The sequence below is a fragment of the Plectropomus leopardus genome, chromosome 2 (assembly GCF_026936395.1).
Source record: "Plectropomus leopardus strain MGB_pleo_1.0 chromosome 2, ASM2693639v1, whole genome shotgun sequence".
Taxonomy (NCBI): Eukaryota; Metazoa; Chordata; class Actinopteri; order Perciformes; family Serranidae; genus Plectropomus; species Plectropomus leopardus.
The window spans coordinates 5,974,012-6,081,885 of NC_142177.1; the positions used below are offsets into that span (position 1 = coordinate 5,974,012).

The following is a 107,874-nucleotide window of genomic DNA, read 5'->3' on the forward strand; positions in this document are numbered from 1 at the left end:
CTGACTAAATGTCTGTATTTGATGAGTCAGGAATGAGACCAGGTTGGACAGTCATGGGCAACAGGACATCCAGTAAAGGGAAGTCTTTAGTGTAGCACTCTAGCTTTACTGTTACACTGTTAGGTTATACTTTATTTACCTGTTTTTTTTTTTTTTTGACTGGGTATACTTTTGTTTTATATCGTACCAGGCTGTAAACATGTTTATTTCTTCTGTCAATTTGTTTGTTTTGTTTTTTTAACATGCGGATCTATGGGGATTTCTGGGCCAGCCTCAAGTGGCCATTCGAGGAACTGCAGTTTTCTTTTTCTTTCTTTCTGATAAAGTATAAAGTTTCTGATATAGATCAAATCAAACCATTCATTACAGGGAGAATTCTGGTGGATTTCTCTTTTCAGCTTAGTGAAAGCTGCTTTACAGAAATGTAATAAAATGTAATAACGCAGTGACAGAAATATGCCAAGAATGGCTCATGTTTCTCACCTAACTTGAGTTATAATGACATGCTGTAGCTAACGGCACATCTGTTTTTCAATGGGACAAAAAAACACAGCAGTTATTCTGACTGTTCAGTCTGTCACCTGAGGATCTCATCATGTCCCTATTCTCCTAATAGAGGATAAGGACACTTTCAGGTGGCATACTGCAGAAAAATAAGATAAAAATTAGACAAAACAGAAGTCTGTGTGTCTGAGCCCTTTCAAGAATGCAAATAAGGATTTCGACTTAAAATCCAAAGGGACATTTATCTCAGCAAGACAGTGCTGCAGAGAAGAAAGAAAACAGACGTGAAAAGTCAGTTTATTTGGCACCATCTCAGAAATCATCACTCCGTAGGGGTTGAGAGAAAAAAGGTCTGGAAAAATGTAAACATGTTGTAACATTGATCACTGAGCATCTTGCTGCATATTTGAAGTCATTTCACAAACACAGAGCCATCTGTTGTGTGATAACTACAGTCGTCCTCAAAATTATTCAGACCCTTGCTAATTCTTGTGATTTTTTCATTTAGTGATGAAATGAATGCATGTTTTCAAATTTGTGTATCAGTTATATGTGACCAACAATTGAAAGAATGACAACAATACAAAATTCAAAAAAATATTTATTTCTAGGGTATTTTATTAATGGAGTCCCAAAAAATGCCATGTTCAAAATTATTCATACCCTAGTCCATTGTCTTTATTTAATAGTCAATGGCATAGCCTTTATTCTTTATGACTGCTTCTAGACGATTCTTGTACGTGTCCACAAGCTTCCTGCATGTCTCCTGTGGGATGTTGGCACTCTTCCTTGGCGAATGCCTCAAACTGGGTCAGGTTGGTTGGTTTCCTCGCCATCACTCTGGTCTTCAAGTGATGCCACAAGTTCTCAATGGGATTCAGGTCAGGACTTTGACTTGGCCATTCCAGGACACTGACATCATTGTCCTTGAACCATTTCTTCACTACCTTGGTAGTGTGTTTAGGATCATTGTCTCGCTGGTACGTCCAGTTGTGGCCAAGCTGGAGTTTCACACCAGATTCCTTCACATTTTCATCAAGTATCCTGATGTAATCCTCCTTTTTCATGATACCTTGGACCTTGACGAGATTCCCTGTGCCAGTGGAGGAGAAACATCCCCATAGCATTATGCTTCCACCACCATACTTGACAGTGGGCACAGTGTTCTTTGGCCTATAGGCTTCTCCTTTCTTCCTCCAGACATATTGAGCATCCATATGGCCAAATAACTCCAACTTTGTCTCATCAGACCACAGGATGGTTGACCAAAAGCTGGGATCTTGCTTCAGATGACCTCTACCAAAGGCCAGGCGAGCTACCAGATGTTTCTTACTGAGCAGCGGCGTCTTCCGAGGTTTACGTGCATGGAGACCTCCTGTGTGCAAGACTCGCTCAATGGTGGGCTGTGACACCTTTGTCCCTGCCTGGTCAAGCGTTTCAATTAGGGCCTTGGTTGTGGTCTGTGGGTTGGTGTTGACCTCTCGGCAGATTTTCCTAGCAAGTTTGGGGGGCACCTTACGCTTCCGGCCACGCCCACTGAGGTTTTTAACAGTGGTGAACCTCTTGTGCTTGTTGATGATGCTCTGGACGGTTGAAACAGGGACATCATACTGCTTGGAAATGGCCTTGTAACCCTTTCCTTCACTGTGGGTACGAACAAGACGCTGACGTAGGTCCTCGCTGAGCTCCATGACCAGAAATTGAGAATGACCTCAACACTTTTCCCCTATTTATACTCTTCTGGAAAGATGTCTTTTTTCGCTTTAACATTTGGCCAACAATGTTAAATAAAGGCTTTTATTCCATTGTGACATCTTGAAGTAACTACTGGACAAAAATTACCACATCTGGCACATTTTTGTTGAAATATTGTCAGGGGTATGAATAATGTTGAACATGGCATTTTTTGGGACTCCATTAATAAAATACCCCAGAAATAAATATTTTTTTGAATTTTGTATTGTTGTCATTCTTTCAATTGTTGGTCACATATAACTGATACACAGATTTGAAAACATGCATTCATTTCATCACTAAATGAAAAAATCACAAGAATTAGCAAGGGTCTGAATAATTTTGAGGATGACTGTATTTCAACCAACAAATAACAGACATCAACACATAGTCATAAATAGATGTAAAGTAGACTCAATAATTACATTTAAAGGACAAACAATACATATGAAATATTTCATATATACAAGATAAACCACATTTATATTTGAAAACTTTGTGAAACACTGCCAGATCACAGCAGATAGATGAATTTCTGAAAATCTGAGAATCATTTCACAAGTTCAACTGTTACATAGACCTCTTTGACAAGAAACACCACATGCAATGAAATATAGCCTCAAAACTTTAATGCAAATATTTTAGGATTCCTGTTAAAAGTAATGTCTTTCAATAACCTGATCGATATTGTGCTGTGGCTGCCATACCATACCATAATCACCATCTTAGTTCAGTGTGTTAGCATGCTAATTAGGACTAAACACAGAAAATGCCTGTGTTTTGCAGGTATTTAATCAATAACCACAGAAATTAACAATTTAATTCAAATTCAAATTATCAACATCATGGTGGCACTAAAGAAATGTCTAGGGATCAAAATTCATCCTCCAGGAACCATGGATGTACGTACATACATTTTGTGCCAAATCATCTAGTAGATGTAATATCTCACTGTATAAGTGAAAGCTTTGACCTGCTGGTAGTACTATAGGAAAAGTCAAGTTTTCATATCTGTCTAAAATATTAATCCACTTGAGAAAACGCATGTCTGTAAAAAATGTCATGGCAATTCATCCAGTCATTGTTGAATTTTTTTTGGCTGGACCAAAGTGGTGGATCGACCAATTAACAGACCGCCATCTCTACAACCAAATAACTAATTATGAATCTGGTAACACGTTATGTTAACGTACACATATTCAACATTAACTAGAAGTTTGCTAGCATGTGTAGCTCTATCAGTAGCATATTGGCTCTTTATTAGCCACTGCAAAACATTTAGTCATTCCTAAGAGTTTTCTCCCAATCTCTATGATGTCGGCACAGATGTTACACCTTTCTGTCTGCAAATGTAAGTGGTGCTTTTTGTGGTTGGCTTTGGACGGTAGTGATGTATCATTTAGAGTCACTCATCGGGATGTGAAAACCAACTCACCAGTCTGTAAACTTCTCCTGTTGACTTACACTAGCTAGCCAGGACGAGGTTTAAAATGTAAACATCAGTTAACATCGAGGTGAAGATGGACACCAGATGAACCAGCATCTTGCTAGCCATCGCACAGGGGTTGGACAATGCTTTTGGAGTGCTTTTGGCGTAAGATTCCGACACCAAATGCCATCTTTCATGTCTGCATGATACGCCGCTGGACATTGTCAGCTGAGAACGTGGCCTTACAAAACCATTCGCAATATTGTTATACTCCACCAGATAGGTGTACGGCACCTGCCACTGCAGCATGATACAGCCAGATGGAAACTGTCGTGTCTGCATGATACAGCATCAGGTGGAAACGCTGCCGGTAATGACGTAATATAAGAAGCATGACGGTCCGTAGAGGGCGGGTGGAAGGGGCGGTGGATGGATCAAACAAACTCATGACTTTCATGCTTTTGCTTCCTATTTATATGTGATGTGAAGAATGTGATGAAACCTTACCACCCGTGCTAGCATGTACGTTTGTTTACATCCCAGCATTGGTTGCAATGCGTATTTGTTGTCGAAACATAACCACGTGTAGCGTAATCCCACCATGAGCATTTGTTGACATTACGGTAGCGGCATCCTGGAATGTAATCAGTAGATGCAGAAGGGAACCTAGAGCAAAATATGTTGACGTGGAAGTCCACTGCAAAGTGGCAATAAGGGATGACTTGGGATGAGAACGTGTTGGCTGACTGGAGCCAACTGCAGAGCAGCGCTGCCATGTCATGTGTGGACAGTTTGATCATTCCTCAACCAGCAACAATGGATCATCAGAACCATCCAGAAACATGAAAAATTATAAAGCAACAGCCAACAGTCCGTTGTAAGTGTCCAAATGAGGAGGGAAACATATTAAGATCATAGGTCGTGTGCAACAACGTCCCTACTTACTCTCAACAAGCAGAAATTCTAAGGTGACTGAGGTAAAACAATGTCCTAATTGTTGTAGAATATGGTCATGCAGAATAAGGCATTAATAAGGTCTTTATAATGACTAATAAAGATCCAATATGCTACTAACATGCATGCTAAAAAGCAAGTAAATGTTGAACATGTGTGCCTTGATCAAAAGTGTCACCATGTTATGCAATAGTGAATTTATAGCAACTGCTTTTGTCATTGTAATATCCCCGTAAAGACTCAGATGAGGTTCAGCATGAAAGTATTTCATATATTGTTCATTTCTGCAGTGTGATCTCACTGCAATATACTGATACAACAGGGACTTTTAGTTCTGCTGTGGTGTTTGTCCTCACACTTTATCTGCAGTCTGATAAACTCTTGAGGCTGATGTACAGGGAACTGACCATGGTAGCCTCCTCCTGGATGGACTCCTTCATATCGGGCTGAGCCTCACACATCAGAGCCACCAGCGTCTTGGGCAGCTTCCCGCTGAACAGCAGGTAGATGCAGGGGTTCGCACAGCTGTTCAGACTGGCCAGCAGCATCAAGATGGTGAAGGTTGCAGCTGGAAACAAAGAGGAGAAAAAAACGGCAAATAATCAACTGTGCATTTTATTCTGATATTTGGACCTGTTTACAAGGAAGGAACAATTTTAAAGTTATTTTCTCATTTTAGAGGATCATCAAATAAACTCAATCTATCCTTATTTCCATTTCTAGCAAGAATGATCAAAAACTAATATAAATTGTGTTAAATTGAATAATTCAGAAATTAACATATAAAAGAAAAACTAAATTCTGAAAGAAAGAAACATACAAACACACATAAACATACATATTATTTATGTTATTTCTGTATTGGTTCTGTTTAATAATCAACTTTTTTACTTATGCATTTATCTATTTATTTATTTATTACAACATTTATTTATTATTAATTTATTCTTTTATTTATGTGTTGATGTATAGGGCATATATCTGTTCTCATATTACTTTCAAATTTAAAATTTAATAATTAACATTTATTTATTTATCCTTTAATGCATTAATTTATTTATTCCCATATTTATTTCAACATTTATTAAAGCATTTATGAATTTATTAGGCATTTATTTATTTCCATATTAATTTTGACATTTTATTTATTGCAGCATTAAGTTATGTATATCCATATTTATTTTACATTTAGTTCGTAATTTCTTATTTTATTTATTTAAGCATTTTTTTTTCATTTCAATATCTATTTCACATTCATGTATTTTATTATTCATGCATTTCCATATTTCTTTATCGATATCCATATACATTTTATCTATTTATTGTCAGCAATTATTTTTCTATTCCCACATCTATTTTTTCATTCACTTATTTCCGTATGTATTTATACATTTATTTCTACTTAAGTCATTTTTCGTCCTACATAGCAATAATTCAAGATTTCTTTTTTTTGTGTGTGTGTGTGTTTGTGTTATGGGGTTAATAACCAATCGTTCTTTCCATTTATACTTTGCATTCTTAAGCGAGAGTGTGTTTTCTTGTAATCTTACTCTGAGTGGGTGCCTCAATGTCCCAGACAGACCAGAGCTGCACGGTGAAGAAAGGCGTCCAGCAGATGATGTAGGCGAGCACGATCACCACGGTCATCTTCACCGTCTTCACTCTCGCCTTGGACACCCCAGCTACGCTACTGGCCCTGGATGACAGTGGCTTGCTGACCGGCTCTGCGACGTGCTGTGTCTTCATGTGAAAGTTGATGTGCACGGTGCGGCAGATGCGCACCTGGCACACGATAACCACGAGAATGGGTAGGACGAATATGACCAGAGTGGTCCAGGTCACGTACGCTCTCGGTCCCCACGGCTTGATGAACTGCGCCCAGCAGTCGTACACACCGGGAGCGACCTCGACCCGGGAGAAGATGAAGATCTGCGGGAGGCTGCCGATGAGAGAGACGCACCAGGCTGCGCACACCGGGCCGTTCCAGCGCGCCCTGCGCTTCTGGAAAGTCACCATGGGGTTGCAGATGGCTTGGTATCGATCTATCGTCATCACTACAATCATATACGTTGAGGCAAACATCCCGACCACCTGCAGGTACTTCACAGCGCGACACAATATATCTGGCCCCACGAATCTGTCCGTGATGTCCCACATGAGCTGCGGACAAACTTGGAAGAAAGTGACCACCAGATCGGCGACGCACAGGTGGAAAACGAAGACGCGCATCCTGGAAAGCTGCTTCCTCCGCTTCCAAAGCACCAGCAAGAGCCCGAAGTTTAGGATTGCTGCAGTGATGAAGATGATGGACAGAAGAGCTATTTCCACTTGAGCCAAGCGCTCATCTCGCGGCTCATCCCCGGGTAGCGCGCTCTCCAAAGTGATGTTACTGACGTTTACAGTGAACAAAGCCATGCTGTCACCGCAAGCACACTCATAAAACCATGCCAGGTGATTCCATTTACAAAACTAAGGAAAACGTAAACATGCAGTCCAGTTTTATATTTTATCAAAATGTAGTTCCTATGGGGAAAAATGTGGGACTTAAGTGGTTAAATCTCCAGTAATCAACAGGTGCTGGGAGTCTGCAGGCTGAAACTAGTGTTAGTAAAGCAGAGCAGAGGGCTTTATATCTCCTCATCTCTGCAGGAGGAGGAGCAAGCTCTCCTCCGCTCAGAAAACATGTCTCACAGCACCAAACACACATGGAGCACATTTAAACATATAGCTTTGCATTCTGCAGGGCATGCAGTTAAACTAAATAATAACCACGTCATCCTTTCCAATAAAAAGTAGAACCTTTTTATAGGGCATTTTTTTCTTTACAGAAAACGACATTTTGCACAAGTGCAATTAAACTGAGGAGAAGACAATCAAAACCAAATGTTTGCTTTTACATGTGGATTTAACCCTTTGAAACGTGAGCAAGTTGACCTGGTTGGCCAATGAAAGGGGATAAACAAATAGCAAGAAATTGGCAGAAAATGACTTGAATTTTTTTTTAAATTCCCCCAAAAGAAAAAAGTAAATGACCTGGAAAAAAACGTTTTGAAAACATAATTACTAAGTGCTTTATAATTACCAATAAATAGCCAATATACTACTAACAGGCAGATACACGATAATAAGCATATAGTTATGGTTGAATAATAACGCTCTGAAACCTGAGCAATTTGGCTTGATTTCTTTCAAAACCGTGAGCAGAAGGCCAACAAAGAAAGGAATTAGTAAAAGGTACAAGAAAATTACATCAAAAGTAGTTAAAAAAAATAATGATAAAAGAAAAAACAAGGAAATGACCTGGAAGTGCTTGAAAAACAACATTTTTTACACACTTTTAAATATATAATTAATTATTATACATATAGTTTTTCCCTAGCTTTTTTTCTTTTTCCCAGGATATTTTTTCCATAGCTTTTTAAAAATAAATTTCCAAACCACTAATTTCTTGCAATATGTGGAACATCTATTACCAAGTTGCTCATTAGCTTTTTTTCCTCATGTTTATGACAGAAATCACACCAATTTGCTCAGAGTTCCAAGGTTTAAATACTGTCTGACAGCTGCACAAGTAAAGTGATGTCACTCCAAATTTCAAAGAGTTAAACTTGAAAATAGCCATTTTCTAAAGTAACTGAGCATCGGTATAACAGCTGTTTATCCAACGACTTTGCATAGAGCTGTGTAAATAGCTCACAGTGAAATCAGCCATCATCGTCGAGTAGACACTGCAGCATCTGTTGGCAGCTGTGATGTTCAGAGTACACTGTGTGCGATCTCTTTACGTAGTGATCCACAAGAACTAAAGTGGCCCTTTTAGAATAAATTAACAGTCACCAGTTCCTGTCTTTTCTCAACAATATGCAGCAGTCTGCTTAATCAATACCTGCGAGAAGCACAACCACAGTACTGAGTGTCCACACCATCACAGTCTGATGCAAAACACCCCACGTTATTTAAGACTTGACGAAACTGAGGAGTTTGTCTTTGTCCATCTTATAACCGCTTTTCTTCCAGATGTTGCGGAGCTTCTGTAAGGTGGCGCCGATTTCCTTGCCTGATGTGATGCCCATTCTCCTCAGGTCGTGACCACTGACAGGGCAGCGAGGGATGGACCACCTGCTGAGCTCTGCCAGCAGCTTGTCCTCGCCCTGATACTTGAGAAGCTCACACACTTTACTCTGAGTATCCAGGTCCCGATTCTGAAAAGACACAGTGTGTCTGTGAATAACAGTGCCTAAAAACGATCATGAGTAAATGAATAACAATAACAAGGGTACAGTTATATGATATTTATCCAGAGTTTAGCATTTAAACACTGATCTGCATCATCAGGACTGTGATCGACAGCTGCTGACAACACCAGAGGGCAATCACAATACTGTCATCACACTTTGATTAAAATATTCCTAAAGCCTGATTGGATCACAGAAATTTCTGGCATCACATTTTTTTCCCACTGAGCCGGGACCACTTCAAACCAGTAAGAAGAGCACAGAGAATAACAAGATATGGGCATGAGAACTTGAGAACTCTATTTAAATGGAAATATTCGTTGAACATATAAAGTAATCACTTTTTTTTCTTTTTTTTTGCTTTTTAGCATCTAATAAATATAAACATAGATTGACTGTGATATAAATTAAGAGTTATTTTTGGGATAGGAAGCAGTGATGTTATTGCTATCTATGAAGAAGTGCAAAAATCTATACAACAAAAATGAAAGTTTTGCACAGCTGCAAACAGACCACGTTTCCAGTCAGACATCATTTGACAATGCAGACAGACTGGCGACCAGGCATAAGAGTGATGTTTCACAGTATTTTGACAAAATTAATTAAATGAGCGAAAAGGTGAGCTAAGCTTAGCTGCATTTAATTAATATTTGATGTTTATGAATAGAACTGATGTTGGTTTAAAAAAGTACACTCGATGAAAGTAGAAAATCATATTAATGCATAATTTTTTTTATAACCTGATTTTGAAAAGCGATTTTGTGCACAGAGCAATACGAGTGTGTGTAATATTAAAGCAGGCCTTAAGGGTTAAGATCACAGATGAGATGACCTCTGCACTTATTACAAAGTACCAGAGATCTCCAGGTAATATGAGTTCTGTGCAAATAGGTCTTCAGAATACCTTTCAGCAGGCTGTATTAGTATGGAAGGGAACATGTTGCATTTAGATGTGGGTGATGGATGGAGGCAGACCACCGTCCAACAAGATCTAAGCAGGGAGTAAAAGGGATGATTCCTGCATGTAAAGTAGGGCTGAGGCTACAATTATTTTTATGGTTGGTTTATTTGCTGATTATCTGACTTAATAATGTTTGCCCTTTGAGGAAATGCTGATTACATCGTCCCACAGCCCCGAGTGATGGCTTCAAATTGCTTGTTTTAACTGATCAACAGTCAAAAACTCGAACATATATAGTCAGTTAGCAGACTATAAAAATGCAATTTCACATTTGAACCAGTGAAGTTTTGGCATTTAAATAAACACAACATGACAACATGCTGATAAATAAGCCTGCCTGTCGTTAACCTTCACAATGTGTCCCAACTATAAATCTCTCCAGTCCTTTTTGTTATTTAAAAATAGATGAAAATTTGCCACTTTTGGTAGTCTCTACAGACTAACTGGGAGAAGCTGAAACTTACATCGATGATAAATTCCGTGAAGGGTTTGAGGCCATCTGGCTCATCTTTGTTCCTGTGCAGCTTCTGTCTGTGTTTGATCAGGAACAGAGCCAGGGTCTTCTCCTCCCTGGACACCTTCAGCCGGAGCTCCATCCTCTCCACCTCCTCCGGGCGGCTGAACAGAGCCACCAGGATGGTCATGGGTTTGGGAGAGAGGTCTTTGGCATTGTGCCACACTCGCTTCATCTCCTCAACGTTGCCATCTGGAGGTAAACCTGAGGAGGAGCAGGGACGGGAGCAGAGTGGATTTTGAACAACCGCAGAATATAAACAGCATACTACATTTTAGTGTAAATATTATGCCTAAAGTATCAAGGTGGACGGTATCTATTAATTAATAACTCGATGACAATTCAATAATCAGAAGTCACTGAATCATTGGCCCTCGTGTGTTGACACTAAAAGGGCGCCAGCGTGCCAGTAAACATATTGATTTATTTATTTATTGTCTCTGACATACTCCTTACTCCTGTCTGCTGTTCACTGTAAATGTTTGTATGGTCTGTAGACTCTTGAAAATAAATGGCCTTTCGGGATAAATAAAGTTGTTTGAATTGAATTGCTAGAGAATTGCTGAGCTTCGACACCACTAATCCCTGTGAGCGTCTGATGCCTATACTTGATGCAAACAATGACTGAATAGCAGGGGACCTGTTCTCTCAGACCACTACAACAAAATGATTTTTCCCAAACTGTTTTCATGGGCAAAATGCAACATATACATAACTCCAATTTTAGGCAGGTGAGAGTCCCATTAACATGCATCCATTACCACACGTGATATTATATAGTTTTTATAGTCTAGTAAACACATTATGCATATTCCCATTTCCCCCTGCTCTTAGTCTTATTGCTTATGTAAGCCCATGGTCTACAGGCTCCTGTTTTGTATTCCAAAATTAAAAAGGTTCTCTACTTAATGGGGAGTAATGTCAAAACTGTATTCACCTCATTAAAAATGTATTTCAGTGCAACTTTTCCTGGTGTGAGTGTTTTTCTCAATAGAGTCTGGTTGCTTTGATGAGATCATAGATGGGGAACTATTAGGGAAGTATTTAGTGATTTGGGTTCCCAGGGGCTTTAAATTGCATTTTGCTGCCCCCATCCACAGCACTACGTTGCTTATCTTCTGAGTCAGCTCACTTGCCTGCTTCTCCAAACTGGAGGTGTGCTAACTGATATCTACTGTATGTAAAACAACTATGGATGATTACCTCATACAGCCCCACTTCATGAAATCTGAGCTATCCCTTTAAGAGGCTAACTACATAATTACAATGTCCCTGGCTGACCCCTCGGTACCAGAAATAAGCACTTTAGATGTATTTCATTTCCTACCCGTCTCCCCTCTCACCTATGTACTGGGCCAGTTCCAGACTTTGCATGAGCTCCAGCAGATGACCAGCATGGTTACCAACCACCATCTTCTTAAGTTCCTGCCAAATCCGCTCTCCTGATATTCCTGCAAGTCCACGTCCATTCTCCCTAATAGCTGCCAGCGTCTCGGGCTCGTGATCATCAGGCTCGAAGGCCACTCGGCCGTAGAACCTTGGAGGGAAATGAGACAGTTGAGGTCAAAGCGATTTCACGTCAAACAAATATAAACTTTTGTCTTCCAGTTTCTATTCATCCTAGGTTTAAAGTGAAATAAAGCAGCGCACCTGAAATAACGCAGTATTCTCAAGTAGTCCTCTTGGATTCTTTGTTCAGGGCTGCCAACAAACCGAACTTTGCGGTTCTGCAGGTCTTCATATCCTTTGAAGTAGTCATATAGTGTGCCATCAAGCCCTGCGAGAGGGGACGTCAAACAAAACATATGACAGAATTGTGACACAGGTGTAAGAAACATAACAGAATAAGTAACAAACGTAACAGAATGAGTCAGAAGGGCCCATGAATGCACCTGAACTGATAACACATGCTATTTCACTCAGCAGTACCTAAAAACATGGAATTGATGGTGAGGTCTCTCCGCTCAGCGTCTTTCTGCCAGTCGGTGGTGAACTCCACCTCTGCGTGACGGCCATCCGTCTGAACATCCACTCGCAAAGTGGTCACCTCGAAGTTCTGATCGTGTAGCTGTGAAAGATGAACAATAAAAGACAATGAACAGACACGCAACTAAGACTGCACTGAGAGAGACTGCTGTGAGAAAACTCCACTGACATGCCCACATATATGCTGACTCAGACAATGTCCCTCTCTACCGAAACTCACTCCGAGATAGTTGTGTCACAATATGTACATGACAAAGCTACCTTATGCCATTTAACATTGTAGGATTTGTATATTGACACAACCTTGTGGAAACTATGGCTCATTAGACCCGTTATTTATATAATTCCAGGATTAACCCTTTAAAACCTGAGAAAATTGGCTTGATTTCTTTCAAAAACACAGGAAGAAGTCAATGACAATTAAATTACCCAAATATTAGCAAGAAATATGTAAAAAGTACAATTAAATTACCAGTAGTAGTTTAACAACACAAAAAAATTAAAATTTTAAAAAATATATTTTAATTTTTTTTAATATTTTAAATATATTAAAATAAAAAAAGTATCATAATTACATATGTAAAATTATGTTTCAGAATTATGCAATCATCATTTCTTTAACTATAGAACATTTCTCTAATAATTTCATTAAACAACAAAAATTCAAATCATGGCATTTTCAAAACTTTCCATAATTTTTTACTAATCCCATGACTTTTACAGGCCTGGAAAATGTGATTGTGAAATAACATGAGTTTTCCTGGTTTTCTATGACTGTGAGAACCCTGTAAAAAAATCTTTTTTTTGTATCTACTAAGTTCTTGAAATTTGTGGAACATTTCTTACCAAGTTGCTCATTGCCTTTTTTCCCCCATATTTTTGAAAGAAATCGCACCAATTTGCGCCAGGTTCAAAGGTTTAAATACTTGTGAAAGGCACCTGAAAGCAGCACAAGGAAGGTGATGTCGCTACAGGTTTCAAAGGGCTAAACAATCGATCAGGAGTAGAGCTTCTTAACTGTGCTGCTCTTATGAGAGTGTTCCCCCACAGTTCATCAGGATGGCTGACCCATTAACATCTTTAAATCAGTAAGTAAGGTCCACTTATATGGTCGATGAGATGATCACATGTGGAAGGAAGAACAGCATGGAGTCGTACTGAAAGCCTCCTATGATGGAATTCGTCTTTGCTGCATTGTTTTTAAATTTGTGGTCACGTTAGCGTTACCAACTGTCCCATAAAACAATAATCCTGTAATCGGAAACTACAATACATGTTCTGTATTGAACTGATATAGGACACTTTTTGTTCCGTATTTAAACAAAAAACAAAAAAATGAACATTCAGTGCAAAGCAATGGGAGGGAAATATCACAGGTTAGACTCTAAAGACTGATTTGCAGGAGACAGAAGGAAACCCTCCTGATCCGTCATTCTGCAGCCTGTCTGTGGTTATGTTATGTTCTGCTCTTCAAATGATTGATTATGCATGATTCATGATGACTCAGTGTCTCTGAAAGCAGAACTGTAATTAGCTGTCATCATGGGAATATGAAGCTTTTTTGGTTGCCACATGCAAACATTTACATAAGTACAGTTACATAAACAAACTTATGTAACTGATATGTAGATAACTTGATCGCATGTGCAATCACATACAAAGTAATATTCATTAATTGATGATCAATATCCGAGACCATTTTATTCTGTCCAATAACGTCATATATATTTATTTTTTTGCTAAGGCTGTCAAGATTAATGCATTAATCACGATGTGATTAAGGTCAGTACACAAAATGATTTTTTAAATCGCGTTAATCAAAGATTTCTGTCTACTGGGCCGGGTTTTAAAGCTACAGTGATGATAGCAGTATCATCTGAAACTGGAAGATCTTCAGAATCCAGTGATTTTACAGACATGTCGACTTTATGCGAGTCTCAGGCAGTTTTTTGTTGTCATTTGATTCCTAATCAAGACAATCTCGTAAGAAATGCTTTACCCAGTCAATCTAGACTTCAAAACTGTTCTGAAATGCAAAATAATTCAATTAAAAACATGAGATTAAAAAAAGCTATTCATCCCATTAATTACTGAAAATTTGCGATTGATCGTGATAAAAAAAAAAACACCTGTTTGACAGCTCTAATTTTTCCATTGCCTTTCATTTTAAGCTTTGAAAATTAAAATTGAATGGGCATTTTTCAAAAAAGAATATGAACCACTCCTTTCCCAATTAGCTTAGCTTTTCTTCTGCATTAGTCAAGTCGATTTAACTTTATTTATAAAGCCCATTATAACAAATCACAGTTTTCCTCAGAGGCCTTTACAGTAATCGACATACCTCTGCTCTAAGACCCTCACATCGACTAAGGAAAACTCCCCAAAAAAAACATGTAACGGGGGAAAAAAATGGTAAAAACCTCAGGAAGAGCAACTGAGGAGGGATCCCTCTTTAAGGACAGACAGTCGTGCAATAGATGTCGTAAACTGAACTAGCTGCAGATAGTTTAAGTAGTCTTTAAATCTTCCAAACAGAGATTTAAAACAGTGAAAGCAGGATGCAGCTACATCTTTACGCTTCAGACAGGCTCTTACTCTTGCTGTAATGGTCCCGTGCTTCTCTCCTTTGTTGTTTATCATCCTGATGCCGGCTTTTTGGAACATGTCCTTCATCTCCTCTGGAGTGGCTGTGGTGGCAAAGTCCACATCCTCAGGCCGCTTCCCTGACAGCAGGTCCCGTACGGCGCCGCCGGCTATCCTCAGCTCATGCTGATGCTTCTCAAACACCACTGGAAAGAACAAAAGCAAACTTACAGCAGGTGGCTAACTTGTTAGAGTAAGTTTTTGTGAGGCACAAACAACCTTGCTGTATGAGTGAGTCATGCCTTGAGGGACAGAGCCACAGAAGAAACTTAACAAGATAATGAAATTCATTGTCACGAACCAATACAACAACACCTCTTTTTTACCCTTTTTCTATTCTTTCTGCAGTTTTCACTTTGCCAGGTAGCCAACAAGTGTTTGTTTTTTTACTCCGCCAGTTGATATTTCACTTAAAAAATAAGGACAACTGATTAATTACAGAACATTCATCTTTTTAGGGCTGGCCCCCAGAGGGCATTATTCTAAAATTTAAAGCTTTTACAAATTTCTAAATACTTTCACCTAACTAAAAAAAATCTTCAGATTTTCAGTCTTCTCCACTTTGAAGTTTTACTCTTTACATACTTTTATCTGTAAACTTCATTTAAGCTTTAAATAGTTCACAAAGTAATTATACTGATGTACATTTTTCGATCACCTACTAGTTCTTCATACTTTCTGCTACAGTATTCAAATGTCAGAACTTTATGGCCTTTAACGACATTTATGCTTGTACTCAACTTCTTTCAATGTTTTATGCTTTTAAAAGTGCAAAGCATTTTGCAAAGCAACATTTTTGTGCTGTAACTGTTAAAAGCAGCATTTACACTGGTACAGTACCTGCACTGAGGCAATATCTGCCTAGAAAATGAGTCGGTCTTGCCCAAATTGTGTAGTGTTAAACTCATCAAATAGGGGTCGACAGATTATCGGCCTGGCCGATTATTGGGGTCAATATTTGGCATTTTGCCAACTCTGTACCTGCGATTTACTTTATTGGTTGTTGATAAAATTAAGTAAAATGTGTGAAGAAAGTGTCACCATGGGAGGAACATTTGATCTGTAAATCTCAATAAGCTATTTTTATTTCTTCTTTTTTTAATGTAAATTTTTACGTGACTTAATTTTTAAAAAAATTGCTGGGAACTTGCTGTATTTGATGTTGAACGTTTGAGTTTTGATTAAGTATTTGCTTAAGACATTTAAGCAGAGTCTTGTGCGGGCGTTTGTTTTATTTCAGATTCTAAATATTGACAAAGATTTTATTGTAAATGCATATCGCTTCCAAATATCAGTTAGCGGTCTCATTACTTAGTAATAATCAGTATAGGTATTGGCCCTGAATAATCAATATCATATGTTTATCTATCATAGAAGTAAGTTGTCATAGACCAGATCATGTTTTTCAACAGATTTGACTCCACCACCTCACCCTCCCCCACCCACCAAAGCCCTGACCTGTCTGGGCATTCACACCTCCGCCACCCCCCTCCCCCCGTGTCACCTCAGACACCAACAGCCCCCACACCATGTCACCCCCTTCACCCCCTACCAGACAGATCCACACACTCCACCCCCGTCCACACTCAGCAGGAGCCACACCACAGCTCCACCCCCCGCCTCTCCATTACTGCTGACCAGGTGAGGAGGGAGCTCAGGAGGACAAAGTCAAGGAAAGCCACTGGCCCTGATGGCATCAACTCCAGACTGCTTAAAGACTGTGCAGATCAGCTCTGTGGAATTATTCTGCATATCTTTAACCTGAGCCTCAGTCTGGAGAAGGTGCCACTCCTCTGGAAAACCTCCTGTGTGGTCCCTGTTCCAAAGACCTCGCACCCCAGGGAGCCCAACCACTTCAGGCCAGTGGCTTTAACCTCTCACCTGATGAAGACCATGGAGAGGATTGTTCTCACCCACCTCCGGCACCTGGTGAGCAGCGCGAGGGACCCCCTGCAGTTCGCGTACAGGCCGGGCATCGGTGTGGACGACGGCGTCATCTACCTGCTGCACCGGTCACTTTTGCACCTGGAGGGCCCCAGGAGCACTGTGAGAGTCATGTTCTTTGACTTCTCCAGTGCTTTCAACACCATCCAGCCTGCCCTGCTCAGGGGAAAGCTGGAGGGAGCCGGGGTCGACCGTCACCTGGCTGCATGGACCATCGACTACCTCACCAACAGACCGCAGTATGTGAGGCTCAGCGACTGTGTGTCGAATGTGGTAGTCTGCAGCACGGGGGCTCAACAGGGTACAGTGCTCTCCCCGTTCCTGTTTACTCTGTACACATCAGACTTCACCCACAACACTGACAGCTGCCACATCCAGAAGTTCTCCGATGACACAGCCATCGTTGGATGTGTGTCAGAGGGGGACGAGCTGGAGTACAGGGAGGTCATCACCTCCTTTGTCTGCTGGTGCGAACGGAACCACCTGAGCATCAACGCCAGCAAGACAAAGGAGGTGGTGATTGACTTCAGGAGGAAACCACCTCAGCCTGCACCGGTGAACATCCAGGGCCTGGACATTGAGATCGTGGAGAAGTACAGGTACCTGGGTGTTCACCTCAACAACAAACTGGACTGGGCACACAATACAGATGTCCTGTACAGGAAGGGCCAGAGTCGTCTCCACCTGTTGAGGAGACTGAGGTCCTTCGGTGTGAGCAGGACTCTGTTAAGGACATTTTATGACTCGGTGGTGGCATCAGCCATCTCCTATGCTGTGGTCTGCTGGGGCAGTGGAAGCACAGAGCGGGACAGGAAGAGGCTGAACAAGCTGGTCAGGAGGGCCGGCTCAGTCTTGGACTGTCCCCTGGACTCCATCGAGGAGGTGGGTGAGAGGAGGATGTTGGCCAAGCTGACATCCATCATGGACAACCCCTCTCACCCCCTTCATGAGACTGTGGGAGACCTGAGCAGCTCCTTCAGCAGCAGACTGCGGTGCCCACGCTGCAGGAAGGAACGCTACCGCAGGTCCTTCCTTCCATCGGCCATCAGGCTATACAACACCAGCCTGAGCCAACAATAACCTGGACTCACTACAATCAAAAGCTGCATCTCTGCACATGTCTTCTCTGACTTTTGTATTTACAACCTGTACATTTTTTTCTTCTTCTTGATACATGCCTATTTTTGCACTCTTGTATATTTTATATTTTATATTTTGTATATATTGATATTTTTATTTTATTTTTTTCTGTACACACGGCTGCTGTGACAAGTTAATTTCCCACAAGTGGGATAAATAAACGTGTCTAAGTCTAAGTCTATCTATGACCTTTCCTGCTTTCTCTCAAATGTCCATAGTTCTTCTCTCGAAGCTCCGTCATTTGTAAAACAATTACTACATTTACTGCCATGTTTCCAGGCAATAAATCTAACAGAGCAGCGATGTAATGTCAAGCTAAGTGCCGACTACTGTCAGCTGTGTCTGCATCTCACCTGCTAGTCCACTCAGCCCATCAGTGAACAGAGACTGGAACTCACTGGTTTTCAGCTGCATAGTGAAGAGACCCCTCCAATAGAAACCTGTTCTCCCAATAATACGAGGACTCAATATTCTGCTCCACATCTGTACAAACAACAAAAACGTCGTCAGGTGGCTGTTCCTTTTATCATTGCTAGCTACATGTCATTGAATCCATGCTTACGAGCTTCAGCTGCTCGCGTGCGCCTTGGCACACTGTCCACACATTGTAAGCACGCGAACACCATCGACATTTCAATATAAACTCACCCAATATAAAACAGAACTGACCTGCGACTCAAATAGAACACTTTATGTCCAAACAACGCAGTTACAAATTCCTGACACTCTCGTTAGCTGTGAAGCTTAGCAGGAAGCCTTTGGATAAACGTGCGGTTGCTGTCCAATAGCGTGAGGTTTCATCAGGCTCGCGAGGCGGGATTTAAGCAGAGCACGCGCTGCCAATGGCTTCTCGCGAGATTGTAGTTTACAGCTTGTTGACTTTCCGGCTGCTGAGGTGGTGCTGTCAGATTAGTAAACGGAGCAGGAGGCAAATGGCTAAAGTGGAGCTGACGCCGCTCAGACCATGGGACGACTTTTACCCCGGCTCGGAGAGATTCGCTAAACCAGACTTTAAAGATTTGGCCAAATGGAACAACAGAGTTGTCAGCAACTTGCTTTACTATCAAACCAATTATTTAGCTTTGGCCATCGCCGTTTTCCTGGTTGTCGGGTAAGTTAGATGCTAACATATGATATCAATACAGCAGTGTTTGTGTGGTAGATCCGAGCTTTATTTTCTTCACTTTTCAGGTTGTTCGTCGCCTTTTCTGCTGTAGTATTTTCGTTTCCAATGCCCTGTGAGTTGGATAAAGCCTGCTGTAGCGGATTAAAAATAGGGGCACAAACAGGATGTAGACTTTGCATTTGTGAAGAGGATGAATGGAGAGATACTGTGCCAGCTGTCATGTGATGCACTTAGGTACAGTTAGTGTGAACTGTCTTCTTACTCATCATCGAAACCAAAGTCAACAACTTTTATCCACGTTGTACCCCTCCTGCAAGAATATAACTCGCCTTTTTTCATTAATTATTAATATACAAGTGATAAAACGCAAATATGATGATATGAGAGGCCCCTAAGATGTACATGTGTGCAAGCATGTTTCTAAAATTCATGGAAAAGGCGACTCATAAAATAAGAAATATGGAAGATATGCTTCATAAATGTGGATATACTGCCGTCATTATAATAACAGTAATCTAGTAGTCGTTATTTCTGTAAATTTGCCTGCATCTATTTAACTTTTCTCTTCTTCCCCCTCTCTTTGGTTATTTATGTCTTTTAATATACTGTATATTTTGACTTTGATTGAAAACCGTCTTCATAATAAATTGCAAACTGAAAAGCTGAAAATGGTTTAAAAAATAACGTAAAAAATAAGATGTACATGTGGGAGAGTAGACTGAAATGAAGAAAGACAAAAAGAGGTCTGCAATCAGTGCTGAGCCCTGACTCATACAGTACGCGTACCAAAATCAACATTTTTTTTTAATTGACAAACTAAACATATACAAAATATCAGGTAAAACTTACAGCAAAGTTAAGCAAAACAAACCAACAAACAAAAAACAATATATCTGAATTGAAGGAAAAATGCATATTCAAATGATAAAAATGATACCAACAAATAAACAGATGTTAAAAAAATAGGTAAATAGATAAATAAAAAGCAAGAAACCAAAGAAAACATGTAAGGAGAAAAATAAACAAATAAACAGATGTACAAACATACACTTACACATCACATTTAGTCAGACGTTTTGGGGAAGAAAGAGGCATAATTTTCCAAAAGCTTGACACTTTTATTGTTTTTGATTAAGCTGAGTGACCCCAGAAGAGCTTTCAGTTCCAGCAGGAAAATACACACTTAGGAGTCGACTTAGAGAAATTCTGTTTGGGAATGAAAAATCTAAGCATTTAAAATAACAAAATTAATTAATTTTCTGGATTATCGTAATACCAAAATCAAGATTTCCACAGGTCTGAAATACAGCACTGATATAGATTACTGCAGAAGAACCAGTCTGTTATCTGATGAGGTCGATACGAGTTAAGTTAAAGTTTGATTCAATCAGATCAGGGAACAAGGGGTTAAATCTCTCATCTAGGGAGTATCTTGGCTTCAGTTGGCACTTTGTTCCATCTAAAGCCCAGCTTGCTAAAAATAGTAGTGCCCAGTCATGGTCTGTCTACTGACCGGTGTGATGACATATTGTTGCTATGGTTATGAATGTCTCATAAGCCCTTTGCTTAGTCAGCTGTTGAACAGCAGCTCGATCAGCTGACCCTGTACCTCTGAGGAGGTAGATCACCCACTATTGAGTCAGTCCTGACTCGTCAATCATAAAACTACACCAGCAAGGCTGGACTTTGGCATATTCAGTTTACTTGTTTCGTAAATGCTTATGTCATTGTTTGCCAGTTTGTAAACAGCTCGGCCACATGCTTTTGCATTGACCTCATCTGGACTATCAAACATGTTGAGGGTCTCCTTATATAGCGCTTCATCACTGAATTAGAACACAAAGGCATCAGAGCATTTTACACAACTGCAGTGCAATCTCACCTGAAGATTGTCCATAGCAGTTTTAGAGTGTTTCTTCATGAAGAAGCTCTTTTTGCTGTGTCGGCACATTCACTGTGTTTGTGCGTGTGTTCGTGCAGATGACAACTTTTGACACAGTAATCAATATGAAGTCACATGTGGGGACATATCAGGTTTGTCACCTGTTGTAAGTCATAAAAATAGAGGCAGAGAAAGCAGGTGTAGGACAGTGATACTCAGTTAGCGGGATGCCGGGTTACCCGATTATCATTTTTTTATTCATGATGAAGAGAAATTGATTCACACACTGTGAGTTTTTTTGTTGTTTGTTTTTAGATTGAATTTAAATAATTTGCCTGAGTGCATTTAAAAGCATCAACATATATCTTGTAAACCCTGATGTCCTCAAATCCAGTGGGAATGTATCAAAGATGATAATAATAACATGATACTGAAAGACGGCACCTATTCATTCAAATGGAGCTGCTCGCCTGGTGCATACTCCAAAAACGTTTTCTAGCTTCTGAGATTACTTTTGCAATATGCCCCCGCGCCTCTCCCCCAGCTCACATTACAATAACGTATCCAAAGCAGAAGTATGTTTTGCAACAGAAATAACCATCAGTTAAATACGTACGCTTTATGATCCCCCTAGATTAAACCAAGGTTGATTATTTTTAATAATCGGATCATTCGATTTACTCGAGTAATCGTTTCAGCTCTAGTCACAGTGCTCTGAACATTTCAAAATTAGGTGCGTGAATGGGACCGTTCAATGTCGGTGGAAAAGGAGTGTTAATTAATGAGACAGGCCACACTAGCTGAGGTCATGAACTTGGTGATGACATCACCAGAGTCATGCCTGTCAATCCAGTTCAGTCTAATTATGTGTCACATGAAATCATCTGAATACAGTTCCAGTAAAATGTAGCACATATATATATATATATATATATATATATATATATATATATATATATATATATATATATATATATATATATATATAACTTACTGTGATGTAAATGACTGCAGTGTTTCCCACATTACATTTTTACGGGTCCTTGAACGTAGCACAGGCGGAAATCATCTTGAGTTCTTTATTTTTCCCTCAGCAGTAGTGTAAATCGGGTCGCTAATTGATCTGTCAATCTGGTCAGAGCGAATCTGATCAGATCAATAGATGAGAGGAGCAGTTGATGCTGAGGCCAAAATGCATACTTTTTGTCTAAGCATGGTATGTTTTTAAGTTTGACTTTCACTGCACCTGACAATTATTTTCTTCATGAATCAGTTAAACTTGCCAATGAAAGTGTTAGAAAGTGAAAAAAAAAAAAAAATCAAATTATAATTTTACATACCAACAGAGCACCTTTTAATTATTCCATTACCCTGAGATCAGCTCAAAACCCAAAGATTTTAACTTTACTATCACATGATAAAGCAAAGCAGCAAATCCTAGTATTTTTGCTAAGAAAATACTCATACATTCATCTGTGGTCCTGTCCCACTTGTACTTTATGATATGCGTAAGTGTCTTGTTGTTGTTGTATTAACAACATGTAACCACTTGGTGGAGCCAGTGACCACACGACCACACACACACACACACACACACACACACACACACACACACACACACACACACACACACACACACACACACACACACACACACACACTGCTCCAGTTGTGTGAGAGCAGTTTTGCACTGACCCGTCTGCTGTCATGTGTGTTGTGTTGCTGCCCTGCAGGTTCCTGAACCCTCTGGGGATGTTCACCGCCATGGCCGTAGTGTCGGCCGTCTTCCTGGGTTCAGTGTGGGCCGGAGAGAACAGAGCTGTGATCAACAACTTTAAGAGGCAGAATCCCACGGCGTTTGTGATGGCGGTCATGGTGGCCAGCTACTTGTTAATTTCGATGCTGGGGAGCGTCATGGTGTTTATGTCTGCAATCACTTTACCTCTGGCTTGTAAGTTCAAGATGATAATGTTCTTCACAATAAAGAGAATTTTTATCATATTTTAATAGGCTTTATTTTTGGCAAAAGTAAATGGACTAATATAAATCTATTAGCTGATTAAATAAAGTTTATGACATAGTAGATATCTAGTAAGTATTGTGATCAGTGCATTTGAAGTATGAAATGAACCTCAGGCAACGCACTTTGTTCAAAATCAATAAAACATGTTTTGGATTGAACTCTGAGATACTCAGAGACTGATGTTCTTATAGTCTGACATGAACAGCAGTTTATAGTTTTGTTTTTGCCAAACATTGAAAACACTAACAGTCGCTTTCCCATCTGCTTCTCAGTGATATTTGCACATGCCTCCTTTCGCCTGCGCAACATGAAGAACAAACTGGAGAACAAGATAGAAGGAGCCGGACTCAAGAGGTCACCCATGGGCATTTTACTGGAGGCTCTGGGTCAGCAGGAGGAGAACTTTCAAAAGATCCAGACATTTCTGGAGGGAAAACTGAAAGAGTGATTGGACTTCATGCACACGTGTTCTTCTGACTTCTTTTATTCTTGGGTTATTTGTGCACGTCTAAACCTCTTAAAGTTTGTCTCGTACACAATGCATTCGACCGTGTGTGTGTTTTGGAAAGGCAGCTTGTCATCTGAAGGGCTTTTATTAATACCTCAGGGTATCTGTCACTCCACCCAGAACTTGTCAGGGCACTTTTCTTAAAGAGCGATGAGAGCTCCTCACATCTCTGCTATGCAATGTGTCAGTGTTGCTGTGCAGCACAGCTGCAGACAGTATGAAATCTGTGTTTAATGAATCTCAGAAACAGCCGTCGCTCCTGCAAGTTTACGTTCAGATCAAATTGTGAAAACAAATGCAAGTGTTGATTTATAACAAAGAAGAAAAAATACTCACCAAAGACTGGACTGTGTCGGGTTTTTCTTAATCCAAAAGTTTACTCTAAAATCAGTGTGTGGGATTTGATGGAATATATTGTCAGAGATGGAACATGAACAACATGAACATTTTTAATTTTTTTTTTACCAGTGTAAGTCCCTACGTCCCTTTATTTTGGAGAGGAAGAGACCACTGCAAATTAATTAGCTCCCAGTAAAAACCTCCTGAACGGCTTGATCAGAACAAACGTGAGCACACATTAGCAGGTGCTCAGCCAGCCAACGTCGGAGAAACACTGGCATGTGAAACTGCTTCATTTATTTATTTTTTTAATACAGTTTCAATCCCCGCATCCCTATATTTTGGAGAGGAAAAGACCTTCAAAAATAAATTTGCTCCATGTAAAAACCCCCAGAACATCTGAATCTTAAGTTGAAAAAGTTGAACATACTTCAGCCTGTGCTTGGCTCAGGACCTGTCTCCAATATGCCAAAAAGCCTCAAAGAAACACTTGATTTATACTGTGAAACTTTTTTTCAGTGTTTTTACTGATTTAAAACACTTGGTCTATTTCTTTTGGAGAGGAGGAGACCTCTGCAGATATTTGTCTCCCTGTACAAAAAAACCTGAACAATGAAGGAATTTGAACCGGGAGAACTTTCATCAACCTGCAGCCTGTGCCACTAGATGCCACTAATCCCTCTAAATCCAGAGACCTTAAATTTGCGTTTGAAGCTAACCCACCATATGCTCATGCAGATCAAAGCACTATTTTGTCTTGAACTTTGAGATACATGTGAGTCCAAACACTGATCACTGTGTCAATTTTTAAAAGGGAGACATCAAAGGAGTGTTAGGTCCCAACCCACGGCCATCAGTATTCCTCCTGCACCTCGGACTGTTTAATCCTGACGGTGCCCCCTGGGTGATGGATTGGCTAACTTCACTCTCCTCTCCACTTACCCCAAAGCTAATCAATGGGCTGCAGTAGATTATAGCGTGGAGCGCTGACGGAGTGGATTCATCTGCGGTCACTCTCCAAACTCAGTCGCTGTGTCAGCTACTTCAGCTGTTTTTTTTCTTGATTGGGTTCCATTTGAAATTGACTGCAGATAAGGAGAATCCAACACAATGCTCTGTTATTTAGTTTTAAGTGGCAGCGTGTGAGGATTGAGGGAAGCAAAGATAAGAATGATCAGCAGAGGAATCACTTTATAGTGCTGCTTTGAAAACAAAGTGTTAGCCCTCCACTCCAGGCGGCATCACTTATCCAGGAGGCATGCGTGGCATTTTTTTAAACGAACACTTCCAATGACCTCTGTGCACTCAGGTGTAACAGTATTCTAGTGGCTTTCTGCTTTAACTTTGACTTGAACTACAACGCTTTCCCCCACACCGCCCTGCTACAGTACTGATTTATGTCCTCTCCCGCGGCGTCTCATCTCTATCCACATTGTGCAACTTGGAGGAGTGAACACAAGCACTGGTGGCAATAAACTCAAGTAAAGTCATGTCTCCGAGGGCACAGAGGAGGGCCTTGTTCAGACGCAGCTGCTGGTAAGGATCCTACCACCATGCGTGTGCTGCTGCTGCACACCCAACAGATGTGTGTCTTTGGTGCTGATGTGTAATCCAGGAGAGGAAAACAACAATTATCTTCTCTTGTTTTTTTGTTTTTTTTAAACACTTAACCCTTTGAGACCAGAGCGAATCAACTTGATTTAAAGAATAAATGACCCAAAAATTAGCAAAAAGTAAGTAAAAAGTAAAAGATTACCTGAAATTTGAATGAATAAATAAATACATTTTTTTTAAGTTAAAAAAAGAATAGGAAAAGTTCTTAAAATTCAAAGAATTCGTAACAAAATATTGAAAATGTAATTATGATAATTATAAATATAGGTTTTCCCTAGTTTTTCTTTTTTCATTTTTCCACAGATATTTTTTTTTTTCTTGCTTTTACTTTTTTTCCTTGGACATTTTTTCCTTGCTTTTATTTTCTTCCCAAGATATTTTTACCCTTGCATTTTTCTTTTTTCCCCAAGACATTTTTCCCTAGCTTTTTTCTTTTTTCCCCATAGACTTTTTTCCTCAGCTTTTTTCTTTCCTTTCTTAAACATTTTTTGCCTGCTTTTTTCTTTTTTCCCTAGATATTTTCCTTGGCTTTTTTCTTTTTCCCCAGCTTTTTTCTTTTCTTCCCTAAACTATTTTCCCAAGTGCTCATTGCCTTATTCCCCCCATGTTTTTGAATGATATCGCACCCATTTGCTCGGGGTTTAAAGGTTTAAATACTTGTGGAAGGTGTCTGAGGGAAGAAAAAAATTATGTAGCTCCAGGTTTCAAAGGGTTAACTAACTTTTCATTTTGAAATAACGGCCTCTGGAGGTAATCTTCAGTGAGGCAACAGGAGTGACAAAAACGAACCGTGTACTGTTTTTGCTTGAGCTGCTAAGTAACAGCACAGTCCTCCCTGTTTAGGCGTTGGACTTGCAACATGTGCCTGCTGTTTAGACTCCACAACACAAAGGCGTGGTGGGTCATGAAGTGCACTCTATGTTGTTTGGTCGTGCACGCTTTGACGGCACGCCGGCTTTGCGTTGACCCCTCTATCCCCTCGGTTTGCCTGAGAGGCTTTGAGGTTTGGCTGGCCAAGCTGGTTAGCCAGCCTCATAACTCAAAGAGCCTGTCAGTCAGTCAGCAGATCTGGCTGTTTGGGACCAGCTGATCATGTGACACGTTAACAATGACTCGTCAAGACCATTTCAGTCTGCTGTAAACTTATGTGAAGCGCCTCAACCTTCCTGTGCACCCCTGCAGCTTTCACTGCCTTTTCCATAGAAGGTCATCTGTGTTAGCCCATGTGACCGGCCCGCTAATCCAACTATTCCCCCCTCATAACCTGTCAGAGCCATTACTCCCTGGATCAAGGTAAGTGTGCTGATCCTGCAGAGGCCACGGCACAACAGTCACTTTAATCTGAGTCTGGCTATGACGGGGCTGACATGTGTGACACTGCTCTGCTTTATGGGTATTGTTTTGAAATATGCATTACTAGTGCTGATATGATGTTTCATTGCTGATACCAAAATTATTTTTTTAATATCTTACTTTGAAAATCTACAAAAACCTTTTTGCAATTAACCAAAAATTCTCAGTGCTAATACTGAAACATACAGCTGCATAATAACTTAATGCAGGTGGCAGAACTGATTTAAATTAAATTAATTCAAAACAGCATTAAGGTTTTTTACTCATTTTTTATCCATTTTTTTTTAACACGAAAGCTAATGTCACCCTGGTTCCCTTGTGAAAAAGCCTATGGGATTTTTCCATTGGATTTTGGATTATTGCAGAAAATAACTTCTGTGGTAAACACATTTTTATAACATTTACGCATTTTGTTCAGCGAGATAATCTTCACAAATGAACGCCACTTTTAGGATTTTTTAAGCCTAATAGCAATTGGCAGAAGTAAAAAGATAATGTTAGGCTTTAAACCAGCTACACTATTGTTGCACGACTTAACATCGCCACCATAACAATGCTATAAAACCATATTCCGTGTGTTGATGTTCTGTAGCCTCACTTAGCCACTTGTTAGCAACTGCATTTTTTAAGCACAAAAGCATCAGAGTTCGCATGTGGGGTATTTACTGACATATTTGATGTCATAGAAAAAAATGCTTGTGTTAACCACAGAACTTATTTTTAGGGATCCTACCAAAAAAACATTGGCTTTGAGACAAGGTAAATGGGAACCTTGAAATGCTAACTAATTTCTAGGTTTAAGGACTCATTACTGGGGCACTGTCTTATATGACCTTATAAATCTGTGGCTAAATTAGATTATTTAGTTAGATTATTATCATTGTCCACTTTATGAATTTATGTGCAATAGTCAGTCACCTGAGGGAAATATCTTACTCTTTAGCTGCTAAAAGCGACACTATGCGGCACCTCCAGGATGTAAGTTCTGAACATGAAGGAACCTGGCCTGGTGACTCTACTTTGTATGCCATATGTTATATTCCTTGTTTATGTATTTATGTATTTTTGTATTACAGTATATTGTGCAGTCTGCAGTTTCTGTTTACTATGATGTACAGCAGTTACTTTACGTGAATAAAAATACAGAAACAATTCCCATGGCAGTGTGTGTGTGTGTGTGTGTGTGTGTGTTAAGTGTTATGTGAAATCTTGTACTGTTGAAATTTCATTTTGATAGACAAAAGCATTCAAATAGCTGGACAAAAACATTTTAGTAGGCTATAGTACTATAACCATTCAGTGTCAATGAAGAAACACACCCAGAGTGAAATCTGGATGTGAGGGATATTTTCATCTAAACATTTGAACTTGACCAGCATTGTTTATACAATGCTAAAGAATTTTTCTTTTTTGGAGCAATGACTTTTCCTGCGAGAAAATGATTTCGTTTTCAAGCAGGAATTAACTGTTTTGGGTGTGATATGACCTTTTTCCAGGTGGGCTGATGTGTTATGCTGAACCATATCAAGGCTATTTTGGCACCTGGAGCTTTGAGAATGTTATTTCTGTTTCAAGAAAGAAATTAAAAGTAAATTCTAATAAAACCTTGGCACAGCATTAAAGGCAGGAATCCATTTCTATGAAAGTTGTCCCAGAAAACAACACCTGAAGGACATGGGTTGCAGTTTGGGGGAACTAACAAAACACTGCATATGTCCAAAAGGCTGAAAGCTAAATCTGGCTGTTTGGTTTCTAAAAGGTGGTGTGGGAATGACACTCCCCGCAGATATCCACCAGTTCTATCAAAATGAGAGACAAATTAAAAAAACAGGTCCCACAACCAGAGTAAAATGGGAGTCAGTGAACAAGGGGGAAACAAAACTGACACACAAATAAAGAATCACACTTCCAACACACACTCAACTCAGATTTCCACACAAAACAAAAAACACAGAAAGCCAACTGCAGGTGTTGACTCTCTGAAGACACACAACCAACTGAGCAGAGAAAAGCCAACCTCCCTGTATAACCTCCCAGCAGCGGACTGCAGCAGCTGAGGAGAACATCACAGCTGCACACAATAGCTCCTGATTAGCAAAGAAACCTGGGACCTGGATTTTGGATCTCTGTGGATCTATGACCATAACAGAAGCACATAAAGCCACTTGGGTGGAATACACACAAAAGTCATCAGTTCTGGCAAACACTTTTCTACTGCAAAACACACCTTGAGAATGGCTTAAAAATAAATCGCTGATAAATCACAAATTACATCCCCGTGACTACTATAATGTGTTGCATCCATATCTGTTGCACATATTGAAAACATCTATGCACGTTAGATTAAATGTGCGTGGTAACTGGTAACATTAGCATAGTATAAATCACAAACATAGAACTGTGTGGTTTCATACTCACTGGAAAAAAGTTGCCTTAAATTTGTGATTTCCAACTGGTGGGTCACTGATGAATTCAGTTGATTCTTGCAGTGAGTTTTATGTCTTGGTGTTCTAAGCTAACACGTTTACATTTTGTGAACAGCCTTCAGTGTTTAATGAATTATTCTAAAAAAGAAGTACAGATTTTTTCTTGGTTTGTTTCTTTAGATTTCCACTTGTTCTTGCAATTTCATTGCAAAAACAAAAAACAAACAGCTAAAAACATTGCAACATGCATTGCAATTTTTTTTTTTAGAAAAAGCTGCCTTCTAATTGTGACTATTTATATTAGCTGGTTGCAAGCTCTGTCCTCTCAACAATTCCAAAAAAAAAAAAGTTGCCTGCTGCGGATAAAAATGAGTGGTGAAACTGAACCAAAAAGTTGTGGACCGCAAATCCAAAATACACGGAAGCCCTAAGTGACCATACATACATCTTTTTTTTTTCTTTAATTTTCCCAAGATAGTGGGATCATTTTCTCAAGATAGTGAAACTGTGTTTTTCTGGGATAGCGACATAATGAATTTAAGGTCTCCAGATTACAAAACAATACCGTCATAGTAAGCTATTGATTTAAATAATTTAATTGAAACATCATAAAGTGAAGCAATGTCAGGAGTGGTAGGATATTGACCACCGCAGTCATCTACAATATTGATTAGAGCAACTTTGACTTGGGAATCAAAAAATGAAACAAGACCAGATGTTTTATGACAGCTTTTGGAAATCTTTTTTTAATTCACTGTTATGGATCAAAACATGCCAAAAACATATTCAGATTTGAGCCCTGAGCTGCTGTTCATATCAGAGTTTTGTGTGTGGTGTGTTTAACGAGGGCAAAGTACACAGGAGCCTTTTTGTTTATGTAGTGGAGTGTCAGCTGGAGCAGCTCGGCCTGATGTCTGGCTGCAGCTGGTGTGAAGCAGCAGAGACGGAGGGAGACAGCTGGATCCAAAGCGCTCCCCCTCTCACACCGCCTCGGGTAAAAAGCAGAGGAGCTGGAAGTGTCTGAGACCTCCTCTGAGTGGAGCAGAGCCGCTCAACTGTGGCCTTCATAAAGAGGCAAGCAGAGGCAGGATCCTTGTGCTGTGGTGGGAAACGTGTCCCGGCTCAGAAAGGAAGGAAAGGAAAGGAGGTGAAGGGTTAAAGCACAATCTGCGGGGGAGGCATACATGTGTACAGCAGACTTCTCTGACAGGGAGGGCTGGGTGCCATAAACACTGGCTTGTCATTCACAGGGGAGGGCAGAAGAACAGGTTATAGCCCATAATGGGTGTGACAGCTTTAAAATACTGGTTTGGTCGGTTTACGGCATAAGGACACAGAAAAACCAGCTCGGCGACACAGCGGGCGGTGGGAACACGCAGCAGAGCGACACAGCTCTGCAGCAGGAGAGCGTGTCTAAAAGCAAAATTCAGAATTCCCTCTCATCGTGACTGATTGCAGCTCTGCAGGCATTCTTACAAGCTCAAAAAACAACAAAAAACAGCACTGTAGCCGGTACTCTGCGGTTATCTTTCCAACTATAATCTGCCTCCTTGAATGCACCGCAGACCAGTTACATGTTGGGAATGTATTTTATGTGCTTCAGTTGACCAAGACAGCCGTCCTCAGCCACTGTGACAAAGCCTGCTCATGCAGCAATAAAATGTAAATGAGAGACTTGAGGTTGTTTTCCTCTGTGAGTGGTGACACTGTACTTTCTTTAAAACTCCATTGCATTAATTGAAAAGACAGAACAGACATTCCATTAGCCGATTTAATGGATTTAGGTTTAAATCCCGTTTTCTTGCACTCAGATGGATGAGATTGAAGTTTCCCTGAGAGGTTTTTAAGTCTGTATAGCAGGGATGCTCCAAATGTGACATTCTGGGCCGATACTTAAAATAACAAATTGGCTGATTGCCAGCACTTAAGTTTTTTTTTTTGTTTTGTTGTTTTTGTTGTTTATTTTACCTTTTGTGCCAGGAAAACAAAGATACCTGCATAATTTTAAAAAAAATAAGGGATCTGTTTTAATTCTTTGAAGCCTGAGTAAATTGGTTTGATTTATTTCAAGAGCATGGGGAGGAAACAATCAGCAACTTAATAAGACATTGCCCAAAAGATTTGAAAAAAAAGTTTAAAAAAAAGAAAAAAAAATGACCTGAAAATAAGCAAAAGAAAATCGCATAAAAGGATGCCTAATATAAAGTTATTTTATATATTTAATTTAATTTTTTCCCTGTGATATATTTTTAAATTATTGTAAATATAGTTTTCTGTTCGATTTTTTCCTTTTGGGGGGTAATTTTCTAATAAAACTATTTTTTGGGACATCTCTTACCAGTTTGTCATTGCCTTTTTGTGTTTGTGTTCAAAAGAAATCAAACCAATTTTACAGGTTTTAAAAGGGTTAAAAACTTCATTACATTATCTTTAAATAAGCATAAATGTATTTAACAACTCTCTTTAAATAAAGCTACTGCTTCAAAAGCCTTTCTATATTATAATTTCCTGTCTAATAGCTTTTTTATGTTGCTGTAAAAAACATCATATTCCTCCTTCGAACAACCAAGTTTCTCCCCCAAATTTAAATTTCACAAGATTACACGTGAACACATCATGATAACATTATAATTTACTTTCACTCAATATTCATTTTTACTTAACAGAACTTAAAAGCATCATAATGTAACTCTATGAAGCCTGCTCCCAGCTTTCTCATGGGAAACAGGGTGCGTTCCCTGACTCACTGATAGCAACTTTACTGAGTCCCTTTGTCCCAAAGGCATCCTGAATAGGGCTGCAAATTGTAAGAACTTTCCTTAATTAATTGGTAAAATGAATTTGAAAAAAAACATAAAAGCTTTACTTGTTTCAAAAAACACCATATACGTTTTACACTCATTTAAAGCTCATAGCAGCATATTGCATGTTTTTGAGCATTTCATAACCTGCACGTGGTACAACAGGAAAACACTGACCACTGCATAGGTAAATCTGACCTTATTTTACCTTATTATCAGGTGATGGCAGTCAACAAGGGGAATATCAACTGATAGCGATTTTCGACCAATAAATCGGCGCATCCCTTCTACTATTCTTATCAATACATATGATCTGCAAACTGAACTAATTCAAATGCTGATTTTTTTTTATTCAAACAGATGCAATTATACAAATTACTAAGAACCAGCTTAACAACAATTGCTTACTATATATTACATGCTTTTCAAATACATAAAAATGCTCTAAAAAAAAAAAAAAAAAAAGACGGAACCAGTGTATTTACAATACCAACATTTACATACAGCTTCATTCTCTTGAGAGAAATTGGGAGCACCAGTCCATGATTTCCAGCATGGATAAAATAACCATGTTCAAATATAACAAAACAAAAGTGGATCTTCTGTCTTCCTGCAGATGTGGCAGTGATATCAAAGTTGGTGACTTCCAGTAATACTCAAATGGTGACAGAAGTACTTGGCTCAGTTGTATTGTAAGTACTGACAGTGAGACATATTGAATACTTTGTAGATGACAAACCGGAGCACAGTGTGGTAGTTCCGAGCTACGCTGTGATAAAACTGGTGACTGCAGAATGTTCTAGGAAGTAGCCATCTCTGAGACTCATTTTTAATGAGTTCAATCCTTCATTTCGATAATGTCCTTATCAATCTTTGTCCAATCCTTCATGGTTACAGTGTTTGTACGTGTGTGTGGCAGAGTGTTGTTCATCACGGCTCAGTATCTGCTCGCAGAGACGTCCTCGTCCTTGCGTCTCTACAGAGAAACACGGTTTAGTTCCCTTTGGCTATACCGCACAGTCCACAGCAGGTCCTGGTATAGTTTCAGTGCATAAGTGCCATCACCACAAACACTCGCAATCCAGACATGAAGACGCTCCGTGGGTTTTTTTTGTTAAGGTTTAAATCGAGGTTGTGGGTCATTTTGGCGAATGTGAGAGAATTTCCCTTACGCGCTGAATCCCACAGAGGCAAAGTTCCTTCATTCTTTGGATCCTCTTGAAAAACAGGTAAGTGCAGTCTAAGGCACAGTGACACCTTGTCAAGGTGACAAATTCATACAGCACCATGACACACAGGCAACTACACTATTGTTCCAGGTTTTGAGTCCTCGTGCCAGTAAATCTGGTCCTCCGGCTCCAGGTTAGTGTGCATTTGGTTACTGGTGTGAGAGTCCATTTGGCTGACGTCTATGTAGGATCTGTGTCAAACACACAACATTGAAACACATTAGACAGGATGGCATATTGGACGTAGCTTCAGACGGGTTAACCATGAGTTCAGAATGATTTGACCGTGGGCTGTCAAAAGCATCCCGTCATATTTCAGCTTTGTTGTGCTGAGATCTAGAAACTAAACTGGAAGAAATACAAGAGACATTGAGCCTGTTTACACCTGGTATTAACATGCGTTTAGGTGATCTGAACACACGTGGACAACAGAGACATATTGCTGTTCAGACCTCTGCCTATCATACAGTAAATCTCTGGCTGACCACATTTGTTTAAATTCTGTCACTGTCTGCATTACTTATGTTAGAAAGTCACAGTTATTAGGTCTACACTCTCCCAAGATGCTTGCAAGCATGTTAGCAGCTGTGATGGCACAGCTGGAGATATCACTGTAAGCAGAATTCAACACATCCTTTTGTCCAACTCATCCTAAAATGGGCAAGTTATCAAGTGTTGCGCTGTGTCGCGCTGTCACCAGAACTACCACCGCCTCCTGCACTGATGACGTTATCCTTGTCGGGGACGCATCAGCGTTTACTCGGACTGGGCGATATGGCTTCAAAATAACATTGTGATAGTTTATGCTACACTGCGATTCATGATATGTATATCAATATTTCAAAACCTCCTCTAAACTAGAAGACTACGAAAGTGACTACAGTGACAATTAAGTTAAATTAAGTATTTTAACAATAAAATTAAACAATGAACTGTGATAATTATATGGAGTATTGATATAATCAAGTTAAATGAAGTACTGTTGTAATAAATATAAAAGAAGTACATTTCTAACAGTTAAATAAAGTACTGCTCTAAAATAATGTTATAATAAAAGAAGTATTGTTATAATAAAATTAAACAAAATACTGTTATAATTAGATAAATCAAAGAGGAGCCACTGACGCTTTTATTTTGAAGCAAACGGCTAATTGAAATTGGTGATGTGTTTGCTGTGAGCTTGAAGCTACTTGTCAACAGTTGGTTAATACAAAGAATATATTTAATGTATCGCAAACCCCTAGCGTTTACATTTCAAAAGATATGTGGTAACACTTAATCCAATCACCCAAGACGCATGTTAATAGCAGTTATATACAGGCTCATTCATATATTGAGTTACCTCGTGTGTTTCAGGCTCACTAATGTCAGTAAACCCAGGGTCAAACATTCTCACCCAACAAAACAGCAGATGCACACAAACATTATACACACACGCGAATAGCTTTCAAATGCGACAATATTCAGCGGTCACATTTTCTTCCTCTGCCACACGAGTGCTCCCCCACCACCACAACACACCCAGAATAAACAGCCAAAATCACGCAGAGTGACATGAAATGATTTGGAGCTTTCACCATCACCATGATAACCATGTGGGCAAGTTTTTACGTTCTCGTCTCTCACCCTTTCTTCTGTGCTGTGACTGATTACTGGGGGGGGAGGGGGTTAATTTTTCCTGGTCAGTAGCAAAGGCAACAGCACCGCGCCTCTCTAAAGGCCCCACAGGGCACGCCATCCTATCACAGCTCCGCCACTGAAACTCTGGGGGACATCTGCGCATGAGAGGGGGGGGGCAAAGGTCAGGGGTGAGTGGCAGCACATGGGCAGGGAACCTCTGTGTGGGCCGAGAGGAAGGCAAACAGCAGAGGAAAAACAAACAATGGCGAGGCACACTGCGGAGAAATGTGACCACTGGATGACAATATGCCAGCTGGAGGAGGAAGTAGAGCAGCCATGTTTGTTTTTTTTTTTGAAGAAGCCATGCAGTTACCTTCTCATACATGACAATGACATATCAAACATCTCAAAAATGCACTTCAAAACATCGACAAGCAGACTAAGGAGTCATGGTGCACACAAACTGAAAGAAGCAGAAGCACAGGCTCCGGCCGGCGCTGTTACTTACTATGAGCTACCTTTAGTAAAGGACACCTTACTGTGCCTGTGCCCTCTGGAGGATTGTGGCTGCGCAGGGCTGGAGGCCACCTGCCTGACCCGAACACCCGGGGAAAAGGAGGAGGAGGGGAAGGAAGAGGAGGGCAGGGAGGAAGTGGAGGAGGAAGAACTAGCGGGGAAAAAGGCACAGCGCCTCTGGCCATCAGGGCTGTGCCAGGAGCCCTTTAAAAGCTGGGAGGCGCCATATCTATAAGAGAGCAGGGGCCAGTGGACAGTTAAGGAGGAGAGCAGTCTTAAGCTCTGAGGAAGAACCAACTGCTGGCTGCACAGATCCTATAATCCTACTGCTACACCACACTGTCATCTAAGCTGATGGCAGTTCTCTTATTTCTTAACTTAAGGGTGAAGTTGAAGAAAAGGTAACATTAGCTACACGTCAGTCCACAGTATTGTTGCGTGTCAGGGATAACTAAACAAAACAGCAGCTTATATGTTCTGCAGCATCCATTCTAGGTAATTAAACAGTAGCGCTTAGCCCTGGGGATAAGGAGGATCAGTGAGTGACTTATTGGATAAGGAGCTGAGTTGAGGCCAAGTTTTTTTTCTCACCTGTTGTGGGCGGAGTGGCTGTAGGGGGTGGTAGTGTAGGAGTAGGACTGCGGCGCGTGCATGGGCATGTTGTATTCCGACATAGCACCACCACTCATGTGGCTGTGCCAGTTTGCACTGGAGGACACCGAGGACACTGGAGAAAAAAACAATGAAAAACAGTACAAGTCAGCAGCTGACCCACCTACATGTGAGACCACGGTCAACAACATAATGCACTAGAAGCTGTAGCACCTGAGCCATACTGCCTGCATGTGCATCCCGGAACTGGATGTGTTTTTTTTTTTTTTTTAAATTTCGGCATCCTTGTAAACAGTTAAATGCAACCACACTGTCAGCATGAGCAGCCATGTTCAGGCGCTACTTGGCTGCTGCTCAGCAGCAACACACTTGTTTTTTTCTGTGTGACACACACAGTTTTCAGCAAAAATAGATGGTGAAAATGGTCTTTTTATAATTATTTTGACTCTATATCACCTGAAAGACATCCTGAGACATGAAGAAATACAAATATATCTGTTTTACTCAATCATCCCTTTTCCCTTTTTTAGTATAAAAGCAACATCTCTGTCAACAGAATCCCTTAAGATGTTGACAAAAGGCATTTTACTGTGAAACATTTACAAGACCGTCTTGTTGACATTCAGGAGCGTACACAACTTCCTAAATGAGTGAAGTATGTGCTTTTAATTTTGGAAATGCAGTACTTTTAACAGTCTGAAGCTCTGCAGCAGCGCTGCAGCAACAATGCTGCCAGTGCGGACATCACTAGTGTGCAGGCTGCAGATGTTCCGTAAGGTTGCTATCATGCTCTGCTCACGTAAGCAGTGTGGCCCGGGCGTAATACACGGTGCAGCAGTCTAACCTGAGGAGTAGGCAATGTTCCTGTTGTTGTGGCTGTAGGGTGAGGGCATGGTCTGGTAGCCCAGGCTCTGCTGGGAGCCTCTGTCGTAGTCGTAGTTGTATGCCGCCTGTTTGTGTGCGGCGTTGCGATGGTACCATCCTCTCAGGTGTTCAGCCACCAAAGCCTTCTGGATGTTCTTGCCGACCTGCTCGTTGCTGCGGGGCACCTGGCGGTTCCTGGGTGGCCGCAGCGTGGCGTACGGGTTCTGCGACATGCCGTCTATTTCATCGTTACTGTAGTGACTGTGCATGTCGTGACTGTGATAAGCAGCCGTGGCGTGGTGATATGAAGGATTGACGTTGTAGTGTCCCTCCATTTCGTTTTCGTACATGTAGACTCCGTTGGAGTAAGGCTCAGGTTCTGCGTAGCTGGGATAACCTGTCACATAGTAGGCTGTCGTGGTGGGTCTGGCCCGTGGCTGGTAGGCGTAGCAGCGGGTGTCTGGCTGAGCCAGGTTAGGCATGCTGCCTGTGTTGGCGTACATGTCTTTTCTGTGGCGGCCGCGAGCTCTGCGCCTGTGGGTGTGGTTACCGGGGGCGCTGTACTCAACGCTGGACTGGCTTGTGTAGGAGGAGCCGTCATCGAGGACCTCAGTGCTGTTGCTGCGTCGGGCTGGGGAGAAGGTGAATGTTGGCACGGTAAGTTCGTTCTCTGTCAGGAGCTGAGACTGGGACTCCAGACTGCCGCTGCGCTGGCGCAGATGTTGTGGAGCATCCTCTGATCTACAAGTGAAAAAAACACAAATTTTAAAACCTGTTCTCCTTTAAACAAATATGGAAAGAATCCAATTTTCTTCAGATCTGTCCATGTGTTCCTACATGCTGTTTTTTTAGGGCTGCAACTATTATTTTCATTATTGAACAGGGTCTCTCACACATTCATTTATTTATGGCGGCCGGCCAAGATTAAAACATTTGCCGCCATTTGTTGATTTTATATATCTGGAGCTGGACCTTTCAATAGGAGCACTACTGGATATATAACACTACTGGAGTACATATAAATATAAATATGAATATATATATATATATATATATATATATATATATATAGATAGATAGAGAGAGAGAGAGAGAGAGAGAGAGAGAGCGCACTCTGAGGACAGAAGAAGCAGCAGAACGACAGGGTCAGTTAAAGTAAAACATGATTGTTCACTGCACTGGTTCTAAAAGTGACTGACTGGATGGACAGATCAATTATGCACCCCTCGACTCAAACTCCTTAAACTGCTGCTGTGGAAGAAAATAACTCATGACGAGTTCTGCCTGTGCTGCGAGGGAATATATTATGGTGAAAAGGGGAGAAAATCCTCCCCCTTCTTGCCAGCTAGTGTCACACATAGATTCTAATTCTGTGGAAAACACAGCTTAACACACAACCTAATCTTTTGATTATTATCTTGATTAATCGATTCGTTGTTGGGTCTTTAAAATGAATGAATGAAAAAAAGTCAGTCACTGTTTCCCAAAGCCCAATATGATGTCCTACAATGTCTTATTTCGTTCACAACCCAAAGATATTCAGTTAATTGTCATAGAAGAGTAAAGAAACCAATATCATCCACATTTAAGAATTATGAATCAGAGAACTTTGACCTTTTAGTCTAAAAACAATTACTTAAATCCATTAATAAAATCATTCAAATTTTTCGATGATTAATGTAATACTTGACATTTCATTGATTAATTGTTGCAGCTCTGTTTTCTTCTTAATTTATATATCAGCAAAGTGTTTTTGCAGAGATTTGTTGACCACAGCACAAGTGCACATCCAGGTTGCTTGCACAGCATGATCAGTATCAGTGTAACTGGCTCTAACAGCTCTTGTTGAGGAAGATGTGTGAGAGTAAAATGTGAAAACATGGGAAATACACAGATGAAGTTGGGTCCTACCTGAGCTGGGTGCTGCTGTAGGCATTGCGGGTGAGCACAGGGGTGGGGGGCATGCTGCGGGCGTCACGTGGCTGTCTGGAAGCCGGTTTAAATGGGCTGCTGTGGCTTGATAAGGCATCGCGGTGACTGTAGTGGAGTGATTCCTGGACTTGGCTGTAATTTAATCTGGAACACAAACAAGAACAGTGTTTGCAGGGCATTCCCCTCTTTTGGGCTGAGCTTCTGATTGAGACTAACACCTCTACCCTCTATTCATTTTCTCCAGACACTAAAGGAGGAAAAAAAAATCTTGCTTGAATGCAGCACTCTGGTCATCACTTACACCGGAATGACTGCCATTACATAGTCCAATGATCATTCTTTTCATGCAACAGCAACCATTATGACTCTTTAAAACAAGATTAAATCTCTGAAGCTGAGGGCTTCACACATAACCAGAATAATTTTGTAAACAGACGTGAAGTAGCTGCCATTAAAACAAAGTTTCCAGGCCCACTTTCCTGTCCCTTTTCCCCTCAGCTTTGAATTGTTGCCTGCTCCTTCACAGGCAGCAACATGTTCATTTCCATCTATTTTTAAAGCCATTGCATTTGGCTGATAAGGGGGAGATTGTTGGAGAGGCAGGAAAAGGAGGGAGGAGGTGACTGCAGGAATGTAGCTCTGGGTCGACTCTGCAGGTCTGTACTAGCTGCATGTGCAAGGCATCGAAAAAAACAACTGTCAGAAACACACTGGATATTCAAATATTAATGTCAGCTGTATACCTGCTGTCTGCATGCTGGTCATTGGCAGAGGCCCGTCTGTCATTGTTGTAGTGGATGTCCAGTGTTTCTGCATGGTGCGGTCTTGGGGAATACTGGACTGATCTGGAGCGCTGCCTCTGGGAAGTGAGCTCATCATCTGGGAGATGAAAGTGATTGTTTAGTTAAAAATGATCTAAAATGCATGGAGCAAGGAGTGAACAAAAGCACAGTGAGCACAGCTTTTGTCTGGGCACTTACCATCATCCAGAGTGAGACTGTCAGATAGAGAGCTGAGGTCTGAAGGGTTGACATCATCTGGTGACAGAAGAGAGAAAATGGTCCTCAGAGACGCCTCTGATATTCCACTTTTCAAAGAAAGTGACAGACTTTTCAATTATTTACATCTTGTCAAAAATAATCCCATGAATTTCAAGCTTTGATTTTCCAGCCTATCAAGAGTTTGAACTGCGGTTGTTGTTGACATCTACCTGCTAAGATCAGTGACGCTCTCTGGGTAGGTTTCTTCCCTTTCTTGATCCTGTAGGCGTTGATCTCCCTCTCAATCTCCTCCAGCTTCCTCATCGCGTCCAGACAGTTGTTTCTCCTCTTTTTCTTCACCGTCTTGCAGAGGTCGCCCTCGTTGGACAACTTGATGGCTGCTTCCACTATCTTTTGCTGCAAGGCGAATCTGCTCTCCAGATTCCTTAGATGTGGGTCCTGCAGGGAAAATCACGACACGCACAGTTAACGGGGAATTTCCCAAAAGTAAAGATAGTTCCTGTCAGCAGCAGAGCTCTAAATAAAGTCACGGACTTCAAACATCTCCAAGACACAATATGGAATTGATCTAAAAACAGTCACTTTTAGTTCACATTCACATTTCACAAGTTCACATTTATATTCATACCCTAAGTCATATTTATTTTCCCAATTCACTTGCTTTGCTTGGGAGCCAATTTTGCAAAATGACATGAGGCCAGGGGCCAGTCGCAGCAGCCTCATATCTGTTTCTAGAATTTTAGGACGTTTCTAAGATTGTAGAACATTTCTGAGATTTTAGGACACTTCTAGGGTTTTGGAACGCTTCTCGGATTGTAGGACGTTTCTAGTATTTTAGGACATTAGGGGCTTAGCTAGGTCCTCTATCAGGGGGTGCAGGGGATCCTCCACTGGAACTTTTTTTTGATAAAAAAAACTTTACTTTGTTTTTTGCATTCTGGCACCTTATGTATACTATAAGTGCAAAAGCAATTCCCAGTGTGAATCACTTTATTTTTAATGTGAGTTAAATAATGATTTGGGGGCCACCTGGCACCCTATCAGGGGTCAGATGTCACCTGCAGGCCATAAGTTGAGTATCACTGAGCTAAAACACTCAAAGCATTACATAGTGAGTCTCAAAACACATACTAAACTATGAATCCTCATTCCAACAAGTCAAATGATCTAAATGAGCTCCAGATAAACACAGTGGCGTAACAACTGTGTTTCAACAACATGCTAAATTACACAACAAAAACATCACACTACACCTGCTACACTAACCTCATCATAGGGGAACATGTCATCCAGCTTGAAGGCCGTCCCAACGCGGCGGCGTACGTGAGGAGCCTTCTCACCTGTGGCTAAGGGATATTCTTTAGGCAATCTGCCAGTAAGCTCCTGCAAATGAGAACAACAATCAACAGTCAGCTGAAAATGTTTTAAAATATCACTGGAAAGTCACAGAAAGAGAGAGACACTCACAGCTTCTCTCATGCAGATTTTCTTCAGTTCCTCGAGTTTCCGCGTCAGTGTGTCTTGAAGGTCCTTTTCTTTCTTTTTCAACTCCGCCACTTTTTCTTTCTTCTGTTCCTCGCTGACTTCAGAGTCAGCAGAACCTGGAGTAAGCGCACGTCAGATTAAATACAAATTATAGCAATAAATCATCACTCATCACTCTAATGTGGAAGCCATTAGCTGATTAACTCTCTGTTTACCGGCTGAAATGAGGCTTCCGTTGCTGGCCATGATAAGCTGGTCTCTGCTCTCGATGCTGGAGAGTTTAGTGATCCGTGGAGCGCAGATCTCTGTCAGGTCCATGGCAATGTCTCCTGTACTCCTGGTCGTGGTCATCTTTGACTGCAGAGGAAAGAAGAGACAGTTAGGAGGAGGAAACAGGGACGAGGAGGAGGGAAAAGAGTGGTTAGGAAGGGATTGTGAGTACTTCATTTTAATGATAGCGCACTGTGATAGTGGCAGCTCCATTTGCATGCTCGGTACTCCAAGCGCACTGCTCTCTCATCAATCAGCGTGTGCTCTATTCCTGGATGAGCACTGACACACCATCTGCCTTTGAGGGAGACAGTGGCTGAATAACCTCATTTGACTGCAGACACACACACACACACACGCACACGCACACGCACACACACACACACACACACACACACACACACACACACACACACTCATCCATCTCCAACACTAACTGCACATCACACACTGCTCATACTGTATAATAGCCCCCATGCTCAGCAAATATGCATCATAAACACAACACATGGATCAAGAGTGTGTCTTAAAGGTATCGCTCGCACAAGGACCTCCGCTGTGAACACACTGTGCCTTTTCCTATTTATTCTTAACAATGCAGTCATAAAGAATATGTATCCCTTCCAAACTAAACACTTCACATCTTATATGGCAAATTGTAGTTTACTTTGAATGTGATATGTTTCCTTTTAAGCCACAGCCAAGGCAAAAATAGACTTAATAATAGGCACACCTACTACCACTATATCATTCTGCCTACCAAATCCACTAATAAAAATATTTCACTCACTCAGCAGTGACAAACTCCTGTGATTTTTTTAATCTAAAAGAATTATTCAACTCCCAAATGATCATTTGTATGTCAATATAAAATGTCACCCTGTGTCACCTTGAATTTGTGCAAATGTTTTTCTATAGTTTTGCTGTTCTTACATGCAGACTCACTTTACTCTAATTTGTCAAGGATTTACTACTTTTTTGGATTCTTTGGAGGAATGCAAGTCAAACAATGTTTTTTTTTCACAAATTCAACATAACACATGGTAAGTAATTAATATAGAAATAATCATTTTGGGGGGTGAAGTATTCCTTTGGGCTTCTGAACCGCCTGTTTTTCTGGTTAAAAATAATTATTGTTAACTAACGATGCAACAATTTCCTTAAATCAGCACCAGGCCTATTTAAAGCCTGCCATATCTCTTTCTCAAGCTTTTACATGATTCACAGGCATGGGGCACACATCAGGCAGTGCATCACATGATGACCACTCATTACTACGACATGCTGTCACACTTGCACAATAACCTTTTAAAAGAGAAAGACAGCTTCAGTGTTTTTTAAGCTGCCTAAAGTCTTATTTTGGTAAAAACATTAAACTGATAATATATATCATCAACCTGAATTAACTTCATAATCGGGTCGTTACTTGACAAACTGATCACTGAAGAACACAAGCACATTGTGCACATCAGCCAATTATGTACTCCTCCAGCAGCAATGTGACCTCTCCAGAACACACACACACACAAGCATGCACACATGTACACACACACTCCCACCCAGCCCTGATCTGCAGGTGTCTCACCTATGCAGGTCACTCGATATGAGGCAGGGTCTCTCTATACAGGTCAAGATTTAGATTACTGGACTGTTTCTACATTTGTATTGGCAGGGAATGTGACCAAAGTTGAGAGAAGTGACGAGAAAACAGACATACACTCACTTTGCTTTGCTTCCTGTCCAGATAGAACTGGTGTTGACTGATGGCCATCACCCAGATGGTTTTAATCAGAGAGTGGCTGGCATACCATGTGTGGATAACCAGCCCAGTCTGCCCGAAAGTTCGCTTGGTCACTGTTCTTCTGTAGAAGAGAACAAGACAAACATTCAGTCCTTGTGCTGATCCAACAAGCAAATCTGTTCGACAGCAATACAAACAGCTGATGGGAAATAAACTAGGCTTTAATTAAGATTAAAAAAAGATGTGTTAGGCAAAGATAAGAAATGAGTTCTTAGAAATCTTTTTCCAATTAAATTTGTGGGTGTTTGTGTAATAATAAGCTAAAGCAGACGAGCAGCGACATCAAACTCATTTTGAAAACAGACAGTGGGATTTAATAACAGCTTAGAGAGCCACATTAAAGCCAGTGAGAGAGGCAGAAGCCTTAGAACAACCTTACAATAATAAAAAGGCCATTAAACAGCAGGAAAACACTCATTTCACAGACAAGCTCTAACTATTAACATGGTGCCCTAAATGGGCCGGTGGCTGCAGATGCCCTTCACAGTGTGTAAGGTGTGGGATAAGGACATCAGAGGCAATCAGCAGCTAAAATGGGAACACTTCAAAAAACAGGGAAAGCACCTATTAAGATTAGTTCAGATAGATTAAGCACTTTGTCCGTTTCTCTGACCTGTGTGGGTCGTTCACTTCTACTGCAAATTTCTTCTCGCGGAAATACAAATTCTCTAACTGCTTCCACTGATAGAGCTGCAGAGAGAGAGACAGTTTGGCAGAAAGAGGGGGAGGGGAGGGGGAGGGAGACATTACACATCACTGAGTACACAAGCCAACACAGGACTATTGATTAAAAAGTAGATTTGCACTACATAAACAGAAACGTCATTTGACACGCAAAGGCAGTAAAACGCACATCGGTTTACTCGGAAAAGGTAGAAGCTTCCCAACCCGCTTTGTTTCAGCCACAGCAGCAGGCCTTTTAGCACCATTTTGTTCTGGTTAACTTGCAACATTAGCAGAAACAACATACCAGCTGAAGCTGTGAATGGGGCTCAGCGGGGCCAGCCAGTCAGGTGTAGGAATTGGAGCTAACACAGGAGCAATTACAATGCTGCTGCAACTGCAGGGAGCAGAATGGTGCTAGGCGGCAGGCCAGTTTCTCATTTCAGAGGCAGGACTTCTCTGTGTCAGAATGAAACATCTGCTCCACTGATACTGGGATCACTAAACAGATTTAGAGCCACTTGCCTGAGAACAACTCTCCCCCGCTCTTGTTTTGGAGGAAAGAACAGACACTGCATAACAGTGGGGCTGAGATTAATGTAGGAGAACATTTATAAACGCTGTTTTACCTGATACCATCCTAAAAAGTAACCACAAACACATATAAAAAAACTTGCACCCGGAGAGAAACTGCGGGAAGAAATCACAATAAGCTGACACATCTCCCTTCCCGCTAGGACAAACATATTTGCTGAGCGCATATTACACCCCACAAACCAACTACAGCACATTACACATCTTCCTTTACAACACCATGGCTCGCAAAATGACATAGTACCTCACTAAAGGCTACATTTAGAGGCGCACAAAGAGAAAACATAACCCATTGACTATTTGAAGCAGCTGAACAGGTAATAGTTGGACACAATGAAAGGCTTACCGTGAAGGGTATTTTTGCTCTTATCAAATCTCCTGGGTCTGTACTGAATCCTTTGACTTTGAGTTTCCCACAGGGCTAGAGCTTCCTTGAACAATACTCGCTCTTGTCTGTTCTCAGGGAGCCAGATAGGTGTTGCAAGAGTTTCAGCTGAGCTGTACACGCCCCTTTAACCACCCCCCCTCCTCTGACATCACAGATACATCATCACAGACACCTCCAGCTGCCTTCAAGGCTCTGCACTGCTCTGCTCTCTCTCCCTCTCCTACACAGCTCACTTCCTTTTTAGTCAGACCAGATGAGCAGGTTGTTTGCAACTATTTGCAAGGCTAGGTTTTTCCTTGTTTGAAGACATTTTATCTCTGCTCCACTTCCTGGCACTCGCAGACATGTGATCAATCCTGCACGGACTTTGAATATGACGCTTCCATCTGGGAAGTTGCTCTGCTTTTCATATTGTGAATACCACACAGAGCACTGCTGTGAGGCTGAATCTACTATAACCATCTCCCCTACCAGGGCAAACATGTCAGGAATCTGTTACTATGGTCTAATCATTAATAGCAAGGGCTCCCTTTGCTTTTATGTAGCAAGGGAGCACTCTGTCAGCCCACTCAACCAGGCAAAAAGAAACTTTTTTTTTTTTTTTTACTAACAATGGCCAACAAGCACCACACCTCAGATTTTAAAGCTTCATGTTCAATCTATTCAAACACTTTCACAAGTAGCTTCCATTTTGTTTGATTTTTTATTTTTTTTAACTTTAAGCTATACTGCTATTACAGGTTTTCCAACACAGTCATTTATTTGTGGCAGCCTGCCACGATTAAAACATCTGCTGCCACGTATTTACTTTATAATTTTGGAGCTGGAAAATATATACCGTTTGGTCATTCATTGTACCACACTCTCGGAGCGCAGACAGACAGAGCAGCAGAACTCCAGATGCAGTAAAGGTCAAACTTTACTATTTTTGCTAGGTCACTCTACCGCCAAACATACAATGTAATTCTGCAGGAAACACTTCAATATCCATGAAAACACTGAATGCCAAAGCTTTATTTTCTTATCCAAGTACGACAATATTGTCTTTATAATTGTTGGCATGAGCTACTTTTACACTGCCTGTTCAAGGTGGGGATGTCACGCCATTATGCTGCCTCACCATTCTGTATATAGCAATGATTGCGGAAAGGGGGGGACAGAGTTGTTTTGCCTCTGAGCCAGGACAGGAGATAGTAACAGACACTAAACAAGGTCTGTGTAAAACATGACGGCAGTAGGACGGGACCAAAGGCAGGACGGGAGTGGTGATTTTATGGCATGTTATATGCACGACCCACGGCGGGGGAGACTTAAAAAGCAGCTGTTAGCTGTTAGCGGCTAGCTCAAAAAAAAAAAAAGAAGAAAAAAACGGCGGCTGTTAATATTTGTGAATTGAGAAAACAATAAGATTTGGGAGCTCCTTGCCCTCAGAGCAGAAAACAAGATTAGCCACCACATAATAGAGATGATAAAATTATTGTTATTGACATGTTAATATTATTGTTTAGAAATCCCTACCAAAACATATGTTACATGTCACACAAGAGGCTGATGCTGTTGCATTAAAAGTTACATCCATATGCGTCTTTTGGTTGGGCAATGCTGATTGAAACTCAAACGCTGAAGCAACATGATGACAGCAATGTTTGGTTCTGTGTAAACATGTAAAGGAGGCATGAAGAACAGACTAAGCAGCAGCCCTGAAGCACGATCTCTGTGTAATAAGGGCTCTAGTCAGTGTACCAGTGAAATGAAGAGCATGGTACTTAAATAACAATGGGAACCACCCAGCAGTACACTTCAAAAAAGCTCATACAACTGTAAAGGGGACCCCAATTCACACCTTCTAGACACTATCATTAGCATCAATTTACACTGTAACAACAGATAACGAAGGTTTAGCAATAAGCCCACACTTCACTGGATTGTTCCTGCTGTTACAGAAACTCCACACCTGTGTGGCAGCACATTGATGAAACTAACAGAGGACTCTCCTGTGACTGCTGATGGACCGCTGCCAAAATATTTCAAGGATGCTGACACACCTCAATCTCTACAATCACAAGACCGCAAGCAGTACTTTTAAAGAGCACCATGCAGGCTGAATTTTTTATTTAGTTCCTTGTCTTGTGAATGCTGAGCAGGCTCATAATTATAAGGCTGTGCTCCATTATCTGTGTATAAATGTGATTTACAACCTCTTCAGTGTCAAAATTAGCTTTGGGATCCACTTCTATCACTGTTTAACTTGACCTTGCTTGGGTCATGTTACTAAAAACAACTCCAGATATGACTGTAGTGTATATAGATATTTTTTTTCTAGTTTCTGCATCATTTTCCTTGAAAATGATTCACTAGTGTTGTCTGCTAGCAGCCCAAGATATCATTCTGCACACTGGAATTCCTGTCATACAGTGACTCATCAACACACCTCCTCCGTAAAGAAGTAACCCATTTTCAGAAACCAGGAAACACCCCAGTCTAACAGTACACTCACGATTTGACTGCACAGAATTTCTGTATCTTCTATCTTTAGTATTTAAATCTCGCTTGTTTTTGCCAAACACTTCATTACAGGCAGGTGGAAGTCAGCCAGAAATGCCTGTGGTTTCAGATGGGATCAGACTGTTCAGATCCAGCTTACACCCACAACCCGAGGACCCCCAGGGCCACGAGTCCGCAAAATCATACATGGATGAAAAATGTGTAAAAGGCTCTGACTCACACGCCCAGACAGAAAAAGATCTGCCCCACCCTTTGCATAACACGTCAACTAGATCTGGCTGGCAACACTGTACCTTTCCACAGCGTGACGCACTACTTATACATTGTTAAATTTTAACAAGAAGAAGACACCGGAAGAATCTTTAATTTATCTTTTATGGCTGAGAGAGTTTAATCAAAATGAAAGTGAATGGGAACAGGAACGATTCAGTTTTCATTAACTCTTCTCTCTCTTTTAGCTTAGACACAGCAGTTCCTGCAGGTCTCTCATATCGTGCCATTATCACCCACTGACACTGCTACCCATAATAAACTGGGGATTTATTTTGGTTCTGCTGGCTCATCATACATGTGGACCAGCATGTGGTCTTCAAGAGTGTCCCATTACCCACTGGGAGCACATCTGACTGACACAGAGAGAGGAAGAGAGGCAGAGAAGGTTTAATTCAGGAAGAATTAAGTATTGACTTGCCATCTGTTCCAGTCTTGAGAGTTTGTCCTGGAGACACATTTTTCTAGCCTTTGTATAATATTAATCTTTATTCATGTTTACATATAATGTTTAAGTTTATTAATAATTAAGCTGTATTTACTTAACTTTGTGAAGTTCTTGTAACTTAAAAATGAAATTGAAATTACCTTGTTCTCTCTAAGTGTTATCAACTTTAGTAAACTGAGTTAGTCTGGCTTAACTTGATCACCACACAAAGGATTTTGCCAATGATGAAGTTATGAGATCTGCAGGTTCTGTTTTGTTAACATTTTTAAGAAAATAAAAATATGATTGAGTAGTTGCAACCAGGAGAATACAGATAAATAGCACAGTAAACTTACTGAAGTTGCTAAAAGTTGGAGCGATTGATTTAATTAAACTTGTCATTTTTAAGTAGCAACAACTTCACAAAATCAATAAATATGACTAAACTTCCATAGAACTTAACACTTAGATATAAAGTACATATAAACTAAGACTAATAGTTATATTTACTTACATTTTTCAAGGCAAAGGGCATTTTTTTTATATTAAAGTCAACTTGTTTTCTTATTTACAGTGCAGTGCATACTTCCATACACTGCTTCTTCAGGTAATGGAGTATTCACATAAACAAAAAGTGCCAGTTTTCCTAAATACAGCAGGGAAAGTTGGGCTTTTGAGTTCCAGGCTATTAAATATGGAGTGATGTAACTGGCATGTATGCAGAGAAGATAATGTGAGGTTAAGCTACTGCAGCGTCTTTCAATGATTTTTACAGAACTTCAAAATAAAAATATATTTTTAAACAAAACTACACATCTGCTGACCTGCCATTACCTCTAAATCCAACCCCCAGCCCCCTGCACAGATAGCTGTTTTGTATTGTCAGATCAATTGTGTTCCCTCCAAGACTCACACACATAGATTACCATAATGAATGCAGCCTGCTGAGAGGGGCTAGTTAAAGGGCAGCGAGGGATGGGCTGGGTTGAATACAGGGGCTGTGAGCTGAGGCAGGAAACACTATCTATATTCACTAGATATAGAGGACTCCCTCCAAGGCAAAGGGAAAGCAGCCATACAATTCCAATTATCAGCAAGAGAAACAAAAAGGTCATTTAAAAAGGCAACACTTTCCCCCACAGCAGCAAACTCTTGTGAGGTTTTTTATGTGACTGAGTTGGAGTTTTGAACCCTCTCTGCACCCCAACACCCTTGCTGCTGTCCCCACTTCCAAATGCCCATCCACCCGCCCGCCTGGCAGAGCGCCAACCCAAGTCCCAGAGGCCTGCTGCTTCCCACAGGGAACCATAATTACAACATCCTCCACGAGGGTCGGGGAGAGACGTACTGAGGCTGTGCCCATTAATGCCTCGGTGTAACAGCACACCCTGCTATGTCAACAGGTTCGTGCCGTGTAACAACAGCTATGACGAGTCTAATGCAATAAGCCAGCAGGGAAAAACTAGGCTGGGACACTATCACATAACACTTCTCAAACAAAGAGGAGGGTTATCACAGACAAAAGCACAAACTCAAACACTGCTGTAGTACAGAAGCAGTACGTTTTTGTACAGAGAGTACTTATTCGGACATCATTTCAGCTAAATTGTTGGTGACATTCTTATGTAAACCAACATGCATGTAAACACAGCTGACAATATCGACAGCAAAATGATCATGGTCATGTCCATGCATCATATTATAATTTAATAACGTGAAAGGCCTGGTTGCGTCAGATTTTGTTTTATTGATTCTGCCTGAAGTAAGTTCAAAGTAAAATGAAAGTTTATTGCGCACTTTTGACACTTGGTTTACATAATTTAATTTTTATTACTATTTTATGCTTACTGCGTAAGTATTTAAGCATTTTGCAATTTGAACTTTACAAGTTGAACTGTTGCTAACCTGTGACTTTTATTCACTGCTCTGTTGCTTTAGTGTACTGTATTTGCTTTACACCTACAGCCTTGACTGCACACAGCGCATACTGATACTCCAAAATATTTTCCCCATCTGTCTTCCTCTTTCTCCTGACTGACATGGGAAACCGGGTCTCATTACGCCTGTTTACAGTGTGGATAGATCATTAACCAGTTAACAAGAGGCACAGTGATGAAAGCTGTGTTTTCCACTTGCAAAATAAGTATGTTTGCAATAGTACATTCTTCAAAAAGGTAAAAGCAAATAACTTTTTTCTTTTTTAAAGCGTGTTTCACTGGTTTGAGTTTTAAATGTCACTGTTAGAAAACCTGGCGAAGTTTATTTATAAAGCCCAAACCCCAAGTGGGTCCCAGGAGGCTTCAAAATTTGTACAATGCAATACCATATACTTTGGGACCCTGACATACCAATCCGACAGTTGGCTGTTGGTCAATGTCCGTCTGTTGGTGAGCGTCTGTCACCCTTGTTTTTGCCCCATGTCCTGCAATGTTGGCACTAGTTAAACCTTGTCTGTTGTGTTTTGGTCAAATCAGCATGTTATATCAGCGCCAGACACACTAGAGACAGTTAATAAAAGAAATTACTCTGATTGGCAGTTCAGCTTGGTGCACATGAAGAGAAACAGAAGTGGGAAAATCGAACAAATGACTCAAGTCATAATGAAAGATCAAAACAAACTTGCTATATTTGGTAAGATTCTTTTTTTTAGCCTTTAGCAGAAAAAGTTCGAAAAAGTTGTCTGTTTTATCATCCGGTAGAGCACAGTAAACATCCTTCATCCACCTTTCAACATCAGGTTGTGTTTTTATTGCGCTAACTGGCTAACTAGTGTCTTGAGTCTATCCTCTCTGTCTTTTGGTTTCCCTTTTTTAATGACCCGAAGCAGCTCCCAGTTTTGCCCACCAGAGTAGCTGTAAAAAGAGGTCAACCTACCTTTCTGGGCTTCAGTTTATCCTGCAGATCATACTGGCCGATGCCTTTGTAGCTGACTCCCAGCCACCACGGTATTCCTTGTTTGTCCTGCATGAAAGCATGCACACGCACACGCACACACACACACACAGAGCAACACCACTCATTAGAAGTAGCTTTATTGGTGGGCGTTTGAAAAAAAAAGGCCTGTTACCAAAGCAATTACCCCATTAGGCTCAAAGCAATAGCAACACAAGACGAGATCAAATACACTGTAGGCCTTAAAATTCCTGCAAGGCTGACTGAGTCATTTTAATGCCACTGTTTGATCTCCTGAGACACCTTGATTTAATAAGATTTGGTTGGAGAAAGTTAAGATGCAAGTAAAAGTGGGGAAAGTTGGAGGAATCACTTTAAAAAGGCTAAAGTTCATATGTGATGACTGACTGGATTCTGACTTAATTATTTTGAATTATATAAGGTGAAAGTTTGGACTAAACCAGTTCTTGTCTTCCCCCACTTAAGCAGGCAAAGTTTACTCCTGTGTCTTCATACAGTAACATACATGAGTTGCTGTTTTAGCCGCAGCACAGATATTAGAAGGAAAAGCATCCAAGATTTAAGCATCAAACAAAAATGTTAAAGAGTTAAGTGAATAGAGTTTAGATCGATGTGTTAGATTAGATGGAGAAAATGAAGACAGCATGTTGACAGAAGCTTGTTCAAAGGTTAAGCTGCTTTATGACTCAGGGCACCACTGTTACCTTCACTGGGTAATAATGGACTCCGTATGTCGGCAGGGACTCCACCAGGGCCAGATACCTTCAGAGAAAGAGGGACAGGTTAACAGGAATACTGCCATTTCCACTTCATCACTGTCAAACGGTGGCTGTTGTTCAACAGACAGAGCGGGATTTAAGCTACAGTCATTGAGAAGCCGCAGTCATTGGCGGTGACAAGCTGATCGATTGGTTTCAGGGCTGTGACAGAGGGAGGGAGAGTTCATTGATTGGTTCAAGGGCACAAATCATCTGAGCGTAAATGACCCAGTGTTGCTCTGAGTTACAGTCCCGGGAAAAACACAGTGGAGGACCGACATCCTCTCAAGGCTGGCCTGCTGCCTACTCGAAGTGCACCTCCTGTAATTAATGACACATTCTGGCATAGTGACAGCCTCCCCTTACAAAAACAGCCACCATCACAGTGCACACATGGGGAGCATCAGAATGGGGGAGTGCATAAGGAGCACAAAAGTTAAAGGAATATTTTGCCAATTTTCAACTTACTTTGTATCACAATAATGTGGGTAGTATGTGTAAATTGACTGTACTCAGCTTCCCTCCATCTCACCAGTGCCAAGATCTCCCTGCTCATCTTCCAGCTCAAATCCGTTACATATTTTTTACTGTCTCTATAGCTGTTGCACGTTCTACAGATTGTACTTCCATATTTTTGTACAACTGCCACCACTGACACAAAAAGTACAAAAGCGAATCAAAAGAGAGTCCTGACCCTCTCTCTCTATCTCTCTTCCTTAAACTCAGATCAAACTGTACAACTACGCAGTGATGATCAAATATGAACCACGATTATATTGCTTCGTCGCATATTTCTCACTTTAAGTGTCCTTTTGTAGTGCACTGTTTGGTTGTAATATGAGAATCTGTGAACATGAAAAAGGCACCATGCTGTTTCCCAAACTATAAAAATGAGAAAAAAAAATGGTGGCCATATTGTTTCCTGTTTCAAATTTGCCAAACTCGCATTACAGCACTCACCAGCGGGAGCCTTTATTGGTCTGGTGTGGCATAGAGCATTCTGAGAATTGTAGGTTTTCTACCTCTTGAGCAAATGAGAATGCAACAGGCTTTTTTCCTTGATTTTTATGGTCATACAGCAGCGGTTTCAAAAGTTTTTGCATCTACTGAATAGATAGCCCAGTTGTATGACAAGACCATCTTTACAGCAGCAAAACACTTTTTTTAACTTGCAAAACTCATAAAAATTTTATAGTTGGTTTTAACTTACTGCACAATGGATTGTCCTCTGGTCAGTCCCTTCAGCTTCTTGTAATGTTCAATCACTTTGTCCTCACTGCAAATGGATAGATAAAACATTTAATGAATAATCCATCAAGTGTTGCACATTCCAGCCACAGAGGGACTGTCTAAGAGCGCTCTTTCTTTGACACACATTCTGTCTGCTCATGCAGAAAATGCAGTCTGCCCTACTGGCCTGCTGATGGCTCTCATCTACCTCTCCTGCAAATGCATCCCATTTACTTCCCACTGTAATCATCTCTTTTAATGGCATAGCGGGACCACAAACTCACTGCGGCTTAACAGACGGAGAGAGACGGAGAGAGACAGAGAGCGACAGACGTGTTTGTGTGTTCACCCATGCACCATAAAACTGTAATTTTAATTTGGATATTAAAGTGAATGTAGCAGTTTCAGAGGTAGCAGCAGTCTCAGATGACTGTTTGTCCAGAAGAGGAGGGGTTGGCAGAGGAGCTAAAACAGTGGTGTGGACTGAAAAAAACAGACAGCAATCCTTTAGATAGCCAGTGGCTGTCAGCACCTCCCTGTGCTCTCACCGGGCTAATGAGCAAACGTAATTAACACAACCCCGACATTAATTAGTTACCCCATCAGAGGCAAAACCATCTGCCAAGTATGAGGTAGGTCTGACACCACACCACCCAAACTGCCTTTCTGGAGAAATTATGGCTTTGTGCAATCCAGTGGTTCTGACCATGGAGTTGATCTGACAGCTGAATTGTAAGAGTATATTGTAAAAGGATGGGCTGTGGTGTTGGTTGAACCATAAGTATATATAGAATGTGGGTGTGTGGTCCCCAAACACTGACCCCCATTACTAACCAGTAGTTGAGAGATGGGTGCTCCCTTAATACTCTGGTGGGCAGAACTGGGAGCTGTTTCAGGTCTGATCTGGCAGTCTCAGCACTGAAAAAAATCATATACAAACTTTAAGAGCAGCAAATTGATTCATTCACATTCAAGAGAGTCCTTTCTAGTTACTCATCTCTGCTTCAGAGCAAGGGGAAACACAACAAAGCACCAAAATTACACTGCTAATGAATGAGAGATATGGCATCACGGCCCAGTTACTGATTACCCTATTTGGGCTGCACGAATATATATATTTTTGCAACATTTAAAGCTTCGATTGAGGTTTTAAAATGAAGCCTCCCGTGTCTGTCATCATATTTTATGTCATCACACTAAAAAAATCCATCAATTCATTAGAGATTCATCGGATTAAGTAGGTCATTTAAAAAAATAAAAGTCAACCCTCTTTAACCCTTTGACACCTGGATTGACATCAGTTTCTTGTGTTATGCTTTGTTGCCTTTTACAAGCATTTAAACCTTTGAAACCTAAGCAAACTGATTTAATTTCTTAAAAAACAACATGGCTTTGAAGGCAATGAGCAACTTGGCAAGAGATGTCCCACAAATTGCAAATAACTAGGAAAAGGTGACAAGAAGATGACCTGAACATTAGTTTAAAAAAAGAGAGAGACAAGAGAAGAGAAAAATATTAGAAAATAATTATTTGAAAATAATAATTGAATACAAATACATTTCTAAAGTTTATTACACACATTTCAGCACTTTATTTCCCTTTTCCTTTTCAATTTTAGTTTTGATTTTGGTTTGCTAATTTTCAGGTAATTTTTTGACAGGCTAAACACCAATAACACCAATAATGACATCTATCTTTTTCCAATAAATGTTGACTTTTGGGCTTTATAATGCTCTGGAGTGTGTGGCTATAGCTTTTCATATAAGCCAGAAACAATGCTCTAATTCTACAAAAAACAATAGCATCTGCAGAATTCAAGTTGATTTAGAAAATTAATGTCAACGTTATAAATGGAGCTTCAAAAACTACTCGGAACAGTCTTATGAGACTACATTTAGGCTATAGTACCCTGTTATGACCTGAACTGAGAGCCCCGGACCAGCATGTGGACCACAAGAATAATAAAGGTAGATGTTTACACAGGGATCTCGACTCAAAGTCTAAAAATGTGTTGAGAACATTTCTCCACGTTTTTGTGCTTTCACAGTGTGGTTTGAATTTCTATCTTAAGGCATGACAGCAATAATTCATGTTTGCAAACCTTTAAAAAAGGCGCAGTGTCAGGATATTGTTTTCATCTTTCTTATCTATAAAGAAAAGTTGTGCTTGCCAAGACTAAACTTGAGCTTCCCTCATGTCTTGCCAGACTTAATTTATAAAAGCACATGCAGGGCCTTTAAGTCATAGGGAGCCTTTTAAGGGGCTTGGCAAGAAATCTTTTCAAAAATATCAAAGCCATTTCATGCAGGTTCTCAGCAGCACTGCACTCAACAGTTATTCAATATACTGTAGGTGCTTTCTTTGATTCAACTTCACAGATAAGCTTGTGATCACACCATGACACATGCAACAAGTAGAGTTGGCGTAACACGCAAACTCCCAAAAATGTTAAACATAGGCTTCTAGTAATAGGCACAGGAACTGACCATGTTATCTGTATAGACAAAGTGTGGTGTTTGTCACTGTCAAGGTCGGCGACAGTGAACTATGAGTCACTCCAACATCATGTAGGAGGGAGTACTGGGTCTACAGTTTCTGCTGGACAGAAGGGGTTCAGGCTTGGCGGACCAGTGCACTGGAGATCTGAACAAAAGCCATTCACAAGCACTTGGCAGCCTCTCCGTGTGTTGAAAAGTACTGTATGAGCCCGAGCGCTGTTACAAAACAGGCTTTGGCCTCTCCGATGAAACTCAAATGAGTAGGTCAGACCATACACATGATAAAAACTATTAGAACATCCCATTGAAACTATTTCTGTTGTACCAGATTTAACAATAACCTCAACATAATAACTAAGCAGTGGATGATTTCAGGCCATTTGACCTTGAACATCAGTTTAAGTCTTCTTCTTTAAAGATTAATGGAATTTAACAGCCGCTGACATGGTGCGACAGACCCATAATGATCCAGTTATGGGAACCAGCTTACTAAACAAAAATAAGGTTGAGCTGCTGCAAGGGCACAGGCACTTGAATCACTCTTCCCTGTAGCTACCTCTCCTAGGTTGACTGAGTTTTGCTGCCACGGCACTTTGCCGCGTGTTTGATGGCACACATTTTATGGGGAGCTGGGCCTGGCGTTGTCGGGGTGATCTACTCCACAGCCACGCTGCCCTGTCAGCAATCTGGAATTCATTACTACGTCTGTTATCTCCCCGCAGCCTGCAGCAGCGTGGGGGCAATTCCTACACCCGGTGCAGCCAGGCCCAGCCCAGCCCAGCCCAGCGCAGCCTACCCAGCGTGGGGAGAGATAATACTCATGTGTCAGCTATTCCACAGGGCTGAGACGTGGTGACTGGAGGAGGGAGTACAATGAGAGAGCCTGTTGCTATGAATGAACCACTAACTATGGGCTACACCTGCAAATAGAACTGACGACTAAAACTGTCTGGGTGTAACACTGGTTCATGTGGGTCAAATTTGAATACAATTGACATTGTCTAATCTAAACATATTCAAAACTACAGCAGTTAAAATGTATTGGCATAGACAATGATTATCTGTAGTTCACTTTTGAAGTTGATTACAATTTTATATGAAAAAAAGCTTGGTTAACCATTTAAAACCTGAGAAAATTGGTTTGGTTTCTTTTGAAAACATGGAAAAAGGCAATGAGGGACTTAACAAGAAATGACCCAAAAATTAGCAAGAAATTAGTGAAAAAAAAAAAAAAAAGAAAAAAGAAAGGAAAAGGAAATGGCATGAGAAAAGTCCTTAACAATGTATAATAATTTAATAATTTTTAAAATTTAAATATATAATTACAATAATAACTTTCTGGACATTTTTCCCTAGTCTCTTTTTTGAAATTCTAGGTCTCCTAATGTCCTGCAATATGCTGAATATTTCATGCATAGCTGCTCATTGCCCTTTTTCCCATTTTTTTTAAAGAAATCAAACTGATTTACTCAACATCTGAAAGGTGTTTGAATGCAGCACAAAAAAGTGATGTCAATCCACGTTTCAAAGAGGTTAAACTGTTAGGCATAATTAAAAACATCGATCAGTGCAGTGATGTCCTATGTTTCTCACAGTCCCTTTAATCATCCTTCAGAGAGGAGTTCTAACTTGCTCTCAGGTCTACATTATACCTCCAGGTGGTGTGAATTAGTTTGGTAAAAACAAGATGCAAAGCAATACCGACACAGCGAAGGGAATTCTGAAACAAGTACAATGCGAAACCTGATGGTGCATTAATTCACACACAGCAGGGGGTTGGCCCACACAACCACAATAACACGACTACAGTGAGTCCTCCTGACGCCAACTTGTCTACCATTGGACAGTGGGCCTGGCTCATCCCTCTTAAGGCAGCTGGCTGTAGGAGGAGGAGGTCTCCCTAACTCCTTCACAGCTAATCTCACTGCTCCAGGGCCCTTTGCTGATACAGTGTAGAGGAGACACATTTATATTATATGCCTTATGGCGGGATTTAGAGGGGCCTGTTCTCTCAAAGAAGTAGAAATGAAGGACGCTGCAGGCAGGAACAATGCCACAGGACACCGGGGGACACACCAGTGCAATAATAGCGGTAGTTATTGGTGCCAGAGCTCCTTCAAGTACAAGAGGCTTGAGGAAAATAACTTGATTTCGCTTTATTAACCCATTGAAAACTGGATTGACATCGCTTTTCTTGTGCTGTGTTCAGACGCCTTTCACAAGTATTAAAACCTTTAAACCCTAAGCAAATTTGTTTGGTTTATTTGACAAACATGAGGAAAAGACAATAAGCCACTTGATAAGAAATGTCTGGCAAATTGCAAGAAATTAGTAGATTTAGAATTTTTTTTAAAAAAGCAAGGGAAAACATGTCCAGGGAACTATATTTATAAATATTATAATTAGAAATATTTGAAGTTATTTTATGGAATTATTTTAATTGCTAAGCAGTTTTTCCCCCTGTTGTTGTTTGTTTTGTTCGGGTGGGTTTTTTGTGCAAATTTTCAGGTAACTGAATTAACTTCTTCTCATGTTTTTGAAAGAAATCAAGCCAAATTTCCGAGGTTTCAAAGGGTTAAGTATCTTAAAGGTCCCATTTTTAAAAAAAGTCAAATTTCCACGTATTTTAATATGAAGCAGATATTAGTGCTATGTAAATACCGTGAAAGTATCAAAACACTTAATCCACAGAGAATGCACAAAGTATATTCAGGAACTGCAACTTTAAACAAGCTGTCAGGATTTCTGTGAAGTTGTGATGTCACAAATATAGACTTTTTCAAACTTGAGATATAAGCATTTTAAATTAGTCCCTTTATATTTCCTATTAAAATGTTTTGCATGTGCATGACATCAGCTGAAGGGCAGTAAGCTGCCATATACATGTATATTAAAGCAGATAGAATGGGAAATATTCGACATTTTTTTAAATTAAAGCATGTAAACACACTCCAGTAGAATCTCAAAATACAAGTATGTGCCTGAAAATGAGCATCATATTGGACCTTTACTGGACCTTAACTTATAATGGGAGCATAATCAGAATGAGCAGGGGTAAAGTAGTGCAAATAATGTAAAAAGACAGTTCAGCTCAGTTTAGACACACTCCCATCCTCACTGTTTCTACCAGATTTGTTGGCAGATTGTCTTGCATTGTGCTTTCAGAGTCAGGACAAAGTACAGCCCAACCCCACACCCACATGAGCTGAAAGTTCAGACCGCACACTACACTTCTGGGAGAAGAAGCTCTAAATCAACACGCCAGACACATAAATCTGTTCTGAAGCTGCAATGAATAATAATTAACATTTATCAGGTCAATCATGCCTGTAAATAATGGGGGCGCTTAATGAGCATGTGAAGACGCAGCCAAGTTTTTCCTTTCTTTTTGCTGCAAGAGAACAAAGGCGACAGTTTGACAAGGGGTCAAACTGCATTTTCAGCATTGCATGTATTGCCATTCAAAACACACGCAAGCACAAATCTTTGTGTCCGCATAATGGACCGAGAGGCCTTTAGAGGCAAAGCACAGGTTGTGCCGCTTCAACCTGCTCAGTCACTCACTCCGCTCAGACAGAGCTGTGTTTACTAATCACAGCCAATGCCCTTCAGTCCTACGGCTGGCAGAAAAACAACATACCTTATCAGCAGGTCAAGCTTCTGAGAGCACGGCCCACTATGAAAACATTATCTCCACTAGTGAACAGATTATAGGGGTTTTGTACAGACTATTCCAGCAGTGTCATCGACCAAATACCATACAAAATGTCCGTGTATTCGTGCAAGTGGCACACAGGTGTTTGAAAGTGACATTTATTAAGAGGAGATGCAACCACTCATTTAGGGCTTTGCTGAAATTGCAAACAGCATGCATCTGCCTCAACAGTTTGACAAAAAGAACAAAAGTGTTCTCATATTATGGCAATGTTTGCACCATGCGGATGGCAGCAAGCCAGTAAGGGTGCAGTTCAATGCTTCATGAGCAAATTCAAGTGAATTATTAACTGAAGGAAGTCCAGCATAAAATAAAATCTGACCTAGTCAAGTTGAACATTAACTGGCTATGCACAGCCATTATTTGTACACTGAGCACCAGCTTGAAAAAAACAGACCCTGCTTCCTTGTCAGAGCACAGAAACAAACACTTGATAACTTGTGCAGGGGTTGCCTTCAACTGCAGTTCAAGAAAAGGTTTATGCATGTCTGAGTACACCAATACAGCAAAAACATCAAAATGTTAACATTGGCGCATGAAAGACAAAAACATTGTACTTGTGACTACTTGTTATCTCTACTTCTCCTCAGCTGAGGGAATGTTCATTATTTATGAGATGGGTGGGGGTGGTGCAAACCAGCAGAGGCACTTCATATATTTTTTTAACACTAGATAGTTGTGATTTTTGATTTGGCTTTAAATAGGTATTATTGTGCATCTCTAGTTCAGGTAAGCGTTTACAAATGTCTAATAATACAATTAAAATATCATAATGTTAAAGTTAGTACATGAAGGGCAAAAACATTGTATCTGTACATCTGACTATTTGTTGAATTTACGTTTCCTCCACAGCTGAGGGACTGTTTGTCATTTATGAGAGGGAAGGGGGTGGTGCAAACCCAGAGAGGTGCTTCAAATATTGTTTTTAAGCACTGACGAGGGAGTTAGAATTTTTGACTTGGCTTTCATTTGTCATGTTATATTTATTTGAAACATCCTCAGAACCCCAAAGCCTGACAGCTGGTTTGAAAGGCACGCTTTCTTTAAAAATCTCCAAAATTACACCATTTGTCGTGTTCAGAAACTGTAAATGTTGGTTATATATGGTGGAGGGAGGGTCATGCATTTTCCAACAGTCATTCACGGAGGCTCACGGTAAAATATTGCTTTAAAAGAAACATCACAGTCACATCCCAGCTACTCCCCTACTGTGGTAAATAAAGTACAGTCCCTAATGTATCCTGAATTGTTTGCTCAAAACATGTTTTAAATGACAAATCAACTTGATGTGGGTTCACCTTTCTACATTTATCTCATTAAAGACTTTTACGTTTTAATTTTAATAACTTCTTACCTTGTGTAATCTCCTTTGGCCTCCTTAAAAAGGAAAATAATGCAGTCAGTAAGAGCATTATAAGAAAATGCCAGACTTTTTAAATTGCCCAGTCAGGTAACGGTTATGCTAATATTAGCTACCTGCACAGTCCGCAACAAAGATAACGTTACACGATAAAACACATTTCATTTTACTATAGTTAAATTTCCCAAATGACTCAAGTTAATACTGCCTCCAAGCACAAGCACAAATTAAAAGGCAGAGACAGTTTCTTTAACAATAGCCCCCCCGAACAGAGAAACCTCAAGAGACAACTGTTTTCAAATGTTGCCCCGACCGTCTTCATTCATGTTTGGGGTGAGTGACAAAATTTCAGCCCGGAAAGCTGCGACAAAGTCTTACCTGCAATGCGAATCCGGCTAACTTGAAAACATTTTCACTCTCCACTTCGATGGTCTCCTGTTGTAAAAAATTTTTTAAAAAAATATTAACGGGGTCTTCTTCAAAAATTGCACACACTAAGCGTAGCCTGTCCGAAACACTTGACTTGAGAGAAAATCTTCCCGTCCCGTACCTCGGTCCCACCGTTACCGACTGAACCACTGCCACAGCGACAGTACGCTGTTTAAAACTGTCCCTGAAGTATCTTTACTACTATTTTTCAGCACCTGAGTTGGCAGGACATTTTGTACAGGCGACAAAACACACACTGGGACACAGAACGGCTCGCTGAATGTCCTGCCTGAAGCTACGGTCCCCCTCGGGAAAGTGGTACGGTCCGAAAGCAGGTTCAACAGTCTCAGTCTCCCATGGAGACCAGTCTGCTCTCCCCGCGAAAAAAACTGCACTGCAACGTTTGATCACATGCTGCATTCACGTGCTCCTCGGACATTTTCAAAACTCCCAAATCCGACGAGTACTTGTATTTTTCATAGACTGTGTATAAAGTACAAAATACTAAAGTAGTTAATCTTTAGATATAGTCTATGTTATTTTTATAATCAAACAAACTTTACATACCCAATTGTAATATGTTAATTTGATCACATTCAGATTTAGCAATATAGTATAGTATAGTATAGTATTAGACATACATGAACAGTAGGGGAGACTGGGGACATTCCTCTCAGCAACTCAAGAATATTTGGACTACACATGCCACATTTATATATATATTAATCCTACATTTTTCTGCTAATTGCCCATACAGTTTAAACATGATTACATGAAACAGATTGTTCACAATATTTATTTGAATGATGGATGTCAGATGTTGCAAGTGACCCCAACACTATGAGGACACCTGCAACATGACACAGGGAGTTGCAACATGTTAAAAATACTTTAAATTTCATCAATTAGTTTTTGCTTTTTGTATCAATAAGAATGCATGCTGATAAATATGCAAATTTACAATAAAATTATTTATTTTGGCAATAACCTTATATTATTTATTTAGTTTTATTCATTAAAGAGGCCTAAGTTGTTTTTGTTTTTGTTTTATTTTTGCATTACAAACAGTGATGGCTTACTATTTACAAATGGCCCAAATGATCACGTTATTACTTTTACTGATGATTATGTAACTCGCAATGACTTGTGTATAAATCCAGGCTATAGGCTACATTTTCATGTAATCTTATCCCATTACATGTCTGATTAGAGAAATACTGTAGGAGCTGTTGCAACCGTCCCCTGTCTCCTTTATTCTTACAATTTGACATCTGTTATCACATTGTTTACCTGTAACTATTCACTATGTTGTGACTGTTTTGTAAGGTGTCTGGGTGATATTATTGCATCAACAATAACATACTGCTTGCATGACAGTGAATTATAAACTTTACATAACTATGTTAAATTTCCAACAGCACTTGAAAGCAGCATTCTGAATAATGTTTGAGATTTCAGGAACATGCAGCAATGTGATATTTTCAAGAGTTTCAAAAATGTAAATGTGAGAAATGTGAGAAAGGTGAGAAACATGAGAATAATAAATGCTTGAAAACACTTACATTAAACACTAAAGATTTTGCGTTCATGAAGAACAGCTCCACTGTGTTGTTGTCTTTCAAGAAGGTGATCTTCTCGATATAAAACCTGTGAAGAGTTTTTGGGGGGTCAGCAAGGTTCACAAATAGAATGTCAATGCATTTTGGCCGTGCCTCAGCATTATTCAAAGACTTTATCTTCTTGTTCAATCTACAGTAGTTCAACAGTTGCATGGCAAGACTTAAACCGTGTTATATCACTGCCACCTGCTGGTACTGACAAGCCCTGGAAACTATGAAGCTCTCAAAACTTGCTTCACATGGGCCTCTGCTACTCCCAACTCAGTCTAATATATAAAACATTGACATTTTAAGTCATCCGTATAGAATCATGTCTGAGAACAGCAGTATTCCACATTTGGCAAGCGAGAGCACGCACCTCACCAGGAACTTGAGTTCCAAAGGCCCTGAGGACTTGGAGAAGTCATGATCAAGTACTTTACGATCCAGCTGGAGCCAGTTATTCTGGCCACTGATCAGGGATACAAGAACAAATCATGTGTTAGAATACTGCTTTTGTATTTTTTTTTCTTTTCTTTGTTGTCCGCCCTTAAGGCTTCTGTAAACAGGGATTAGTTGTAAATCAACTAATCCCTTTGATCAAAAGAAAATGTAATGAATACAATACGAACACACAAGGACATTGTACTGTTTTCATTAAATGCCTGTTACATCAGGAAATGTACTTACGTGTCATCTATGAAGCACAACCCAAAGTATTCTTTCTCCTTCAGGATAAAGTGTGAGGCCACCAGATCTAACAGCTCACGGGACAGCAGCTTGGGCTGGGAAGTTTGGATTAAGACAGAGCAGTTCACTTTAGATCATTTGTATGCTAATTCCAAAGTTATGTGTTAGACACTGAGAAACAAAATTAAAAAAATAAAAATAAAAACAAAACAAAAAAAAAAACGACAGAAGTTGGGAAACAATAGGGGAGAGCGGGGTCAGTTGGGACACTTCCTTATTGACACAATATAACTTCCCATCACTCACTGACTCCTTGAAAAGTAACCAGAATGTTTACATCCCAAAACAAATACAGTCATATGCGAAGAGTTTAATAAGTTTTTTAGAGGCCAACCCAAAAGTGAAAGCAACAATTTTGTTGAATTTACAATGAGTGCATTTTATTAAAATTCCACCTTGCACAGTTTGGACAGTGGGTACAGTCAACTGGGTCACACTGCTATGGACCATAAAGTATAAATTAAAAAAAAAAAAACAAAAAACTATTCACAATGCCCAGTATTTACAAATTTCTTTGAGAAAGAGAAAACGTTTGTAGAATTATTATAGCTTTATACATTACTGGGACATGGTATTTGGTTATCTTTTGAATCTTAATTTTAGTAGCACCTAACTATAGGTTATGTAGGTTTATGTAATCTATTGATTTTGTTTAATTTTGCAAAAAATAAATAAATAAAATAAAGTAAAATAAAATATATAATAACAACTTAAGGTAAACTAGAAATTATTTCTGCATGTTTAAAATACGCTCAAGGGTTGAAACGTTGACGATGACAAGTTCATGCATTTGCTTTACATGGCTCATTAATTCATTTTAGTAGTCTTAATCTCAAACTAACAAGACTCAAAGCACGTTGACCACGGGCTACAGATTAAACCAAATTATTTCAATTATTCAGTTAGGAAAAGCCTTTGTCCTGCTTTTGTTGACTTTTCATTGATTTGTAACAACAAATTGCTAGATACCAACAAAATTGGGGCAAGTAACATTAGTATCAGCTGGTAGGCCAGAATATTAGCTCTTTTAACAATATTTGTTTTGTAAGTGGCATAATTAAAATCTGTATAGAAAATAACAAAAGAGCCACCAACCTAACTGTCTCTGTGTCCTAACCAACCCCCTTCTCCCCTACTTTTGACATTGACAAATTAAACAGACAAGATCAACTGAAAGAAATACAACTTAGGAACCATGAACAATAGGATTAAGAACACTTTACAATAATTAACAACCAACATCATGAAATCCAACACAATTTCAGTACATAGGTATATTCTCACAATGTCTGTGGCATAATTTGTGCCTGTGGAGGCAAGCAGACAGTGTCCTGTACCTGAACCAGCAGCTCCAGCTTCCTGCCATCCAGGAGGTGAACCTGACACTGACGGCCCTCCGTCATCTGGAAGAGGATAGATAACACGAAACATGACAAATCCTGCAAGACGACACAGTCACTGTGAAAGCACACTGTCTCCACCTCCAACTCTACTCCTCCTCTCAAAGCCGTGCTCCCAGTATTTTAGTTCAGGGGGGTAAAGTGGCAGCTTCTCTTTCTGGAGTTGAACAATGACTCATCTCAGTGTCATGTTTGTCTTTGTGCTGAAAGAAAAAGGTAAGAGGAGCCACTCGGAAAATGTCCATATGGGACCCATGCTCCAGAACATCAAAGTCAATGCAACATCATCCTCCTTATTTTTATAAAGTGTAAAAAAAAAGTAAAACGTGACATTTCAGCTATAAATCAGCTCTTTATAGGTGCACCATGAATCATAAACAAAGAGTCTGTGGTTCTTTTACCATCACAGCTTCACACATTGTCTTTCTCACCCACTCATCCTTCCCCTGGAGCAACACTGGTCTAATGAAAATCCCTGAAATGTCAACATCCCACGTTTTCCTCTGCCGTTAAGAAAAGAAAAAGTAAGACAATGAAGTACTGGTGCAGAGTTTAATTGAATTCCTGCTGTATTGTTTAAGATGAATGCTTTTAGGGACTCATTTTGTTGCCGTCAGCAGAGCTGCCTTTCGGTGTGGGACAAGGTAGAAATATTATCGTGCAGAGATTAACATTAGTCGAGTCATATTTCATTGTGTTAAGCTGTTGCCAACTATCATATACTGATTTATTAAAATAATTTTAACTCCTTTGTACAAATTCTGATGACATGGTGTTTGTATTATACTGGAGTCCTCTTGGTGAAATGTAATCTAAATACTAATTATTAAATAAGTAGAAATATAGAAAACATGTAATGTATTGTGGACTGTGACACTAATTCATTCATTTCACTGTGTTCACATAGTTTGTGCCTTATGCAAGTGTAATCACAAGAGTTGGCAGTGCAGGCTGAACCCACTAAAACCAACTGCTATATTTTGAGGAGTTGTTATTATTTGCTTTATTATCATGAGGAGGATGAGAGGAGTGACATCATATTTTTGCATTTTTTAATTTTTTTTTTTAATTGCTAGGACAGCTAGATGAACTAGAAAGGCAGCAAATACAAGTACGTCCACCAAGACATATTGTGATCCGATCAATCAAACCTGAAACAATTGCTGGCCTCCCCACTTTTTAAGAAAAACGGACAATCAGCCTATTAAATAACAAAGAATCACCTAACATGTAAAAATGCTTAAAATATTAAAACATGATTTTTTTGGAATGAAATTTTAAATTGTACTTGTACTAGTGCATGCAAAAAATAATAAATATAACTACCTAATAACTAACTAATAAATAATAACTTACAATTACAATTACAATTTACTCATAATTTTATTCCATCAGGTAATTACTGTATAAAGATGCTATCATATTGCGATTTTACACATAGTGTCCATACTACATTAAAATATGCCTTTTAATGGTTGGGAGTTTCGTCAGAAAAATGTTTTTTCATGCTATATATTAGATGCAGTCCTATTCCATCACTCTTTGAGCTATCTGTCTCTTTACAACACAGCATCAGCCATGTTTCGCTACTGTTTGAACCTAAAAGTGTTCATGTTGACTGGATGCAGTTTGTTGCCCAGGAATGTGTCCTTTTATCCCTGTGACTTCAGTGAAAAACATGTGGCATCCAACTGCTTGGCTCCTCTGTTGGAAAGTGAGGGTCATACTAACGTCCGGCGCGACCACAGGGCGGGAGGACGTCTTCTGGCGTGGTGTTAAACTCCACTCTACCAGGACACATTGTTCTCTGCACCACAACAAAGCTGTCGTTTCACTTTTATACTGTGAGCTACTTTTCCACTTTGTTGTTTCTCAACGCCCTAAACCTCAATGAGATTTACAGTTCTGTGGGCAAAGCTGTACTTCTCAACAAAGGGTTTCATTTGCCGTCAACTTGCTATTATGCTAACTTTTGCTCTGAAGCTCCAGATTTCACCCTCTGTATCTGCTGTCTGCTGTGGGCTGCACAGCGGGACTGTGTTAAGCTTCATATCTCTGTGGTCCAGAAGAGGAAAGAATCTTTGTCACTAAATAAAGAACTACTGAAGCTAACCTCAGTGAAAACCACACCTCCATTTGATTTGTCTTGATAGGGAAAACAGTTGCAGCTGTTGATGTGATTTGATGATTTAATCTGTGTATTAATCACTTAAATAACCCTTTCATGCATTGTTGTGGTTGTCCAGGGCACAATCCATCCCCATCTATCAATGCTGCATTGTTGCAGAGCAGTGACATCAAGAAACAGACAAAGGCCTTTAGTCAGCAGTCTGATTTCAAGCTCACAGCCAGCCCCTGAATTTTAGATTCACCTTCAAAATCCAAGTCTTCTCTCCTTAATGCTGAACCCAGTTCCAAAAATTCATAAAACATTAAATTAATTCTGAAAGGGACAGCTCATCCCTAAATAAAAACTACATCATTTTCCTCTTACCTGTAGTGCTAATTATCATTCTAGATTGTTTTGGTGTGAGTTGTTGAGTGTTGGAGACATCGGCTGTAGAGTAGGACTCTCCCGAATACCATTTCTGGGCTCCGGAGCTTCAACATTAATCAGCAGCGAACAATCGGAGTAATAGTCGGGTTGATAGACATCATGCCAACACATAGCACCCAAAACACTAAAAATTTTATTTGAAAAACTTTGAAAAACTCAACAGCAACAATCTCTTTCCAGACATCACAACCCAGTTACTCAAGATAATCCACAGACTTTGTTGTAAGCAATTTCATGTAGGAACTTTTTTTTTTTTTCCACCAAACTACACCCACTAAGTGTATCATCACAAAGAAAGTTACCTAGCACTAATAAGGTAGCTAACATTACAACTCTGAAAGCTACAAAGCTGAAAGGGATGCCACTGATAATCACATCTTGCGCTGTAACAAGCCTGAGCCTCATTCATGAGTCATTCATGAGTAGATTCATACTTCCTTCTGCACAGTGATGCGGTTGGTTGGTGTTGTTTGATTGGCAGAAAAAAATAGTTCCTACATTAAACTGCTCACAACAAGATCAAGTGGATTGTCTTGAGTGACTTGGTCACGATTTCTTGTGAAAGACATTGCTGTTGAATTTTTCAAATGCCATTTTTTGGTGCTTTGAGCACTACAAGCCCATTGCCATGTAGTTTCATTACATTCAAGAGAAAGAAGACATCTCTACAGTCGATATCTTCAACACTCTGCAGCTTACACAAAACACTCTAGATCAATAAAAAGCACTAAAGGAAAGAGGGAAAATATGTATTTTTGATATAGGGGGAACTGTGCCTTTAAAAAAACTCAATATTATGTACCGTTTAATGTGAATCTACTGAAAATATCCACAAAGCAGCACAGGCAAAGCTACTACTTTTCAAAGACAATGTTATCTGTGTTTTCCAGAGGCTGACAGAGGGCTGGCCTCAGTCCAGCTGAAGAGAGGACCTGAGCTTTAGAGCGAGGTCCCCGATGATAAAAAGAAGGGTCACAACTGTGTCAGGGAGGTCAACTCCCTGAAGCCCTGTCATTACGTGCCCTAATGGTGCTCCCTTCACATGACCTCCAGCCATACTGACCTGGACAGGCCGAGCTGGACCTAAATTGCATTTGTACTTTTACTCTGCTGCATTTCAAAAGGAGAATTTGTACTTTTCACTCCACTACATTTATTTACCAGATATACTTTTTACATTAGGGATTTTCCAAAAAAAGACATATTTGTTTCAAAAGGCTATAAAGCACTCACAGTAATGTGGTTGCATAACACAGATTGCAGCAACTAGACTGCGTGATAAAAACTTTTACTTTTGATACTTTTTTGCATATTTTGTTTTGCTAATACCTCTGTGCCTTAACCTGGGCGAAATTAGGGACTACTACTTGTTACTGAGTCTTTCTTAGAGTGGTATTGATACTTTTACTGAAGAAAATGGTCTTAATACTTCTTCTATCATTGTGTGTGTTGTTATGAAAAGAAAAAAGGGACATGGGGTTAAAAGAATCCGATACTTATGGCATTTTTTTAGAGCTTTTTCAAAGGTAAAGCAGGAAACTCTGAGGGCTATTCAAAGCTGTTTGCTTAAACTGTCACTGAATCCACAGAGTAGTACATGAGACAGATAGTCTGTAAAAAAAAATCATGCTCTTCTTCCTCATAGTGCTTCAAATGCCATTAATGTTAACTTCCACTGGCTCCTCTGCGTTGCGTCAACTCCGTCTCAGCTCTGGCAGTCCGGAGGCTTGCGGATCAGATACGCAAGGTTCCTATTCACTTTGCATAAAATTCAGCCGAATTTAAAGATTATTTTTTTGGCATTTCTGCCTTTATTAGACACAACAAAAGATCAATAGCATGAAAGGGGGAGAGAGAGGGGACGACATGCAGCAAAGGACCACGAGCTGGAGTCGAACCGGCAGCCACTGCGGCAAGGACATTGCCTTCATTTATGGGGGGCCTGCTTTATCCACTGAGCCACCCAAAGCCCCAAATTCAGCCGAATTTAACAGAGCAGACGGGAAATCAGACAGCGACATAACATTAAAAAGTCCAGTTAATTTTCAGAATAAAACACTCCGTGTTTATGTCTGATCGTATTTCACTTAGCTACATCAACAAAACGTCACAATAAGTGGATCCAAGCCTGAATTCATCAGGTCAGATGTTGTCACTACTGACAACATGGACGAAGAGAAGCTAATTATAGTAAACCACAAAATTATTTGACATCACACATCCTTTTTATAGGGACAACCATAGAAAGGAAATGGCTTGGAACAACTTATTGGGAGTTATGGGAGTGCAGTTATTACTTCTTCTGTACTGATATAATGTGCATGATTCTTTAATTACTGCAGGAATTCCTTGGTGTTGCCACTCCAGCTGATCTGGCAGTGCTGTGCTGTGCCGGACTCAAACCGCAAGCGGTAGGAATTGACGGATGAGGGAGAAAATGAGGGCAGAACCACAGCGAAGCTGTAACGTAATGCACATGCAAGTGGTGGAAATCCTGGGTTAGAATCAAATGTGCCTGAAGGAAAACAACAGAGCTGAGAAATCTGTCATGTCAGTCACTGCCACTGTCATGTGCTGCTATCAAACTGTCAAACGACACAGTGCAGCTTAAATCTGAATCAAGATTATGTAACTGCATTGCCTTATTCTCGCCTTAAAAGTTTTCAGGAACATAGTTTAGTGTACTGTTTAGCTGTAAAATGGTAGAGTTTTGCTCTGGCTGGTGGGCGGTGGCTAATTTTGGCTGGACTGTTTTCAACATAGCAACCAGGCCACAATTTTCACATTTTACAGCTAAACAGTACACTAAAACATTTGCGGTATGATGATCTATGTCCCTTTAACCTTTTAAAAGCTGAATTGATGTCACTCTCATTGAGCTGCTTTTAGACGCCTTTCACAAGGGTTTAAAACTTAAAACCATGATAAAACTGGTGCAATTTCTTTCAACAACATGGAGGAAAAAAGGCAATGACCAACGTGCCAAGAAATGTTTCACAAATTGCAAAAAATCTGTAGATTTAGAACATAGTTTTAGGGAAAAAAGCTAAGGAAAAACTATATTTATAATGATTATAATTACATAGTGTAAATTATGTTTTTTTTTATGTTTTTAGCACTGTTCTTGGTCATTTTCTGTTTTTTGTTGTTGTTTTTTTACTTTTCCTTTTTTAAACTAGTTTTAAGTGGTTTTATTGGGGTGGGGGGGGCTTGTAGTAATTTCTTGGTAATAATTAGGTCATTTTTTTCTTTTGTTGCTCATTGCCTTCCTACCATGTTTTTGAAAGAAATCAAGCCAATTTGCACATATTTCAAGGGATTAAAGGGTGTTGCATACTTGAGAGAGATTATCCGAACATTCCAATGCTTCTTTTGTGTCACCTTTATGACTTTGCAACTGTATTAATAAAAGTCCCAAATCTCATACTAAACACATTCTCACATGTCAGCATGCTGGGAAAAAGCAAAGCAAAGGAAGCGGAACACTTTCAAGTTTCCACAGAGAGCGTTTAACGTGTTAACCACACAGACAGTGTTCAGGTGCTCCAACAACAATGCATTTCAAAGACAGCTTTGAAAGTTCTCCTCTTCAGCCAGACAGTGAGATCAAACGGCCGGTCATGCTGCTTTCTAATGACTGCCATATGTGCTGAGGGAGAGACCCTTGTTAAAAAACAGGCTCTGTGACTCACTAAGAGGCAGCCTGCCTCCTCACACTCGCACAAATAAACACATGCATACACTAATGAGCCGGATGAGAAAAAAAGCACTGACTCACTCCACTTGGAGGGAAAGTTAAAGGGAGACGGGAGGTAATCGAAGCCATAAAAGTTCAATTGGGTAATCATAGAAATCCATCTGGCGCTCGGTAATTAATCCCATATGCTGTCAATAAAGCAATCACCAAAAGCTGCTATATTTGCTTTTTTGCAGAAATTATTGATGCTGCCATAGCTCAGGGAGCTGTCATACCTGGTAGCATTCTCCAATCCTGAGCCAGGCTTCTAGGAGGCGTCTGCATGGCATCAACCCGCGGTTGTACCACCTCCTCAGGGTCTGATGTGCCAGGCTCCAGACGAGCTGGCTGCCCGATGCCACCAGGTCTTCCATCCCACGTATGATGCGCACAGCCATACTTAGCTGCCTTTTTCTTTCTGCCTCGGCTGATGACACCTCACCGTTTCAGATCCGGGAGGAAAAGACAATCACTTTGTTTTGCTTCAGAGCAACAAGCTGCATGGAGCATCTACACACACAGTCTACTATGTCTCCCCCCCAGCTGATGTAATGTCAGTGAGAGTCGGCGCTCTGGAGAGGCTGGAGCGGGAGCAGCGTGCCTCAGGCTTGGTCCTGGGCCCCAGTCCAAAACACTGCCTCATAGAGTGCAGGGGAGGGCAGGACAGAACCACGAGGCCCCTGCTGCAAAGGCTGTCTCCCCTCCACATAAACACACTTGTATACAACAAACTGGCTTGGCCGCTCAGTGCTCTAAACTTTCCTCTGTGACTCAATGTTTTGTTTTGATTTTTCTCTCCTTTCGCTCCTTGGTTTTGCTTAGATAAGAGGAATGACTTCATCTCTTATTTTGTTTTCATTTCAGCTTGCGTGTCAAATTCATTGTCTGAATATGGGTGTGGGAATGGTCTGTCACGTTGTCTGGGACGTGGGAGCAATTTCCTGAGGAGACCAGACATCTCCACCCATTATATTCTGCAGAAACGCTAAAAACAAAAAACGGTCCTGTTTGGATCAGCAGGAATGGGAGAACTGACGGGGCAAAACTTAAAGTGAAACTGCAGGGGAAAACATTTTTAAAAAAGGCTTTGATGCAAGAATGTAGAGACTCGAGACTCACAACCAGACGTCTTCCTCTGTACAGCTGCAATTAATAAGCATACAGGTCGTACACCTGACTTAGATAAACAAGTCAGGGAAGGAGCACTGCAAGAGGAAAAGAGACGGGACAGCTCTGTGCAAAACAACATTCTACTGTGTGTTTGTGTGACCCCAATTTCCAAGAACACTTGAGTGTCCACAGTCAGAATGTTACGGTTTCATTAGACAAGAAGACTGTAATTGTCTCAGAGGATGTAAACCAGAGATACTCAACTTGCTTTGCTTGGGGGCCACTTTTGCAAAATGACAGGAGGCTAGGGGCCAGTTGCAGCGGCCCCATACATGTGTCTAGGAATTCAGGTCATTTCTAGGATTTCAGAGCATTCCTCAGATTTTAAAACATTTCTCAGATTTAAGGATGTTTCTAGGATTTAAGGCAGATTCTAGAATTTTAGGACATTTCTGGGATTTTAGGTAATTTCTACGATTTCAGGACATTTCCAGGATTTAGGACATTGCTAGGGTTGTAGGACATTTCTTATATTTTAGGATGTTTCTAGGATTTTAACACATCTCTATATTTTTGTTCATACCTGAGATTTAGGACATTTCTAGAACATTTCCAAGTTTAGATTGAACATAAGGGGCTTAGTTAGAACTTGTGTCAGGGGTTGTGGGGGATCCTCCACTGGCATCTTTTTTTCTGATAAACAAGCTCTGTTTTGATGCTGTGAATCACTTTCCTTTTTTGGTGAATTAGAAAATGGTTTTGGGGCCACCCAGCACCTTATCAGAGGCCAGATTTTGCCCACATGCTGTAAGTTGAGTATCACTGATGTAGAATAAAGGTTAGAAAAGCAGACCTTTAATTTTTCAGTAATCATTACCGAAAACATTGCGGGAAAGTACATAAGTGATTTGTTCTGGCTCATTAACTATTACTATGGAGGCAGTAAAGCAACTGAAACAGTTACAGTCAGTTCCCATATACAGAACTTCCTGTAGGTGCAGTCACCATGCATGTCACAAACAAATAAACAAATGCTTACAGCCGATCATGATCTGTCATGCATCTAAATGCTTTAGCATATTCAGTAATGCATGTGAGCGTAAATCCGTTCTGAAGCACACATGTTGGAAATATCAATGTCAAGGTCTCTGGAGGCAGTGAGTTGGCTATATACTGAGCAGTGGTGGCCAGCTGTGACTCTGGGCTTTTAGAAACAATGGGAGCAATTCCCAAATTCAGCCATGCAGGCACAAATAATGCATGCACTAAAATAGTGGTTGGCTGTAGCTTTATAACAGATTTTGTCCCAGCAGCCATCAGTGAGATTAACAAGTCATAGCAATACAGCTCTGATGATGCAGAAGCAAAATTCACTGTTATTTATTGACTATCTATTGATATTTGCATGTTTAAATCTTGTTTTTACTGATGGCACATTTTTACATCTTGTTCTTCACCTACCATGTTTTTACTGATTGGTGGTATATTGTTACTATGCTTTTATGGACTACTGGTATACTCTTATTTTTATCTGGCTTTTTATTTGTCATGTTTATTGCCTTATAGTATTGAGCACTGTTGTCACATTATCATGTTAATCCTGTGCTGTTGATTGTGTGTGTAAAAAGAAGGCCAATTCACTCACTGTAAACTAAATCTACAGGTACAAATACCTTACCTTACTACCACCCATGCATGAGAGTGGTTTCAAACTTCTCATCAGTAAGAAAGTGAATCAGTGTATTTTGCTAAATGTAAAACGATTCCTTTAAATCTGTGAAAAATAAATCCCACGACGTCTGGTATTCTCTAGATATACCCTTTATCATTGTATATTATGCATTGTATATTCTTCTTACCCTGGTGACTTTTTAGAAGAAATTAAAATAAAAATAAGAATAATAATCTACAAAGTTAAACCACAAGTAATGCTGATACAGCTAAAGTGCTATTACTCTCCCATCCTTGGATACCCAGTTCATTCCTTTGGAGTGAAAAAATGTCCTAACAGGATTAAATACTATTGATGTTGTAATCCACCACTGAAAGAACTGGGTGGTTCTATTTCTGGAAAGCTGGATTCATCAGCAGAGACCCATTGTGGAGGTATGGATGCACCATAAGCAGCTGAGCATGATAAACACAGACAGATGTGCGAGGCCGCGGCTGCCTGGAGCGACAGTGGGCAGGACAGCCAAACATATGGCGGACACAAGCTGCTGCCGATCATGCACATGATCGCCACGTGTTCTGGTCCACGTAATGTTAATAAATACAGAGTTTCTGATGCATCTGGCAGCACCAGTTTTTCTGAGCTCACATGCAGTCACGAAAAAAAAAACCAAAAAAAAAAGTATTTGCCAAAATTCCACTTGTATGATCACTCTGATGGAATGAAGAAAGTTTTATTTGGAAATATACAATCGACAGTCAATTAAAAGTAAGACTTTAAGACTACACATTATAGTTAATGGCTTAAATATAGTCCATGCAGTGCAGTGAAACAAAGAATGGTTATATTTCAATCTTGGCACGCAGGCTTTGTCTCTAGAGCCACTTTTTGTGAACACACACACACACACACACACACACACACACACACACACACACACACACACACACACACACACACACACACTTATGCCAAATGCCTGCAGGCGGCCGATAATCCCATTGATTTCCACGCTCTATACTGGGGTTTCGGTGGGGTGAGGATGTAGGAAGAGGCAACGACCTCAGCTAGAATCAATCAGTGGGAGTCTATGCTCCGAGAGGGCATCCCAGGGGAAAGTGGGAATTAACTGTCTGTACTAACTCTGAAAGACGTACAATAAGCAGTCTATCTGTCCTCAAGTGTCCACATCTCAGTGCTCTTAGCATATTTTACTGATTATATTCTGTAAGTATTGATCATTATCGTGCATACCTTCTGATTAAACCCCTATTAATTGATTTTTGGCCTCTTCAGGGCTGTGGAACATCTGATATATTATTATCCTACAGATAATAATTAATGGGTTAGCAAACAGTTGTCTAATTAAAACATACTGCAGACACACAGCAGCATTAGCAGTCATTTGGAGTGGTGCCTCTGTCCACTATGCAAGTATAAATCCAATATTTAGCCCATTTTTAGCTCTGGTTTTGTCTCTACCAACTTCAGAGGAGATTATCTGGGTCTTTAGCAGCCACATTCTCAACTAGTCACTAACTAACTTGATAGAGTGACTCAGTGATGACATTTTTCGGGAGGTTGATGGAGAGATTAGTGTCGTCCCGACTACCTCGTCAAAAAGCCAATGGGATTTTTCCATTGCCACTGAGATTATTGCAGAAAATAATGATTTGATGATGACAATGATTTTTGAAGCCTAAATGCAATGACCAGAAGTAAAAAGCTGACATTGGGCTTTAAGTTCCCATAACTTAATGTTGTCACCAAAACAAGGCTAGTCGCTAACATTGTCCATTGCATGATAATAGACAGGCAGCATACAGTGGGCTTATGCGAAGCTTTTTTTAATGCATTGAATGGGTAAAGGCTAATATTCGGGCTGGGTATTGTTTTAAAAAAATGTGATACTAGTCCCTTTAAAGTGATACCAGTATCAATACTGACCTTCCCTACTTCATTTACTACCCATCATGTGGAAGCTTTTAGTTTTGTAAAATGCTACCAGACTCCACAGGTGTGAAGTATAGCCATACTTTCAAATGTTTCAGCAGCATTTTGACATGTTAAACTGCCAACTCCTTCAATTACACTGTCATCATACCATCAACTCTGTGGGTTGTAGCTGTTGTGGTAGTCAGCCAAACATATACTGTAAATTGAAGAATGCTTGCTTGTTATTGGCTGCAAGGCAACTTGCCAATTTTTTCTAGATATGGGTACAAAAAGGAACAAATGCAGGTATTGTTGGACTGGAGAAGTTTCCACGCTACTTTGATTTATTTCAGTCAATACCTTAAAGGTATTTCGAAGGGCAGGCGACAGGACTGATGTTTCACCTCTCATCTGAGAGGCTTCTTCAGTTCTGATGAACTACCTTGTCATTTGCAAGTGCCATCATCATTTCAAGTGTTCTTCAGAAGCTAAACTGAAGAAGCCTCTCAGATAAGAGATGAGACGTCTTCAAGAAACTCAAGCAAGTCCAGTTGCCTATAATATAGCACTTAGAATTGCCATGACCTGAATGACTGAGAATCTTCATCAATATAACCCTTCAAAACCCTTCAGTTTTCTTGTACTGCATTCAGATGCTTTTCACTAACATCTAAACCTCCGAAACCTTAAAAAATTGGTTTGATCTCTTTCAAAAACACAGGAAAAAACATAATGAGCAACTTAGCAAGAACAGTCCTGCAAGTGTAAAAAAATGTAAAAGGGAATGATCTAAAAATTAGTTGGGGAGTATCATAAGATAATTAGCATATTATCAGCATAGTATAGTATTAGCATAGTATCATAAGATAATTAGCATATTAGCAAAAACCAAGGGTTTTTGCTAATATGCTAATTTCTTGCCAATGTTTGATCCAATTCTTGTCAAGTTGCTCATTGTCCTCTTCCCATGTTTTCAAAGGAAATCCAGCCACTTTGCTCAGGTTTAAGGCAATGATTACCAATTCCCAGCCCTAGCTAAGATGCTCCAAAAACTTCAGGTAGCTGCAAAGTTTATTCCTGGTGGGTCCGTCACTATGAACAAACCCTTGCATATTGGACGTAGTAATTTAATTCATGTTTATTGCAAAAAAAATGATGGCAGAATAACTTTTGTGTAATTAAATAAGCAACATCACGTAATGTTCACCACAAAAGGTTCTTTGTCTTCTCAATGACTTCACAGTGACAATTTCACAATGAAATGTTCCACCTCTGAAGCCAAACCAGCTGTGCTGTAACATTTTGGAGTATATTGACAGCACATGTCAGCTGTTTTGCGGGTAGAGTCCTCATCTGAGCAAAATCTTTGCACGGGAAGCATCCATTGCTTATGTAACTCAGTATATGTAGCTGCTGTGTCCCATTTCTCCCCGTCTCCAGCCTGGCACCACAGCTGTAAACACCATGACCTCACACCATCCTCTGTCACCCCCTCTGACATCACTCTAGTGTCACTCCATTTCTCCTCACAAGTCATGTGCTGCACTCAAGACCGTGCTCACTTAAAGGCTCATTCTTTTCAAGCCGCTGTTATATGTTCCCCCTTCAGCACAATCAATTGTAGTGCAAGCGCAGCTTGGCTGACGCACTTCACGCTGCAGTGCAACTTTATAACCAGCAGATGGAGGAATTGAGTGTCTCATATAACCCTCAAGGACTGACAGGAAATCCATACATTTAGTGCTGGAAATTATTTGGTGATTTATGCTATCTGCAGGGTTTCCTATTATCTTTATGCCAATGTCATGCCCTTTCTCCCACTATAAGGGCCTCATTCCACTCGTGAAGCCTGGATTAAAAGTTTAATAGAATACAGACAAGCAGGCTGTTACAATCTATCCCACAGCTTTGCTCAGTCCCAGAAGTTCAGCATTAATAAGCCTGAATCTGTTGAGAATACAAGGCAGGGCATGACAGGGGCAGCCGCTCTGCCAAGATCATCACAGTTCCCTGTCCCTGGGCTCATTTCAACATGGGATGGCAATTACCATGTACAGTAAGTGGTAAATTAATTGTCTAAAAGGGGAAGGCCTCCGAGTGATCATAACAGAGCCTGAGTGGGGCAGGGAAACAGCTGTCACCCCACGCGGGCCTACAGCTGACGAGCTGCGCCACATACTGAGACTGCAGCTGACACGCTGAATGGAAGACATTCTGTGCAGTACGCCTGACACACTCCTTAACACACACACACACGCAGCACTGTTGTAAGATATAAAGCATGCTCCCTGCCTGCTCGCCTGTCAAGCCTCCTGACTGTCTCTTAGAAATGGAGCAGGTGGACACAGCTGTCAGAAATCATGACACTCCATAGGAGGATGATTTGTAGTCATGCATCATACATGAATAGATTTAATTCATAAAACATGAAGGAGGGCCAGCTCTGGTCATGCATAGAGCCACCTTTAAATGGGCTTTGCTACTACAAGCCTGATCCAGTAAAATAAAATATCATGCCTTCTGTTTGTCTATTGCTCATTCTCTCCCAGACGCATGCTTTGACAGCATTAAATCAGCACAAAAGAGATTACAAATTTTAAAATATGTCTCCCCTTAGGTCTTTTTGACAGCTGTGCCAGTAAGTGAGAGGTTGCCATTATATGTCTTGACAGAAATCGTCGCCGCATTTGTTTAAAAAAAACACAAGACGTCTTAATTACAGCCAATCAACACCATGTGATAAAGCTCCATTTGGCAAATGAATGGCGAGACAGAAAAGCTTTTTGTGTGTTCAGGCGGTACAGTGAAGCTCGGCTTTGTGTGGCCAGGCAGGGGGTGGAAAGAGAAAAGACGGCTGGGAAAGACCTTCAGGCTGCCACCATGCACCTTTAGGCTTGGCGGGTGTGTTTGGAGATTTGTGGCCCGCTCCTCTTGCTGTACAGGACGGTGCTACAGGCCTCGCTGGGGGCAAAAGGCCGCGACAAACCATGTGTGTGTGTATAAACCAGATGCTGTAAAGAGGAGGAGGTCAGAGCGGGGGAAGCGTGCGGTGTCAGCCTTAAGCCCCACACGGTCTGCTGCAAACAAAATGTTGCCCCCGGGGACTGTGGGTGCCCAGATTTATCCAGACATTTCTTAGAAGGAGCACAAAGAGCCTGTGTCATTAGTTTTCAATATCATAGCCAAGTGATGGAATATATGAATGGCCACTGTGGACATCTCCACAGGCCTCCAAAATGAAACAAAGAGAGTGCAAGAGAGATGAAGCAGAGGAGGGGGAGGGGAGGAGACACCACCAGTGAAGGGCTATAATGAGCCTCAGGGCATAAAGTGGGTGAAATTATTGCAGAGAGAAAAAAAAAATATAACAATTTTATTGTTTGGTTTCTTAAGAGTGTTAAACTGATATTGCGTATTAAAAAAAAAACAAAAAACTATGAAGATAGCTTTAAGGAACACTTCACACACAAAATGACCATTTATATCAGTTACCACCACACGGTAAATTCTTCAAGAAGTGTTTCTTTTCTCACATACCTCAACAGTGAACAAAGAATCCAAGAAAAAAATAGAGAAAAAGTCTCGATAATTTGGAGCAAAAAAGGCTGGCTTTAACAACAGCAAAACTGTAAATACTATATACATACAGTACAATCAAAGTATAATTTATTCAGTTGTATACTTAGTGCTTTCCAAACACATGCATTTTCGCCAAAACCTTATTATTTAAGACACATTTGCATAAATAGTTTCCAGTGGTAGATGTACCTAGAAGCCATACTTTTTCTTACAAGAAAATGACTTTGGTAAAAGTTATTGGAATACTATTTGAGTTAAAGTATTACAGTATTGGATATTTACTGTATATAAAAAAGTATTAAAAGTAATTTATGGAATTAAATATACTTAGGTCTTAAAAGTAAAAGTTCAAGTAAGAATTTTTAGAATTATTACTTTTATTTCATAATAACATACACCATTCTAAAAATGGTATGTTATTTTACTTTGAATAAAAAAACAAGGTCTTTTTTTTCCAACTTAAAAATTATATCCAGTTTTTCTTTCCCGTCTGTAACTAAAATGCTTTGGGTAAAAAGAGTGGATTAAAAGTATAAACTACATTATATATATTTTTTTTAAAAAGGAGTGAAGTACAAGTGAACTCAGACAAAAATAAAAAAATCTAGTGAAGTACACATACTCTAAAAAATACTTAAGTACTGTAACAAAGTATTATTACTTCATGACATTACACAACTGACAGTCCCATGATGAATAGTGCGCTGGGGAAACTCAATGGAATCAATGAGCAGAGTTCAAACAAACAAAAAATTAATCTGTTTGTGAAATACTGAGCACAAGATTGGATAAATGAGACTTGTATCACACATGAGTTGTGTAGGAGTTTAAAAAGGGATTTTTTGATGAAGTTTTGCTATTGTTAGATATGGCCCCCATTTACTCAAATCCATTAATAGTTTTTGGATTCTTCATTCATTGTGAAGACATGCAAGAAAAAAAAGGAGTCTTCACAAATTCAATGTAACACGGGGAGAGGAATTGCTATACAAATTAACCTTTTGTGGTTGAAGTACTCCTTTAAAGTCTGAAATCGAGTTGATATTTAAAAAGCGTTCCCAGTGCTTATGTTTTATGAGTTTTGCAAATCATCAGTCATGTGACAAGCCTTTGTAGTTAACACATGGTTCACTGTGAGTCACAACAAAAAGCTGTTTTCTTTTAGAGCTTTTCTGGGAATTAGTAAATGAATAATAATCACAAGCCTTTGAAAACATATAAGTGAATTAAAACCATAATCTGTTTAGTTTCCATCCATAATTGTGAATGATGCCTGAGGGGGAATGTGTGTGGAGAATCAGGAAAAGGTCACAGTTCTTATTCATCTTCTTAATATGCTATAATTCAAGAGCCACACAGCAAAAACTGAACCTCAGCTTTTAGCTAAACTAGTCTACAGGCTACCAGCAGCTCTGTGAGGCTGTAGCCTACTGAAGGCACAGTGGTGCTTTGAGCTAAATGCTAAGGTCACAATGATAATGCTAACATGCTGATGTTCAACAAGCATCTTGTAGGCGTTACGGCTTATGATAGACTCTAGCTTGTTTATCAGCTGAAGTTTCCTTAAAACTGAGACCAAATCAATGTCCTTAAGTTTGGAGAAATGTCAGTGTCATGAGGGGGAAGTAAAACAAGCAAAGGGTATAAATCAGTAAAGTCAGGTTTATTGGTGTTCACTTTCATTTCTGACATGTCAAATAATGCTTCTTTATTATCTGGTTTAAGAACTGAGGAAATGGTCAAAACCGGAAATTATGCCCTTAACACATATAGAGCCATAAATACTAAAACCCCCTGCAAGAGTTACAGCTTCCCTCCAGTTAAACCAGTACATTAACATACAAACTGTATTGACATACTGAAGTGTCTACATCCATTTTGTTGCAGCAGTTCTGCAATGAGCAGAGTTCTGCTTCTTGATATCTGCATTTAGATGATGTACGGTAATGACACCCTCTGGCTTATCACTCTCAATCCAATTTACTAACTTGATAATCAGATCAGTTACATGGTCTTATCTGGCCAGAAGACAAATGTCTGCAATCACAACTGATACAGATACCACATGTTGAAAACTGCACTCTGCTAGTCAATATGCAGTGATACACTGCAGAACCTGCGAGGCACAAGTGTACATCACTTTGAAGCAAAAAGCGTGAAAGCCTCTTGTCCCTAGCCGCTGTCCTGTCAGTAATAAGCCACCGATATGGCAGAAAACCTCTATTTTTGTCCTGCTGTATGAGCACAAAGGCTCTCAGTGGGCTGAAAGCTCTGTCAGAGTGATTTCAAGAGGTGCCATGATTTGAGGGGAGGGAGAGTTCACTGGGAGTCAAATGGGGATTTTTAAGTAGGTAGAGCTTGTGGAAGAAAGAGCCTCAAAAACAGGGCATCTGTTCCTGCTTTACTGCTGCTGGAACATCTAATTCAGACCTTTCACTGTTACTATGCCATCGCGTATTCTCAAACAGCTGCTACACTGCAGATGGAAAACGTGTCTTATTGCTTTTTAATATTTTATTGGTTAGAAAATACACCACATGTGAGCAAATTAAGCTTTCAACTGCGCAAATATTCAGAGAAAGAGTTGTTGTAAAAGCAGAAAAAAGTCTCACTGGTAGATCTCAGACGGCAAAAAAACAGTTTTTATGATAATGTAGGCAAAGATCCAACAAAAGAGGCAAAAATATCACCAAACCAGGCTGCATATATCAACATTACCCATGTGCAATGTGGAAATAACCAAGCAGAATTAGTATTACAAGGGATGCCAGTAATTTCATTTTAGCCTTCTCACAGATGATCAGTCTCCCGGACAGTTAAATAAATTACACAGGGTCCATGCTAATCAAGGGATGAGCCACATAATGTCAACCACAGTGAGGCGAGACAGACTTCACCGCTTCAGCAGCTTTATATCAGTTTGAGTTCCATCATACTATATATAAATACCAGGCTGTTCTCATTGTCAGGTTGTCAAAAACTGTTGTTTTATCACATCCGTGAGTGTGTGATCTTGAAAACCGTAGCACCCTTTAGGATCTTTTTAAAGCATTGGGCTCTGACTAACTTCAGTGCAAACCCATCTGTGGCAAATGTGGACACTATGGCAGTGTCTCCACCAAAGACTTATATATACATATATATATATATATATATATATATAGTACCTTCGTAACTAAAAGTACCACCTACAAAGAGGTACCTAGACCCTAGATCTGCATTTTCACCATAGACAGTAGGCTGCTGTTACATGTCGGTGCGATTGTTGTCACTTGCTGCTCTGTCCAGCAGCACTCGCTGTATGTCCTTGTTCAATGGTGAAAGAGAAAGTAAACTGAAATGAACCGAACCATCCTGCTGGTGGAAAAGCCCCATAAGAGCAACTAATGCTATCCAAAAAGGGGGAAGTCTGCGTAAGGAATGCGTGACAGTTGAAAATACACAACCTTCACCCAGGAGACAACAGTTCTTGTCCCGTTTGAAACCAAAAGTCTCCATTGTTTTAATGTAATGTTACTTAACTTATGTACGGTCATTGTGCACTGACATCATTCTTGTGACTTATTTAAGTCACGTTACATAACTACATAACATTTTTATTTTGACCCAAAACATGATCTTTTTTCTAAAGTAGTTTTGTTGGCTAAATCTGTCACAACATCAACTGCGTGGCCGCGACAAAGGGTCAGTGGGCTATTTAAGCACTTATATAACTTACTTAAATAAGAACAGATCTAAAATTACAGCCCATGCTCCTTCCAAAGTTTTCAAACACTGCCGCTTTGTCAGTAATTTGGGTGTTAGACACCGATGCCAAAAGTGCCCATTCATGGCGGTATGTTACACCAGTGGTTGGCGTCAGTTTATAACACTGCTGGACAGCACTGGTCGCAGCGGTATGATGCGCTGGCGGGTGGTGTCAAATTATACCTCTGCTGGACAGCACTGGTCGCAGTGATATGATATGTTGCTGGCTGGCTACAGCACCAGTTACAGTGGTACGATACGCCGGCAGGGGGTGTTACTTTGTAACACCATCCTCACATTTGAAAATACAATAAATGTTTCAACTTGAGAGAAGAGGTAAATGTTCCTCGATTATCAGATTTTGATCCATTGTCCATTGACTCATCAATTAGGCTAATTAACTTATCCACTTAGCACTACTGTCGGGTAAACATTTTCAAATCCAGTCTGTTCCTGAGGGCATGAATAAATGTATCTGCACATATGCTACCACCACCATTCATTCCCCAGCCTAACCAGCCCCTGCCTTCCCCTGAGGATACAGTATTATCTTTCCTCCCAGTGTGCCTGACACCTGTTACAACTGCACCCTGCCACCTCAATATCAGCTTTCTATCAGTCCACTGCTTTGTCGTTCATCTCTGCACACTAACTGAGACTACAGAGGCTAATGTTGCTGACGGACACGTGAAGCTGTTGCACTGAGGGGGAAACGCTTCTCCAAATGTGACCAATCCAGCTCTGAGGCAGGTGTGCTGCTGTTACAATGCAGTACAGTACAGTAGGTGAAAGGGTATCACACACTCATATACTATATGTATTTCAAAAGGAAGCAGCCAAGCCTCTTAGGAACACAATGCAACCTTGAAAAGACCTCTGCATCAAACACAGGTTTTTCGATTCAATTACAGGCCTTCCTCTGACACATTTCCTCGTCATTGTGTCGCCACAAACACACATATCTGTCCTCCATGTTGCTGCTAACATGCAGTCCTCCTTCACAGCCCCTCTGTCCCTGTCACAGAGCTCAGACTGGCCTGTCTGAGTGGACCAGCGGGGCGCTCGGTTTCAGTCCATGGGGCAGGTGATAATGACTTCCCTCCCCTCCCGGCTTCTCCTCCTCATCCCGAACTGCAGCGGTGAAGGTGACTGCAGCTGGATGATTTCTTTCTTTCTAAACTGCAGGGGATACGAGTTGTGTGTGTGTGTATGTCACTCTAGGTGGGGCCGATGGTTCCCAGTGTTAACCCTGTAAGAGGAGGCTCACATAACACTCCATTAACTCTTTGGAACCTGAGAAAATCAGCTTGTTTTTTTTTTTCAGAAACAACAACTTAATGAGAAATGGCACCAACAATTATCAAGACTTTAAGTTGAAAGAAATTTTACATTACATTTTTTTGTAATTATATAATTGTCTTTTTGGGGGGAAAATTTTCCCTTTAAAAAAATAAAAATAAATCTAATAATCCCCTCCAGCTAATTTACAGGTCATTTTTTTACTTTTCTATTTTTGTGCTTATTTTTTGGTAATTTTCTTTTTTTTTGGATAATATTTAATAATCCACTCTGGCTTATTTTCAGGTCATTTTTTAAAATCACTCATTAGTATTTTCTTTCTTAATTTTTGCAATTTGCAGGACATTTCTTTCCAAGTTGCGCATTATGATTTTTTCCCCCACTTTTCAAAAGAAATCAAATCAATTTCCTCAGACTTCAGAGGTTTAAATGCTGGTAAAAGGCATCTGAGTGGAGCACAATAAAAATGATGTGAATCTAGCTGATAAAGGGTAAATGATAAATGCAATAGCGGGTGAGCATCTGTACTCCATCTTTATTGTCTACCTCTATTAACTCATTGAGGGAAGGTTTGCAAGCTGAAATCACTTTGTTGGGGGTGTTGTGAGCATCACGTATCCACGGAGGTGTTTTCTCCCTTCCGGCGTTGAGGATGTGAAACAGCGTTGAGCGCTATTGATCACCGAGGATCCGAGGCTGTGGGGTACGTCTGCTGCTGTGTGTCGACACCGTGTACCTCTCTGTTTGTGCCTGAGAGGGTAATAATAGCAGCTCAGGCCGCCACCCCCCTTTACCTTCCAAGCACTCACAGTGCAGGGAGTCTCATTCTGGTCATTACCATCTGGCTTTCAAAAAAACCCTCAACATCATCACCACACAGCTCTCTCCATGTGTGTGGGTTTGTGTGTGTATTGTGTGTTTACGAGGGAAAATAGGAAGATATGGAGAGTGATCATGAGAGAGGGATGGATGGATAGATGAAGAGAGGCACACACAAGCAGCATAATTAAAGGGAAGACCGCCCCCCTCCTTCTCTCTCCCTTTTTCCAAAACCTCGCAGCTAAGCCAGCAGCTCGCACGGAAAGAGGTGGTAGAGGGTTCTGCTTTGTTGTGATTTTCATTTTCTCAGCCTCACAGCAATGACTTCCAACTCTGAGAGACATGTGAGAGCAGGAGGAGGAGGAGAGCACAAACAAAAAGAGGGATATTCTGCTCTGGAGTGTAACGCTGCATAGATGTGTTGGGTTCAAGGCTGCCTGCACTGCCTCGGGTTGTGGATGAACCCATAGGGAGGAAGGTGCTCCCCGTCTAGGATCTATATCTCACCTGCACACCTGTGAAACAGCAAACCATATTTAGATTTTTAAATACTGAACAGTTTGGTTGACTAAGAAATCTAGATGGTGATCAACAGGAGAGAACAACCATCATTGAAAAAAAAAAGATCTATTTGTTCCATTAAAAAAAAGAGTCCTCTGTTGCAACCTACAGCTTTGCATTATCCTCATATACTTTAAAGCCAGAGTAGGAAAAATCTTAAAAATACATAAATGAAAATCACCCTCCTCCTGAAGCGCTCCACTCTGTTTTAAGCCCCTCCATCAGATGATGACAGGCATATGCAGTGATTCCTATATATTGATTTATTTCATCTTAAATCATTGTACAGTCGTGCTGCTGCGCACAGTGCATTCACTCAGCCCTGCTTTGCCCAGATCTCTAGAATTAGCTCACTAGCCATCCTGCATTCTCTGGCACTGTGGACTGCTTCAGGTACCTAAAACTATTTTTAGGCTATAAAATCATCAATCAGCCATCAATCTTGTTTTGATTTTGATCTTGATATTGATTGCACTAAAACCCGTCTTCTATGTGTCTTTCATGTAGTTCCCACATTACGACCTCAAAGCACATGAACACAATGAAGTCAAAGAGTGAGTCGCAAGAACGACTTCCCAACTATGCAACTCTGAGTTTCCAACATCACATGAACGTAGCATTAAGCCTGAAAATAGAGGCAAGAAAAGCGAAGAAGTCTCTCAGACCACATGAATCGCAATTTACTTTAAGTTTATGTTGGGACTGTTGCCAAGTGATGCCAAAATAAAACTGCTTCCCCAGATTTAACTTTGCACTTTTGCATCATCTGACTGAAACGAAACTTAGCATCGAACACTCTAAATACAGCGTCCACTTAGGCCATGTTTGGATGTGAACAGCCCTACTAAAAATTGGAAAGTCATTCCTTTGTGTCAAAAAAAAAAAATGGGTGAATGTGATAAAATATTGAGAACGATCGGTGTGTAAATGAATCTGTAAAAACAACTGAAAACGCTGTAGTATGCACGTCAGGCCAGTAGCTGGCAGAGTAATTTTGTTGTTACCTTGGTTCGCCCTTTTTTTAAATTTACGCTGGAACCTGGTTTCAAAAGTTTCTGTTTTCAGTTCCCCATTACACATTTGTCACTTGAACGAAAGGCCAAAACACAACAAAAGTTTAATGTTTCATGCAGGAACCAACTGATTGTTTTTGGCAGATGTTTTATTAAAGTGGTTAAAATACGTTTTGATATCAACCCCTCTATGCAGCATGGTAATGCTGAGCTGTGGGGAGCGCGCTCCGTCTGTAGTAGTATCTCATACAGCCCCACTTCCAAAATCCAGAACTATCCCTTTAATATTTTCTTCTGAAAAAGAAAAACCTGGACTCCCTGACTTCACTTTGGCTCTGGATTTAGATGTGTCAGGCGTAAATCTAGTTTCCTAAAAATACACTCTATGAATAATGACTTCACCATCTTCAATTTGAAATATTGTTTACAAAATAAAAGACGTTTCAATGTGGTCATTTCCAAAACCATTTCTTGGCATGCAGAATCACATTATGTAGCTATCAAAGCTGAACATTACTGCTACATGTTAACAGAAATCATAAATATTCATATTGATAAATTAAGCATATTTGCTCTCTGTTCAGTCTTTCAGTTACATCATGATAATGTATAATAAAGCCAGTGTTTCACCTAATTTGGTTGTTGTCCTGGCGGAACGCTCTGTTGGAATTGTGATTAATTTCCAACTATCATCCCCCCGGGACAGGGGGCTTTTACTCTGAAGTGCACGGGTCAATAGCCACTGATACACATGGCTAACCTATAAATCCATCCTTGTGTCCATTCTTTAAATAATTCATAAGGAGGAGGGTTTAAGCGTTGCATTTCTAGGGGAATCTGTCCACAAACCGGCAAGTGTCTGTTCTTAAACAGATCTGGGTTTATTTTAATGCAGTCTCTTTCATCTAAATGATATGGAAACCAGCTCCCAGAGGACTCTGTAACCAGCTGAGAGCATCTCTGCGGGGCTGATGCTAGTGTTTTCTGCTTTATTCTGAAGGGGAATAAACACGCAAACTAACCCTGAACATCATTATTCACCGCAGCCCCACATAAAGGCACCACATCCCTCAAAATCAAACAAAACACAACATGATTTTTGTCTCGTAAAACTCTACACGTGGTTTTTCTTGTAAACAGGGATCGTAAATTTTGAAACACACAATGAACCCGGGACGTTTCACAATGTCTGTGTTGAACATGTGAGACTGAGGGCCAGACTCTTTGTTTTACTCAGGATGTCCTGTCTGAGGGGACAAAGCAGACACGAAACAAGAAAAGGAGATGTAGTGCCTGTACTCTGCTGAGCTGGTTCACAGCCAATGAGGAACAGATTCCTGTTGACACAACTTTCGGTGTGAACCGTGTTTGCAGTGATTATGTTACAGAGAGGACAGGGAGGACCGAGGACATTTACAGCCAACACTGGAGCGCTGAGACAAAACTTTCTGGACCAGATCCTTTTTACTAAACAACGACCTCTTGACCCAGATGGCCCCACTGGACTGGATCTGAATTGATTTCCCACTGCTAAGCCTATTGATTACTGTTGACCCACAAATACACGATCTGGAAAACACTCCAGAGCCTGACCCTGAATTAGGCCTCAAGCAGCAGGCCTGTTTACATTAAAGTGCCACTCCACAACCTCCATGTTTTCCACTTCTGATGAGAGCTATGAACTCGTTGATCCCATCTTTTCTTTTTCTCATATTTGCTACTTTCCAGTTATATTAATGCAATAGCTTAGCATTCTGGCTAAATACTACAGTGAATTAATGTTTAACTAACAGGAGTTTGGCATTTAGCAACAGGAGTTTTACATTTAACAGAAAAAGTCCTACAGTCTTGCTTTAATGGGGCCATCCACCAATTTTATGCATCAGGACCTCGAAGGGTTAGGGTTAGGTTAGGGTCAGTTCATTGGACTGTTCAGTTATGCATTGAACCTCCAGGAGCGCAGAGCCTACCCTGGGCACAGACGGAGCAGTAGAACATCAGGCGCAGTGAAAATGAAACAAAATTGGTAATTTCACTGGGTCAAGAAGTTTGTATTTGCTTGCTTCTACTCTCCTCCTCTCATTCTTCGATCTGATCAGCTCTGACCGAAATCGACAGATGAAATTATCCAACCCACTACTCACACTCCGAGGAGGAAAAGAACTCTGCATGAGCTACACCTGCGCTGCGGTCATGGACCCGTAAAAACATCAGCTGTAAGAAATAACTCGGGCTGCATCCGGTTACCTGACTCAGCTGAGACTCAGGATGAATGACGCCCCAGAAGTGGGCCAAATAAATCTGGCCAGATTACTGCTGCTGACACCACTATGACTTGGCCATTATCAAAAATGACCTGGCCCAGAATTGGCCCATACTCTACATGCCAGAAGAAATGAGTCCAGATGAGTTGGGCTGCATCCGGTTACCAGTCTCCGCTGAGACTTGGGATGAATGACGCCCCAGAATCAGACATCCTGATGATGTCTGGAGCTTTGCTTATACTTAAACTAAAGGCTAGGATTTTCTGGCCTCTGCTGCTTAAGTTATGAATATTCTTTTTGTTATCTGTCCCTTGTGAGTCCTGCAACTTTATGTCAGTGCAATACTGTACTACTCCTTTAAGTTCTTATGTCATGTTTTTAATATCTGTCTATCTCCTGCTTTGATTCAAAGCCATCCTCCCATGAAACACACGACAAATTCACAGACCTTGATACAGGTTGTTTTTATATATACAGTATTTACATTAACTCATAGTGTTACCTGTACATATAAACAGCATGTGTAAAGTCTATTGAGGATCCCCACTTACATTCCCACCTGTCACCTGCCAGACTTTGATCAGGAGTTTGATCTTTGTGAGGATATCTGTCAGAACCAGTCTGGCAGGAACTCGTTTTTTGGCAGAAGTATTGAATTGTGTGAACCTGTGTGACAACAGTATCACATAGCCTAACTGACAAATGCTCTCATTCAAACCTCTGTGAGGAGGGCAATAATAAAGATGTGTGGGAAAGGAAAAGAAAAAATGCTGATAAACAACTTTGAACACAAAACAGGGGCCATGAGGAGAGGTGAGAACACATTGTCAGCTCAGGTCACACTCGGCACGTTAACTGGCCGTAGTGTTTAATCCTGTTTACTCTTTCAGAGGCCGTCTTGTATGGATAAGGTCTTTAATGGACCCTGATAGGCAAATCACTTGTATGTGTGCCGAGCCGAGCAGCAGCGTTGGAATATTCTGTGGTGGTTAATAGCTTTATTGAATCGGAAGCGCTGACCCCATTAAAAGCAGCTGAACATCCCAGACTAAAGTCAACACAAAGCAGCGCTGTCTGTGCAGTTTGTCAGTGTGTGTGTGTGTGTGTGTGTGTGTGTGTGTGTGTGTGTGTGTGTGTGTGTGTCAGAAAGAAAGAGGCAGCACATGTTGCTCTCACAGGGCACAAATTCAATATGCACCTATACAAACCCAAGCTTTTGTTGTGTATCACTCACAGGATCCGTGTCACTGGGTTTCATCACACCAGACCTACTGTGTGTCAGGACTTTTTCTTTATGATATATAATTTTAGAGCGCTGTGTGAAAGTGTTCATCCTGTTGTTTGCCATCTCCAGCACCACACACACACTCACACACAAGACCCATACAGGATATCATATGCTTGCCTCTCCATTGTTTGTTTAGTCCAGGAAACAGGATATTCACATGGAGGAGGGCAGCAGCTGATCACAGCACCAAAGCAGAAAGAAAAGGTTCAATTTTACTTTAAAAACAGCACAGAAGTGATTTTTTTTCTCTAATACTTTCCGTTTAACCCTTTGAAACCTGGATTTTAATCAGTTTTCTATGCCTTTCCCAAGCATTTTAAACATTTGAAACATTGTGCAAATTAGCATGATTTCTTTCAAAAAACATGGGGAAAAGGGTAATGAGCAACTTTGCAAAAAAATTGGTAAAAGTTGACAAGAAAATACCTTAAAAAATAGCTATAAGAGAGAGAGAGAATAATAAGATCTTTTAAAAATAAATACAGAAAAATACCTCCCAAAAATTAGAATTATTATCATAAGAAATCAGTATATAATAAACATCAAAATGAAATCACAGAAATTACTATTATTTATTTCGTTTTAGCACTTTGAGGTCATTTACTGTTATTCTTCATCTTCTTTTCTTTCTAATTGTTTGACTAATTTAAGGAAATATTTTTGTAACTTTTTATTAATCTATTACTAATTTTTGGTCAGTGTCTTTTTTTGTTGTTCATTGCCTTCTTTCCAGGTTTTTGAAAGAAATTACAGGTTTCAAAGGGTTAAGGTGCATCATTGTGGTGTCCATAGTTTCCTGTCAGTGTGCTTGAAATGTTCAAAACCATAACAACACCAACAGAAGTTTCTGATCAGCAAAGCACTAATGTTGATATGTCAACAGCTTACAACCCGGCTGACATTCAGACAGCAGAAGTCAAGTGAAACACATGCATGTTCACAGAAGGCGTGGATCCATTTCTATTAATCAAAACAGTCTTTTTGGAGTGAAAAAGTGACTATTACGCACAAAAAGCACGCGTCCCCACAGAAATACAGCAAAAAATGAAGCATTTAAAGGCTATAAATGACGCAAACACGTTATAAAGTGCCAAAAAAGCCTTATTAAAAATGCAAGATAACACAACGCACCTTGTGGCTGCCAGAAAAGCTGTTCACAAGACTCTATATTGCTCGAAAACAAAAATCAAATGCCAAATACGTTGTATGGAAATAACTCACCTTCTGTCTTTTGTTGTGATCGGATCGCTCCTCACTTATTGTCTGTGCGCAGCGCGTCTCAGCCGGCACCGGCTCGCTCGCATAAATCCACCTCTCTTTAAAAGCTCAGACTGACACAGGCGTAAAGGGTAGTACTGGAGGAAGAGTTCATCAGAGACCGGGTTGAAAAAAGTCCAGGAAAGGAAGCCGCCGCCTGCTCCGCATAATAATAACGTTGTCCCACGCACTCAATACAGTCAGTCAGTCCCATCCATCCACACTCCCCGCCTCCTCCTCCTCTTCCTCCTCCTCCTGCTGCTGCCCGCTGCCGTCCACATAGTCAGGACACATGGATGTCCCTCTGCCCCGCGTCAGTGCATCCGAAAAATCAAAAACAAAGATTTGTGTTTTACAGTTTAAAATGTATATTGCATTGTGTAAGTGTTGCATTATGCATTAATTAGTAGGACATGTGTCTCATCATACAATTAGGCATACATGTTGACTTTATCTATTACTGTGCCAGAAATTTCTAATGCGCTCCTCATAGGACATATGCGCAATGCACATACTGCAATACAATAGTCCTTATCTTCTGTTGTTCAATAAGGCTGGATTGCCAAATATCATAATTAAGAAGGAGCATGGGGTGGTGAATTGGAAGTACAAACTCTGACTTACATACAAACTCTGACTTGACTAGTTGAGTATTATTAAAGCTGTCCCAATCAATGCGACTGGGCTATATAGAAAAGCAAAGGAAATAAGACACCTAACACTCTTTGAAGCTGTAGTAGGTAATTTTATGATTTTTTTGGTTATATTTCAGCTTATTCTTATTTAGAACTCGTCAAATAGATACACTCTGTCAATACGGCCTCACTCCAAAGTCATGGTGGTCAGTGACCTTCCACATCAACCTATGACGTTTTAGGTAACCTTGCTGCCTCAACCTATGACATTCTGAGTTTGGAGTGACAACAGGTTGGGTAAACACGTAATATAAGGAGCTTGAGTGCGCTATTGGATGGGTGGAGAGGTGGATGGGTCCCACAAACAACTGACTTTCTGGTGGGAGTCCGGAGTTTGTGTCCCGTTGGGGTGTGTGAGTTTTTTTCTATACCTTACCATGTGCCTCTTTTGCCTAAACCTAACCATCCATGAGTTCAGTGCCTAATTCCAACCATCATGACAGTCTGCGCTGTTGTGTGAACTATGGGACCGTGCCATGTCATCCCACCGTGTCATTGACACAGTAAGGATAATTGAGACATCATAGGTTGACTTGGAGGATCACTGACCGACCATCACCATGTGACAAGTTCAAAGTAAGAATATGTTGGCTCTGTCAGTGCTTTTGGCACCAAAAGGTGGATGGACAGATTCAAAACTTACGGATAAACGATAAACTTTTGAAGAGTTATGTGATGCAGTAACACCTCCTGTAGTGTCTGTTGCATCATGTCCAAGGGATCCAGTTCCCTACTGACACTCTTTTGTTTTGTTTCTTCATGTGTCTAATAAAAGCAAAAAAATGTTTCCATTGCAGTTTTCTCTATTAGGGATGAATTAAATGACCATGTGTTGGGGCGCCCAGTAGCTCACCTGGTAGAGTAGGTGCCCCATGTACAAAGGGCTGTGTCCTTGGTGCAGGGGTTGCGAGTTTGATTCCACCCCTCAGCCCTTTGCTGCACGTCATCCCCTCTCTCTTCCCCTTTCACACTACATTTGTTCTATCTAATAAAGGCATAAAAAGCCAAAAATTAATCTTTAAAAAAATGTAGAAATAAATAAATGACCATGTGTGATGTAAAGGGGTCTTTCCTAGTGACAAAGCCACAAAGAAAAACAACCCGACTCTATGGAAAATTTTAGATTCCTTTTTGTTTTCTCCCCTTCAGCATTATGTTTTGGTTCACTCTCACAGCTCTCAACCGCGTTTCTTGTCCAGCAGCAGCAGCATGCTACATTGTCAGCCACAAAAAAAAAAGCTTTGATGAACACACTGTACACTACCTGTTCGGCAGCAACACATTAAGAGACCAGCTGGTAAACATGGAGGTGCATTTAGCAGCTAAAGAGCTAGATATTTCCCTCAGGAGTCAACCCCATCTCCTAGAAATTAAGTCTGTATGTCACTAAATTGCTTTCTTAATTGCGTTGTTGTGGCAACGTAATTCTTGTCTGGATTATGTTCAGAGACAACATGTCTTTCGGGTAACACAACATTCATGCACTGTTTATGCCTTGCAAAGAGTTGGTCAGGGAGAATGGTAGCTGTTTAAAGTGCAGGACCTTGACACCAGAACCCCAGGTCCATGTCCAGACTGTCTTGCATTTAGGCAACAACAATAAAAAAACAACAATATTCGGGTATGTTGTGATTTTGGTTAATGTTAATAAAAAAGTAATATATAATAATGATGCAGTCACTTAAATTGGATACTGTATTGCAAGACTGCCTATTTTGGCGTAAACAACTGACCTACAGTGTCAGTAGCCAACACATTTTTTAACATTTCCCTATCATGTTAGTAAAAAATGAAATTTGCTCTGCATTATGTTTCACTCAAAACATTTGCTGTTTCAGATTAGTTGTACATAAATGTCATTTCGAGGTGACGAGGTTGTGGGAGTTGATGGGAACCATAAACAGAGCTAATAGAGGGAATATTGGACTTAATTTATCAGCTGGCCAGAAACACCACTCTGAATGGATGATGTTGCACTGTGTCCAGTGGTGTAATGTAGTTGGTGAGGTAATGTGAAGTAAAAGGGTAGGTTACTAAGGAGGAAGTGGGTATACTTACCCTTATATTCCAATGGTTTTATGGCTAACAGTTTGGTATACTGTAAACACTATAAACCTGCATATACCCTCCACTACAACACTGGCTTTATTTGTTGGATGTGTACAGACAACTGTTTATTATGTTTTATGGTTATTGGTATGCCCCCTATTGACAATAAGGAATCATTCACATTGTGAAATTCACTTAAGTATAGAGCCATATGATAATTGTGGTTCCTAACTGTAATGGCTTATTTATATTTGGTGAGGCAATCCCTCAGGCATCTTTAAGCACATCCTGGAAAAAAAACCTTCCACATGTGGACAAGAAAGACAGTAGATACCCAAGTTGCCACATATTTCTGCTTTCCAGTGGACTTCAGTGGCTACATATTACACTCTAGGTATCTTTGATGTTTTGGAGTGCCGCTACCGTGATGTTAACACAATCACATCGTGGGATTATGCTGCACACGGTTATGTTTAGGCAACAAAAGCACATGGCTACCAACGCTTGGATGTCGACACGCACACATGATGGCACGGACGGTTAGGATTAGGCAACAGGGGCATGTATGATTAGGTTTAGGTAAAAGGTGTAGAGAAAAAACATCACATTCAGGCGGGAAGTGCATGAAAGTCCGGACTCCTGCATGAAAGTCCAGAGGCTGTTTGAACCATCCACTGCCCCTTCCACCAGCCCGCCCTTTTCGTGACCTTCGTGCTTCTTATTTTATGTCTTTACTGGCACTGTTCCAACCTGACACTGACTTTCCACATATCATGCTGCCGCTGCAAGACACATCTAATAACACCACAAACGGTTCTGTCTGACCGTGTTCTCAGGTTGTTGCTGTCCAGCGGCACATCATGTAGATGCGAAAGGTGGCTTTTGACATTGGAATCTTATGCTGAAAGGACTGCAAAATGGTTTTGGATGACTTTGGAATGAGAACCGGCTGGTATATGACAAAAGTCGTGTTACAGTTGAGGAAATTTTATTATCTGGTCTGTACAAACACTAACAGAATATTTTAGCAACATTATCACAGTGAGGGCAATACATACCTTTAAAAGTGTGGTTTAGTCAACCACGTAGGAAAAACTGTACTCAACTTGTGCTACTCTCAATAATGGCTCAGTTACTTTTATTGATCTGTTCACAAATACAGTAAATACTATAAAAGTAAAAAGGGTATCAAGACAAGGTAGACTCCAAAGTCAGAATCATTGTGACTTACAAGAATGGCTTTCGGTTTGTTGGAACAATCTATGTATCATGTAGACACGTTGTAGATTTTCCAGTGACTGCACAGTAAGGGGAAGGAAAGGAGTGCCACACTGTTGTGGCTTCATGACAGGCTGAACAATGGAAAAGCCCAGTAATCCAAAGAAAGTGCAGCAGCAAGGAAATGGGAGGACTGAAACTGTCCAGTTTATTATAAACCAGTTGAACCAAATATCAGGGCAGCTACAAGGTGACGTTTCCTCAGCTATCTCAGCTGTGCCACAATAAAAAAGGAAGAAAGAAAAGATGAATCTTTGTGTCGAGGCGAGGGTCAAATGTGTTACTGGAACAAAATGCTTTCTTCGAAGTCTAAATGAGTCACTCCAGGGACGGCCCCCATCCCCCTCCCCATTTGTGAGGATTTCTGCGAGCCCGTGATTAGGCTCAACCCGGTGCCATGTGTGCACCAAGTACCCCCGCCCCCTCCAACCACATGCACACCAAATCTCTGCCTGGCCTCAGCTCCAACTGAGATTAGCCCACTAGCTATTGTTCTGATGACACTTCATATCAGCTATTCTCTCATTATGATAATACACAGACAGCATTGCATTACTGGGCAATTTTGAATAATAAAATATAAGTAGTATTCACTGGGGGTTGGTTTTATATAGTGCAAATAAACATATTAACCCTCTGAAACCTGGAGCGCATCATTTTTCTTGCGCTGCTTTCAGACGCCTCTGACAAGTTTTTAAACCTTGGTGAGATTTGGTACAACAACAACTGTTATCAACTTGGTAAAAAAAATGTTCCACAATTTGCAAGAAATTAGTAGATATAGAAAAAATTTTAAACGTAGGAAAAACTGTCTAAAGAAAAAAGGTTAAATACAGAAAAATATGTGCACAAAAAATTCTATCATAATCCAAAACAAGCAAAATTTTCACTTACATCTTTTGAAAATGCTAGTATTTTATTTTATTTCTCAGAAGATGATCAAATGTTAGAGCCATTAATTCATCAAAATTTATACAAAACCACATTCTTGTAGTTCAAGTTAAACAACTGAGAATACCAGAGAATGCAAACAGTCAACGAGGGGTGCTTTGTTTGTGCAGCGGAAAGGAAACTATGAATTTTAAGTACAAGGGGATTATGTTGTGCTTTGGAACAGATGTTAACATGGAGAGGTCTACCCTCCGGAGAGCGGCCCCTGACTGACACACTGTCCCACAGTCATTGGCCCATTGTCAATGTGCATCCTGTCTTCTGAGTGTTTTGTAGATTGCCCCCTCCCCCTCCAGAACAGATTAACTCTGCCCCCCCTTCACATCAGCCTTGACCTTGATGGACTGGTGATGTCATCTTCTTTTGTGCTTTGACAGACATTAACTCTTGCCAACTTTCTTGCTTCCCATTAAAGAAAACTTGATGCGTTCATGAATAGCTTGACTTAAACAAAGGCTTGGTGACAATAAGTCACATCAACAATAAGTGAGCACTGACCCATCCATCCCATCTCGTCCTCACATCCAAGCAGGTCAGCTGTTGTGCTGCTGTCCCCCGACCACCAGTCTTCATTCTTCTCCATAGCTTGGTCATTTCAGTGTGTCTTTAGTATTTTCCAGGTCATGGTGAATGAATTAAGTAGTTCTTCAGTGTGTTTTACCCCCCCCCCCCCCCACATCTTCTTGGAGAAATTGAGACCATTTTCTTGAAAAACTGGGAGCAGGAGTTAAATAATGAAGTAATAATCAAATAATAAAGGTTTTTGATACAACCCCCAATCCATGTGCAGTGGCAGTTACAGTAAATCTAAATGGGTAAAATGTGTATCATTGCGCAATACTTGTTTGATTTTTTTTCACCTACATTATATTAATTAGGTCTCCACGAAACAAATAACAATTTAATAAGTTAATTTTGGTACACCTGTCCTGTTGAGCTTTTCTCAGATGGCACATGTGCAGTTCACAGTGATTACAGTCATTTTTAAAACACTTGGTTTTCGGCTTCACATGAAAGTAGATAAAAGTAGTCGGCCTATTAGCACACAATCATAGATTTTGTTGGTTGAGGTGATAACTGATAGTAGCAGATTTTATTTAACCATCCAAACATAGAAATAGAATGAATGGAAATGACATTGAGCCATTTGCTCCCATCATTTGAGTAGTTCAAGAACTCTGTTTTCCCTATCAAACTGAAAAATATGACCGTATACAAATCCAAGTGAAGTCTTAACTGTTAAATCATTGTAAAACACTTCATTTAAACTCGACAAAGACAACATTTAAAAATTGATCTTAGTTAGTCCAGCTAGTCATACAGGTGGTTAGTCCATTGTTCCAACAATGACCAACTCTACATTGATTCAAAATAAACCCTTAACTTACAGAGTAAAATGTGAAAATATGCTACTCATTCCTATGGTTCCTGCCCATCAGCTGTCTGCTGAGCGATGGCTTGCACTTGTTCTATGGAGGCAGCTCATGTTTCAACAAACAGGAAATTGAGAGCAAAACAGTTACAGTAATATTTTTAAAGTTACAGGTTTTGGAAAACATACTACTCACTGCTTGTTTGGACATTATTGAAAAACCTCACCTCAGTGAGTTTGTGACTTCACACACGGCATCCTACGTTGCATTGTTAAAATAACTCATTGCTGACTTCTGGAAGAAAAGAAAGTCCTGTGATTGTTTGACCCATCCACCACCCCTTCCTCCTACATTGACTCTTTGGCTCTCTGCGACATGATTTCCTCCTTTGCTTCTATCATATTTTTTTATAGCCTCTAGAGGTTGTAGTCCTAACATTAAACAAAAGTATGTGTTTAAACTGCTGCTTGTACAAACAACTCATGTGGTTGTATTCTGAGGATATTCATGTCATTTGGTATGTAAAAGTACACTTTCAACAATCTGCATAGATATTTTTACTTAAAAATGATTTTTAAATGCACATCTTTTCATTGACAAAAACAATATCAGAAACCCAATACATGAAAAAAATAAATATCATTATTATATATCATATTATGTTATATTATGCAGTGCACCTTATGTAGAATTGTCAGACTGGCTAATCTGTGTGGTGGTGCAACAGTTTTTAGCTGATTCAGACACAAGAAAACAGAGAGTACACTTAAAGTTGCACCAACATAAGCAGAAGTTGACCCACCCCCAGTGGTCAGGGTGTGTCCACAGCTGTTATTCTCCTTAGATTTTACTGTGTTGAATCACTACAACCCACACTAGCAGTATCAGCCTGGATTTACCTAAATAGCTGTCACATTTGTTGAAAATATTTTAAATACAGTAACATTAGATGTATAACAGACTTTTAAGTTTACAACCAGCTGAAACTAAACAGCATCAAAAAATGGAATAATCTATTAAAACTTTTACAACGCGACACGTGCCAAGACTTGTTGGAAGGAAGCCACCTGAAAACATCTGGTTCTGAAAACTGCAGGGATTGTTTCGGAGTATACTGCAGCTCAGCGCTACATGTGGAGCTATCGCAAGTCCAAATTTGCTCTAGGGAAAAGCATTAAAGGCTTTGATTCTGTGTCTGTAGGACTTTTGTGGGGGCTTATTCGATAAACAATGAACTTTGTTCTGATGTTCAACTCAGCCTGAGGCACCCTGTGTGTGAAAAACATTATCATTTAACACCTCTTCAAGCAGTTGCTATTATTGAACTCTAAATAATCACATAAGCATTTACAAAATCACATGAAATCACTTCTTACAGTTGCATTATTCTACTCTGAAATACTCCATATTGCCCTCCATGTGTCAGCCTTATCTATATATATATATATATATATATATATATATATATATATATATATATATATATATATATATATATTCTGCTTTATCTATGTCTGTGTTTGGCAGATTTAAATTTCCTGGATAATCAGATATGTCTTTGGTGTTTTCAGTCACGTGTGTCGTCCTCTCTGTGACTTTGCCTCATACAGCTGCTGAGAGGACCTTGAGTCGGCGTCCTGAAGTGTCCTATCTCTTCACATTGTCTCGGTTTAATCAGGTTATCCTGCAGCAAGAACTATAAGGGCAAACTGCACAGGCTGTGCAGGATAACTGCAGAGAGATGTTTAGTTTCTTGGCAATCAAGTCTCATGACTTTCACTGTTCCTCTGGCTGCTCATCTTGAAACAGAACGTGATCCCACAGCGAGAGAATCGAAACCTTAACTACTCTGTGGGATTATCAGGACACAGCTGGGAAGACATCGTGCGTCATCAGGAAGCTGAGTCAGGATGCATCATCAGTAAAAAGTGAAACCAGAAGAAACTACAGATCTGACCAAATAACATGCTTTACTCAAACCTTCTGAGCCTTTTCATTGTTTTTTCTTTCTAAAATTGGAATCATCTACGTTTATTTTCTCTGCTCTTATTTTTTAAGTTAAGGTATTTCATAACAATTACTGGTAGTTTTAAACCCCTTGAAACTTCAAATTGGTTGAGTGTCAGGAAAGAAAAACAAACAAAACAAAACAAAACAAAACAAAACAAAACAAAACAAAAACAAACAAAACAAAACAAAACAAAAACAAACAAACAAACAAAAAAAACAACAAACAACAAATATATATATATATATATATATATATATATATATATATATATATTTATACTACCTCATGCACAGTGGTTTTTGCACTAAACTGTTCATACTGTATATTTTTGAATTACATACTGTACATTTGTATATATTGTCTATCTCTTCCTTTTGTAAATACAATTACATGTCTACATCTGTCTTTTTTTCTATTTTTCTTATCCCTAACTTATTTCCCTCCCCTGTACTGTGAGCATTGCCAACCCGGAAAAAATTCCTTGTTCCTTATTTGTTGAACTTGGCCAGTAAACGTGATTCTGATTCTGATTCTGATTCTTTCAAAAACACGGAAAGTAAGATATCAATTGATGTATTTTTTATTTTAATTTTTAATTTGTTATTATGTTGTCATTTCATTTTATTTATTTACTTACTTACTTTTAAATAGTTTACTCATTTATTTTGTTGTAATCATAAAAAATGTTGGAAAAAATAAAGACATAATGGGGGGGGGGCAGAGTAAAAAAAAGAAAAAACAGAAATAACGTGACCACATGTCATATTTTGTTTTACAGGACTTTTTTGGCATATATTGTTAAAGAGGTGCACAATAGGGATGTGATTTAAAAGGGTTAAAAGACATATTTTATACCACATTTACTTTAAGTAGTATTTCACAAAATACATTTAATTGACTTTTTCTAATGTAACATTTGACACTGTATGTCTTCGCTCCACCTAAATAAACCTCTGTTTCACTCACTGCTGTATTGAGGTCACATTGCTTGTAACTGCCCTCACAAGCTGTTAGAGTACCACCATGTGGAGAAGATGTGTTGTGCAATCTGTAACTGCAGAGAGGAGACCTTCAGGCAGCTTTTGTTTCTTTTTAGACTTTTCTCTCATCCTGTCTACTGTAGTTTAACCCTTTCAGGCCTCTCTCTTTCATATGAGTAATATGAACATAGTATGAGAGGGGGGAAAACACACCTAAGCTGAATTGCTCAATACTTTGATGAAGTATAAGCTCACATGATTGCATAAGGATTCGTGGGAGTACTAGGGACTGTTTGGCACATTTTAAGTGCTTTTCATTCTTTAGTTTTTAACAATTTTGGCTGTGTTCATGCATACAGCATACATTTTGGCAAGAATGTGTATTTTTGTTTTATCTTGGAATTTCCAGCTCAGCTTTTACAATAAGTCTAAAATATACTGTGCAAACAAAATTGTTACATTCATACAGTTAAGTGCAAAATGTGCCATTGAAACTCATTCAAACTGTATTTTTTGATCCCACAGTTATCAAAACATAAAAACATGCATTGCATTGTTTCTAGGTGTCATTCTGGTCTTTTGCTTTGGAATTTGTCATTTTTAATCTTTTCCACCTGATGATGTCATTTTCCAGTATTTTTCATAAGGAGAAAATAAATGCAATGTGTACTATGTGTACTGTTACAGTCAATACTGCTCATTGACTGACATATCCCAGGATGTGGTAATCACAAAAAACAAACAAACAAACAAAAAAACCCCTACTTGGCATGTAGTATATTGAAAATAATTGATTTTTTTTGTTTTTGTCATCTAAAAAATATGGTGGCATCATGCATTTAAATGGTTAAAATTCTGAAAATTAATTAATATTTGATATTTATGATTAGGACTGATGTTGGCTAAAAAACAATACAAGTACTTAATAAAAGTATAAAATCAACCACCTATAATCTATTTTTAAGCTTGATTTTGAAAAGCACATTTTGTGCAAAAAGCGATACCAGTGTGTATAATATTAAAGCGGGCCCTAAAGGTTAAATTAAATGTTTTTCTTTGTTTTTTTATGAATAGTCCAAATTATCTTTGCTAATAATATGTTGAAATTTATGTTGACATGTATTTTAAAGACACTTAAAAACAAACAAACAAATAAACAATCAAGCAAATAATGAAACAAAGTTAAATTAAAGATTAAATGAAATAATCAAACAGTAATTTGGCTACCAACAACACTTATTTGATATTATAGTGAAAGCCACAGACTACAGTGGCCAGTCAGGACTTCAGAAAAAAAATCACTGATGTCAGCCTGCACTCCACTCAGCACATATACACCTTTAAAGCATCACTGCAGACCATTACACCCTGGACATAACCTTTTCCAACTTCTGCCCTGTGGAAGGTGCTGCAGAGCACCGTATGCTACAAGTAAAATAACCAGACACAACCCAGTGAACAGTGACAGGCAGTCACTGTAATAAACAGTTAAATCCCGTCACATAGTGGAACAATCCCTGTAACGCTGTTACACCAACATTTACCTTACCAGTAAATTAGACATTTTTACGGTTTAAAGAGACAATGTAAACATGTAATTATCAGTCAAACATTGAAATTCTGTACATGGTTGTCAATTTTTTGTCGTAGTCAAATGTTGATATTCATCTCGTAACCCTTTAACACCTGGACAGACATCAGTTTTCTTGTGCTGCATTCAGACACCTTATATAAGCATTTAAACTTCTAAAACCTGAGAAAACTGGTTTGATACCTTTCAAAAACATGAGCAACTTGGCAAGAAATGTCCCAGAAAGTCGACACATATTATAAGGGTGGATTATAAATTTAAAATCATGTTACAGAATAACATATTTCATTTTTTTCGCACTTTCCTTGGGTCATTTTCTTTCTCTTATTCATTTTCTTATTTTTAGGTATTTTACTTGTAATATTTTTGCTAATTTCTTGCTAATTTTTGGGCCTCTTCTTGTTAAGTTACTCCTCGCCCTCTTCTCATGCTTTTAAAAGAAACCACGGCACATTGCTCAGCTTGCAAAGGGTTAACTTGTTCACATACTGGGCCAATAAAGCTGATTCTGAAATTCAAAGTGAAGTCAACACTAATAATAGTTTGGGTCTCATGTTTATTTGGTGCCCTCTGGTGCACAATTTTAGTTATAGCAATAGCCAGCTGAAAAGCCACCCCAAGCAGGTCTGTATTGTTCACCCCTCAATTATTAGTATACAGTAGACATTTATGCAGAGTGTACAGCAGTGGATGGAAACATGTGACTAACCCATATAAAATTATGGGAATATAGAATGTGTCAGACAGCAACTTTGACAATTTAATGCTCGCTCTAAAGACAAAGGGAACAAATAACTTTTTTATGTGCAGCAAGAAGGAAATAAAGGAGCAGCTAGACACAACTGTGCTATTCACGTCATATATATGAATTTTAATCAAGCTTGACTTTAAAGGGGCTTTAGGTGTAATTTTAGCCCATTCTTATTCTGAAGTTATACCACAAATGCTGTCACTTTGACAGTGCTTTTGACATATGATCACGACGCCAAAGCCACTTTTCACATCCACATGATATGCCGCTGGACGGCGTCAGTTGAGAACGCGGCTGGACAGAGCCAGTCCTGGTATTATTATTCACCACCAGACAGCTGGCGGGTAACAGCTAACAGTGTGAACTTCTTGAACAGCTAATAATTGCAATGGCTGTTGGTCAATGTTGGGTCATCTGTGAGCATCACCTTATGTTTTTGTGTTGTGTCCTGCATTCTTGGCCTTTGTTGGCTGTTTTTCAGTCAATTCAGCATTTTAAAAAGGAAGCCTGCTGAGGGCACTGAATGTATGAGGTCTGGCTCTGGCTGAATGAAAGTACTCTGATTGGCAGTTCAGCATACCGGAAGAGAAACAGAAATGAGTAAACTAACTGTTCAAGTCAAAAGACCATGGAATTGAAAGACACTTGGTATATTGGCTATGGCTATTTTTTAGCCATTAAGCTCTTCAGCAGAAACATTTTGTAATTGTTTGTGTTTTAGTCTGCTAGCTCACAGTAAATATCCTTTTTCAACATCAGGTTGTGTTGTCAATGTGATAACTGGCTAACTGGAGTCAAAAATCCATCCTGTTGGTCCTCTGGTTCCCTTTTTTATGAGTCTAAGATGTCTAATGTTGCCATAGATGGGTTTAAATTAGAGTTTTTTCTCCTACGGACACTAAAGTGTGACTTGTGTGAGGGGCGTGACATGGCGTTAGTATGTCAGTATCTGAGAATGTGAATAGTTGTAGGTCCCCTTTACTGTAATTATTCATATCACAGTAGGTATACCAGTGTATTCATTAGGATAAACCCCTTGAAATGAACAATCTAGTTTCTGAGGGGGTTTTATAAACCATCAGGTTAAAATGCTGCATTAGGTTAGTTTACAGGACTGTTGTTACTTCGACAGCCAATGTGCCAACTACATTACATTTCTACATTGATTTTTGACTAAAAGTAAGATTTTTTAAAATTTTATATATTATTTAATAGGCACATTTTAAAACTAACATTTTAATTAATCAAATTATTCAATATATCGCCAAGCTCTATTCAGACCACATTATATAACAGAATGCATTCAACAGAAAAAAGGTCTAGGACACCTAGAGACAGTCATTAATATCTAAGCTGCAGAGATCATCTACATGTCAACAGTTTTAGAGTGATCAAGAGAGATGTGTTTTTTGTTGTTGTTGTAATGATATATGTATAAATGAAGAAAAAAAAGGGACGAACTATAGAACCTTAGGGGACCCTACAGCTAATCTGGATAAGAAGACAGTAAAGGAACTGTTGAGAAAATACATCACAACAAATTGGATCATTATATTCTTTTCTCTTCGATTTCTGCTGATAAAAGCCTTTTGGTTAAAGTCTGTGTAAAGTGAATGCAGAATTTGTTTAAAAACACATTATATTTCCTGGAAACTGATTGTTGACATGTTACAAAGACACTTTACTATATAGTACTGAATTGTGTAGTGAGAGGGTTGACTATTTTTTCACCATTTTCCTGTTTTAAGATTTAAGACCTAAAAGCATAGCTTGATGACACACTGGAGCGATACTCAGCATAACCCCGCCTCTGACAATGTAGCAGTATAAAAATGAGAAGCATCATTAGCATGGTCCCGTGATTGGGTGTGGCCCCCGCTATTCCAGTGGACACGCCCCCAGAGTTTCAGATCAGAGAATACTGGATTTTTTTTAATGATTTTGAGACCTTCTTTTACATACTTGGTGATTTTTTTGGCCATTCAGATTTGGTCAGGTGTTTAAATAACACATCTTTCTGTGATGTGACAAACTCAGAACACATTTTAATTATCAGTTTACTTTAAGGACAAGGGTCATCTATGTAACTTGTAAATTATAACACAACATACATGCATGTAGGCTCACAATAGCTGTTTTGAGCTTCACTGTGAAGTTGAATGAGATAAAAATGACCAGACACAGAAGGTGTAACAAAGCAGAGCTGGTGGTATTTTAGACCCCACATTGATGGGATAGATTATTTGGCAAAGGAAGCATTATCTGTACTATACTGCATTAGATCCTGTGAATAACTCATTATCCTTGGAAGAGAACACACAATGTCGCTTTGAATTGTCCTTTTGTGTGCAGACAACTGGCCTTGTAATTAGTTGCATCCTTGCACATCAACCAGCAAAATTAATTTTTACAGTTATGGCGCAGAAAGACACAGGGAGCCTCTTCCAATGAGTCCTGCATGAAGCAAACACATATTTTCTAACTCCACACATTTCGTGCCACACGTTACTCAGCCATATTTTAAAAAAAAAAAATGTATACAACAAATTTTATACAGCAAATACTCTACATTTGAGGGAATTATGTTTTTATTATTATTATTATTATTGGGACAAAGTCATTGTTTTGCAAATCCCAATTAACACTTGCACTTAATATAAATGGCATGTACACCAAACAATTCACTGATAATCCAGCATAGCCAAGTGTATTACTTTGTTAACTCAAAAAGCATTGTCTCTGAACATCATTCAAGTAATAATTATGTTGTCAACACAATATGTTTTACACAAATTTAGTTATATACAAATGTACTTTGTAGGAAACAGGGTTTAGACAGGCATTGTTGTGTTAAATTGTGATTTTTGAACTGGATGTGAGAGTTTTGCTATTAATTACAAATGAGGATGAGTCCTCCAAAACATATTTCAACACAAAAAAAAATTGTTTTATGTTACTCTGCAGAATTCCAAACCTATTAAAATGTTGAAAGACCAAGTTGATATTCTGCCAAAAATGGGTTAAGGACTATACTGCTACATTGTGAAATCCTTTATGAAGGTATTCAACAGTGTCTTAACTCACGCAGCTGGGAGGAAGGTGATGAAACAGTCTGGAAAAGAATGCCCCAATTTTAGAGCCAAGTTTCAGAATGGAAACGGTTGAATCACAACCCATGCTTCCTGTTTTCAGCGGCTGCAATAGCTGAGCTACATTTACATTCACCCTTCAAAAGGAAAACTGAGATTAGCCATTAGTCATATTATCAATATGTTCCAGTGCCTTTTTCCACCAGTGGGCTTTATCTAAAGAGTCAGGGATCTTTGCTTTGCTGTGCATTGGAAAAATAAAAAATAAAAAATCTGAAAATATATATATTATCCTCACTAAGTTTAATGATGACAATATTGTACAGAAAAACAACATTTTTACAAGAAAAAAAAGTTGAGGCACTAAACCATAATTCCCAAATGACATTGACATGAGTCGAATCTTATTCAGTGTATACATACGGTAAGCATGAGCAAGCTAAAACTAGAAATGAGATAAGGATCACTTTTGCAAATGAAAGAGGACACTGACCCCATGGCGTGGCCTAATTATCACAGTTTGTTTCGTGTATCGTTGGAATCACTGCCGTGAAACAAGCCTGTGCTTAAAACGCTCAGCAGACACAAAAGCACATCAATTCATTATATTCATTGTGCTTTTCATTTTCAGTGCAGATACCCCAGAAAGATTGAGGCTTCTTCACACTGATGTTAACTGTCTGGAGTAACATTCTGTTATGTATAGAATAAAGATGAAATGTTGAGATTTGGCTTGTTTTATGCATGCTTTAATGAAATTTTGGTACTAATGATTTAAATTGCAATAATTGAAATGGGCTTTCATGGAAGGCTGTACTTGCACAAATGGACAAAACAATGCCTTAACATGCAGAGGGTTTATTAAGAAGGCAGCCAGGATATAGATATTTTAATAGCATAGCTGATGAAAGAAACACATATTTAGATAGATAGATAGATATACTTTATTGATCTCAAACTCTTAATGAGAGATAGATGAGAAGATTGACACTGCTCATATCTGTCCATTAAAATAATGGACTTAACTACCATGATGTCACCCATTTGTTTGTGGACTGCCATTGAGAAGTCTTGAGTTCGGCCTTTCGGACATTGCCATCTTGGTTTTTTTTGGAGCCAGGGGTGACTATATTTGGACGAGACTTTGGAGCTGTGGAGGAGCACGAGGTAGATCATAGACTGTGGCAACAAATCACAGAAAACCTGTTGCTTAAGCAGCCTAGCCCCTTACATGTGCATTACCTTTTGCCTTAATAACAAGTCCCCAGGAAGTGCACCAGGCTTTGAAGCAAATTTTACATAGTGTCCAAAAGTGGAATTAAACC

At 39.9% G+C, this 107,874-nt stretch overlaps 4 protein-coding genes across 15 annotated transcripts; 1 reads left to right on the top strand and 3 right to left on the bottom strand.

Moving 5' to 3' along the window:
- Nucleotides 1-2,476: 2,476 nt before the first annotated feature.
- Nucleotides 2,477-7,241, bottom strand: avpr2b.1 (arginine vasopressin receptor 2b, tandem duplicate, 1). Its single transcript, XM_042496579.2, has 2 exons — nucleotides 6,172-7,241; nucleotides 2,477-5,189 (listed from the first exon to the last, which is right to left on the bottom strand). Exons 1-2 carry the CDS (start codon nucleotides 7,034-7,036, stop codon nucleotides 4,981-4,983), a joined length of 1,074 nt encoding a protein of 357 aa, XP_042352513.1. The 5' UTR covers nucleotides 7,037-7,241; the 3' UTR covers nucleotides 2,477-4,980.
- Nucleotides 7,242-7,397: 156 nt separating this feature from the next.
- Nucleotides 7,398-18,863, bottom strand: trnt1 (tRNA nucleotidyl transferase, CCA-adding, 1). 3 transcript variants are annotated; one of them, XM_042496879.2, is made up of 8 exons: nucleotides 18,714-18,863; nucleotides 18,398-18,527; nucleotides 14,913-15,106; nucleotides 12,261-12,399; nucleotides 11,982-12,108; nucleotides 11,675-11,868; nucleotides 10,282-10,535; nucleotides 7,398-8,823 (listed from the first exon to the last, which is right to left on the bottom strand). In XM_042496879.2, the coding sequence occupies exons 2-8, from the start codon at nucleotides 18,525-18,527 to the stop codon at nucleotides 8,578-8,580; spliced, it is 1,284 nt and encodes a 427-aa protein (XP_042352813.2). In that variant the 5' UTR covers nucleotides 18,714-18,863; the 3' UTR covers nucleotides 7,398-8,577. The 3 variants fall into 3 exon arrangements, with proteins under 3 accessions (XP_042352813.2, XP_087939560.1, XP_087939566.1); XM_088083434.1 differs by having other exon boundaries at nucleotides 18,693-18,837; XM_088083440.1 differs by lacking the exon at nucleotides 18,398-18,527 and having other exon boundaries at nucleotides 18,714-18,848.
- A 45-nt stretch (nucleotides 18,864-18,908) lies between these two features.
- arl6ip5a (ARF like GTPase 6 interacting protein 5a) lies at nucleotides 18,909-23,923 on the top strand. Its single transcript, XM_042496690.2, has 3 exons — nucleotides 18,909-19,155; nucleotides 22,786-23,003; nucleotides 23,348-23,923. Exons 1-3 carry the CDS (start codon nucleotides 18,977-18,979, stop codon nucleotides 23,521-23,523), a joined length of 573 nt encoding a protein of 190 aa, XP_042352624.1. The 5' UTR covers nucleotides 18,909-18,976; the 3' UTR covers nucleotides 23,524-23,923.
- An 8,519-nt stretch (nucleotides 23,924-32,442) lies between these two features.
- On the bottom strand, nucleotides 32,443-91,939 carry frmd4ba (FERM domain containing 4Ba). 10 transcript variants are annotated; one of them, XM_042499059.2, is made up of 25 exons: nucleotides 71,474-71,787; nucleotides 64,882-64,947; nucleotides 63,485-63,579; nucleotides 63,174-63,266; nucleotides 62,759-62,843; nucleotides 61,146-61,202; nucleotides 60,762-60,784; nucleotides 54,029-54,112; nucleotides 53,175-53,240; nucleotides 51,911-51,968; nucleotides 51,168-51,254; nucleotides 44,060-44,136; nucleotides 43,369-43,507; nucleotides 41,591-41,732; nucleotides 41,358-41,491; nucleotides 41,157-41,273; nucleotides 40,100-40,328; nucleotides 39,870-39,926; nucleotides 39,633-39,768; nucleotides 38,869-39,033; nucleotides 36,938-37,698; nucleotides 36,073-36,208; nucleotides 35,484-35,710; nucleotides 34,972-35,120; nucleotides 32,443-33,536 (listed from the first exon to the last, which is right to left on the bottom strand). In XM_042499059.2, exons 1-24 carry the CDS (start codon nucleotides 71,633-71,635, stop codon nucleotides 35,059-35,061), a joined length of 3,258 nt encoding a protein of 1,085 aa, XP_042354993.2. In that variant the 5' UTR covers nucleotides 71,636-71,787; the 3' UTR covers nucleotides 32,443-33,536; nucleotides 34,972-35,058. The 10 variants fall into 10 exon arrangements, with proteins under 10 accessions (XP_042354993.2, XP_087939621.1, XP_087939605.1 ...); XM_088083495.1 differs by lacking the exons at nucleotides 34,972-35,120; nucleotides 71,474-71,787 and adding an exon at nucleotides 91,746-91,939 and having other exon boundaries at nucleotides 35,474-35,710; nucleotides 43,363-43,507; XM_088083479.1 differs by lacking the exon at nucleotides 34,972-35,120 and having other exon boundaries at nucleotides 35,474-35,710; nucleotides 43,363-43,504; nucleotides 71,474-71,788.
- Between the last annotated feature and the right edge of the window lie 15,935 nt (nucleotides 91,940-107,874).

What these genes read in the sequence shown, in the direction of transcription:
- avpr2b.1 (XM_042496579.2), bottom strand. Translation starts at nt 7,036, where the DNA reads ATGGCTTTGTTCACTGTAAACGTCAGTAACATCACTTTGGAGAGCGCG. An exon ending in CATTGAGGCACCCACTCAGA is followed by an intron (nt 5,190 to 6,171) that starts GTAAGATTACAA and finishes CTTTGTTTCCAG; the next exon opens with CTGCAACCTTCACCATCTTG.
- trnt1 (XM_042496879.2), bottom strand. Translation starts at nt 18,527, where the DNA reads ATGTGGAGCAGAATATTGAGTCCTCGTATTATTGGGAGAACAGGTTTC. An exon ending in ACGGGACCATTACAGCAAGA is followed by an intron (nt 12,400 to 14,912) that starts GTAAGAGCCTGT and finishes CATCTTTCACAG; the next exon opens with CTACACGATCAGAACTTCGA. An exon ending in TCACGGAATTTATCATCGAT is followed by an intron (nt 8,824 to 10,281) that starts GTAAGTTTCAGC and finishes GTGTCTTTTCAG; the next exon opens with AATCGGGACCTGGATACTCA.
- arl6ip5a (XM_042496690.2), top strand. Translation starts at nt 18,977, where the DNA reads ATGGCTAAAGTGGAGCTGACGCCGCTCAGACCATGGGACGACTTTTAC. An exon ending in GCCGTTTTCCTGGTTGTCGG is followed by an intron (nt 19,156 to 22,785) that starts GTAAGTTAGATG and finishes GCTGCCCTGCAG; the next exon opens with GTTCCTGAACCCTCTGGGGA. An exon ending in AATCACTTTACCTCTGGCTT is followed by an intron (nt 23,004 to 23,347) that starts GTAAGTTCAAGA and finishes TCTGCTTCTCAG; the next exon opens with TGATATTTGCACATGCCTCC.
- frmd4ba (XM_042499059.2), bottom strand. Translation starts at nt 71,635, where the DNA reads ATGGCTGTGCGCATCATACGTGGGATGGAAGACCTGGTGGCATCGGGC. An exon ending in TCCATTATTACCCAGTGAAG is followed by an intron (nt 51,255 to 51,910) that starts GTAACAGTGGTG and finishes GCTTTCATGCAG; the next exon opens with GACAAACAAGGAATACCGTG. An exon ending in GAACATTGCCTACTCCTCAG is followed by an intron (nt 36,209 to 36,937) that starts GTTAGACTGCTG and finishes TTTTTTCTCCAG; the next exon opens with TGTCCTCGGTGTCCTCCAGT.